Below are 144,179 nucleotides of genomic sequence, written 5' to 3' on the forward strand. Positions count from 1 at the left end.
AAAGTAAAAAGGTGCAGTGAAGGCGATTACTGCCCAGCACAGCACAAACTGCTGACAGTGAGCCTGGGCCCTGCATCCCATAATCTGAACTCTACAACCACCTCCGTGGACTCTATGCCTCTATGTGATAACCCATAGCTGCAGGGCTATGTTGTTGAGTGATTAATACTGCACAAATAGCTAGCACCACTTAAACTAGCTCTGAGGTCCACAATCTGCTCTTGCTCAGCCCACAAGATATACTAAAATACCCAAGGGTCAGTACGCTATATTCCTTGAAACATGGGGGAAAAACACACATAAAGTGAGACTTGATGCAACCACAAGGTTGGAGCAATATGCCTGTAACAACAACCAAAATGCGACCAATCCCTCTCCTCCAACACCAAGTGTCTCCCCACGCTCACGACTGAAAAAGAGCCACTAGCAGAGAATCAAGCAACTCCAACCCCAACAGATTTCATGTCTGCTATCCTACATTCCCAAACCACTCTAACCTCTGCACTTACCTCCAAAATTGAGGAACTAAATGTGGACATCTCCTTTATCAAACAGGACATTCCAAATGTCACAGAAAGAACTAGAGGAAAGAGTTGGAGTGGTGGAAGATCGCACTGCCCAAATACCTCAGGATATAAGCCAAATTAAACTACAGCTCCAGACAGTGACAGACTGCCTGGACGACTTGGAGAACTGGCAGTGCTGCTCTACTGTCCGAATATTGGGTCTCCCAGAGCGCAGTGAGGGTACTCAACCCAAGATATTTACAGAAAGGCTACTTAAAGAGCTGCTTGGCCAGGACACCTTCTCCCCACAATTTGTGGTGGAACAGGCTCACTGAGTACAGTTTAGACCTCTACCCCCTTGACCTCCACCAAGGGCATTCCTGATCAAATTACTCAACTACAGGGATAGAGACACAGCACTGAGAGAAGCCAGAAAGAAAGGCAATCTACAATATGCAGGAGTCCAGATCTCACTCTACCCAAACTACTCCACCTTAGTCCAGAAAAAACGCAGCTCATATACGGGAGTCAAGCGGACCTTGGATTGGAATACGCAATGCTATACCTAGCAAAGCTGAAAATGATGGATAGTGGCATAGCCCATTTCTTTGAGCGTCAAGAACAGGCATTAGATTGGCTAGAGCAGAGGCCTTGCAATGCCCGAAGTCCACCAAGAGAGCAACGCTAAGATGCAACAACTGGGCCACGGACCTACCCAGTCCCAGAGGACCAAGAACTGTTCAAGTTCCTACCTCCTACACAGCAACCAAATAATTTTCAAATTGTTTCTTCTTCGGTATATTGGAGGCAACTTGCCCCCCACATGATTCTATATAATATCCCTTGAGACAAGACTACCAGCACTCAAATGGTAAAGGTGGGACAGGTTATGTGCACTCCAAATAAAACGGCCCTGCAGGGACTAGGACATAGAAACTGGGCCTGCCAGTTACTATTGAATCTTACACTCTTTCTTATAAGGCCCTACAGGATACCCCCTTTTTCTGCTTTTTTTTTGAGAGGTGCAAAGAGGCACACACCAACTCATACAGAACCCCTGCTCAAGCGCAGCAAGTTTCTTATATCTGTCCCTTTTTATTCCCCTAACGGGGTAAACTCCCAAATTTATTGTTCATGGTCACTTAAGGGACTGTGCCATCTGGTTTATTACTTAAGTTCAGGGAAAATGTATCTAGGTTGGGGAGGATACGGGGTGGGGGGGTTGACGGGGATGTTCTGTTATGTATTTTCTCCCTTTCTTTCCTGTTCTCTCTCCTTCTTGAGCTGGTGAGCTGGGGGGGGGGGGGGGGTGTTATACAAATAAGCTTGTTGATATGGATATGAAGCGGGGCGTCACTTCGGAGCCCAATAAACACCTACTGAGCCACGGTGAGTGGGGGCTCCCATGTTGCCCCCTAACTTATGCACTTAGTAATTACTTCATTATGCAAAATAATGACAGATACAGGTTTTATGTTAGTGTCCTGGAACACTAGAGGGCTAAACAACATAGTAAAGAGATCCATCGTACTAAATACCCTTAGGAAATCTGGTGCAGATATAATGCTACAGGAAACCCACTTAATAGGTAAGAGTTAGAGCGTTAAAGGGCACTGGGTTCCAATAATGTACCATGCACCAGAAGTGTAGCGGTGTTGATACGTAGGTCTTTAAACTTCTGTCTGGATCAGGTGATATCGGACCGGGGAGTAGATACTTATTGGTCATGGGGCAGGTGGAAGGGTCACCCTACTTATTTGTCAATGTGTACCTACCTCCCTCCCCAGCGGATATAGGACTCCTTCATGAAATTACTCAAAAAGTGGCCAACTTTGGTCAAACTCCCACATTGTGGGCAATTAACTTTAACATGGTAATGGACTCACACACTGAGTGCTGGAGATACCTTGGCATTAGGCCAATGGACCTCGGCATTGGGGAACACACTCCTGGTGAAGGCTTAACCCCACTACCAGGCAATACTCCTGCTATACCAGTGCCTCCGCAGCCCTCTCACGCATAGATTTGATTTTGATAACCACAGACCTGCTACAGGGTCTGAAGTCCAGTACTTCACATTTTTCAAACCAACATGAAGTTTGTTCTCAAACTTCCCTTTCTAGTTCATTTTGGAGTTGGTAATTTACAAAAATGTTTTTTTGGAGTAAACATTTTTCATGGCTTTAGCCCACAAAAATGTAGTTATACTGTTGGTATTGCAGAAACTGAAAATTACAAAAAATTTTACAAGAACTGTCTGGCAATACAAGTATCAGAAGCACAAAATCTTCTGGCAGTAAAAGGATTACACCAGCTTTCCTGGGAGATGGTAAACACTATTTATATGGAGAACTAAACAGCCAGAGATTCAGTTGGGGAAGGTGACTCTTGTTTGTTTGTTGAACATAATGGCCAGAACATAACTTCCTCCTTTAGGGCAGTGACACACGGGGAGATTAGTCGCCGCATGACAAATCTTTGTTGTCTCGGGGGCGACTAATCTCCCTGCAATGCCATCCCACCAGTTAGAATGTAAATTGCCGGTGGGATGGCATACGCGGCGCTGTGATTTGCCAAAGTTGCCTTGAGAGGAAACTTTGGGTGACTTCTGCAAATCACGGCATTGTGGGGAGATTAGTCACCCGCGACAACGAAGATTTGTCGCGCGCCGACTAATCTCCCGGTGTGTCACTGCCCTTACAGCTCTCTAAGCTGTTATCAGTCAATAAACATTCAGTTACTTAAGGGGGGGGGGCATATGGGACATAACCGTTCAGTTAGTTTGCTTTTGAATCTGACCTACATGCTCACAAAATAACTGAAGAGTTATGTCCCATGTGCCCTTCCCCCTAAAGTCACTGACAAACTAAGAAGTTAAACATATAGTGCAAAAAGAAAAAATCGGTTGTGCTATCTAAGGTAGAGTCAACCTAATGAGGACCGAAACGTTGGACTTTTGTGTAATGTGCTTATAATAAAGGCATGTTGATATTTTGTATTGTGTATATATATTAAATATACTTCCTTTAAAATATGTTAAGTAAAAAAAAATACATTTTTTGCAGTACATTCCCCTTTGCCCTACTTGTTCATTGCTGTGCACAGCACTGATTTGAACTTTGGACTGCAGGAAAGCAGCATACAGGCTTCTTCTAGCGTTTGTATCCTCGGTTACAAACAAACCTGCACACTGCTTTCATGCAGTCCACAACATAAAGCACCTCTGATCAGTTCCCATGGCAATGGGAGCAGGTTGGGAGAAAGAAGTCCAGTTTTTTTTTTAAAGGAACTATGTTGCAGTTATGTTGGTTTTTGAACAGATAGATTTGGAGTATGGAGTATTTATTGTGCTCCGTTAACGTTCATATATATGTAATTTGCGATTAATTTTGCTTTTGATTTTTTTGTATTTATATTTTAGTCAAGACAGCAGCAAGTAATGATATTTTACATAGCACACTAATCCAGTGGCCTGAATTTGCAGTTACAAGTCATGCAGACAAAAACATGACAAGGGAGAGGAAGCTCTGTAACTCGATACTTTGTGGTGTTTGCAGAAAGATCATAGAGCAGCGCCTTATCAGTTACGGAACTAACACTGATCGCTTACTTTCCTTTTAGCTTCTGCGCCTGCGTTTTGATGCCTCCCTGCACCTTATAAAGGTGACAGAAAGGGAAAAATCGCGAGAGAAGACCTTCCCCCGTGATCCTTTGGCCATCGACTTGAAGACTCCAGTGCATGCTGGACATTTCAAACAGCAGGGCTTTATCCAGATTTAGTATAAATGAACTGAGGTGGGTGCCTCTGTTTAAAGTGTAATTTCTTTTCTTCTGATTACTGAAAAGTGATGGGTGAACTTGAGGAGAAACAATGGCTCTTTTCTGCCTCTGCTTGTTTAAAAGCTAGAAAGTGACAGAGAAGTGAGCTTGTTTCCCTGCAACTAGATGTGCCCAGCCCTCTTGCTCTTCTTTCTCCAACCTAAGTGGTGACATCCCCTGTTGCTTAATATGAAGCTTTAAAGGAACAGTAACACCAAAAAATGTATATATTTCAAAGAAATTAAACTATAATATACTGCTGCCCTGCACTGGTATAAGTTTTGTGTTTACTTCAGAAACATTACTAGAGTTTATATAAACCCTGGTGTGTAGCCATGGGGGCAGCCACTCAAAAGAAAAAAAGGCACAGGTTATATAGCAGCTAACAGATAAACCCTGTAGAATATAATGGTGTCTTATCTGTTATTTGCTATGTAACCTGTGCCTTTTCTCCTTTTTTCCAGCTTCAATGGCTGCCCCCATGGCTACACAGCAGTGTATTTATATAAACTATAGTAGTGTTCCTGAAGCAAACACGCCAGTTTTACCAGTGCAAGGCCACAGTACGTTATATTTCAATTACTTTAAAACACTTTCATTTTTTGGTGTTACTGTTCCTTTAAGTACTTTGGTCCTTTTCACAATCAGTAGAAAGCTTCCTGGGCTTCGCATAGCAGTTGTCATGGAGATGGGATCACAGGTAATTGGGACCAGAGGTGGCCCTGTTTACAACAGCCCTCGGCCCGGCACTGGTCCCCAGCCCGGTGGTTGGGGACCCCTGGTCTATATCATACTAAACGTTATTTAAAGGTAAACAACATCTTTAAAATACAGTTTATTGTGTGTATATATATATATATATATATATATATATATATTATATTTGAATATTTATTTAACCCAATTCTGCATAGGGCTAAATAACCAGTCAAAATATTCCCTGTCTTTAAATAAAGTAGATTCAAAAGGGTCAGTTTTACATACTTCCCAGGAAATGTCCAGGTTCAGAGGGTCTCAGGTGGATGTACAGGAATCAAAGACTAAGTCCTAAGGTAACCAACCCCTAGGGAAATAAGTGGTGCAGGGACATGGGAATGAGGGTGAGCAAAAAAAGATTAGACTGCACTAGTGAGCTAGAATAGCTCTGCGCTCCACCCAGGAGAGGTGGTGAGTTTTTATTCCCCAGATGACATCTGCCTTGCAAAGTGACCACAGCTGGAAAAGGACCCAAGCAATTTCTTATTCCGAGAGGCTTCCACTTTAGGCTAATGCCACACGAGGCGTAGGGCGGATATTTTCGGCAAGCGGAAAAGCACTTGCCGAAAATTCCGCCCTACACCTCCTACATGTGCCTGCACCCAAATGAATGAGATACGATCGGGTGCAGGCACATGTATCCTATATACGCATGAAAACACGAGATAATGCAAAGTCTTGCGTTTTCATGCATATATCGGATACATGTGCCTGCACCCGAGCGTATCTCATTCATTCGGGTGCAGGCACATGTAGGAGGTGTAGGGCGGAATTTTCGGCAAGTGCTTTTCTGCTTGCCGAAAATATCCGCCCTACGCCTCGTGTGGCATTAGCCTAAAGTGGAAGCCTCTCGGAATAAGAAATTGCTTGGGTCCTTTTCCAGCTCATTCTCATCTCATTCCTCATTAGAGGATCCTAAAACACTGTGATGTCCAAACTGGCTGGGTGTGTGAATACTAATTACCTCCAGATAATATATTGCTGAATCTATTGCTTCTGGTAATACAAAGGTAATACAAATCTTTTCTGTTAAATGAACTTTCAGTATATGGTTAAAGTCAGGAAAATATATTTGGTGAACATTGGTAAAATTGAGGCCTTGGTTGGTTTTTTATTTAGTTATGTTTTTATTTTATTATAGTTATAAAAAATATTATTGAGTTGATTTAATTGTACAAACCTCCTTTTCTGCTTGATAATTTGTAACTACCCCTAAGCTTAGCTTGTCAGTACCTGCTCAGAGCCCACTAAGAATGTGAGTGTTACTGACACTCCTAATTATTCTAAGATGTGGAACTCCTGTGACAACTTTGAAGGCCTGGATCATTACATTTTCAGAGATGTTGAACCTTTATATGAGTAAGTTTAGTATATTAAAATATATTATTTCTAGACATTAATTTTTATGGTTTATTTCTCCTTTAAAGGAGAAGGAAAGGCTACCAAAGAGTTAATCTCAAACTGCAGGCATACCTTCAGCATACCCCCCAACTGTCCCGCTTTTCTCGGGACAGTCCCGCTTTTTATGGCGCATCCCACTGTCGGGACATTCATGGAACTATCCGGCACAGCGGGATGTGCTTGCTGTAGCCGGATGTTCTTGCTTCTTCAGCGGCTTCGTTATGCCTCTCCTTGTGCAGCGCGACAGGCCCTTTTATAAGGTTGCGCCTGTGGGTGTGACGTCATTACGCACGGGGCGCAACCTTATAAAAGGGCCTGTCGCGCTGCACAAGGAGAGGCATAATGAAGCCGCAGACGAATGGGGGGCTACTGTGATAGGGGGACACTGTGTATTGGGGGGTACTGTGTATTAGGGGCTACTGTTTATAGAGGCACTGTGTATTGGGGCTACTGTGTATAGGGGGCTACTGTGTATAGGGGGCTACTGTGTATAGAGGGCACTGTGTATGGGGGCACTGTGTATGGGGGCTACTGTGTATGGGGGGCTACTGTGTATGGGGGGCTACTGTGTATGGGGGGCTACTGTGTATGGAGGGGCTACTGTGTATGGGGGTACTGTGTATGGGGGGGCAAAACTGGTACTTAGTTATAACTCACTTATAACTGACTGCCTTCTCTCTATACTTGTATTTTAATGTAGGAGTTGCTATATTGTTTTCCTTAGGTCGTTCAGTATGAGGGTATAGCACATTTTCGTCTGCGCCCGCCATTTGATCTATATAAAAGGGGTATTTTTTTTAAATGGGGTGTGGTAATTGGGGCGTGGCCACAAAAGGGGACGTGATCAAAAAATTTTCCGCGCTGCGCGCACCAAATCTTTTTGTCCCTCTTTTCATTTTTCAAATGTTGGGAGGTATGCCTTCAGTTGTCTCAGTAGTGCCCTTAAGTCTCCCCATATTTCACTCATTCAGAAGATCAGAAGCCAAACAGGTAGAAAAACCGCTGAGCTGGGTAGAGAAGATTCCCATAATGCATCGTTCCTTCCCAGACTTGGGCTGTAGGTGGCGCATGCGCACAAACAGGAGCGCTCCCCCTAGCAGAACGTGTAACATCTTGTTTCCTACATCTCAGTTGAATGTACCTCACTGTGTATTAGCCCCTGCCATTAAGCACAGCTCGTTTAACCAAAATGTTATACTGTCCTGTAGCGCAGCTATAGCCATAATAGTGATTGTCTGAAGGGAATTGGATGAATGCAAAGGGATCAACCAGCGTTCCATTTAAAGCTGCATGATCCCCAAAATACTGCCCCTGAATGAACAGATATCCCGACTACTATAAGATATTAAGCTCTACACATGTGGCGTGGTGCCTCAGTCACGCTGTAGTTAAAGGAACAGTAACACCAAAAAATTCAAGTGTATGAAAGAAATTCGAATATAATGTACTGCTGCCCTGCACTGGTACAACTGGTGTTTTGCCTCAGAAACACTACTATGGTTTATATAAAGAATGCAGCTGTGTAGCCATGGGGGCAGCCATTCAAAGGAGAAAAGGCACAGGCACTTTGCAGATAACAGATAAAACACTATTGTATTCTACAGAGCTTATCAGTTATCTGCTATGTAATCTGTGCCTTTTCTCCTTTTTTTCAGCTTGAATGGCTGCCCCCGGGGCTTCACAGCAGCTTATTATATATAAACTATAGTAGAGTTACTGTAGCAAACACACAACTTTTACCAGTGCAGGGCAACAGTGCATTATATTTCATTTACTTTAAAACTCTTTAATTTTTTGGTGTTACTGTTCCTTTAAGACTTTGCAGGCTGTTGGTCAGAAACACACAATACCCATGTGCGACTCATTACTTTCCCCAGGCACTCAGAGAGTTAAAAGCAAGGCATGAGTGCCGTTATGTCACTGGGGGCTTGCCGGAGGGAGGAGCATGACAAGTTGAATGGGCTACATTGTATGCACAGTGCCTGAGCGTGTCTGAAGATCGTTTCTGAAGATTGGCTGAAGATCAATGATAAAATCCCACTTGCTGGCATATTTCTTGCTAAGATGCAGCCTGCAGGCAGGTGCTGGAGGGGGGAGAGGCGAGCGGGGAGCGGAGAGAAACAGAGCAGAGCGGGGGCGGGGGGAAGGGGCTGGTGCTGACAAGTTGGTGTGTGAGCTGGGGGGGGAGGCACAGGAGGAACGCATGCGCAGTAGAGACAGTGAGGGAAAGGCAGTGGGCATCCCTTGTTAGAGACGGCGGCGCCGTTCACTGATACAAGTATGTAGAATGTAGTATGTGTAGCTCTGTAAATCTTTCATTAGGCAAGCCAGGAATATAGCGTTTTTACTCAGCAATAGTAGTACTATTTAATAGTGTGCTTAATAGATTTTGACTTTCTTTCTCCTTTAAAAACTGAATGTATTAAAAGATCTCACTAATAAGAGAGATACATTGAATTTTTAAAGTCAGTAAAGTATATTTGATGAACACTGGTAAAAGTAGCACTAGGGGTAGGCAGGAGAGGCTCCTGTCTGGCGCCCCTCAATCGTTGTGCCCTAGGCAGCTGCCTCTTCTGCCTACCCCTAGTTCCGGCCCTAAACTGAGGCCTTGGTCAGCACATCTTAGTAATCATTTATACACCTTTTGCTTTTTTTCACTTATTTATTTATAGACTAACCTATTAGGCTGTTAGTATATTGGGTATGGCTAGAGCAAGCCACAGGTTTAATAGGAACGTAGAGATTCTTATTACCTTATAAAAAGTTTTATGTTTTTATAATGGTATTAGTTATTTTTTTATAAAAAGGGCGCTTTCTCATTACGAGTTGATTTAATGGTACACACGCATATACAGAGATTGCAGCAGCCCTGGGTTTATTTTATGATTAATTTATTAGTAATACTATTAAGAATTGCCCAACTATAAGGTAACATTTATTAAAGTCAAGATTAACTGAGCGATTAAGGGTGTATATATATTTTAGAAAAGAGGTTTGCCTCTTAAAGAAGCTGATGTCAGAGGGATAAGTATTATATTCTGATGCTAACTGCAGTTGTTTCAACGCATGTACTAATAGTCTGTATTATGTACTAATCAGCCTTATATTGTTATATTTATGTTCTGTATATAGTTTCCTTTAACCCTTTAAGTGCTACGTTCTGTATATAAAAGTACCTAAGTGCCAGAGAACGTAGATTCTATGTTGTGCAGCACTTCCGGGTTTGGGAGTGGACGAGCTTGTTCCCCAGCCCCTAGGCAACGAGCAGAGGTGGGGAACGAGTGGCTTCTGGGGCGTGATTGCCCAGGGGCTCCATAGGAAAAGGCAGGCACGTAGATTCTATGTGCCTGCCTTTTGCTGCTCTTCCCCTTCCTGCCTTTTGCTGCTCTCCCCCCTCACCGGATCCTCCACTGAAGACGGCTTCTGGGTCCCTCCTGCGATCTTCAGCCAGGTTAGTGCCACATACACACACACTTATTGCACTAATACACACTTACACACATTCATATACATTTTTGGGGGGGCTCACACATTCACAGCACTCACACTTACTTGCACACGCATTTTGCCATGTGTACACAGCCACCACACACTTTTTGGATTTTTTTTTATTGCATTGTGTTTTTTTTTCTTGCCTGTAAAAAATGTTTTATTGCCATTGCAGATAGCGTATTCATTAACCGCACTGAGCAATACTTTTTGTGTATTATTTTGGTGTTTTTATTACATTTTCGTTGATTTTGGTGCATTTTTAGTAATTTTATAAGATTTTCTGTTATGCATAGATGTTGATACGTTACAAAATATGGGGGTACATATTTGGGTAAAATGCAAGCTTTTTGACGATTTTCAGAAATGTCATAAAAAACGTTCTGTTTAACATAGTTTGGTAGTTTGCAGTAGAAAGATGTATTTACCCATTTTTGTTTTGTCCGAATGTGTACGTTCGGAAAATGTATGGTTTTCTAGGGTCTCCATACTGTTAGGGGGTCTTATGGCACATAGTACACATGCCGGTAGCTTATATTGCAGTGTATGCACTAACTTCCTTTTGGGTCTTTAAATGCCAGATACTTTGGTGATCCTATGTACAATGGGCATCAAACTGTTCAAAAGACAAATGACTTTCATATTTAGGATGCGTTTTGTTGGTACCTAATGCTATGTGGGAGATATGATGCTTAAAAGTGGAAGCTTTGAGGCAATTTTGTAGAATTTTCATAATTTTTTATAGAAACTGCTAAATTCAGAAAAACATTGCTGTTTGGTACTTGGGAGTTGAAAGACATGGTTACCCATTTCGGATTTGGCAGAATGTGTACTTTTCAAAAATATATGGTTTCCTGGGGTAAACCTAATGTTCCACGATTTTTGGCTTTGGAATCTAAAGTATGCTGTATTCTGTCAGTAATGCTTTCAAAATTTGGTAATTTACTGCTGGGAGTTTTCCACAATCTAGACAAATCTAGAGACATGAGGCTTTCCAAATCAGTTACATTTTTGTATATAAAATGTTTCTGGTATAAATCTCTATATCATGAAAAATATAAATTTTTCTTTTTTTTGTATTTTGAGCTCTAAATCTTGTTCCAAAAGTGGAGATACACAGACTTAGGCAGATTATGAAAGCTCAGGTTCTCATATTAAAATGATATATAGTTTGTCTTAAACTTAACCCTTCCCCCCAGTAAATCCCCGTAAAATGAGAGAGCACTGAATGTTTACAAAATGTCTGGCAGTGAGGGTAACCAAAATGTAAAATTCTGCTAGCACTTAAAGGGTTAAAGCAAGTGCTTAGGTGATAGGTCATATTTTAACAATACTGTTATTTATTTATGATTCTGAAGGAAAATCCCTACACCTTACCTATTAAGTGCATATCTCTGCTCTCTGCTAATTTCTGTGGGACAGTCACATTTTCAAGGGCTTGTCCCTGGGCCCTCACTAAGATTCCTTTTGCCCTAAATTTTGACCCAGCCCCAGGGGTCACTTCCAGGAATTGGGACCTGTCCCCATTCTATAAAAATAGCCAACTTAAAAAATAACCCACCTGTCACTTCTAATGCCAGAATGGATAAGCAGAAGGAGATTTAAATTACTCAGCTCTCTCTAGCCCCTCATTTCTCAATGCGCAAAAAAAACAACAACCCTGTTTTAAGTACATCTGTACAACTGACTCCAACTGTACACTAAGGACTCTGGCACACGGGGAGATTAGTCGCCCGCAACAAATCTCCCTGTTCGTGGGCGACTAATCTCCCCGAATTGCCATCCCACCGGCGACAATGTCACGCTGCGCAGGCGATTTCGGCAAATCGGCGAAGTTGCCTCACGAGGCATTTTCGGCGATTTGCCGAAATCGAGCCACCGTGTGTGCCATCCCACCGGCGACTTACATTGTCGCCGGTGGGATGGAAATTCGGGGAGATAAGTCGCCCGCGAACAGGGAGCTTTGTTGCGGGCGACTAATCTCCCCGTGTGCCAGAGCCCTAAAGAGGATGGCTGAAACTAATGAAAGTGAAAGGTTCTAATAAGGAAAGTAAATTGTGTAGTGGCAGCAGGGAAAATAATGGAATGGGAGATAAAGCAAAAGGCAAATAAGACATACAAAGGCTTGATAACTATCTTGATCATATTCAAGATTATAAATTGTACGTACAAATCAGCTTGTCTTTTTGAAGGACAGATTGTACTTTCTTATAATGAAGTAAGAAATTGGAATAGATTATTTGCAGTAGATTTTATCCACTTCATATTGCTTTATGAACTAAAGTCTGTTGGTCTTTATGAACTAAAGTCTGTTATGTTGTTTGTAGATGGATAGAAAATGATCTTAAAGATTATGTAAACAATTGTTTAATCAATTACTTTATTCAGTGTATATAAATCAGACCCGCATAATAGGGGCACATGATACTCAGGTCAGTTAAGTCAGTGGCTGGCATAAGATATGATACATAAATAGAATAATTTTAAAAGAAGTATTCAGCAGCAGGTATGGCAGAATAGGGTTTCCTTTGCTTACTCAATATTCTCCTGTCCAAAGCACGGTAATCCAATACAAATACAAAGATAATGGAGGAAGCAGGAAGGCAGTAATATGTTGAAAAATTCCTTTGTTAGTGCAACCACTAACTCATGTCACAGGAGGTTACTGCTCAACGTATAAGTCCTCAACCAAAGTAGTTTTCAGTCCATAGAGTCCTGAAGTTACCCATGACAATTCAGCAAAAAGTTCTGTCCTAACAAACTAGGAACTACATACCTAAACATGTAGGCTTACAACGTATCATGTAGCTGCCTTTAAGAGAGTAACAAAGAACAATATTACCATATATAGCCTCATTGGACAAGGCTATTTAGTTTTTTGATCCAAAATGCCTCTCGTTGTAATAACATTTTGTTCACGTCCCCCCCCCCCCTCACAGAGTGTTTAATCATTTCCAGCACTTGCCACCTTAATTGCCTAGTCATATAAAAATGACGAGAGACTGCAGTGTCTGTAGCAGTTTTTTCTTTTATAATTTGATATCTCCATTATGTTCTTTAATCCTACATTTCACTTGCCCTGTTGGGATACGCCTGGATTGTAGAAGCTTTGTACATGTAGGAGGTAAAAATTGTTCTTTGTTACTCACTTAAAGGCAGTTACATAAGCAAAGCATAGGCTTAATAACATTTTGATAAGGTGTAAAGGTGGCCATACACGGGCCAACTATAGCTGCCGATATCGGTCCCTTGGACCGATTCGGCAGCTAATCGGCCCGTGTATGGGGAGAGCAGATCGGCCTGGCCGACCGATATCTGGCCTGAAATTGGCCAGATCTCGATCGGCCAGGTTAGAAAATCTGGTCGGATCGGGGACCGCATCGGCTCGTTGATGCGGTCCCCGATCCGACTGCCCCATTGCCGCCCACATAATCCGATCGTCTGGCCCCAGGGCCAAACGATCGGATTATTATTTTTTTTACCTAAATGGTCCCCGATATCGCCCACCCGTAGGTGGGGATATCGGGGGAAGATCCGCTCGCTTGGCGACATGGCCAGCTTAAGCCTACATGTTTAGGTATGTTTTCTTTAGGAAGACCTTCTGGTAATTTGGATGGAACTTTTTACTCAGCCATTTAGCCATAAAATATGGCATTTCTAGCCATAGTTATTTTTTAGTGTTTAGACTTACTAGTTAATACCATTAGTATAAGCTAATTTGGGGACTAGTCCAATTCTCCTTTTGCAGTCAGCCAATTTAATTAGGTGTTTTCACCTTGTTCAGGATCAGATGGCAGTTAGGCAGGTTTGGATTTGATAGACATTTTAACCTTTCAACCTTAATCAATATGTAAAGAAAGATAATAAAAATAAAAAAAATAATACACAATACTAATGTAACAAAGTGGAGCCTTTATGTCCTCTTAAAATAAAAAATGAAATAAAGTCACCAAAAGGATCAAACCCTGGTCTACTTAAAGGAGAAGGAAAGGTAAAAATCACTGGGGTTTGCACCCCCAGTGACTTTAATCACTTACATTTTACCCTGGGTAGCTGTGAGCAGGTGTTTCCTCTTCCTTCTGTCTTCTGAATCCTGGGGCCGGCACACGCAGTAGTGTGAAAAAGCCGACTTTTTTTGTTAAAGTTTGTCTTTTCACTCTACTGCACAAGCGCGCAAAGGAAGAAGGAAAAATATGGTTAGGTGATGTATTTTAAAATCTATTAAAACAGTAATGATTCAGGGTTGTGCACAGTGTAAAGTCACAGCAGGGTTTGTGACCTTCAAAGAACAGTGGCAAGAACAGTGCTGCCAACATTCATGTTATAAAGGAAAACAACAAAACAGTAACATCATCAGTTGGCACCCTTCACCCCAGTCTGTCTGTGCTGAGTTAGTGGCCAGTAGGGACCTAGAGTTAAATCTATTGGATTCCCTCACAGTGTTGCAGCAAATATATTCCCTCTCTCGAGCTGGTAATAATGATGGATACAGGGTGTATGTGAATTATTTATTTCTGTCAACAGATTTGATTATTTATTGCCTTTATAGAAGAATCATTTATTACCCCTGTAGCCGAGTAAATAAAAGTTTAAAGCTCCCACTGCAGATTTTCACTCAGAGCCGACTTAATTCTAAATCAGGGCTCCCCAACCTAAGATACCTGTGAGCAACATTCAAACTGAAAAAGTCTTAGGGAGCAAAACAAGCATAAAAATTTTTCCAGAGGTGCAAATAAGAGCTATGATTGGCTATTTGTCAATACACTTGGTTTGTATGCAGCCAAAACTTGCCTCCAAGCCAGGAATTCAAAAATAAGCACCTACGTTGAGGCCACTGGGAGCAACATCCAAGAGCAGCATGTTGCTCGTGAGCCACTGGTTGGGGATCACTGTACTAAATGGTGCCCTAGGCAGGGTAGTGCTTTTCAGGCCCCCCACCTAAATGTATAGTTCAAAAAGTAGCATACCTCTGGCTGTGCCCTGCCTGCCTGTCTCCCTCTCTTTCTAGAGAGTTAGAACCTCGGGAAGCACAGCCAGAAGGTGGGGACTCTGCAATCAGAATGAAGTGATACACTTGGTTCTCGGATCTGTTTGCACCATTGATTTTTTTTACAGTTTCTGGAATCGGGCTCCAGACACCAGGTGAACCCTAGGCTAATTAGTAATCTGGCCCTAGTTGTGTCAGTATGTGCAGCAGACTGGTTCCTGAAGAATCAAATGCAGGCAGTTTGACACCAAGCACCAAAAGTGAGGCAATCCAGGGTCAGGTTTCAATGGCAATTTTTTAATGCAGCTGCATCTGATTTGGGTCAAAACCCAACCTCAATTACCTGGTTTTGTCACATGGGATGCAGTTGCGTCAGAGGCCACTTTTCTTTGTTTCTGCAATTATGCAGGAATTATAGCAAAACGGTAGTGGTAAGCGAAATTTTTCAGTGATTATGAATTCACCACGAAATTCCGCATTATGCCATAGCCAAATTTTTTTTCAGTGAAACTGCAGCAAAAATTTGGCGCAATCAAAATTTGCAAGTGAAGTGACAAAGTGCCCGCATTTAACAAAAATTTTCACTGTTTCATGAAATTATGTGTAAATTGAAACAGGACAGGCTTGCTTATCAATAGAAAACGTCTGTTTTCTGGGTAAAAAAAACATTTTACCTTGCATACTGTACTTGTATTCATAAATAACCTTGTATAAAATAGATGGGTTATCCCTCACTTTGGATGGAGCAGAAAGCTCTTAATGTAACCAGTCGTTTATTATTATTCTTTATCTATATAGCACTTTTTTTCAGGTCTTTACAAAGATTATGCATGATTCTCAGCCCCATTGTAGTTTACAATCTCACAAGCCAACTTTGGCGATTTGCCGAAATCGTCTCCTCAGCGTGTGCCATCCCACCAGCGACTTACATTTTCGCCGGTGGGATGGAAGTTCAGGGAGATTAGTCGCCTGTGACAAGGGAGATTTGTCGCGGGCGACTAATCTCCCCGTGTGCCAGAGCCCTTAGAGTCACACACTGGTCAATGGAGAATAGGTGGTGTTCTTGCTATATTGTGAGTCTCTGCATTTATTCATTTATTTTTTTTACATTGTAGGTGTTCTAATATTGAGGGTTTTTAGTATTTTAGTAGTTTTATAGACCCAGTTAAAAAAAAAAACCTCCATCTAGATTTCCTTCCTGATTCTTGGTGCAGCATATTACTTTTTTATTATAACATTAACCCAAGATGTACCCATCCTGTTGGCCTAAGGATAATTTGTGCAGCCAGGCCTATTTGTGTTTTTTATGCATAGGGCAGGCAGAGTATGGCACAGACAGGCAGAGTACTGCCTGTGTGTCCCATACTCTGCCTGCCCTATGCTGCCCGTGTGAGGTGAACCTGGCAGGGGTTTGTTCTGGGAGTTTGTTAGCATGTGTGCTGGGGGGTTGCTGTGCTATCCACAGGGGAGGAGGAGGCATATGGATTTAAGGGTGTTGCTTAATATAACAAACTTCTTTCACATATGAATGAAGGGTGATATCCCTACAGCGAGCACCAACCATTTGGAATTTTACTGCGATACCACCATTAGTGTGGGTATGGTCTTAAAAACTATTGTGAAAACATGGGTGTAGGAAGTGGTTAAAACTGGCTTCCATTATCGGCCCTCCACCATGTAGGCCAGAAAAATTCTGGCCCTCGATTCCACAGAAGTTGGACAGCACTGCTTTAGACTGTCCTTAGGAAAATGAGCTCTTCTATCCTACTCAGCTTTTTAACTTTAGGCAAGGAAAATTGGGTGGATTTGGGGGGGAAAAAAGATGTGGAATTACAGGTATAGGACCTGTTATCCAGAATGATCAGGTCCTGTGGTTTTCCAGATAACAAATCTTTCTGTAATTTGGATCTCTATACCAAGTCTACTAAAAATTATTTAAACATGAATTAAACCCAATAGGATTGTTTTGCCTCCAGTAAGGATTAATTATATCTTAGTCAGAATCAAGGACAAGGTACTTTAATATAGAGAAAAAGGAAATCATATTTAAAAATCTGAATTATTTGGATTAAAATGGAACCTATGGGAGATGACCTTTGCGTAATTCGGCTCTTTCTGGATAACGGGTTTTCTATACCATATGGTGTACCCATATGGTATGGTTCAGATACCATACCATAGAGGGGGAATCTTTGGAGGCACAGAGCTTCACTGCTAAAGGGCTTTGTTTTCCTTGGTTGGTATAATGTGCAGTTCTTCTACCCTACATCATAGTAACATAGTAAGTTGGGTTGAAAAGACATACGTTCATCACGTTCAACCATAATGCCTATATATAACCTGCCTAACTTCTAGTTGATCCAGAGGAAGGCAAAAAAACCCACATCCTTGTTAGCTTTAGTTCTTTTTTTTTTTTAAATGTTATTTTTAATTGCACATTAAAGTGGTATTTATCCCTTATTGCAGGGGTCCTCAAACTTTTTAAACATGGGGCCAGTTCATGATCCCCCAGCCTCTTTACCAGGGGCCAGACTGTAGCCCTCAAACTACGGCTTGCTTCCTACTGGGTCCTCCCACTCCCTGTTCCTCCATTCCCCGCTGCATTCTCCAGCTCCCTGCTCCCCACTGTTTCCTCTGGCTCCCCGCTGGGTCTGTAGAGAGGTAGTAGCCAGGAGTTAGGACACAGCAGGGGCCGGGTAAATTACCTTGGGGGGGCCGAATGAGGCCCGCGGGCCGTAGTTTGAGGATCCCTGCCTTATTGTTTCCTAGGTTGACTCTTCAAACAATGTAGTATAAATTAAGTTCTCCCCAGGTCCTTTTCATCAGCTGGATTCTTCATATATTACCTGGCAAAGTGCTTTTCATGAAACACCCTTAAAGGAGACATATTGGATAAATGGGAAAAACCTTAATTTTGTAGGCAGTTATGAATAATATACGATGCTGGTTTCAATTTGTGCTAAAAATTATTCCTATCTGTAAAAATGGCCCCTTTATTGGATCTCCCTATAGAACCTATCCATTCTCTGTCCATGTTTGAAATAAAGGGTGGGCGTGTCCTAACAGACCCTGCCAGAAGCATAGTAGGAGGGTGATAGCAAATCACACAAGCAAGTAGAGCCTTCTGTTCCCTATCAGGTCAGCCTAGCTACCCTACAGTGCAGGGTACTGAGAGCCGCCGGCTCCCCTGCACATCCAGAGAATTCAGCCAGCAGGAAGTGGAACAGGTGGGTGGGACTAGTGGGGTTTTGGTGGAATTTCTCAATAAATCAGCCCGAAACTTAACTTTTTTAAGCACAATGCTTCTGTATCTAGGAGTATAATTCACTGGTACATTCCTAATTTTTATGATATGTCTCCCTTAAACTGGCAAAACATTGGTTACATTTTTAATGAATGAATATTGAAAATTGTGGGGTTTTATAACACAAGTGACCTGTGTTTACTTATATGATCCTGCATTTGTTAGATATCCATTCATATATTGCTGTATCATGTTATCTTTCTTTATTTAGCAATACATTAAAATGATTTTCAAGGCTGCAACCTAAAAGTTAAAATACTCTATTATATAAAAAAAAATGTAAAAAAAAAAAAGAGGTAGCAAAGCCCATTCTTTGAACCCTAGTTTATGCAGTTTTTCTTGTACATTTTTAAGTAAAGTGAGCTAAAAGGCAAATATATAAAATAATACATTTTTATTATTCTTTCTAGAAGTACAGTGGCATAGAAAACAAGATTCTATGACTTCAAGTAACATCAAACTATGGCATATGCAAACTAAGACAACACTGCTTTATATTCTTGATAAAGCAAGTTTATAAAAAAGATGAAGACTCAAAGACAGACAATTATTCTGTGAAAATGACATTCAACGCATTGAAAAGTATAATACCTGGAATTCCTAAAATGCGCATTTCAGTGCTGTTGAGAAGTCCTTACCTCCACTTTCCTTTATTCTTTTTTATAACTTTCTCCTTGGCTTTCTATTATTTTCGTGGCCTTCTCTTTTCCCCCTTATTTTCCCGTTCTCTTTACCTTAAACAGATGAGTCATGAATTCCTCTCACAGAACATGCAACAAGGTGCTGATGCTCTGGAATACTTCCACCAGTCATTTTCGCAAATTGAAAATAAGGCATTATACAATGCCACTTTTCCATGTACCAAAACACCAGTAGCTCCCATCCTTCCATCTGTCCCCAGTGGGCGCACCCTTCTTGTAGTCACCATCATAACAACACGGCGCCAGGCTGAGTACCATTACCTTCTGCAGGTTGCACATAGCTTTCTTAAGCAAATTTCAGAGTGTGGCCCTAATTGTTATGATGTTCGACTTTTAATTTGCAATGTAGACCTTTATCCAGCTTCACATGAAGATGCTTGCCTTCTTTCTCAGCTCCTGTCTTCTGTGGAACGCCATGTTGAGGGTCAAGAAGATGATTCCCCTAATATCTTTGAGCGTGAGAAGCAGGATTATGCTTTCTGTCTGTCAAGTACACTGGAGGTTTTTAATCCAGAATATGTTCTGCTTATTGAAGATGATGCAGTAGCAGAGGCAGAAATATTTAGTGCCTTTTTTGAACTAGTGCATGTGCGATTTTCTCAGGAACCTTTAGGGGGTGGCCTTTATACTAAATTATATCACCCAGAACGCTTGCAGGGCTATCTGAACCCAGAGCCCATGCGCATTCTTGAGTGGTTTGGACTGGGTTCACTTACAGGGCTTGCACTGAATTTCGGATATACACTGCTATTTTACCAATTGAGGTTTAGCTGGCGTCAGTTTATAGCATTAGCTCTTTATTCAATGTTGATGGCAGAACTGTTTGGACGTCATTACATTCTAGAACTAAGGCGAATTTTACCAGCCCTGTACAATGTGGTACCTGCAACTGAGTGCTGTACTCCTGCCATGCTGTTTTCTGAATCATCTGCCCGTAGGACTTTGGTGTACTTGGATGAATTAACTTGCAAAGCTGGATATGCCAAGGATACAGCATTATACAGGGAGCTGGGAAGGAGGGGTGAAAGGGCATGGGCCCTTGAACCTAATATGGTAAAGCATGTTGGGTTGTTTTCCACACTCAGGGGGTCATTTGATAATACAGAGCCACAGCTGTTGTGATTGACATTTATTGCACTAAACAAAGCTTTTTAGAATTATCTTGCAAGCCTCTCTGCTTTTTAAAATTACCCGTTTCATAGCTTATTAAACATGTCTTATCTGGTCACATATTGCCTTGCTTTTATTGCATTTATACACACACAAGTACAAGTATATATCTTTTGTTTCTCATTTGTTATGGTTTACATTGGTTGTAAAATGGTATGTGTACTGAATCAAAAACGGTAAGCTGCTATGTGTCCATATAGCTAGTTTCAAACCACCCCTCTTGCCTGTAATACTAACAAAGTGATGTGACTTCATAAAAGCCTGCAGGCTAAAACATTGTGTTTAATATACTACATCAGCACTTAAAAGAGATTTAAATGTTAAAGGAAAAAGAAAGGTAAAGTCACTTGGGGGTGCCAAAATGTTAGGCACCCCCAAGTGACTTTAACCGCCTACCTTTTACCCCGGGCTGGTGCCGCTGTCAGGAGAAAACAGCACCAGCCCGGGGTAGCTGCCGGCGCTTCCTCCTTCCGGCTTCGCTGCGCGCGCATGCGCAGTAGAGTGAAAAGCCGAACTTAAACATTTAAGTCGGCTTTTTCGCTCTACTGTGCATGCCCGGCCACCGGCAGTTTAGGAAGTGGAAGGCGGAAGGAGGAAGTGCTGCGCTCCAGGTACCCCGGGCTGGTGCTATTTTCTCCGAACAGGGGCACCAGCCCGGGGTACAAGGTAGGCGGTTAAAGTCACTTGGGGGTGCTTAACATTTTGGCACCCCCAAGTGACTTTGCCTTTCCTTCCCCTTTAAAAAAACAGATCATATATTTAGCCTTAGACTACTATTCTCTACACTTTACACTACCTTAATTTTTAAAATAAGACTACCTTAATCCACCGTGTCCAGCACTTCCCCCTGGTGTTTTGCAGTCAGATGTGCCATGTTTGAAAGTCTTCAGAAGGAGTAGAAGCCCCCACCCTTCTGGAAAAAAAAAGCCTGCTCATACACAGGCTGGCTCCTGCTGCCTTCAGGCATGCGCAGAGTGGGCTCTCCACTCCGGACAAGTTGTCGGTGTAGTGAGAGACCTGAACAGGAAGTGGGGGCGGAGCTTCACTCTGAACAAGGAAGGAGTGGAATAGAGCAGAATGTAACTCGGCAACCAGGTAAGAAAGAACAGAGGGACAAAGGCAGGCAATCTGGGAAGCTGTTTAGAGTAATTTTATTAATAGAAAAAAAAAAGGTTTACTTATTCTTTAATAAATTTGGTAACAACGCACTGTTAAAACATACACAATATGAATTTGGTAATATGTTTTAGAGCTTTTCTATTTATTATGTTAAAAAAATCCACCAGCAATTAACAGTTGCTTATTTTAATCTTTTATGTACTTTAATGTTTTCCTATTTTCAAATTCCCAGTATGACATTAGATTACCCACAGTGCCTAATTTATGTTAATGGAAAACAACCATTTTCAGTTAGTAGGTATTATGCCTGCTACTGCAAATAAGTGATCAAAACACCCCTAAGTAAAAACTTTAAGTTGGATCTTAGAGCAGATCTTAGCACCCCAAGCTGTCAGGCACTCTATTGTTCTGGAAATATGTGGACATTTGGGGGATCGATTCACGAAATCCGATCATTTCTGATGATCGCAAATGCCACACTCTTTTTGTTTTGAATACAAAAGTTTTGTACTTACGATACGAAAGTTCCGAAAATGTTCTTATTGAAACAATCGTTTGCGTATGGTGACCGAAATTTTTGTATCCCAACGATTGTAAACGGTGCAAAACCCTTTCTGACTTTGACACTTCAATGCATGATGTGGAAAGCTTTCCAAAGCACTCAATAGCACTGTGCAGCTCCAACCTGGCCAAAAGAAAGTCATAATACTGAAGTTTGAATGAATTCCGAAACTTTTGTACTCATTGCAACAATAGGATTGTCGCACAAAGTACGAAAAAGTTGCGCAAATTAATGAGAATATCTTAGAAAATATGCACAGTTCTAAAACATGAATTTTTAGTATTCGGACTCAATTGTACATTAATTAATGTGCCCCCATGTGTAGTCCATGGTTTACAGAATGCAGTCTAAATCATTAAATGCAATCTGAATAAATACATTCCAGGGGGCAATCTGTTAGGCTAGGGGCACATTCAGCAGATCATCCGCTTTCCTCTGTGTTTTGTATGTAGGCTGAGGAAAGCAGATCTGCTGTAATGCCTTTTTTCCTGTAGCTATATTTACTGGTGCTAAATAAACTGGGTTTTTCTACTGTAAAGCTTTCTTAAAGTTAACAGTTTTGATAAAATTTCACTTTACAGCATCTTTTACATGTCCATACCAAGATAAAAGATCCTAAAAATGCATGCCAGTTTGAAACCCAATGTTCACATGGTAAGTGGCTGTACAGGTGCCACTATATACCTTGTGCATACTAATTTCATTTCTTATATTTCAATTGTTTAAGTTACACACGGCCTGTTTTGTTTGGTAAAGGCTTAAAGGACAAGGAAAGGCTAAGTCACTTGGGGGTGCCAAAATGTTAGGTGACCAGGCCGGGGTACCTGTAGCGGAGCGCTTCCTCCTTTCGGCTTTATTTTGCAAGGACTACACAACAGGCGGATGCGCAGTAGAGTGAAAAGCCGACTTCTCTATTAAAGTTCGGCTTCTCACTCTACTGCGCATGCGCGCGCGAGTGAAGACGGAAGGAGAAACGCTGCAGCTACCCCGGGCTGGTGCTGTTCTCTCCAAACAGGGGCACCAGCCCGGGGTAAAAGGTAGGCGATTTAAGTCACTTGGGGGTGCCTAACATTTTGGCACCCCCAAGTGACTTTGCCTTTCCTTCTCCTTTAAAGAACTAAACCCCAGAGATGAATATGCCTATAAATGGCCATATTTTATATACTAAACTCACTGCACTAGCTTTACGTTTCAGAATCTTATATTAATAACGATATAGGTCTTTACAGTTGGCACAGGAGCTTCCCATCTTGAATCCTGTCAGAACTGTCCAGGACAGTACAGATTCAGTGTGCTCTAAACAGCTGTTGAGAAGCTAAGGTTATGGGTTGTCGCAAATTATGAAGCAGAAAATGAGGGTAGCTTGATGCTACAGGTCTGATTATTAAATTCTGCTGCTAATTGCACTGGTTTCAGAGCTGCCATATATTGTGAATTTGAATGAATTACTAATCCGCCTAATACTTTTACATGTATATGCTATATATGCAGTATATTATGAGTTAGATCCAAAGATCAGTAACTGAAAGCAGCACAGAGACACCATGAATCAGCAGAAGAGAAGATGGGAAGCTACTGGGGGCACCTTTGGAATCATAGATCTTCACTGCTAAAGGGTTGTGGTTACTTTGGGCTGGTACAGAAGCCCAAAACATAATGTACACCATTTCTAGCCTATTTCTTCAGTTAAGAAAGATTTTATGAAATTCCTAAAGTTACCTTAAAGCTTTCAGGATTTTATCTCCCACATGTCCTTTTTTTTTTTTAATAAGGTCAAACATTCTAAAAATAAATGCCAGGGAACTACTTAACAGTTTGCCCAGGATAGAGTTTCACTCAAGTAGTTTCCTAAACAAATGAAATGTGGATGTCAAATATACACCATGTATGCTGTAATGTGTTCTAAGACACCCTAATAGTAAAAAAAAACACAATTAAAAAGTGCACTTTCCTCTACATCCAAAACGGGTATATATATATCTTACTTCACCAAACTGCAAAGCTGCTGTCCTGTGGACCTGGGCCATTGTGCTTAAAAAGCAGCTATTCACCAATGGAGGAAAGCAAAGGTCATAGATCTAAAATCTATGGCAGGTAGAACCACATTATAGATTGTGGAATTTGACTTTATGGCACTGCAATGCTGTGTGACCCTGTACATTAAACAAGTGGTTTTACTCCATGGCATATGTGATTAATCAGTTGACTACTAGAGTGACTCTTCCTCCTCATGGTTACTCTGCTGTTTCACTATGCATTCCCTCTACAGTGTAACCTATCTGCCCAGCAATTCACAAACTGAAAGCAGATTTATCTCCATCATATTTCTTCTGTTAGCTGTGTTTTAAATTGTCTCAACCAGTTTAAAATATTCAATTACACTCTACTTATTTTGATTTTTTCTAATATTGAAGTTCTCCCTGGAGCAGCTCTGGGAGAGGGTTACCAACTCTGTAAATAGTTCTTATTTGCTACATTATTTAATACATTTCTTATCTTTGGCTCTTCTGGTCATAATCCCTTTAAACTCACTTTTAGTATTTTATGAAAGGTCCTATTCCTAGCAACTTTGCCTCTCTAAAGGGGAACTGCCCCTTTAAAGTCACTGGTTAAAACTGATATGATAGTTGCTAACAGACTGAAACACCAGAAACATGAACATTAACCTTTTCAATGCCAGCCAATTTGTCTACTGCCAAGCCAAGGAAACCTACATGAAATAAGGCAAATTATATTGGTTTTCCGTAACAAATTGGGCTTGAACGTTACAAAATGTTGTACTTTTTTTTTTGGAGATGGGCACGCAGTGAGAGACAGCAGTAGCCTGATCAAGAACATTTAGAACCCGCATCTTTATTACACACGGGGTCATTACATTCAGAACCCTCCTATCAGAAACAAGGTGGGTTAGGGCCAAGTCCACAGGCACGTGAAGGTCACCCCACACCAGGGGAGGCAGAGGCAGACTTCTGCACTTCTCCCTGGTGTGGCAAAAGGAGTTTTAAGACTACTGGGTACTCCAGATCATCAAGGAGGGTTACAAAATACCTTTTGCTTCCCTTCCCTCCTGGAGAGCATTTGTACACAAATCCCCCGCCACCCATCAAAAAAATGTGCTCCACTCTCTTGTATATAAGCAAGAGTTATCAGGCCAGTACTCTGCCAACATCATTTCAGGAGCTACTATACCAATCTGTTCCTAGTGGACTAGAAAGGGGGTCAATACAGACTAGTACTGAACCTCAGCCCTCTGAACAAGTTTGTCAGAAAGCAGAAGTTCAAAATGGAGACATTACGCTCGGTGATCACTGCAATGGAACCCGTCATTTCATGACAACCATAGTCCTCAAGGAGGCATATCTACATGTCCCCATACCCAGTGCACCAGAAATACATTAGATTTTCAGTGGGGCAAGACCACTATCGGTTCCAGGCAATGCTCTTTGTACTGACTTCAACCCCCACGGGTATTGATAAAAACCCTAGCCCTGGTCATAGCCATTCTCAGACAGAGGGGCATTACGGTGGGGCCGTATCTAGACAACATCCTAATCAAAGCACCATTAAGGGACGTAGCCTTCCACCACAACGAACAAGCCCTCCAAGTACTGCAACAATTCGGGTGGCTCATCAATTGGAAAAAGAGCTCCCTCCTACACTTAAAGATCATCCCCAGGAATTTTTTTCTGCTCCACAGAGCAGACAATCTTGCCCCACCCTACATCTCTGAACTTATCTGTAGGTACCATCCAACCCGCTTGTTACGCTCCACTACTGACCTGCTCCTCAACTCCTCTCTCATTCCCTCCTCACACGCTCGTATTCAAGACTTTGCAAGGGCTGCCCCCCTTCTCTGGAATTCGCTCCCACAAACTATCAGACTTTCTCCCAATCTCTCTGCCTTCAAGAGATCTCTAAAAACACATTTATTTAGAGAAGCATACCCTAATCTAGTTTAGCAACACCCTGTGCCACACCTCTCACAACTCTGGTCATGCCCATTCCCACACCTTGTATCTCAACCCTTTCTCCTTGTAGATTGTAAGCTCTTTTGGGCAGGGGCATCTTCACCTCTTGTATCGGTTATTGATTGCTTTATATGTTACTCTGTATGTCCAATGTATGAAACCCACTTATTGTACAGCGCTGCGGAATATGTTGGCGCTTTATAAATAAATGTTAATAATAATAATAATAATGGCCAGCCTCCAGATCGCAACACAGGAAGTTCCTGGCACAATCGGCAATCAGATTGTTTGAAGCTGTTAGGTCTTATGGTGTTGTCTCTAGAAGCAATCCTGTACTATCATTTCCACATGAGACTACTTCTAACAACGTTTCTCGGCCAATAGAATAAGGATCACAGTGATCTTTCTCAGTCCATCCACATCGATCCGCCAACCAAACACCAGATTAAGTGGTGGACCCACAAGGCCAATACCCGGAGATAACTAAGGAAAAGGGAAAAAAAAAAAAAGCCACTTAGAAGTAACAATTTAATTTCAATCCATTAAAAACATCAGTAACCCCTTACAGACATCGCCTAACAGGTTTCATGCTTGCCCAGCACTTAATCATAGGCTCCCACACATACATTGGGGAAAGGTCAACTCCACCCTCAATTAAAAACATAACTAAGTGCAAGATGTCATTTAAACCATTCACTGAGAATACAAAGTCAGGTTTCAACATTATTCAAAGGGTCTGAATTTGCACAATACATGTTACAGGGTTACAGGTAAAAATACTTATATGCAAACAGAATATATGTAAAACATAACAAATAACATCAAAAGCGTAACTAATGCTTAAGAAATACGTGTCTGTAGGTGTCCAAAAAATTAAGTATATTGCCTTACCTATTTTCACCTGTTCAATTGCCTGTACTAACAAAAATTTCACATTACTATTATTGCATTCTACAAAGTGTCTCATAACATTTTATTGGAATATTTAATATTTGAAATCTGATTCACATGCTCCCTAATCCTCTTTCAGTGCATCCAACAAATTGTGTAAAGCATTTCTGACAGGTTAATAAATAGATCAGTGTCGAACTATTACAGTTAATGTACTGTTTAGTTCTATATAGTTTATTCTTAACTGCAAAGTGAAACTGTTTAGACACCTTCTGTACACGTCACACGCCTTCTATTCCCACATTTAAAGCAGCCACACACTGGTAAATTTCCACCAAGGGGCCCCTAAAATGAGTGGGATAAAAGCTTTTTTTCCTCATTATTACCTAATGTTTCCAATGTGTCCTCGGAACTATGTAAAGAATACTTTTTCAGCACTTTTTCTAACAAATTAATATTTTCTAAACAGTCTTAGATGTAAATTAGTCAAGCATTTAAATGACAAATTCAAAACTTTCTCTGCGACTTCCTCCGAAGGGTGTAACTTGAGAACAGAATCCATCCAAGTCAGGGTGGACTTGGATGGATTCTGTTCTCAAGCTAGCCTTGTTTACTACACACAGCTAAAGAGCACATAAGCTAATGCATATTTTGGTGTGTCCACAATTGCCTATTATAACCAAAAACCTTTGCGTTTTGGTCTTAAAAATTGGGAAAGCCCCAATGCTAACAGACTCCTACTGCACAAATATGGCAGCTCCCTCATAGAGGAACATGGGGTATTAGATTGGTAATGTAAAAGCATTGGGCAAATACTTTTAAGGCAACATTATAAAAAGCATACAAACACAATGTTAAAAAAAAAAAAAGTTTATTTCAGGTTTCATCAGGTTTCAGTATATCTCAGAATTTCAGTATTCTAATGTACAGTAATGCTCCATTACAATTTATTTGATAAGTTTAAATGTTGCTAAATTTTTCCTTACAAATTAAACACTTACTTTATGACTTGCAGAATAGTATTAGCTTATATTTTTGCAAACTGGACAAATGCTCATGATCATATTTACTTGGTTGCTATATTTTAAGTATCGAGTGGTTAGTTTCTCTACCTAAACACAATTAATATGTTAGAAGAGAGATAGCATATTATTTGTAATGTAAAGTTAATTTATTCTTCAGTTTTGACATTTTCATTTATGTTTGGGTAGAAAAGCCAGAGATAGAGTCAACAAGTATAGTCTATATATATGCTTAAGGACAAGTTTGAAACTTATTAAACAGAATTGTCTGGAAATGTATTGTTTAAAAAAGCTTTTTAATCATTGTTAGATTATGTTCTATTTTGAAACCAAAACACTTGCCTTGGTTTTTGTCGATTTTTGCTTGCAGCTGTCAAAATAAATTCCATTTATTATGTGTGGGTGAAAAGTATCACTGACAACTCAAGTCATACCAGCGCTTTATAAGGTCTTTTAAACTTCGCTGAGAAATTCCAACCGCATCGACTTATTTTTTTTAATGCTATGCCAAATATTTGGTTTTTTTTGAGTTGGGATCAAATAGTAATTTGTCGTTTTCTTCACTTATTATCAAGATAGACACTCTTAAGGTAAAAGGTAATATCACACCAAGCAAATACAGATATAATTTTTTTTCTAAGTATTATTTAAAATAACATATTACTTGAATTATTTTATGGAAGCCTATGTTTATAAAATAGTGGAGCAACAATATAAGCAACAATTTAGCCCAGTAGAAGCTGGTATTAGGTATTAAGGCTTGTATATATTTTAATTTTCCTTTGCTTTGTATTTAACTTGATTGGATTTTAAATAGTAGCAAATAAAGGTTGCCTTTTAGCCCTAAGGTAGGTGTGCCAAGAATATTGTGTCTTCTAAATCATAATTGCAGTTACAAACTACAAATTGTGCACCCTGCAAAAGACTATAGTGTGAGGTTCTTCCTCTAGTATCTATTACATTTGTGATTTTGGTGCATTTGTATTGATTTTATTGCATTTACAGTTATGCATAGGTGTTATTCCCTTGATTTTGTCCATAAAACTAATTTGCCCAAGCCAAAATACTCAAACTGTCATTCTGACTGCAGACCTCATAACAAAATGAAAAGCTCTGTTCTGAACGTGTACAGACTGGCGACAGGCAGACTTCAGTGGCCCAAATGTCACTGGTTCACATATCAGTTTAATTTAGTACTGTAAGAATGGTGCCAGGTAGATGGGCATTTTGTCTGCTGAAGTTTTCCAATTCCACTGGATGGCAGCTGTGGCCACAATGCCCTCTGTGCCGTAGCCGTTTGTCATGTCATTGCCCAAGGATACATTTTGCAACCCCCATGATTGATATCCTACCCTGCACCACAATTGACTACAATTAAAAACAACTAGATTACTGGAAATCTCTGAAAATTACTGGAAATCAAATACAATTAGGCAAATCAACGAAATAACAATATAACTGATCCAACAGTGCGGTTAGCAGTCACAATACTTGATCAAATAGCCATGCTGTTAAATCAACAGTTTTTATGGGAAAAACCAAGGGCAAAATGATAAAATAAAAAGTTACAAAAAATATATTTTGTGTATGCAGGTATGTACAGCTCTAGAAAGGGTGTAAATGTGTATGTGAGTGTGTAAATACATACCTCCCAACATTTAAAAAATGAAAAGAGGGACAAAAAGATTTGGTGCGCGCAGTGCGGCCATAGACAGTACCCCCCACATAAAGTGCCCCCAATTGAGACAGTCACCCCCATACACAGTGCCCCCAATTGAGACAGTCCCCCCATACACAGTGCCCCCAATTGAGACAGTCCCCCCCCATACACAGTGCCCTCAATTGAGACAGTGCCCCCAATTGAGATAGCGCTCCCTTCTTCTTCAGCGGCTCCTTTCGTGGTGATGACAGGCCCTTTTATAAGGTTGTGCCCTGTGCGCACATGTGACGTCAATACGCATGGGGCGCAACCTTATAAAATTGCCTGTCACCGACGCACAAGGAGCCGCTTACACAGAGGAGCCGCTGGAGAAGAAGGAGCGCCAGCGCATCACGCTGTCCCGGATACCACAATGAATGTTTTGCATTTCCGTAATCTATGGAACTATCCGGGACAGCGGGATCAGTTGGGGGGTATGTTAATATGTGCGAGTGTGCAAAAGCAAAAAACAAAAGCCAGGAAAGCAGAAAAAAACCAAAACAATAAAAAGTTAGTATCATTTGTAGTGTGTGTAAGTGCATGTACGCCTGTGTAGATGTGTAAAGAAAGGGCACTTACTGTTTCTACATGTATGAGGGTCCCAGGATGGCAGAGCCTATGCAGCAAGAAGTGAATAGGTTGACACTAGGGGGCACATTTACTAACCCACGAATCCGAACCGAATTGGAAAAATTCCGATTGGAAAACGAAGATTTTGCAACTTTTTCGTATTTTTTGCGACTTTTTCGTTACCAATACGATTTGCGCGAAAAAACGCAAGTTTTTCATAGCCATTACGATTCGCTCGTATCTTGTCGCGACTTTTTCGTATTGAGCGCTCGTAAGCGGCGGCCGAAACTTTCAGACTTAGCATGATTTTGGAAGCCTCCCATAGGACTCAATGGCACCCTGCAGCTCCAACCTGGCCCAAGAAAAGTCACCATACTGAAGCTTGAATGAATCCGAATCTTTCGTACTCGGCGCGAAGGCTACGAAAAAGTCACGACTTTTTGCGCAAGTTTTAACGCTACGAAAAAATCGCCAGATTTTGCGCAACATTTGGAATGGCAACGAAAAAGTCGCGACAATTTTCCGAAAAAATCGCAAAATACCGTTCATTACGAAAAAAAAGCAATCGGACGCATTCGGCCCGTTCGTGGGTAAGTAAATGTGCCCCTAGATGTCAGGTCCTTTGACAATCGGGTAAGAAGTGGGTGTCCCCTTGGCTTGTCGCCTAGGGGGTTGGGGACTCACTGCATGGTGGAAAAAGCCGTTGGTGCACTAAGGAAGCCCTTAAATGCGAAGCATGCAGGCACTTACAGCATTTTTCTGCCAGCATGTGTACTGTGACATGCTGTCTGCCTGCACATGTAATTTTTGGGGAAATTAGCTATGGTAGGCAGGTATGCAGAAGAGACAGGGACACAACATGTGACATCACGTTTTTCCTCAAAACATGTTTATGCTGGGAGGAGTTTACCCCAAATAAACTTAACTGTCAGTTCATCAAACATGGTTATGATTTGTCCCTGCTTTGGGGCTCTCACCTTCCAGGGTAACTTTCACATTGGAACCTTTTGTCCCGGGGCTTCTCACCATCCCCAATGACCTTCACACAACCAAAGTGCCTCTCACACTCGTGAACACTCTGGGCTATTCACTCAGCCCTGCAGTCTCTCCCCTCCTGGGATACCAGCTCAACAGCTTCTGGCACAATTAGACTTCTCACCAAGCCTCAACATTCCAGCACTTAAACTCATGGTCACGGCTCCTTGCAGTGGCAGGCAGCACCCCCAGCCCCTCTGGGAGTTCCTCATACAGTCAGGCAACCTTCCTGTCCTGTGCCCTGCTCTGAGATACATTTCTCTGTGACTCCTTACTTGGTTACTGCTCCCTCTGCTCCTTGCAGTTGCAGGTGGCACCCTCAGCTCCTCTGGTAGTTCCTAACACAGGCAGGCAACCTTCCTGCCCTGTGCCCTGATCTGAGAGTGAACCCCTCTGAGTCCCCCAACCTTAATCACCAGTCACCTATCACCCCCCTTGCCGTGTAATCCCACAGCTCTTTTATGTGTTGCTCACCTGCAGCCTAATCGGGCAGCTTCTTACAGCTGGCCAAATCAAAATGCTAAATTGGAGTATGGAATGGAGGACCTATTCTATTAACCCTCCATTTACTCCAGGACTCACCTATCCGGCTTTTTTTTTTACTCTGCTTGCATGAATACAGCATTAGCTGCTGCTAAACCAGGCATTTTCCCTGGTGCTACCTGTATCTCACCTTTAACAATGGTGGAAAATACACCAAACAGTGCTCTTACTGCTTGTATCTCTCACAGTACCCACAATCAAAACCATACCTTGGAGGCACACACAGACTGACCCAACCTATCCCCCCCATTCCTGACAAATAGAAGGTCTACCCCCCTCATTGTCCTAACCCCAAAGACACAAACATACCTAGAGGTGCCTCACTTTCCCACAGTCAGGTATACAAGTTATACAACTAGGGACACATACACTGCAAGGCATACACATACCTAAGATACATAAATAATGTCTTACTTACACACCTCCACCCCCCCATTTATAACTACAGACCTCACCTGCTGCCACAGCCCACTCACATCATAGGTAGGTCTAGTTTCCCTACACACTGCTCTAGAGTCAAATACCCCCACAGACATAAACCTACCACAGCTCATGTAATCTCACCACACACTGTACCTCCCCCACTAGCACATCTAAATACTTATGCCACCCATATTACTAACACAATCTCCCCTCAATATTCTGGGTAAAAAAAAAAAGCACAACCGAAATTTTAAGCAAATGTAGGGACCCATAGGGTTAAATGCCCTATGGAGTGATATCCCTACCTCTTCACATAGATCCCTTGTTACTGGAAGCCTTTGTAACAGTTTATAGTTATGCCTATACTTTATTGGCCCATATGGTTGTCCACACTCCTTGCAGCCTCATATAATGTCTAGCAAGGAGGTGTGGCTGCCTGTCTGCTTCCCAACAACAGCTCCATTGAGCCTGGGTGCAGACATAGGCCCCAGTAAGCCATATTCTTTGAAGTAAAGTCGGGGACAGGGCCCCGTGAACGAGGTAAAGTTAGTCTCAGGACTAGACTCTGTCATAGCACACTCTAGGGGGCTGATTTACTAATCCACGAATTCGAATGGGAAAAATTCGGATTGGAAACGAACATTTTGCGACTTTTTCGTATATTTTGCCTTCCACTTAGCGAAGGCCACCCCTTTGAAATAGAGTCCCAATGTGCCCCATGCTCTAACCATAGCCTGGCATTTAAAGTGCTTTTTAGCCAAAAAGGGGTTACATACACAAAACCTCCCCCAAAATTATCTAACATGCCAAAAACATAAGCACACTCCAAAACTCTTCCCCATAGTTTAAAATTGTGCAACACGTCAACCCAGCTGGAAAAAAAAAATCAATAACCACCCTTCAAAAAAATGCACACCCCCAAAACTCATCAGCACCCTTACCCCAAAAAATACAAGCACTCCACATATAAGCAGGCTCCAACAACCCCCTAAAATTAAGGGCACACACCTTACATAGAATAGATCCACAGCCTCCACTGAACATCAAGTGTCCCAGTATTCAGGCAACTGAATAAACTCCTACATTTAATTCTGTCCCAAGAAAAAAATAATGCTACCCAGCGCAACCCAATACTCAATAGCGCACTGTGACACTACTTTTAATGAGCCATTCTCTCCATAGCATCCCCGAGTAACCACCTATAATCTATTTACACAGGCATTTGAAGAAGGCGCTGAATGTTACGTGTTGGAGACGTCGCCACGTCTTCACGTGTTTGTGACGTCACTCACGGCCACAGGAACTAGATATATAAATGGCTTTTGGAAACCGTTTAAGACCGAGTCGGGACTGAGGGCTGAGTTAAGAGAAGCGGACCTGTCCAGCTAAAAGCGGGACTATTGGGCGGTATGTGAGCGGGGCCGACCTTTAAAATTAGTTGATAGTATATCCTTTTTCTGAAAAGGAGAACGTTTAGACTAAAGCGTAAGATGGTACAACTCGTTACTTTAAGACCAAAAACCTCCAAATAAGTTGTCTTGAATATGCCTTTGGATCAGCACGAACGTACATGCAGTCGTCATTTAGAGGCATTAATGCTTAACAATTTTAATTGGCTAGTTGTTAAAATTTGACCTACACGAATGCATTAATCCATAGAAATGCATATTATGGGTCTCTACTGAACTGGTAACAATACTTTCAAATACGCATTATGACTATTTTTTTAATTTTTTTTTTTTAAGCTGTAGTGCAAGAGGAAGTTCTCTAAATGAAGATTGAAGGGGTTCTCCTTTCAAAAACTTGTTTTGCTTATAGAAAGGTAATGCAATTCTAATTAACTGTCCAATATACTTTATTTACAAACTTTCAGTAGTTTTAAAGTGATTTGTTAATGTAATATCTAAAAAGCTTTATTTGTCTTGCTTACATTCTCTGCACTCCTGGCTTTGATTTTGGAGCAATAATACAAGGCAGCTGGATAAAAATACCTAGAGGAGACCTGACCCTGTAACATTGTTTTAAGAGTAAAGGTGGCCATACACGCACCAATAATATCGTACGAAACCTCGTTTCGTACGATATTCGGTGCGTGTATGGTATGTCGGCGAGTCGACCGATATCGCAGGAAGCTGCTGATATCGGCCGACTCGCCGATCGGACCAGTTTGAAAATTTTGATTGGGCGCCATAGAAGGCGCCTGACCAAAATCTCCCTTCAGCGCTGAATCAGCAGAAGGAGCAGAAGGAGGTAGAAATCCTATTGTTTCTACCTCCTTACCGATGGTTGCACGAAACATCGTCAGATTGCCACGTGTATGGCCAGCTTAAGACCCAGACAATAGAAAGGGATAGAGAATTACTGCTTTTATTTGCAATTCCATGTACAGGTAATATAGTGTAAGGTGCATAGATAGGGAAGAAACTTTGTGATGTTACATGTCTCTGTGTATTGAAATTGAATAAATGGGCTTAAAGGAAAAAGAAAGTCAAAGTCACTTGGGGGTGCCAAAATGTTAGGCACCCCCAAGTGACTTTGACCACCTACATTTTACCCCGGGCTGGTGCCCCTGTGAGGAGGGAACAGCACCAGCCCGGGGTAGCTGCCGGCGCTTGCCTCTGCCTGATTCGCTGCGCGTGCATGCGCAGTAGAGTGAAAAGCCGAACTTAAACTTTAAAGTCGGCTTTTCACTCTACTGCGCATTCGCCCACCGCTGGCATTCCAGAAACGGAAGCCGGAATAAGGAAACGATCCGCTCCAGGTGCCCCGGGCTGGTGCTATTTTCTCCTAACAGGGGCACCAGCCCGGGGTACGAGGTAAGCGGTTAAAGTCACTTGGGGTGCCTAACATTTTGGCACCCCCAAGTGATTTTACCTTTCGTTTCCCTTTAAATGAGAAGGAAAGGCTAATAGTTAATTTCAAGCTGCAGGCATACCTTCAGTTTTCTCAATAGTGCCTTTAAGTCCCCCCATATTTCTCCTGTTCAGATGATCAGAAACCTCATAGGAAAAAAAAAATCTAAGCTTTGAAAAGAAAGTTCCCATAATTCCTCACTCCTGGACCGAGACCATTGTACATGCTCAGTTTGTAAGACGATGAGGAAGTTTCCTACTGATTGGCTCAGATCACACATTTCTAAGAGGGGGGGGGGGAAGTGAGTTCTTAGCATTCTTGAGGGAGGGGGAGAGAGCTGCATGTCTCTGGCACAGGAAAACAAAGACAACAAATCCTGTTTCTTTTGAGAGAACTCAGTGCAGTGTTTTTATAGACCTTTCCCTTTCTGATAAATACTTTCAGCTTAAAGGAGACATATTGGAAACATTGAAAAAACCCCAATTTTGTAGGCAATTATGAATAATATATGGTGCTGATTTCACTTTTGGCTAAATTGAACACTGTCAAAAATGGCCCCTTTATTGGAGCTCCCTATAGATCATCTCAGGTCTCTGTCAGGACATGCCCACCTTTCATTTGAAATGATGTGATGTGCAGTGTCATTTTTTCATCTGACCAAGCTTCAACATGTTTTTTCTTTAGCAGTGGTGTCTTGCGCGTTGAGCCTGCAAAGAGGCCATGTTGGTTGAGTGCATTACTTATTGTTTTTTTTAAACAACTGTACAAGGTGTTTCTGAAGCTCTCCATGAGTGATCCTTGGCTCTTGGACAATTTTTCTGATTATTCTTTTGATTACTCTGTCAGAAATATTGGGAGGAACACCTGGTCGTGCCCTTTTAATGTGAAATGATGTTCTTTCCTCTTCCGGGTTATGGCCCCAACTGTGCTCACTGGAACATTCAGAAGCTTAGAAATACATCTATAACTAATGCCATCAGTATGTATTGCAACAATAAGGTTGCAAAGGTCTTGAGAGAGCTCTTTGCTATTACCCATCATGAGATGCTTCTTGTGTGATACCTTGGTAATGAGAAACCATTTATTAGGACTAAGCCAGCTGAAATTATTTTGCACTGATAGGGGGCAGGATTGCTTTCAAAATACTGACAAATGTCAGCAGGTTTCTTTGCTTTCCATGCCTCTTCTTCATGTGTTCAATACTTATTCCCTGTGTCATTCCACTTTATTACACATAACTTAATTTAAAGACTTATTTGTTTTGATTTCTTTGTATGTGTGGATTTCTTGGGTTGTTACCAATATCTGGTGTAAATTTCATGTCAATAGCCCCTTTTGAAATATATTTACTGTGAAAAATGTTGATGTGTGCAATACTTCTTTTCCCTGCTGAATGTGCATCATGGGCTGTTCGATGGGGTTGGACTTGAGCAACTTTTTTTTTTTTTCCCTAACCCCTATTAACTATGAAACGTCCAATATATAGTAACACTGAGGGGCAGATTTATCATAGTGTGAAATTAGATCTCGTCACAGAAACACTCCATTTCATTCATGGGATTTTTAGAAGTGTATTTATCAATAGGTGAAAGATCTATTTGATAAATAATTTTGATTGATAAGCTTTTAAAACAAACCTTCCTTTCCTTGTTTTACTCACCAAAAAAAAAAAAAAGCCGCACAGGTATTAATTATAAAAGTGCCTCTCAGTAAATTCACTCTTTACTTATAATAATTCAATAGGCTTAACCCTTTAAGTGCCAGCCGAATTCGTCATTTCAGTTCCCCCCAGTGCCAGACGTTTTGTAAACATTCTGTGCTCTCTCAATGTAGGGGCTTTTACTGGGGGCAGGGTTAAGTTTAGGTAGGCAAACTATATATTGTTTTTTTCAGGAGAACCTGAGCTTTCCAAATCTACCTGAGTTTTTGTGTATTTCCACTTCTGGAACAAGATTTAGAGCTTGAAATACAAAAAAAAAAAAGAAAAAATGCTATTTTTCATGATATAAGGATTTATACCAGAAACACATTTTATTTTATGGACAAATATTCAACTGATTTGGAAAGCCTCATGTCTCCCGAACGTGCCAATACCTGATATGTATAGTTTTATTGAGATTTCTGACTTCTATAGATCAAAAACTCCCAGCAGTAAATTACTAAATTTTAAAAGCATTACAGCAGAATACGGCATACTTTACATTCCAAAGCCAAAAATCCTGGAATATTAGGTTTACCCCAGGAAACCATACATTTTTGAAAACTACACATTCTGACGAATCCGAAATGGGTAACTATGTCTTCCAACTCCTAAGTACCAAACGGCAATGCTTTACTGAATTTAGCATTTTCTATAAAAAATTATGAAAATTCTAAAAAATCACCTCAAATCTTCCATTTTCAAGCACCTTATCTCCCATATAACATTAGGTACAAAGAAAACACACCCTAAATATGAAAGCCAGGGGTCCACTGAACAGTTTGATGCCCATTGTGCATAGGATCACCGATGTATCTGGAATTTAGAGACCCCAAAAGGAAGTTAGTACATACAAATTGCCCAGGAGATCTCTTTAGCTACTGAAAATTCAACACATTTACTGCATTTTCTGTGGGGTAAAAACACAAAAAAATACATTGACCCCCCAAAATCATATATTTTTGGAAAGTACACATTCGGACGAATTCAAAATTGGTACCCATGTCTTTCTACTCCAAACTACTGAGTCGCAATTCTTTCCCAAAATTGCCAGTTTTGATGAAATACCTAAAAATCACATCAAATCTTCCACTTTCAAGCACCTTATCTCCCACATAACATTAGGTACCAAAAGAACACACCCTAAATATGAAAGCCAAGGGTCCGCTGAACAGTTTGATGCCCATTGTGCATAGGATCACCAATGTATCTGGCATTTAGAGACCCCATAAGGAAGTTAGTGCATACAAATTGCCCAGGAGATCTCTTTAGCTACTGAAAATTCAACACATTTACTGCATTTTCTGTGGGGTAAAAACACAAAAAAATACATTGACCCCCCAAAATCATATATTTTTGGAAAGTACACATTCGGACGAATTCAAAATTGGTACCCATGTCTTTCTACTCCAAACTACTGAGTCGCAATTCTTTCCCAAAATTGCCAGTTTTGATGAAATACCTAAAAATCACATCAAATCTTCCACTTTCAAGCACCTTATCTCCCACATAACATTAGGTACCAAAAGAACACACCCTAAATATGAAAGCCAAGGGTCCGCTGAACAGTTTGATGCCCATTGTGCATAGGATCACCGATGTATCTGGCATTTAGAGACCCCAAAAGGAAGTTAGTGCATACATAGTGTATACACTGCAATATAAGCTACCGGCATGTGCATTATGCGGCATAAGACCCCCTAACAGTAAGGAGACCCTAGAAAACTATACATTTTCCAAAAGTACACAATCTGACAAAAACAAAAATGGGTAAATACATCTTTCTACTGCAAACTACCAAACTACAAAGCTATGCTAAACAGAACGATTTTTTTGACATTTCTGAAAATTGTCACAAAGCTTGCATTTTACCCCATTATGTACCCCCACATTTTGTACCGTATCAACATAAAACATTCTAAATATGAACGCCAGGGGTCTACTGAACAGTTTGATGCCCTATATGCATAGATTTACCAAACTATGTGGGGTACAGGGGCACCCAAGTAAAAATAGTGCATATGAATTTTCACATAAGATGCTTCGGCTCATGCAGTTTTTGCACCCGGTATGTGTATTATGTGCCATACGACCACCTAACAGTAAGGAGACCCTAGAAAACCATATATTTTCCGAAAGTACACATTCTGACAAAACAAAAATGGGTAAATAAAACTTTCTACTACAAACTACAAAGCTATGCTAAACAGAACGGTTTTTGTGACATTTCTGAAAATCAAGCGAACAAGAACTATGCATAACTGAAAATGCTATAAAATGGCTAAACATGCAGTAAAATACCCTAAAATCCACCAAAATCACAGAAAATGTAGTAGAAACACCAAAATAATACACAAAAGATATTGCGCAGTGCGGTTAGCGAATACACTATCCGCAATGGCAATAAAACATTTTTTTCAGGCAGGAATAAAAACGATGCGATTAGAAAAAAAAAATTTTACAAAATTACATAAGTGTGTAAGTGTGTGTGTACATTAGGTAAAATGTGTTTTGTGTGCATGTATGCAAGTAAGTGTGTGTAAGTGTAAGTGTTGTGAATGTTTGAAATCTCCCAACTCCCCTAAAATGTATGTGTTTGTGTGTAAATGTGAGTATAAGGGGCTGATTTACTAACCCACGAATCCGACCCGAATTGGAAAAGTCCCGACTTGAAAACGAACATTTTGCGATTACTTTGCGATTTTTTCGTATGTTTTGCGATTTTTTCGGATTCTGTACGAATTTTTCGTTACCAATACGATTTTTGCGTAAAAACGCGAGTTTTTCATATCCATTACGAAAGTTGCGTAAAAAGTTGCGCATTTTTCGTAGCGTTAAAACTTACGCGAAAAGTTGCGCATTTTTCGTAGCGTTAAAACTTAACGCTATGAAAAATGCGCAACTTTTCGCGTAAGTTTTAACGCTACGCAAAATGCGCAACTTTTTACGCAACTTTCGTAATGGATAGGAAAACTCGCGTTTTTACGCAAAAATCGTATTGGATCCGAAAAATTCGTAAAGAATCCGAAAAAATCGCAAAACATACGAAAAAATCGCAAAGTACCGATCATTACGAAAAAAACGCAATCGGACTCCATTCGACCCGTTCGTGGGTAAGTAAATCGGCCCCTAAGTGTGTATTAGTGTATTATTAGTGTATTATGTGTGTGTATGTGTGTTTTTGCCACTTACCTGTGTAGGAGATCGTTGATCTGCAGGGAGACACACGCAGCACGAGTCCGGCAGTGAGTATCAGCAGCAGGAAGGAGGGGGGCCAGCAGGAAGGGAGCAGAGAAAGGCAGAAGGCGATCGTGAAATCCAGGAATGGATTTCACGTGCCTGCCTTTTCTTATGTGGCCCCTGGGCGATCGCACCCCAGGGGCCACTCGTTCCCCACCTCTGACTATTGTCTGGAGGCTGGGGAACGAGCGGGGAGCGAAGGAGCGGCTTGAAAAGCCGCTTCTCCGCTCCCAAACCCGGAAGTGCCCCAGGACGTAGAATCTACGTTCTGTGGCACTTAGGTCCTTTAGTACCCAGGACGTAGATTCTACGTCCTGTGGCACTAAAAAGGTTAAAGGAATGTAAACCCTACATCTTCCTGCCATGTATATAAGTTGGGCACAGCTCCACCCAAACCACACAAACAAATAGCAGCTTTCACCTGGTGGCCATATTCCCTCTCTGGACTGTATATATATATATATATATATATCTATATCGAACCCAGGGTGGCACTCTGCTTCAGCTCTTAGCTCGGGTGCAAGGTAAATGATTTAGAAATTTCTCATGCCTTGAGAAAGGTCCCGATGGGGACCGAAACATAACGTTGGCTGTTCATGCGTTTTTAATACACAATTGATTGTTTTTGGAATATAACTCGGTGTTGCTGGTCTTTTTTGGATATGTATATATATATATATATCATGTGATCTCTGGGGGAGCACACAGCCCATCACTAAATGGTGGATCAATGGAAAGGAAGTAAAAGGGCAATATATATATATATATATATATATATATATACAAGAACAGAGAGGAGCACACCCTCTGAGTGAAAAACATCTGCCCTCGGTGCTGGTCAAACAGTTCAATAGACAAGCAGAGTACCGCACACAAAGGGACTTCATGAAAATAAAAAAAGTTTATTGGAAAAATCCGACGTTTCGAGCACCAAACTGTGCTCTTCCTCAGGGACAAACCAAAAGACACAATGCATACAAACCCCTTAAATACCCTAATGTGAAAAAATGGCGCCAAAAAGTGCAGGTCATCACCATAGTAACCCAAGTACACAAATAGCATGTAACAGTACATAAATAAAAATCACAAGTGTAGAAACAAACAGGCATAATTGCATATATATCTAGCTACTGGATGAAAGCAAAACAGAATGAAACAAATGAAATATGTGTAGCCGATGTACGTAGTAAAAGTATCTAATTACACAAGAAACAGTGTTGCAAAAAAGTGAACTAAAACAGCTCCCAACAGAAGCAAGTACAGCCTACCATTTAGAAATCACCGGAGAAATAGAATAGTTAGTGTCATACCAGGAGGCGGTGGGGGAATCCATCGTCCATGGCAGAGAGAGATCGCTGCTAAGCATAAGAGTTACTGCCGCCCGACACACTATCATTGTCATAGTAATATGTGACGTCATCATATGGAGTCAGACATAGCGCCGTTGCTATGGCAGCGGCTGAAGCAGAGCCGATTGGAAAAACTATCAGGCCATAGCTGGGGGGCATGCGCAAGTCATTAGGCACATCACAAATGCAAAGGAATAAAGGGTATGAGATAAAAAAGAGTAAAGGGTATAGGATAAAAAAAGAAAAATAGCGGGTAAAAAAAGAAGAAACGTAACAGTAGTGCGAGGGATCAATAGATTAATGCTTAAATAGAACAACAGTCACAGAAGGGGAAAGGCTAAAACAAAAAACAAAAAGCAAAAAATGTGCCAGTACAAAAGTTAGAGTTCTACACAGTTTTGTCGCACGCCATGTATAAGGCGTAAATGCGAGGCCCGTGTAATTAGATCACCTCTGTCGCCAGTAAGATATGCCACTAGGACACTGCTCATACCTAGATCGGTATAGCGAATTCGCACCGCTATGGGTGCTTAACAATTACACCACTGCGGGTGCTGAACAGTATTATTTAAGAGGGCTAGTAGCTGCACCGCACCAAGTGCTGCTCCATGCCAGCTTTTTAGAAACCGTTCTTGGTAGCACTGTGTGCCAAAATGAGTGCTGATTCAACAACACTGTTGTGGGCAAAACTGGTTAAAGAATTGGCACATGATGCCTATACCAGTATAAGCCTTAATAGGAGGTATCAGAGCGGGCAGTGAGTGTAGAACAAAGAGGCACTATATGTGACTGTGTACACGCCAGGGTAAACTACCAAAATGTGAGTGCTACAATGACAGAGAATAAGGGATATTTCGCCGTCAGTGCTTCAATCGTAACGACCCATCTCCATTAGACTATAGATGGTGGGCATATGGCTAGAAACGTATCATGCTAGACTTGCAGGATCATACAATGAGGTAAATAGGAATAGAAATAAAAAATAAAAATAAAAATAAAAATAAAAGGAAAAAGAAGAAAAGTAAGCAGAACAAAAGACACCAGATATAGTGAAAGATGCTACAAATACCGTAAAGGTGAAGGGCTAAGTAATGTAGGGACAGCAAACAATATAGAAGACATACAGTGACAGTGAAAGTAAAATAAACTGATATTCCGTAGATGGTGTACATAAAATCAACGCTGTACTGAGTTCAGGAGAAAGACAAAATTATATAGGTTATAGAACAAAATCACACCAAGGCTTAGATATCTATATAAACTGGAGCACAACACTAAAGTCAGCCAGTAGTCAGGGTTCTAAAATAGAGTCACACACGGCATAACTGGCGCCGGGAGGTAAACAAGGATCGAAAAATTGAGAAAAATGAACTCCTGACAAATAAAGACAATACAAAGAAATTACTGGTTGCATATGTGTCAAAGATCACAGTCAAATGAAAATGGAGAGTGGGAGTACTTCATTCAGTCCACGTGGATTGACAGTGTCCAGTTTGAAGATCCATCTGGATTCCAACTTAAGCAGTTCCAAATCTCGGTTACCTCCCCTCCTAGGGACCGGAACGTGGTCTATCAGCATATGTCTGAATTGAGGAAGAGAATGTTTAGCAGTCACAAAATGTTTAGCTACAGGTTGATCAGCACTCCCAGAGGAAAGACCTGCTCGGATCGCACACCGATGATTGTTCATTCTGTCTCTGTATGCTGTAGCAGCTTTTCCAACGTATGCAAGGCCACAGGGGCACCATGCCATGTATACCACATAGTTGCTAGTACAAGTCAATCTGTGGCGGATTTTAAAGGTTCGACCAGTGTGTGGATGTCTGAAGGTGGTTCCCTGGACCATCCCATTGCAAGTCTGACAGCCAGTGCATTTAAAGCACCCTGGTTTGTGTAATGAGCCTAGCCAAGTGGTAGGTTTTGTTGGGGGTTTCAGGTCCTTGACCATCAGCATATCGCCCAAATTTTTTGCTCTCCTATAGCCCATGAGGGGTTTCTTAATTCCTGCAAAGGGTAGTGAAACATCCGACGTAACAATGTCCCATCTATTAAGGAGAGACTGTTGTAGGTTTCTGCTTTCTACAGAAAAGGTGTTAGTGAAAATCAATGGGGGCTGTGTGTCCCGAGATCTGGTCTTAGGGGTTAATAGGTCATCCTGGGTAAACTTCAGTGCTTTGGTTTTCTGTTCCAATATCAATTTTAAGCTATAACCCCGTTGTGCAAATCTATCGGCCATCTGGTTGACTTGAGCAACTGCTTTGTTGTGATCAGAGTTATTTCTGATTACCCGAAGGAATTGAGAGAACAAGACCCCCCTAGAGGTAGAACTAGGGTGATGAGACTGTGCGTGTAGGATGGTGTTGCGATCCGTGGGCTTACGAAAAAGTGTGGTGCCTAAGTGATCACCAATTTTGAAAATCTCTAAGTCGAGGAAATGAATAGAGTTGTCATTCCACTCTGCTGTAAATCTTACTGGGCTGGGTAAGTCATTCAAATAGTTAACAAAGTCAGACAAGTCAGAATCAGTGCCCTGCCAAATCATAAAGCAGTCATCTATGTAGCGTTTATAGAATAATATGGACGTTCCTATTCTGGGGTAAATGTATGTGAGCTCGTAGTGATGCATAAACAGATTGGCAAATGACGGGGCAACATTAGACCCCATGGCGGTGCCTGAGGTCTGTAGGTAAAACCTGTTCTCAAACAAAAAGTAATTATGTGTCAGCACAAAATCAAGAAGGGCACATAAAAATTCAGTGGGAGGATTGGAGTGGCCAGAGTTGGTGAGTGATGATCGGATCACTTCTATCCCAGCCTTATGAGGGATAATCGTATACAAGCTGGACACATCCATAGAGACTAGTGTACAGTCATGAGGAATGGACAGAGTACGTAACAAGGAGATCAAATGAGTGCTGTCCTGTATGTAGGAATCCATGGATTTCACTAAAGGCTGTAAAAAGTGATCCAAATAAACAGCTACAGGTTGGCACAGAGAGTCTGTGGCCGAAATAATCGGTCTGCCCGGGGGTTTGTCCAAAGATTTATGAATCTTGGGAATAGTATAGATAAATGGAATAGAACAGGTGGGGAAAGACTTACTACCAGTTAAAACTGACATTGCCTCCACAGAAAATCTTTCTCTGCACACTCTTAAACAAGACAAATCAATAGACTGGCTAAAAAAACTTGACGATAACATAAAGAAACATCGGGAAGATTTAATTAACTTCAAAGAGAGCAAGCTCAACACTGTTAAGAGAGATTATCAGGACCGACGTGTATATGGGTGGCTGTTGGGCTTGACTGATCGCAAGCAGAGACCAAGGGTTAGAACCAGGTTCAATAAGAAGCCTCATACACTGAACACTATAGATAGTTCTGGACACTCTTCTGACTCTGATCTGACCACCTCTACTGAATCCAGTACTCCCTCTTTTTTAGGGGTTTCCACAAGGTCCCAGGGACCAAGAAAGGCCACAGAAATAGACGGCCAAGGAGGGGCAGGGGGGGGCACTCGACAAAAACCCCCCAGACAACCCCACGGTCAGACGACCAAGAGACGGTGATCTTTAATTTATCTAAGCATATTATGTCCAAACAAGAGATGTCTGTTTTATCTAAGGGTATGTCTTTTGTACCTACACACCATGCAGACCCCTTTGAGCTCACACAAGATATATTTAAATTCACACGTACCCTAAAATTGAAGGATCATTTCAAAAACTCTGAAAACTCATCCATTACTTTGTTTAAGCCTAAAAGCAATTATATCCCCCCTAACACTCCAGCTTCCATCTCTACCTTTTCTCGTTTATTGATGAATGATTGCAAAATGATATGCAATGTACCTGACAAATCACGTACTACATATAGTAATCTCTCTAAAGAGGAATGGGGGGCCATTAAAACGCTGAAGTCAGATAATGATCTCATCATACGCCGGGCTGATAAGGGTGGGGCTATTGTCTTGCTCGACAAGCAATACTATCGAACTGAGCTCCTGCAGCAGTTATCCGACACCACTACCTATAGCAATCTAAGTAAAGATCCAACTATTGAATACGGCCACGAGCTGGGGTCATTACTTCGTCTAGGATTAGACAGTGGCTGGGTAGATATGCCTACCTATGAATTTTTGATCAGTCCTAATCCCAGAATTCCATTTATCTATACTATTCCCAAGATTCATAAATCTTTGGACAAACCCCCGGGCAGACCGATTATTTCGGCCACAGACTCTCTGTGCCAACCTGTAGCTGTTTATTTGGATCACTTTTTACAGCCTTTAGTGAAATCCATGGATTCCTACATACAGGACAGCACTCATTTGATCTCCTTGTTACGTACTCTGTCCATTCCTCATGACTGTACACTAGTCTCTATGGATGTGTCCAGCTTGTATACGATTATCCCTCATAAGGCTGGGATAGAAGTGATCCGATCATCACTCACCAACTCTGGCCACTCCAATCCTCCCACTGAATTTTTATGTGCCCTTCTTGATTTTGTGCTGACACATAATTACTTTTTGTTTGAGAACAGGTTTTACCTACAGACCTCAGGCACCGCCATGGGGTCTAATGTTGCCCCGTCATTTGCCAATCTGTTTATGCATCACTACGAGCTCACATACATTTACCCCAGAATAGGAACGTCCATATTATTCTATAAACGCTACATAGATGACTGCTTTATGATTTGGCAGGGCACTGATTCTGACTTGTCTGACTTTGTTAACTATTTGAATGACTTACCCAGCCCAGTAAGATTTACAGCAGAGTGGAATGACAACTCTATTCATTTCCTCGACTTAGAGATTTTCAAAATTGGTGATCACTTAGGCACCACACTTTTTCGTAAGCCCACGGATCGCAACACCATCCTACACGCACAGTCTCATCACCCTAGTTCTACCTCTAGGGGGGTCTTGTTCTCTCAATTCCTTCGGGTAATCAGAAATAACTCTGATCACAACAAAGCAGTTGCTCAAGTCAACCAGATGGCCGATAGATTTGCACAACGGGGTTATAGCTTAAAATTGATATTGGAACAGAAAACCAAAGCACTGAAGTTTACCCAGGATGACCTATTAACCCCTAAGACCAGATCTCGGGACACACAGCCCCCATTGATTTTCACTAACACCTTTTCTGTAGAAAGCAGAAACCTACAACAGTCTCTCCTTAATAGATGGGACATTGTTACGTCGGATGTTTCACTACCCTTTGCAGGAATTAAGAAACCCCTCATGGGCTATAGGAGAGCAAAAAATTTGGGCGATATGCTGATGGTCAAGGACCTGAAACCCCCAACAAAACCTACCACTTGGCTAGGCTCATTACACAAACCAGGGTGCTTTAAATGCACTGGCTGTCAGACTTGCAATGGGATGGTCCAGGGAACCACCTTCAGACATCCACACACTGGTCGAACCTTTAAAATCCGCCACAGATTGACTTGTACTAGCAACTATGTGGTATACATGGCATGGTGCCCCTGTGGCCTTGCATACGTTGGAAAAGCTGCTACAGCATACAGAGACAGAATGAACAATCATCGGTGTGCGATCCGAGCAGGTCTTTCCTCTGGGAGTGCTGATCAACCTGTAGCTAAACATTTTGTGACTGCTAAACATTCTCTTCCTCAATTCAGACATATGCTGATAGACCACGTTCCGGTCCCTAGGAGGGGAGGTAACCGAGATTTGGAACTGCTTAAGTTGGAATCCAGATGGATCTTCAAACTGGACACTGTCAATCCACGTGGACTGAATGAAGTACTCCCACTCTCCATTTTCATTTGACTGTGATCTTTGACACATATGCAACCAGTAATTTCTTTGTATTGTCTTTATTTGTCAGGAGTTCATTTTTCTCAATTTTTCGATCCTTGTTTACCTCCCGGCGCCAGTTATGCCGTGTGTGACTCTATTTTAGAACCCTGACTACTGGCTGACTTTAGTGTTGTGCTCCAGTTTATATAGATATCTAAGCCTTGGTGTGATTTTGTTCTATAACCTATATAATTTTGTCTTTCTCCTGAACTCAGTACAGCGTTGATTTTATGTACACCATCTACGGAATATCAGTTTATTTTACTTTCACTGTCACTGTATGTCTTCTATATTGTTTGCTGTCCCTACATTACTTAGCCCTTCACCTTTACGGTATTTGTAGCATCTTTCACTATATCTGGTGTCTTTTGTTCTGCTTACTTTTCTTCTTTTTCCTTTTATTTTTATTTTTATTTTTATTTTTTATTTCTATTCCTATTTACCTCATTGTATGATCCTGCAAGTCTAGCATGATACGTTTCTAGCCATATGCCCACCATCTATAGTCTAATGGAGATGGGTCGTTACGATTGAAGCACTGACGGCGAAATATCCCTTATTCTCTGTCATTGTAGCACTCACATTTTGGTAGTTTACCCTGGCGTGTACACAGTCACATATAGTGCCTCTTTGTTCTACACTCACTGCCCGCTCTGATACCTCCTATTAAGGCTTATACTGGTATAGGCATCATGTGCCAATTCTTTAACCAGTTTTGCCCACAACAGTGTTGTTGAATCAGCACTCATTTTGGCACACAGTGCTACCAAGAACGGTTTCTAAAAAGCTGGCATGGAGCAGCACTTGGTGCGGTGCAGCTACTAGCCCTCTTAAATAATACTGTTCAGCACCCGCAGTGGTGTAATTGTTAAGCACCCATAGCGGTGCGAATTCGCTATACCGATCTAGGTATGAGCAGTGTCCTAGTGGCATATCTTACTGGCGACAGAGGTGATCTAATTACACGGGCCTCGCATTTACGCCTTATACATGGCGTGCGACAAAACTGTGTAGAACTCTAACTTTTGTACTGGCACATTTTTTGCTTTTTGTTTTTTGTTTTAGCCTTTCCCCTTCTGTGACTGTTGTTCTATTTAAGCATTAATCTATTGATCCCTCGCACTACTGTTACGTTTCTTCTTTTTTTACCCGCTATTTTTCTTTTTTTATCCTATACCCTTTACTCTTTTTTATCTCATACCCTTTATTCCTTTGCATTTGTGATGTGCCTAATGACTTGCGCATGCCCCCCAGCTATGGCCTGATAGTTTTTCCAATCGGCTCTGCTTCAGCCGCTGCCATAGCAACGGCGCTATGTCTGACTCCATATGATGACGTCACATATTACTATGACAATGATAGTGTGTCGGGCGGCAGTAACTCTTATGCTTAGCAGCGATCTCTCTCTGCCATGGACGATGGATTCCCCCACCGCCTCCTGGTATGACACTAACTATTCTATTTCTCCGGTGATTTCTAAATGGTAGGCTGTACTTGCTTCTGTTGGGAGCTGTTTTAGTTCACTTTTTTGCAACACTGTTTCTTGTGTAATTAGATACTTTTACTACGTACATCGGCTACACATATTTCATTTGTTTCATTCTGTTTTGCTTTCATCCAGTAGCTAGATATATATGCAATTATGCCTGTTTGTTTCTACACTTGTGATTTTTATTTATGTACTGTTACATGCTATTTGTGTACTTGGGTTACTATGGTGATGACCTGCACTTTTTGGCGCCATTTTTTCACATTAGGGTATTTAAGGGGTTTGTATGCATTGTGTCTTTTGGTTTGTCCCTGAGGAAGAGCACAGTTTGGTGCTCGAAACGTCGGATTTTTCCAATAAACTTTTTTTATTTTCATGAAGTCCCTTTGTGTGCGGTACTCTGCTTGTCTATATATATATATATATATATATATATATATATATATATATATATATATATATATATATATATATATATATATATATATATATATATATATATATATATATATATATATATATATATATATATATATATATATATACAGTAGAACCCCCATTTTACGTTTTTCAGGGGACCATGAAAAAAAGATGTTAAATCAGGGAAAATGTAAAATCAGGGAAATGTGTTAAGGACACATAAATGTCAATGATTTAAAGGAAATAAGTACAGGAATATTTTTTTATTTGCAACACCATTCCTTTACTGAGTTATTTCACAGGTTTTAGCAGAAGTACTGAAACAACTTTTTACAGTACTGTAAAACATTTTGCATTTAATGCATGTGTTTACTAAAAGTTTGAATATCACTATAAATTAATAAGATGCGGAAAAGAATACTGTACAACACTGAAACAAAAATCTGTACTCTTTTAAAAATCTGCACCTTGTACAGCTGTTCCCCATACTTGTGCAACTCTCGCGGTATTTTGTACGCTCCCGTATAGGTACGCATGCGCAGTATGAAATATGAGGCGATAGTGGTGATGCTGACCTTCCTAAGATGGTGCCTGTGATCGCAAGACATGGGGGAAACTTTAATTCCTAAAGTAAGCTGTATTTTTACCTTAAAACTAAGCGATTTGCTAGGGAGAGGCATGATAAAAACAGTGTAAAATGCGGGAAATACAAATGTAAAATCCGGGAATAGAGCCCATAGGAATGCATTAAAATTGGTGGGACCACAAAAAAACGGTGTAAAAAGCGGGAAAACTTAAAATCAGGGGATGTAAATTGGGGGTTCTACTGTATATTATATATAATATATATATATATATATAATATATATATATTGCCCTTTTACTACTAGGGGGCCAGTTCATGGTCCCTCAGACTGTTGAAGGGCCAGACTATAGTCCTCAAACTACGGCCCACTCTTGCGCTCTCCCTGCTCCCCCACTTTGTCTCCTCCACTCTGTCCTCTCCCTCTCTCTTCCAGCTTCCTGCTGTGTCTTCCCGCTCCCTGCTCCATCCTCCCTTTGCCGGCTCCCTGCAGCTGGGGCTGGGTAAATTACCTTGGGGGCTGGATTAGGCCTGCGGGCTGTAGTTTTAGGATCCCTGATTTAGATGAATTAGGGTTTTACGTATGAGCTTGTTTATGCGATATATTTTTTATAGAGACCTACATTGTTTGGGGGTATAGTTTTCCTTTTGAGTTTAGGAGAGAAGGTTAGGAAAGAAAACATGTTTCTCCAATGTACAGCTAGAGCAGAGTTTCTATGATAACCTGCAGTACCATATCTGCATTGACTGCTAGACTGGAGGGTGTATTTAGTAACCTGGGTGGAGTACAACTGTGCATGTTTAGTTAGCCAGGAGCCAAAGTCCATTCCTAAGGGAGGCGATTGTGGGTTAGAGGAGAAAAAGCTATCCTAAGTGATTAAGGGGATACTGCAGCGTTACATTGATCTTTGAACAACAGGAGTAGCACGTATTTAAAGATTCAAAAGAGACTGTTCACCGATTACATAACTAACTTCAAATAGAGTAGGCTTTTCATAAATAACATTGGGCTGTCCTTTAGGTGACATTGCCTGGAACAGGTGGTTAATGAATTCTGCAAGCTGCTTTAGCTGAAGAAATTCTATTTTGGGCATGTATCTGTTTATGAAGCACAAATGTCTGTGGGAATTTTAGAGTATAGTTTTATAATGCACTTGTGGGAGTATTTCAACTTACACATATCTTTATTTTTACTAAATAAGACTTCCCGTCCCCACCCAATTTGTTGTAGCAATAATGGCTTAATGTTTATTGGTTTATGTATTAACTTTGCTCACTGTGCAGATTTGATCTAGGGCCACAGATCTCAATCATCTGGATTTTGAGTATGCTGTTGTGCAATATTTATGCTTTTCTTCCTAAACCCGTTATTTAAACTACAGTAGAACCCCCATTTTACGTTTTTCAGGGGACCATGAAAAAAAGATGTTAAATCAGGGAAAATGTAAAATCAGGGAAATGTGTTAAGGACACATAAATGTCAATGATTTAAAGGAAATAAGTACAGGAATATTTTTTTATTTGCAACACAGTTCCTTTACTGAGTTATTTCACAGGTTTTAGCAGAAGTACTGAAACAACTTTTTACAGTACTGTAAAACATTTTGCATTTAATGCATGTGTTTACTAAAAGTTTGAATATCACTATAAATTAATAAGATGCGGAAAAGAATACTGTACAGCACTGAAACAAAAATCTGTACTCTTTTAAAAATCTGCACCTTGTACAGCTGTTCCCCATACTTGTGCAACTCTCGCGGTATTTTGTACGCTCCCGTATAGGTACGCATGCGCAGTATGAAATATGAGGCGATAGTGGTGATGCTGACCTTCCTAAGATGGTGCCTGTGATCGCAAGACATGGGGGAAACTTTAGTTCCTAAAGTAAGCTGTATTTTTACCTTAAAACTAAGCGATTTGCTAGGGAGAGGCATGATAAAAACAGTGTAAAATGCGGGAAATACAAATGTAAAATCCGGGAATAGAGCCCATAGGAATGCATTAAAATTGGTGGGACCACAAAAAAACGGTGTAAAAAGCGGGAAAACTTAAAATCAGGGGATGTAAATTGGGGGTTCTACTGTATTTGAGATCTTTGCCGTGTTAGATTGCCATTCCCCCAGGCAGCAACTTTTATTTTTTTTAAGCAGCCTGAAACAGGTTCTTTTGCAGTGTGCATAATTCTGTTTAACAAAATATCCAGACCCTTTTGATGAAAAGGAGTTCTACAGTATGATGTTGCCACCAGAACTGCTGTAGGTATTTATCAACTAATCGAGAACTCTGCCTAATATAAATGTGTTTGAGTGACCCAGCGATTTTATAGAAGGTTTTTAGCCAAGATTTTAGTTTTTACAGTATGCCTCAATATATGCAAAACAAATATAACATTTGTATATTACCCACACAACTTAGAGACACCATACTTAATTTGTAGAATGGTTGTGGGGGCTACTCCATCATTAAGCAGGACAGTGGTCACAGTGTTAACATTTTCTGACATGCAATGGGATCAATTTTGTGTCTAGACATAAGATAATGGCATAAGATAATAATAAACAACTAAGGCATCGTAAACTATAAAATCCACATTTCATAATTTACAGCATGAGCTGTTCCTTGTTGTGTATAGATGTCATATACAATATTGTACTGAAGGTGATTTCTAAAATTTGGGTACTGGTATTTACAAATCCATAATTTTCTAGGTGTCACCCATGGCACCAAACAGCAACATGAGTATTCCCTGTCCCACAGGTCACTGGACAGGAAAAGGTTAATGTAATTATTAATATGTCCCAGGAATCCCACTACCCAGAGCCTTTCTTGAGCGCTTCTGAGTAGACACAGCTACTATTACATTCACGTGTTCCAGTGTTGGACATATACCATAGTGTACACAATGGCTGTTACATGTGTAGTCACCTTGTGAGTGTTTAGTGCAGAACTATCTGGTAAGTTCATTTTCACTTCCTATTGTTAGCGCCTTTTAAGCAGCCAAATCCCTTATTGGTTTAGGTTGTTGCAGTATGGATCAGCCCAGCTCTGTGGGGGGTTACAGCCTAAAGTTTCCGAGTAAGCCAAAAAGGGATAGTCTAGATTTGTATGATAAAATGTTGATTGATGCTTTGGAGCAGCTTCCTGAAATAATTATGTCAATCAAAGATTGATTCATTAAGGGCTCGTTCTGATGAGCGTTCCTTCCTGCAACATGCTGCATCTACCTGCGTTCGGAGATTACATGTGTCTGTATTAGTACAGTCCCATAAGAAAGAATTGGATGCGCTTCTTCCTGTGGTGGAATGCAGGAGAATGCCACCACGAGAGTGCAGGAAGAAGTACTCATCAGTATCAATGATATCATTTTTAAATCATGCCTCTTTGACTCCTTATGGACTCACAAAACCGTTTTAATAGATCTTTGCTTAATGCCCTAAATGCAGTTTATAAGTGGGCTACTCCATGTTTTCAGGGAATGCTCTGTTTTTCAATGGTTCTAGGCTGCTGTCCCGTCGAATATTAATAAAGTTACTCTGCGTTACGCAGCACTTTTCCTTTTGATTCACCTAAGTGAATATTCACCCATACAATGTCCAAAATAAGCGCCCCCCCTTCATTTAGATTGTACTCACAGGATAGTTTGGGAAGTCAAGTTTAGTAACACCAATGTGCAGTCAATTTATATTCCAAAAGTTGAAACAGCATGTCTTAGCATTCTTAAATTCATAAAGTAGTATAATATCACACTGGGCTTTCTTTAATTGCCACTGCTATGAAGCAGTGTTGGTAAAAACTAACTGCACATCTAGTTCAATGTACACTGTTTCAGTAGATCAATATTGGAACCTGAGACAGGAGGGGGAGTTTTGTCTGCCTCAGTCCATTCATCAATTAAAAAAAAAAGTGCCCTAGATCAAAAACAACAAAATAAATAAAGAATTGAAAAAAAAAAATCTACTGTTGTGACAAATTCTAGAAATTCTGGTTTTCTAGTTTAACCTATGGAGGAAAAAGGTTTTTGCTTTACGTTGTAGAAAACTGCCACGCTGTATGATAAGTTATACGGTGATATTATGTTGTATACATGAGGAACACCTCATTAAGCCTGTACTTTGAATTATGGATTTTATGTGAAAGAAAAAAATTTAACTAATTAGTTTTTAAAAGCCTACATTTTAGACATAGTTAAAAATGTTTTAAAGTTATTAGTCGATGTACTTTTAAAATATTTTATATATGGTAACTGCCTTATTCATATTGCATTGTGACAGGGGAGCTTTAATTGTTGCGCGTATAACAATTTAGCATCTTTAGAGCTGATAAAAGAAAACCACATTACTTATATAAACATGTAGAATGTGTCTACTTATGCCCCTTGATGATAAGAATTAACAAAAAAGTGCAAAGAATTAAGTCCTTGTAGCAGACCACATATGTCAAAATTTTTAGAAATGTAAAGAGAAAGAAAGTATACTTAACTGGTAAAATCAGGGTGAATGTTTCCTTAATATTAATTTTCAGTTTGTTCCAACTTTTTGGTTTTCAGTTAATGAGCTGCATTGTCATTCAACACTATTATGGGAGAAGGTGTAAAGTGTGTAATTACTGGAACCAATATCAAAGGTAAATAATATGTTTTATAAGTTATTTCTGTAGATGTAAACAAAATCATAATCTCATTCAATTCTGTGCCAATTCTTTCTCACAGCACTTGGGCGAGCTGTACACTCCCTCTCGCGAATAGGAGATGAGTTATATTTTGAGCCATTGGAAGATGGGGTAAGAAATGAGTACAGTTTGTTGCAATGAAAGTACCTTTTAGAATAACTAATTTTTAAAATGGTTTGTGAACCAGTTTCTGTTCTAGTATAGATTGTATAATGAACTTGATTTATTGTCAGGGCTGACTTAATATTTGGTGCTCCTCTAGACACGCTCTATCTTCTAACTACTGTACTTGCAATGTACAGTATAGCTGGTGTGCATGTATTGATTGGGTAGAAGGGGTGCTTCCATCCTCTCAGCTGTGCCTCTGGAGGTGTGGCCTGGGGTGCTCTATAAGTGCGTATGTATGTGTACTTACAGTCAGTCAGTCATGGCCAAAATTGTTGGCACCCCAGAAATTTTTCCAGAAAATCAACTATTTCTCACAGAAAAGTATTGCAGTAACACATGTTTTGCTATACACATGTTTATACCCTTTGTGTGTATTGTAACAGAGCAAAAAAGGAGGGAAAAAAAGCAAATTGGACATAATGTCACACAAAACTCCAAAAATGGACTGGACAAAATAATTGGCACCCTTTCAAAATTGTGGATAAATAAGATAGTTTCAAACATGTGATGCTCCTTTAAACTCACCTGGGGCAAGTAACAGGTGTGGGCAATATAAAAATCACACCTGAAAGCAGAGAAAAAGGAGAGAAGTTCATTTAGTCTTTACATTGTGTGTCTGTGTGTGCCACACTAAGCATGGACAACAGAAAGAGGAGAAGAGAACTGTCTAAGGACTTGAGAACCAAAATTGTGGAAAAATATCAATAATCTCAAGGTTACAAGTCCATCTCCAGAGATCTAGATTTGCCTTTGTCCACAGTGTGCAACATTATCAAGAAGTTTGCAACCCATGGCACTGTAGCTAATCTTCCTGGGCATGGATGGAATAAAAAAAAATTGATGAAAGGTTGCAACGCAGGATAGTCCGGATAGTGGTTAAGCAGTCTCCAAACAAGTTCCAAAGAAATTCAAGCTGTCCTGCAGGCTCAGGGAGCATCAATGTCGGCGCCAACTATCCATCGACATTTAAATGAAATGAAATGCTATGGCAGGAGACCCAGGAGGACCCCACTGCTGACATAAAAAAGCAAGACTACAGTTTGCCAAAATGTACTTGAGTAAGCCACAATCCTTCTGGGAAAACGTCTTGTGGGCAGATGAGACAAAGATAGAGCTTTTAGATAAAGCACATCATTCTACTGTTTACCGAAAACGGAATGAGGCCTAAGAAAAGAACACAGTACCTACAGTGAAGTATGGTGGAGGTCCACTGATATTTTGGGGTTGTTTTGCTGCCTCTGGCACTGGGTGCCTTGAATGTGTACAAGGCTTCATGAAATCTGGGGATTACCAAAGGATTTTGGGTCGCACTGTAGAGCCCAGTGTCAGAAAGCTGGGTTTGCGTCCGAGATATTGGGTCTTCCAGCAGGACAATGACCCCAAACATACATCAAAAACCATCCAGAAATGGGTGGCAACAAAGTGCTGGAGAGTTCTAAAGTGGCCAGCAATGAGTCCAGATCTAAATCCCATTGAACATCTGTGGAGAGATCTTAAAATTGCTGTTGGGAAAAGCGCCCTTCCAATAAGAGAGACCTGGAGCAGTTGGCAAAGGAAGAGTGGTCCAAAATTCCCGGTGAGAGGTGTAAGAAGCTTATTGATAGTTATAGGAAGCGACTGATTGCATTTATTTTTTCCAAAGGGTGTGCAACCAAAATATTAAGTTATGGGTGCCAATAATTTTGTACAGCCCATTTTTGGAGGTTTGTGTGACATTATGTCCAATTTGCTTTTTTTCCTTCCTTTTTTGTTCTGTTCCAATACACACATAGGGAATAAATGTGTATAGCAAAACATGTGTTTCTGCAATACTTTTCTGTGAGAAATACTTGATTTTCTGGAAAAATTTCTGGGGTGCCAACAATTTTGGCCATGACTGTATGTATGTATGCTAACTTTTAATTAGCATCATTAAAAAGAAAACAGGCCGACGTTTCAGTCCCCATCTCAGACCTTGTTTTTTTTTTTTTTCTTACTAAAAATACCTGGTGTGCATCTATATTTTGATTTTGTGTATATATAATATATATGTGTGTGTATAATATAAAAATATTTACACACATTAAGGTCCTGGTTATTGGACTGCTGTATACTTTGTATGTTTAGCCAGCAAACAAAATTAAATTAATTCTTGGAATGCTTGTTAAACATCATATCTCTGTGCTGAGAAATTATTGTGTGTATTGCTGTGTATTTTGAACCTTCCTGTCCCTGCCCTAACTCGATTCTCTGGCCAATGTTTCCTTTAAGCTGTTTGCACACACAAATTTTGAGGCCAGTGCACACCACAAATAATTTTGTGTAAAAACACAATGTTGCATTTATTATGACATGAGTTCATATTCGGTTATAATCCTCTCTCAAAATGTCAAATGATGCAGAAAAAAAGATGTTTTGAAAGCATTTTCCCTCCTAAAACTCATTAGCTGCATAGACCATCTCTCAAGTCAGAAGCCAGAGTGAAATGGCTGGGTGAGATGGGAGTGTCGCTTCAGTCTCCCACAGGAAGTGGTCACAGCACTGACTGAAATGTGCCCCCTAATCTGTTCGAGTTTGCCTTTTTTTAATTTAAATTAGAAAACTCCTATTAAAGCAATTTTTAGTAACTGAACTTTTCATCTTTAAAGGACAAGGGAAGTCAAAATCTATTAAGCACACTATTAAATAGTACTACTATTGCTGTGTAAAAATGCTATATTTCTGGCTTGCATAATGAAAGATTTACAGAGATACACATACTAGAACCTACATACTTGTTTCATTGAACAGCGCCGCCATCTTCTCCCGCAACCCCTCCCCCGTTCACCGCTCACCTGCCACAAACCCCTCCCCCCACAGCATGTCACAGATCATCCGGCAGCAAACCCCCCCCCCGTCGCCGCTCGCCAGCTACTCGTATCTGCCATACAACATAGAGCTGGGCGGTATGACCAAAAATTTATATCACGGTATTTTTCAAAATTATATCGGTATCACGGTATTTGACGGTATATAAATAAAAAATAATAAATATTGGTGGCCCCCCCCACCCCAACTCACCCACCCCCCTTCCCTGCCGTGCTGCTCCCCGCTCCTGCCATGCTGACACAAACACCCCCCGCTCCTGACATGCTGCTCCCCACTCCTGCCATGCTGCCACAACCCCACCCCCCGCTGCTGCTACAAACCCTCCGCCGCTCCCCGCACCTGCCCCCCCCCACTCCCCCCACCTGCAGTTCTCAGTCGCTGCATCGCCATGGCAACCAGATGCTCCTGCTGTGTGCGCAAGCACCGCCTACAGTAACAAGTCGCCAAGTCTGGGAAGGAGCAATGCATTATGGGAATCTTCTTCTACCCTGCTCAGCATTTTTTTTTTTCCTGTTTGGCTTTTGATCTTCTGAACAGGTGAAGGAGACTTAAGGGCACTATTTGAAGGTATACTTCAATACTGAAGGTATGCCTGCAGCTTGAGATTAACTCTTTATTAGCCTTTCCTTCTCCTTTAAAGTTCGTCATGTGACAGAATGCAATAATAAACAGTTTGCTTGGATTGTTAACTGACACTGTTGTCTGTGGTTTTTTCCTTGGTCTGTAGCAGTAATGACTATATATACATTTTTTTTTTTAGTTGACAAATGAGCTAAGTAGCATATGGATCTGTACAAAGATAATTTTTTTACCTTGTTTCCCTTGGTTTTTTCTTTTTTAGCTTTGTCTGCGCTCTGTCAATTCATCGCGATCAGCTTATGCCTCTTTCACACTTGCACCCCTGTTTTTCCACAGTTATGAGGCAACAGGTGGAACCTGCCACTGCAAGATTCACATGAAGGTAAGACATCACCTATATGGCAAACTTGTAACAGATAATGAAAACCTGCCTCTGAAGCATTGATCCTTCCTTAAGCCTTAGTTGCTTAATTTCTTATGAAAATTCTTACATTCTTAAAGGACAATGAAAGGTTAATATAAATTTTTAAAAGTAAGTCTAAAGGCATTCTTTTTAAGTACTTACTGCATATCTAAATTTCCAGATCCCTGCTTGCTTCTCTGAGATATGGTGCTGGCAGCCTACAGCAGTGTGAAGACTCCAGTGACATCACTGAAATCTCTCTGTCCTTCCTGTAGGCTCAAAAGTGGATCTGCGGGGGGGGGGGGGGGGGGGGCGTTCATATTTAGGCGTTCATATTTAGAATCAAACACGTGCAATATGAAGCAAGGAGGGAAAGGAAGGGAGAATACCTTTTTATAGATGGCTGCCTGTTCTAGAAAATGTGAAGTAAGTGTGACTGAGTAAATATTTGATTAGGTGAGCCAAAAGTGTGGCGTTTTTACTAAACAATAGGAGGACTATTGGGCTGTATGCTTTTTACATTTTGACTTGCATTCTTAATGCATTTTTAAGCCTTAGTTGCTTAATTTCTTATGAAAATTCTTAAATAGAAAATTCTTTTTTTTTTCTTTTTACATTTTTCAGACAGTGATTAGTGTTTTCCGCTCCCTCCCATCTTTGGAGAAGACTGTAGAAAAATGTCTTATCAGCCTCAATGCAGAAAAGAGTCGACTAGTCATCCAACTTTTGTGCAAATATGGTTTGTGCTTAAATTTTTGACATACTCTTGAACTTATGCTTTCTGAAGCCTATGAATGTTTTCTGCTCAAATATTAATTTCATTAGACAAAATTTTATTTTTGGATTACCATCCAGAGTGGCATATTTGCAATGGCTCACCAATCTGATTTTTGGCATACTGTCAATAAGCCCACATCAGAGGAAGCACGCCTGAATGTTAAGTGGTACGATTTGAGAATTATGTCAGAATTATGACTATTTAAAATTATTGCAAGCTTAAATGGGAAATATGGCCCCCGGGTGCAAAAAGCCCCCTTAAATATCATTGCTTAGACCACCTTCACCTCTCCTTTTATCGCATAGTTTTTAAGTTTACACTCGCTAACCGCTAGCTAAACAAAAAATCAGAGAAGCGCAGCCGCATACCTTGCTGACATCTTCTTACCAACTGAAGACATCTAACCTGCTTGCACATGCGCAGTTGGAGGTAGCAGGAAATCCGCTTCAACTGTGCATGCAGGATCGTATCGGCAGAGAGATCCGAAGTGTCTTCAGTTGGTAAGAAGATGTTGGCGAGGTACGTGGCTGCGTTTCTCTCCATTTTTAGCTAGTGGTTAGCGATAGGGACAGAGTGTAAACTTAAACTATTATGCGATAAGGGAGAGGTGAGGGTGGGGTCTAGGCAATTATAGTTAAAGGTGCTTTTTGCACCTGGGGTTATAGTTCTTCTTTAATGAAAAGGGCATGTGCTTTGGTTTTTGTTTCTCAAGCTATACAGGAAAATACTTTTTGTTCTGATTTAGATAATTAGGCTACTTTGTAAGCAGAAGTCCATTATGCAGGTGGATTACCTATGTACTACCTTGCAAAAAACAAACATAAAGTAGCTTAAATTATCTAAAAAAAATAGCAAAAAAAAAAAAAAGAAATAATAGGCTAAACATACAATCAGCACAAGACTTGTTTTTATTAAAATGATTTTGAAGTGTCTATAGACCCCCTTGAAAGGGACAATTAATAATTTTGTTAAAAATGCGCCTAAGGAGAATCCAGTGAAAATTGTCATCATGTTTTTAGAATTACATTGGCTAGAAATACAAATGCAGTTAAAACTTGACTGTAGCACCTGACATGAAACTTAGCATTAGCTGTTCAATTGTTCATGGCTATCTAAACTGTAGCATCTGACATATTTTGAAGTTTTTCATTAAAATCTGTGTTGTAACTTAATTCAAATTGGCCCCTCCCAGCAAATATTCCCGGGCCTAATCCCCTCAACTGCATGTACAAGCTATCGCAGACCCCCACCCACCTCCTGCTGGCTTGTATACTTGTTTATATAGTTACTTGTGGTGGATGGCAAGGAGAGTGAAATGTTGGAAATGCAGGACTGCTTTTAAAGGACATGTAAACTCTACTTGGTGTTTTTTCAATGTATAGAAATTGGCCCCACCACAAACACATCATTTGTACAGCATATATCCCCTCCCCAGCATCATCACATTTTCCTAAAGTAAATAGCATCTTTTACCCCGTGGCCATTTTCCCTCTGACACATCATCAGAGACAATTACCTCTGCAAACAGCACATGTGCAAAAAGACCCTTACACAGCATAAAGTTCATAAAGAATGGAGGTTTTCACAGGCAGAACTTACTTTACCAAAAATCCAGCTTGCATTGAGCACCATAATGGTTAAACTAAGCTTAGGAGGAGGTTAGGAAATGGCTAAAGCAGAGCTTCTGTGGAAACCAACAATGCCATATCTTTATTGACTGGTAGACTGGCGGGCATGTTTAGTAATATGAGTTCAGAAGAACTGAGCATGCTCACTAGCCAACAGCCAAAGTAAATTCCTGAGGGATGAGGGGGTTAGAGGAGGAGAAAGAATCCTAAGTGATTAACTGGATGCTGCAGCCTTACTGTTAAAGGGGAACTCCTCCATGCAAGCACAAATTAAGCTTTTTGAAAAATAAACATAATTTCAAGCAACTATACATTATGCTTCAATTAAAAAAAAAAAATGCAGCTTTTTCATGATATTTAATTTAATAATAAGGTAACTGTTTGGAACAGTTACCTAAGCCCGGTGCTCTGTTCTCCTGTGGTTCTATCTGACTGCTTTTGCGACTCAAGTAAAATGTAACAGTAATCGACTGTCCTCTGCCTGCCTTCAGCCTGCATCCACCAAACCCCACAATTCCCTGCATATGCGATGTACATCGCAGTGCATTGTGGTTATGCAGTTCCTGGATGCTATCTGTAAGCTGTGGAGAAGTTGTTACAAATTGTAACATCAGTGGTTTAGTCCCTACTCCCCTGCCAGGATTTCAAATGATGCAGAAAGAAAAGAACTGTTTTGCAGCTGGATTTCTAAATATAAAAATGGTGTTTATTCTTTCTTTTTAAAGGAACATCTTACGGTTATACCTATATTAGGGGATTTTGTTGTGTGAGGCTCGTTAACAAATTTTGGTTTAGAAGCCAGAGTTCCCCTTTAAAAGTTGAATGACCGTAATGGCATATTTAGGGATTTCAAAGAGACTGTTCACTGATTAAATTGTATTGTGGTGGGTGTACTTGTCCTTTAACCCTAGATTAACGTAGATTCTACGTCCTGCTGCACTTCCGGGTTTGCGAGCGGAGCAGCGAGGGTACATAATGGGGCAAAATGCAAGCTTTGTGACGATTTTCCGAAATGTTATAAAAACCGTTCTGTCTAGCATAGCTTTGTAGTTTGGTAATTTGCAGTAGAAAGTGGTATTTGCCCATTTTTGTTTTGTCAGAAAGTGTACTTTTGGAAAATATATGGTTTTCTATGGTCTTCGTACTGTTAGGGGTTCTTATGCCACATAATACACATACCGGGTGAAAAAATTGCACAAGCCGGAGCGTCATATGTGAAAATTCATATGCACTATTTTTATTTGGGTGCCCCTGTACACCACATAGTTTGGTAAATCTATGCATATAGGGCATCAAACTGTTCAGTAAACCCCTGGCGTTCATATTTAGTAAAATGCAAGCTTTGTGACAATTTTCATAAAAACCGTTCTGTTTAGAATAGCTTTGTAGTTTGCAGTAGAAAGATGTATTTACCCATTTTTGTTTTGTCAGAATGTGTACTTTCAGAAAATATATGGTTTTCTAGGGTCTACGTACTGTTAGGGGGTCTTATGGCACATAATACACATACCGGTAGCTTATATTGCAGCGTATTCACTTTCTATGCACAAACTTCCTTTTGGGGTCTCTAAATGCCAGATACATCGGTGATCCTACAATGGGCATCAAACTGTTCGGTGGACCCTTGGCTTTCATATTTAGGATGTGTTATCTTGGTACCTAATGTTATGTGGGAGATAAGGTGCTTGAAAATGGAAGGTTCGATGCGATTTTCAGGTATTTCATTAAAACTGCCAATTTTGGGAAAGGATTGCGAATCTGTAGTTTGGAGTAGAAAGACATGGATACCCATTTTTAATTCGCCTGAATGTGCACTTTCCGAAAATATATGGGTTTGGGGGGGTCAATGTATTTTTTGGTGTTTTTACCCCACAGAAAATGCAGTAATCATGTTGAATTTTCAGTAGCTAAAGAGATCTCCGGGGCAATTTGTATGTAACTTCCTTTTGGAGTCTATAAATTCCAGATACTTTGGTAATCCTATGCACATGTAACTATGTAACTATGTAACAATGGGCATCAAACTGTTCGGTGGACCCTTGGCTTTCATATTTAGGATGTGTTTTCTTGGTACCTAATGCTATGTGGGAGATAAGGTGCTTGAAAGTGAAAGCTTTGAGGTGATTTATTTTTTTTGAATTTTCATAATTTTTTATAGAAACTGCTAAATTCAGGAAAGCATTGGTACTTAGGAGATGAAAGACATGGTTACCAATTTCGGATTCGGCAGAATGTGTACTTTTCAAAAATATATGGTTTCCTGGGGTAAACCTAATGTTCCAGGATTTTTGGCTTTGGAATCTAAAGTATGTCATATTCTGCTGTAATGCTTTGAAAATTTGGTAATATACAGTTTTTGATCTATAGAAGGCAGAAATCTCCATGAAACTATACATTTCTGGTATTGGCACGTTCGGGAGACATGAAGCTTTCCAAATCAGTTGAATTTTTGTCCATAAAATAAAATGTTTCTGGTATAAATCCCTATATTATGAAAAATATCAATTTTTTTTTTTTCGTATTTCGAGCTCTAAATGTTGTTCCAGAAGTGGAAATACACAAAAACTCAGGCAGATATGGAAAGCTCAGGTTCTCCTGAAAAAAACAATATATAGTTTGCCTATCTAAACTTAACCCTTCCCCCAGTAAAAGCCCCTAAATTGAGAGAGCACAGAATGTTTACAAAACGTCTGGCACTGAGGGGAACCGAAATGGCAAAGGGTTAAAGTGGACCTGTCACCCAGACATAAAAAGCTGTATAATAAAAGTCCTTTTCAAATTAAACATGAAACCCAAAATAATTTTTTTTATTACTACATCCATACCCATTATAAAAGCATTTTAAAATTCCAGCTGTCAATCATATAATGCCTGCCCCGCCTCTATGCCTTAGGCATAGAGGTGGGGCAGACAGTTACTTTCACTTTCAATTCAGAACTTCTTAGATGTTGCTGCCCTCCTCCCATTCCCCATCTAATTGTGTAACCAGTGCAGGGACATGGGCCTCAGGTCCCCCCATATGGCACAGAAACAAGATTTTAGCGTGATGCAATGCCTGCTTTGATAACAGTGTCCACAAAATGGCCCCTGCCTGCTTGCTGCAATTGTAAATTCCAAGGCTGAAGAAAATAAGATTAAAATAATTTATATAGTGTAAGTAAAGTTTATTTTGCTTGCCAAACACAATAGAAAACAATTTGAAATTATTTCTTAAGGTGACAGGTCCACTTTAAAGTAAGCCTAATGTTTTCAGCTGTTTCTCCTGCCCCAAGGCAACAAGCAGAAAGTTGTGTAATCGTAGGCACCCTATGCTCTACACTCCAGGGGCCCAGGACAATAGCAGACATGGAAATCACATTTTTACTGTTGTCTTACTACCTGGAGTGCACAACAATGCCTCCCTCCCCCTCCCCCCCGATTCTGTTGGCCTTTAGTATGTTCTGCCAGCCTGCCTGGCCCTATGAGTGCCACACTTCATCTTTATACTAACAAATACACTTTTGCTTTGGGGGGCTTTTGCACAGTAACTTTTTTTCATAACTTTTTTTTTTACTGTATCAAGTGTTTTGCTAATCATACTATGTAATTACTTTTGTAATTTTTGTTGTTGCTTTCATTGGGTTTTCAAATTGTTCCAAAGACCCCTGGCTTTCATATTTAAGATGGGGTTTTAGTACATAATATGTGGATGATAAAATGCTGTAATAGTTTTGAGAAAACATAGTAATTTGGGATGAAAAAAGATATGTTCAAACTTTTATCTGTAAAAAAAACCTTCAATCTTAGTGGATCCAGAAGTGGTTTTTAAAAATGAATCAAAATATGTGTGTGTGCATATACATACGATGGCACACCGCTACATATCATACCTCGGGTGCACAGTAAAGGGTTCCAATACTTCAGAAATGACCATTAACACCGAGATCTCTAGTGAAAAAAACTTGTATTTTTAAAACAGCCAACGTTACATTTCGGTCCACATTGGGACCTTTCTCAAGGCAATTATGCTTATACCACACACCGTTAAATATCTAAAATCATGAAATCAATAGGAAGTGACCTCAAGGTGAAGTGCCAAAAATGGCAGAAGCCAGAAAGCAAGTGAAAGTGCCAAAAAGCGCTGTAAAGTGTCCAGAGCTAGAAAAAAAAGCTGCATTTTAGAGTACAGGTATCGGACCCCTTATCCGGAAACCCATTATCCAGAAAGCTCCGAATTACGGAAAGCCCGTCTCCCATAGACTCCATTATAATCAAATAATTCAGAATTGTAAAACTGATTTCCTTTTTCTATGTAGAAATAAAACGGTACCTTGGAATTGATCCCAACTAAGATATAAATAATCCTTATTGGATGCAAAACAATCCTATTGCGTTTAATTAATGTTTTATTGATTTTTTAGTAGACTTAAGTTGTTGAGATCCAAATTACAGAAAGACCCCTTATCCGGAATACCCTTGGTCCCGAGCATTCTGGATAATGAGTCCTATACCTGTACTAAAAATTACCAAACATACAACCACAGGTTATAATACGTGTAAAATACATAGTTTAAATATACATTACCATGAAAAATTGTTATAGATATACAGTATCGTAATTAGACACAATTAAAAAAAATAAATAAATATATATATATATATATATATATATATATATATATATATATATATATATATGAGTTATATATATATATATATATATATATATATATATATATATATATAGTATTACCAAAGTATCATGCAACTCATCGAAACCGGTGTTACTTGTTAGTTGCATGCATGGATGCTGCTAACATCCTAAACATGAATGCCAAGGGTCCACTGAACAGTTTGATGCCCAATGTGCATAGGATTACCAAAGTATCTAGCATTTAGAGAGCCCAAAATGAAGTGTCCTGGAGATCACTTCAGCTAATGAAAATTCACCATGTACTGCATTTTTGATGGTTAAAAACACAAAAAAATACATTAACTCCCCAAATCATTTACAGTTGTGTTTAGAATCATAGCAGTGAATAAAGCTCAAAATCCTTGTAATAGCTTTTATTACCATACATGCAAATGCATTGGGAACACTGTACATTCTATTCCAGGGATCCCCAACCTTTTATACCCGCGAGCCACATTTATATGGAAAAAAACTTGGGGAGCAACACAAGCATGAAAAAGGTTCCTGGGGGTGCCAGTAAGAGCTATAATTGGCTACTTAGTAGCCCCTACATGGACTGGCAGCCTACAGAAGGCTCTGCTTGACATTATGCTTGGTTTTTATGCAACCAAAACTTGCCTCCTTACCAGAAATTAAAAAATGAGCACCTGCTTTGAGGCCACGGGGAGCAACATTCAATGGGTTGGTGAGCAACATGGGAATAATAGACTGTTAAAAAAAAAAAAAAAGTGTCTGCATTTTTCTTTACAAACTTTTTCACTGTATAAACTGAAACATGTTTCAAGATTTTCCTTTCCTTTGAATCACTGAACTAATATTTAGTTGTAAAACCACTGTTTCTGATAACCACTGCCTTTCTATGTTGCATGGAGTCAACCAACTTCTTGCACCTCTGAACAGGTTTTTCAGCCCAGGATGTTTGGACTACATTTCAGTTTCTCTACATTTCTTGGTTTTGCCTCAGAAATAGCATTTTTGATGTTACTTGCAAGTTTTCTATTTGATTAAGGTTAGGAGCTGGCCACTCAATGTCAGTCTTGTTGGTCTGAAACCAAGACGTTGCTTGTTTACGGGTGTGTTTGAAATCGTTATCTTTCTAAAACAACCACTTCAAGGTTATTTCCTTTTCTGCATAAGGCAACACAAGCTCTTCAAGTATTTTGAAGTATTTCAACTGATCCATGATCCCTGATATGCAAAAAAAAAATAGGCCCAAAACTTTAGTATGAGAAACATCCCCATATCATGATGCTTGCGCCAACATGCTTAACTGTCTTCATAGTGTGCTGGGGCTTAAATTCAGTGTTTGGGGGTCGTCTGACAAATTGTCTGCAGCCCCTAGACCCAAAAAGAACTATCTTGCTCTTATTAGTCTACAAAAGTTTGCACCATTTTTCTTTAGGCCAGGCAGTGTGTTCTTTGGCAAATTGTAATCTCTTCAGCACATGTATTTTTTTTTTTCAACAATGGGACTTTGCGGGGCTTCTTGTCGATAGCTTGGCTTCACATAGGCGTCTTCTAATTGTAACAGTACTCACAGGTAACTTTAGGCCTTCTTCGATCTTCCTAGAGCTGATCATTGCCATTCTTTGCCATTTTGGCTATTCTTCTATCCATTTGAATAGTAGTTTTCCATTTTCTTCTACACCTTTGAGGTTTTGGTTGCCATTTTAAAGCATTTAAGATCATTTTAGCTAAGCCAGCCTATCATTTTCTGAACTTCTTTATATGTTTTCCCCTCTCCAATAAACTTTTTAATCAAAGTACATTGTATTTCTGAGCAATATCTGGAACAACCCATTTTCAGACCCATTTGTTTGAGAGATATACATTATAACTAGCATTTGCTGCCTTCCTTTTTAATAAGGGCCATAATTGACACCTGTTTTTTCATGACTGCTATCATTCCGAAGACGACAATGTTTGTGGAAAGTACTCATTCGGGCAAATTTAAAATGGGTAACCATATCTTTTTATCCCAATCTACTGGATCGTAATGCTTTCCCAAAATTGGTGGTTTCGATGAAATACCTAAAAATCACCCCAAAACTTCCACTTTCTCACACTTTATCTCCCACATAGCATTTGGTACCAAGAAATTCATCCTAAATATGAATGCCCATTGTGCATAGGATTACCAAAATATTTAGAGACCCCCAAAAGAAGTTCATGTGCATACATATATCATGGCATATATTCCTACTATCAAAACGTATAGCGCCTGATTTATTTGTGGCAAATAAGTTGACCCCAGAAAACATCATACCTTCTACCAAATCTAAAATTGGTAACTATGTCTTTGTATGGCAAAGCATCAAACAACAAAACTAAGCTTAATGTATAGGTTTTTATGTCATTTCTTAAAATTGTTTCAAAGGTTGCAGTTTTCGTAATTATTTTTCATAATGCATTGGCATAAAATATTCTAAATATGAACGCCTGGGGTCTCCTGAACAGCTTGATGCCCAATATGCATAGATTTACTAAAACGTGTGTCATGTAGAGGCATCAAATCAATATATAGCAGACACATTTTTCATGAGCAAAAACAAGTAACAATTATTTGGAATACAATAAAATCACAAAAATCCGATATTACCACCAAAATCAGTACTTGGCCAAATTAAGTAAAAATCAAGCAAAAAAACCCCCAAACCTATGCAGAATTGAAAATGCAATAAAATGGCTAAAAATGCACCAAAATCAATGCACCAAAATAACATACAAAAGGTATTGTGCAGTGCAGTTAGCGAATAAGCTATTCGCAATAATTGCAATAATTGCATTTGTGGTTATATAGGTCTATTACCTATTCCTCTGCATACTTTATTTCCATTTGTGGTATACTTTTTTAATTGATCAACTGCCTAACAAGGCATCAGACCCAAATGCACCTCTGCAAGTCCCATCAGAGGAAACAAATTTACAACAAAGCTTGATCCGTTAACCCCAAGCAAAAAATCATACAGAAGACTCAGGGCCAAACAGCATGTTTGCCAAAAAAGGCAAAGCTAACACTAAACAAGCCAGCAGGACAAACAGTGTCACAGGTGACTGACTGGTTCCAACCTTTCCAAGCATCCCTACTCACCATGTCAGCTTCCATAGAAAAACTTGCAAACCTACAAGTACAACATACTCCCTCTACCTCCAAAGCCCTAACCTCCCTACCAACCATTCAAACTGAGGAGGACAAGGATCCTTCCTCAGGTGAGGATGAAGGAGCCTTACTGGAGGACACAAGCGACTGGGAGGATTCAGAAACACCTCCGCAGGTGTCGGGGGTCACACAGAAATCTCAAACAGAGGCGGTATAGGCATTATTAGCAGATATGTTCTAGACCTTAGGTATACAGGAAAAACACAAGGAAACCTAACACTGCATAAGTTGTTAGGTACCTCACTAAAGAAACAAAAGACCTTTCTTTATAGGTCCCTGGTAAGGCCTCACCTTGAGTATGCAGTGCCGTTTTGGGCTCCAGTCCTTAACAAGGATATTAATGAGCCCGAGAGAGTACAGAGAGGTTCGGGTTTTTTTCTCTGGAAAAGAGGCGCTTGCAAAGGGGATTATAGGCAGGTAGGGGGTGTTCTTTTTTTTTTTCCCATAAAAATAATCAACGCACCAAATGGAACGGAGTTACCATTTGAAGCAGTGTAGGTGAGGGCAGTGAGGTTGTGGAATGCCCTTCCTAGTGATGTTGTAATGGCAAATTCTGTTAATGCCTTTAAAAGACATGCAAAGCCTACATTTGCCTATAATGTATATTAGTTGGGCAGGTCTCCTCCACCCAAATAGCATTATTTGTACTGCATATATCCCCTCTGTTTTCTAGGACCATCACATTTTCCTAAAGCAAATGGCAGCTTTCACCCAGTGGCCATTTATTTTCTGATACATAATCAGTTACATTTAAATCTTCAAACAACCCCCCCCCCATATTCAGCATACATTTCACCAAGAATACAGGCTCACGCAGGCAGAACTGTCTCTGTAGGAGAAACAATAGGTAACCTGAAAGCAGTTTTAATGTGTAGTGCTGACTCTTACTGAAAGCTCAGACTCGGGCACAATGCACTGAGATGGTTGCCTACACACCAATATTACAACTGAAAAAATATATTTGTTGGTTCAAGAATTAAATTTTAAACGGTAGAGTAAACAGTGTACCGTATATACCTTAGTATAATCCGAGTTTTTCAGCACCAAAAACGTGCTGAAAAATGTACCCTCGGCTTATACACGAGTCAGGAGAAATACACACCGTTTTTTAAACAAAAAGCCTGACGCCCCTTGCGCCAGCACCTCCAGGCCCCCCAGGCTACCTAATAGTACGCTCTTCTGTGTGCCTATGCATTAAGTGACGTCACGCGCCCCCTTCTTGCCCGCTTCTCTTTTGGGACCACCCGGCTAACGATTCATGCAAACCCACCAGCCCCACTAACAGTGCCTTCTTTTGTGCCCCAGGGCGGGGGTGATGCCCCTGCAGTTTCAAGGTACATCATCTTATCCAATACCTGCACATAAAAAGTAAAGTAAACATAAAAGGACATATGGCTAGCATGGGAATGATTAATCAGTGACCTTTTGTGTGTGTGACAATTAGACAGCTAAATTATTATTACTAGATAAGCTTAAAGTTATGGTGACATTTACTAAGCCGCAATTAATATAATTTTATTGGTATTTATTATTTATATTTATTTATGTATTAGGTATATATTTATTGGTATTTATTTTGATTATTGAAACTTAGCGTACTTAAAGTACACCATAAAAATCATGACAGTATCCCTTTAAGCTGGGAATGGGATCTATTATCCAGAAAGCTCCGTATTGCAGAAAGGCCATCTCCCATAGACTCCATTTTAATGAAATAATAATTTTTTAAAAAAAAATTACTTCCTTTTTCTCTATAATACTAAAACAGTACCTTGTACTTGATCCCAGCTAAGATATATAATGGATCCTTATTGGGGGCAAAACAATCCTATTGGGTTTCATGTTTAAATAATTTTTAAGTAGACGTAAGGTCTGGAGATCCAAATTACGAAAAGATCCCTTACATGTCCGATACATGTAACATAGATTTTTATGTTATTCGCAACCTTTATTTCTATATTTAAAATTGTTATGGTGAAAAAAAAACCTCAAAATTTCAGCTTCTAAACAAGGCCAAAGGCTGACACAGAAAAGGTTAATATCTTAAACTATGAAAGAGGTTTAATTAAGTGTCCACTAAGACTTGTGTGCATGATATATTTCTAGTACTAGTAGTTTTACTACTAGTAATTAGTAGTAAGGGATTCATTTCTAATTTGTGCTAATATTGCTGTCGTATTCTGTAGTAATTTCTAAGACTTTATAGCATAAATGTAAATGTGTCTGATACCACTAAATGATGTGTGGCTCCTCTTTGTGAAGGAAAAATTATCTTATAAAAGTATCTTACTTTTTTCTGTTTTAATTAACCAGTTTAATGTATTGGGGCTCATCTAAGGTACTTTTAGTCAAGAATTACTGGATAGAGGTTACCAAAAGCTAAATTATGGTGTAACTATTTCTTTCTCAGGAATTACAAAAACACACAACTTATCATATCAGGACTGTGAGTCTTTACAGGCTGTGTACAACCCGGATACCTGTCCAAATATGCTGAGAGCTCCTGCAAGGTGAGAATGATCATTATGAATATGAAATCTTAGATCCAATTAAGGAGAGACTCATTAAAGAAAAGTGTAAATATGTATGTACCTATAACCTGTTGGTGTATCACTGGTTAATTCCAAGCCTTTAAGTGCCAGCAGAATTTCACATTTCAGTTCCTCTCAGTGCCGGTCATTTTATAAAGATTCTGTGCTCTCTTATTTTAGGGGCATTTACTGGGGGTGTGGGGGATGTTTTGGTACGAAAACAATATATTGTTTTTTTCAGGAGAACCTGAGCTTTCCAAATCTGCGTTTTTGTCTATTTCCACTTTTGGAACAAGATTTAGAGCTCTAAATTAAAAAAAAAAAAAATTATAATAATTTTCATGATATAGGGATTTATACCAAACTTATTTTATGGACACAAATTCAACTAATTTGGAAAGCCTCATGTCTCCCAAATTTGCCTGTGCCTGATATGTATAGTTTTATGGAGATTTATGATTCTATATATCAAAAGCTCCCATCAGTAAATTACCAAATTTTTTAAGCATTACAGCAGAATACAGCATACTTTAAATTCCAAAGCCAAAAATCATGGAACATTAGGTTTACCCCAGGAAAACATATATTTTTTTAAAAGTACACATTCTGCCAAATCCAAAATCTTTAACCATGTCGTTCAACTCCTAAGTACCAAACAGCAATGCTTTCCTGAATTTAGCAGTTTCTATTAATTTTTAGGAACATTCAAGAAAAATGCCTCAAAGCTTCCACTTTCAAGCATCATATCTCCCAGATAACATAGACGATTTTCAGAATTGTCATAAAAACCCGCTAACTTTAGGAAAGATTTGCAGATTGGCACTGTGGGGTAGAAAGGACTCTTTACCCATGTTGGATTTATCAGAATGTGTACTTTCAAAAAATATATGGGTTTTCAGGGGTCACTGTACATTTAGGGGGTCTTACAACACATAATACGCAAAAGGGAGTTTTATTTGCAGAAGCTGAGTTAGCACCTAAGAAAATTCAAATGCACTAAATTTCAATTAGGGTTCATACATACTTATATAAATATATGCATATTGGGCATCAAACTGTTCAGTGGACCCCTGGCGTTCATATTTAGGATGTTTTATCTGGTTATCTTATGACCTGTAGGAGATAAGATGCTATAGACTGGAGGCTTTGAAGAGATTTTTCAAAAATTTCTCAAATTTTGATTAAAACCAATAACTTTAGGAAAGCATTGCAACTGTTCTTTCCACAAATTTACAGAGGAATTTTCGGCCTGGATTTCTACAGTATGCAGCTTTCTGGAGCAGTGCTTTGGAAATTTGGTAGTGTACTGCTGGGAGTTTTTGACCTAATACAAGTGAAAAATCTTCATAAAACCATATATATTTGGTTTTGGTGCAATCAGAGATTTTCCAAAATCAGTTGTTTATTGTGCATAACATAATTTTTTTTCTTGTATGTGTTTATATTATATTTTTCATTTTTATTAGAAATTGAATAATTTAAGACACACAAAGTCTACCATTTTTTCAAAGCTTAGGTTGTCTTGTAAAAAAACAATATATTGTTTTCCTCTGTAAACTAAAAGTCCCCCTGTGGAAAGGCCCCTAAAATGAAAGACTGCCAAATGTTTAAAAACTGTCTGGTAATAAAAGTTCTGCTTTGACCAAAATTGGCTGGCAGTGAAAGGGTTAAAGTATTGAACATTTTTTCTTTGTATTTTGCATCATTTGATAAGGAAAACGTTAAATGCAGTTTTGTTGTTAGGGGACACATTTATCAACCATAGCAATTTCTCATTAGCATAACCTCAGCTGAACATGCTTGTGCTGATTGCAATAATGATCTTTAGGCTAATGCCACACGTTGTGTATGAAGCGTATTTTCGGCAAGCCGAAAAACGCTTGCCGAGAATACACTCCATATGCTCAAAAATGCCCCTTCCTGTGCCTGCACTCGAATGAAATACGCAGGTGCTACATATCAGCTACATGAGCCTGCACCCGAGCATATTCCATTCATTTGGAAGCACAGGTAGGAGTGTATGGCGCGTATTTTTGGCGTGTTTTTCCGCTTGTCGAAAATATACGCCATATACAAGGTGTGGCATTAGCCCAATATCTCTACGGGAGTCCCTAGGCAGCACAGGGACACTAAAGTTAATGCACGCTTCCCTCTAGGAGTCTAGGAGGCAGGATTGCTTTTTAGAAATTTAAATGTGAGTTGTTCCCCCATGGTCCTTCTCATTCCTACATTAACCCCACCTCCGACAGTTCTTTGGTATCCTGCTTCCAGGATGTAGGATGTATAGGGAACAGTTTTATTTTATTGTACTCTTTATTTTCATTTTATATTCTTCTAACTTTATTACAAATGATCGGGAGAACTACTGTAGGGCATGCCCGAATGTTGTCTTTATTGAGAAGTGACCAAAAGCATGCTGCAGTGCACTGCGGCCCTAGCTAAGAGACCTTACAAAGACCCGGAAGGCCAAACATAAAAAAATGTAAATCCAGCCTGGCTGGCTTCTCGCTTTGCAAGCAACCATTTTGGGTGTGACCTCCAATAGATAAGTTAGCCACCATATAAATGGTGCAATGCCCACAGGACACATCTGGTGGACCATCTACAGATGCTGCCCTCAACTCAGCCACGTTTCCACTACAGGACCCCCAAATTCTCTCCTCATAGGGTGCTCTTCAGGAGGAGGTTAGTGGGTAGGAGGACGCAGCCTATGACTCTTTGCCATCGGTAGAGTGCACACATAAGTCAATCAGAAGCAGTGAACGTTCTACAGTCCGATATGTTCCAATCACTGGGTATTAAGGAAGAACAGAAGGAAGTCAAAACCTTAGACAAACTCTCTGGTTCCATTCAAAGGAAGTAACGTTGGGCAGGCAGAGTATGCCACACGCCGGCAGCATAGGGCAGGCCGAGTATGGCACACGCCGGCAGCATAGGGCAGGCCGAGTATGGCACACGCCGGCAGCATAGGGCAGGCCGAGTATGGCACACGCCGGCAGCATAGGGCAGGCCGAGTATGGCACACGCCGGCAGCATAGGGCAGGCCGAGTATGGCACACGCCGGCAGCATAGGGCAGGCCGAGTATGGCACACGCCGGCAGCATAGGGCAGGCCGAGTATGGCACACGCCGGCCGAGTTTAGGCACCGTCTCGGGTATCCCCGTTGTGAACCTGTTACGTAAGTCTAAAGCTTTCATTTTTTGTACATAACGTGTATATAGATGAATTGCCATCCCCCCACCCCCCCGTTATCTTTATTTCTCTGGGTCTGGCTACAATTGGGAAGTTAAAACACTGATTGAAGAACTGTGGAAGTAATTAAGAAGCCTGTGGACCGGAAATAATCTAGTGGTTTTAAATTTTAATTTATTAATTTTTAAATTGAGTGATGTCTAATGAATTGGCTTTTTAATTTATGAACTGAATCAATAAAAGTTAAGATAAAGTTTTAAGATAAAGCACAGAATTTTTCTTTTTGTTTATATTGAACTCGGGTGGTAGACACCTTGTGCTAGTACAACACAAATATGATATGAGCATGAAACTCCCTTTTTTTTTCTCTAGTAACATTTGTTTGTCTTACTGGTTCTATTCTACTGGTTTCGTTATCATTATTTACTATCTAATTATTTACTAATATTAGATATATATTAAACTTTTGTTTGAACTAAGTACTGAATAAATAACTAACTATACATATACTGCAGTTTTTGGCGCCTTGGATTAAAGGGGAAGAATTTCTCGATGGCGGGTTTCTTATCTACACCCATTAATTTGGAAGACTGGCAAAGAGAGGCGGATGGGGCTTTTCAATCGAACCCCATACCGTCTGATCTTAATTCCATCACTGATATTAGAGGAATATTTTTTAAACTCGCCAAAACTTATAAACAGCAGATTACGAAATCGTGGGAGGTGGCAAGTTTGAAAAAATACCTGCAAAACAACATGATTCCCAGGGGGCTCAGGATACATATTTCTCCTGCATCACACATCACCGAAGACTCCTTTTGACAGAAATGGGAGAGTGTATTAACAAAATGCTCTCTCGATCTGATGGGAATTCTCTTGGAACATGAAACAGCAATCCTTGAGACTTCCAATCAGAAATTAGACACTGCCGTTAAGGAGGCACAATCGTTCAGTGATGACCCTACTTTTCAAACGTTAGAGTTAAAAGTACAAACCTCCATCGAGAATTTCCGTAAATATATAAGAGAAAGAAAACATAAGTTTATGAGGGACACATTGGATTATTAGAAGGGAAACGTATACACCAAATCCTTGAGAAAGGGACCCCAAAAACACTAATTCGACTTCTGAAAATGACTCCTCTTCAGATGAGGACCATTATAGAACTAGTGACAGTGAAGAGGGTGGGCCTAGATCTATCCTTAAGATGGAAAGTAGAAAATTCAGAAGAAAAGAGGTGTCTTTTTTGGGAGAATACTTAGAGGAGACACAAATAAAGCAATCAAAGTTAAAGCTGAGGGATTGAGCTACCTGGGGATACCATCGGTCCAGGGGCAGGAGGAACAGTTAACCGCTCCTACCACAGGACGACAAATTGCACAGGGCACAGGCTCTGAATTTAAATTACAGATTGTTAATTTGTCCTCCTTTTCATTAAATATGGATCATAATGAATTATTACAAAAAGGTTTGAATGTTGTCCCTAATAAAAATCTAAATAATTTTGAATGGTTAAGTATATAAATCTTTTTGCTAGCAAACTTGCATTACATAAGTTTTTTAAAAATAAGGAAGAGTTTTTAATGAGAAGGTTGGATCTTGCAGGTGATGACCTACCAACTTTACAAATTTTGGAAGCGTTACAGAATGAGGAAGATGTTGGTAATAGTGGTGATCGAGTTAGGTCCCACAAGAAACAGAGTCTGTTTACTCCAAATATAACTACCTATTCAAGTATTGATACATTTGTGAATTTGGTAACATCTGAAATTGAGAGTAAGCAATAATGTGAGTAATCTGACTCCAAATTTAGTAAGGGCCTTAGAGGATCTAAAGGACTGTGATTATACAGATTAAACCAGCTGATAAGGGTGATAATATGGTTCTAATGTACAAGGTGGACTATAAAAGTATGGCACTTGATCTCCTAATGGACAAAAGTAGTTATGAAGTCCTTAAATTGGACCCCACCCCATCGTATTTAGATACTCTCAGGACCCTTCTAGACTCTTGAGCAAATATGAAGGGGTCATTTCTAAATGTGATTTTGTGTTTTTGTATAATTAACAACGCACTATTTCTATATTCTGTTGTCTCCCCAAGGTCCATAAACAGACCAAAAGAATGCAGGGACGTTAAATTATATCGGGCAACAATTCGCTAACTGAAAACCTGAGTAAAGATGTGGACTCTTACTTGGCCCCCCTTGTTTTGTCTTTACCCTCTCACTTAAAAGACACTAAGGATGCCTTTCAGAAATTACAGGACATACAATTGGATCTCGATTGCCATTGGGCAAGTAGAGCTGTAGAAGCACAATACACAAGCATTCCACTTGGCAAGGGACTACAGGCCGCTAGATTTTTTTCTAGTTAAGAAATACAATGACAAGCTGGCCATCTTTCTGATTGGACTCTTGCAACTTATCCTCACACATAATTACTTCCTATTGGATGTCAAGATCTTCCATCAGACCAAAGGAACAGCCACCTTCCCAGCTATGCCAATCTTTTTTCTAGACTGGTGGGAACAAGAATTTGCCCTAGACCCATTAAAAAACCCTTATCTTTCCAGAGTAATTCTCTGGAAAAGATATATTGACGATATACTAATAGCCTGGCGGGTAGGTAAAGAAGATTCTACTGCATGATCTCTTATTTGAATAATAATGATGTTGGTTTACATTTTACTAGTGAGTTCGGAGGGGACAAAATACCGTTTTTAGATTTGATTTTACAAAGGAGTGAAATGGGCTCAATCATGACAACCGTCTATCGGAAACCTACAGCTACTAACAGTCTTTTACATTATACTAGCTTTTACCCCACACAGATTGAGACAAAATTGCTCTGATGTGAATGACTTACGTAACAGGTTTTTACAACGGGGGATCAAAGGGCACTTAATTCAGATCGTGAAACACTTCTATATTGCTCCCCAGAAGAGGACAGGGAACAACAAATGTCGGAAATCGGATGCATCGGCACATTTAACAACCAATGGCCAACTATAAGGTCCATTATGGGCAAGTATTTGGATATACTCAGGGGATTAGGACCTACAAAAATTGTTACCCAATTGACCATCTATAGTGGCCAGCAGATCAGACAGTCTGTCAGACATGCTAGTGCACAGCCACTTTACTGAGAAACACAAATCTCCGACACATTTTCTTACCCAACGACAAGCTCGTACAAATGCTACAGATGCAAGGCGTGTCAAAAGAGATACGAAAAAAGGGTCCTAGAGCATATTTGGACCATTACAAATAAGAAAGACACTTCCCTTGCGAGACATTCGGGACTTCCACAAGTCAGATGTGACAGCAATCTCCATTTTGGCATTGAAAAAGTCTAGCTTGGAACTAGAAAGGGAGATATTGATAAACTACTGCTAAGAAAGGAGTGCCAATGTATATACAGACTTAGGACTAAATCTCCACTGGGCCTGAATGAAGGTTTCACATTTGCCCCCTTTATAGTCGGGGGGTAACTGACATATACACAAATAAACGGGACTGCTTGGTTTAGATTGTGGGTGCGGCTCTTGATAGCCGCTGTTGAGGCAGGGTGGTTACGGCTGGACTGGAGATGGGCTTGCGGGAACACTGAACGCCGGACTTTGTACTTTATAGTAATTGCAGCTTGTGATAGCCGTGGTCTCCTTTATTAGAAACGCTGCTTGATTTTCCTTACAACCCCCCCAACAACAGCACGGCTCCTGATAGCCATGAGTATTTGTGGTTATAGCACCACTTCAATCCACTGTGCAGCTCTAGATAGCTGCTGCTTTGTACTCGTGTCAGCACGAGCTGGTGGTAGTGGGTTATGGCACATTAGTGTGAACTGAGGGAGTCACTATTCGTGACGTACATGGCATTTGTGAATGTAAGTTGGGGCATGAAGGAGTCATGAATATATATTGTAGACTACAACCGTAGCTATCTGATCCATTTATAAGCCTCTTAACGATACATCACTTTTAAGGCTTTTGGGTATCCTACACTCCGTTTCCATCCAGGGATCACACCTCATGAGTGGCCTATTGAGTTGTGGGTCAGCAAGTGGGGGTGGTAGTAACTGAGCTGTGAACCAGGTCTCTGCTTTACCTCACTGGCAACTAACCCCCCCCCCACAGTAGTTTGCAACTAAGATATAATTAATGCTTATTTGAAAATTTAAAACAATTCTACTAGGTTCATTTCATGTTTAAATGATTTAATGAGTTAAGAGATCCAAATTACAGAGACTCTTGAGCATTCTGTATAACAGGTCCCATACCCGTACCACCAAACTAGAGACTCATATGCTAAAAATGTAATGCTACAGTAAGTTGTATCATACCTCTTATTATGTTGGGTTGAAAAACCCAACATACTGTTCTTCGACTTCAGCTTTATTCTTCCGCATTTTCTTCTTAGCGCCCCCCTTTTTCTAAACGGTACTCCTCCTACAATTTTAGGGGTACAACACCAAACTCTCCACACTTCTTCGCCCTATAGTGGAGCAGGTTTTTTGTGCTCTTCTAAGCGATCCCGCCCCCCCCATCTTTTTGTGGCGCCGCTCCGAACACCCCAATTTTCCTATTGACTTTGACAGGGAAGATTTTCAAACTGCTGCCACACTTACAGCTTTGAAGCTACTCCCCACTAGTCACCCTGAATGAAACAGCGACATTTGTTGGATGACCCAAAGTGGGAGGGGCCAACAACATTGAAACTGCTGCCAATCTTACAACTTTGAGGCTACACCCACCAAACTTGAATCACATAGTCATGGGGTCAGCCTGAATGAAAATATTATGATTCTTGGATGCCCAAAGTGGGTGGAGCTGTGAACAGCCAATGAGATTTTACCTATTGACTTGGCGTAAATTCAACCTGCCATTCTCACAGTAATAACACCAGGGTTGACATTTTGCAGTTAGGCACCAGGTAACTGTGGTTCAAAGTAAGGAAAAGTAGGCGGAGCCACCAACAGCCAATCAGATTTTACCTATAGACTTTCAATGGGGAAATTCAACCTGTTGCCATTCTCACAGTATTAACACCAGGGTCACCAAACTTTTCACAGTTGGTCAATAGGGGACTGCAGTTTTAGTTTTGAAAAAGTGGGTGGAGCCACCAACAGCCAATCAGATTTCACCTATTGAATTTTATTGGTTTGATGCCAGAGTTCCCAAATCAGCCAATCAGACTTTACCTATTGAATTTTTTTGGTTTAAATTAAATTAAAATCAAATTAATTTGCTGCCTTTCTCACATTATTTATGTCAGGGTTTCCAAACTTTACACAGTCAGTCACTGGCTGACTATGTATTCAGGGTTAGAACAAGTGGGTGGAACCACCAACAGCCAATCCATTTCCACCCATTAAATTTAATTGGTTTTTATTTAAACTGATAGCATTATTTAAGTATTAATTCCTGGGTTGTTACATTTCCAAAGTTAGTCACTGGGTGTTTGCGGTTCAAAGTTAGAAAAAGTGGTCTGAGCCACAAATAGCCAATTACATTTCACCTATTTACTTTCAATCATGAAGTGTAAAATGCTGTCAGTCCCACAATTTTTATGCCTGAGTGCCCAAACTTTGCAGAGTTGGTCACTGGGGGAATGCAGTTCAAAAATAGGAAAAGTGGGTTGGGCCACTAACAGCCAATCTAATTTCATCCATTGAATTTTATTGGTTTAAATGTAAAATGCTGCCAGGGTGCCCACTGTTTGTCACTGGGTGACTTTGACTCAAGGTTAAAAAAAGGGCACTCCCACCAATCACAATTTACCTATTGACTTATATTGGTTTAAATTTAAACTGCTGCCGTTCTTTAACTATTAATCCTAGAGTCCCTAAACTTTGCAGAGTTAGTCACTGGGTAACTGAAGTGCCAGGTTAGAAAAAGTGGGTAGAGTGACCAACTGCCAATCAGATATCACTCGTTGACTTTCAGTGGGGAAATTTAAACTGCTGCCATTCAGACACTATTAAAACCAGGGTCCCCAAACTTTGCTCAGTGGCTTTTACTTTATAACTGTGGTCCAAGATTAGAAAAAGTGGGCCAAGCCAACAACAGATCAGATTTCATTCAGTGACTTCACTTTTTTCAACCCAACATGAAGTTTGTTCTAAAATTTTCCTTTCTTGTTATGTAAATATGATTTCTTTCTGTAGGGATTGTATCCTATGGGTCAGGATACAATACATTGGCATAAATGTTTTCATTTGTATCCAGTATATTTTTAATATATTTCTCTTTACTCTGATTGTTTACTCTAGACTGCTCTCTGATGCCGTGATGCACTTTCCTCAGACTCTTGCAGAGATTACAATAATGGCTAGTCCTTGTGGAAAAGTTACACTGCGAAATTATGTTGAGGAGGATATAGGTAAGATGGTGGGTAAACTATGAAGTAAATTAGTATGTATTTTAAAACTCTGATTCAACTTTTATTCTATATTCTGGGGCATGTTTACATGAATGGTTTTATTTTTCTCCCTTTGAGAAAACAGGTAGTTAGCGCCATCAGGCACAACCAGGCCAAGCATGAAGTTCCTAAATGTGGATGCTTTTGATTTTAACTGTTTCCCCAACTTCAGTAAATTTGCCAAAAACACATACACTATTGGGAGAGTTTCTCTAAGTTTTTCTTATTATTTTAATATCCCCAAATTCCACATGCCTGAAAATGCTTCTGTGCAGTAAATCATTATTTTTTTTACAATATTATAAGTTAAATTTATATTGAAACTAAAATCTGCAGTTAGTATTGCTGTTGGTATATATGGTTTATGATTGTGAGTGTATAAATAGGTCAGTATAGGTTTGTGTGTGCTGGGTTTACTTGGAAAGGTTGAACTTGATGGACTTTTTTCAACCCTATGTGACTGTATGTATGAAACGACTGCATGGTAAAATACTTAATCCCTTAGTTTCAGAGAAGAGTTTAGTTTACAAAGTACTGTCCAATTAAATGTTTTATACATAGATACTTTGGCAGTTATTTAAAAGGTACTGTTGCGGAAATTTACGAGGTTTCTCAAAAGGTTCTAAAGAAAGTGCTTCAGAGAACAGGCTTTATCTGCCAAGCACGTATCACATTCACATACATTCTTTGCAGATCAAGCTTTTCTGTCTTCACTGGCGGCTTTTGCAATGAGCCAAGGGGACTGGCAAGTCGGTCCTGCGACACGATTGTCACAGGGCCCTGACTTCTTACTGCAGACTCGATCGCACTTGTATCTGCTTTTAAAGCTTCCTCCTGCAGCCCCCCTGAGCCGGCCCATGCACTTCCTGCTGCAGAAATTCTGCGATCCTAGGACCCTCAGTTCAGCCAAGGACCCTCCTGCTCACATATTTACACATAGACACATTTTTGGACACAGACACGCATACTTTTTTTTTTTTTTTTTTTAGTTCCTTATTTTATCATTTTGTCTTTTGTTTTTCCCCTAAAAACGATTTATTTCACAGGGTGACCATTGGATCAGGTAATCTGACCACTAACCATGCTCTAAAATAATTAATTTTTATAGATTGATTTTATTGCAGTGTTTCCTGGGGGTCTGTGTACACAATTAGTGGGTCTTACAATACATTATAGGCTCTGCTTGGGAAGCCAAGTTGGCAGGCTAGAAAATTCACATGCATTACTTTCATTTGGAGTCTGTACATAACCACGTACTTAGGTAAATCTATTTATATTGGGCATCAAACTGTTCAGTAGCCCTTTTGCATTTGTATATGGGGTGATTTAAAAATGTTTACTTTAAGAAAGCTTTGCAGATTGGTACCTTGGTGTAGAAAGGTGTCTTTACCCACGTTAGGTTTTTCTGATGTGTACTTTTTAAAAATATATGGTTTTCAGGTACAGTAATAATATGCAATTGGGGGGGGGTCATGTAGAAACTGAGTTGGCTGATGAGAAAATTCATATGCACTATTTTCATTTGGGGGCCATACATACCGCATACTTTAGTATATCTATGTATGTTGGACATCAAACTGTTTAGTAGACCTTCATATTTTGAGTGCCATTGTATATAAAACATTGAGATGAATGCAGCAAATTGCAACGTTTTTAGGTGATTTTCAGAAATGACATCAAAACTTCCAAGTTTAGGAAAGCTATGTTTGGTATAGATAGATGCCCTTACCCATGTTTGATTTGTCAGAATGTGTACTTTCCAAAAATATATTGTTTTCTGGGGGTCTTTGTACAGTTAGGGGGTCTTAGAACACATAATATGGAGTTGGGGGCTCTGTTAGCAGAAACTGAGTTGGCAGGCTAGAAAATTCACATGCATTACTTTCATTTTGAGTCCGTACATAATCACATACTTGGGTAAATCTATGCATATTGGACATCAAACTGTTCAGTAGACCTCTGGCATTCATGTTTAGGGTGATGTGTCATTGTATGTAAGACATTTTATAAGATAAATGCACCAAATTGCAACAATTTTTGGCAATTTTTAGAAAAGTCATAAAAACCACTAACTTTAAGAAAGCTTTGCAGATTGGTACTTTGGTCTAGAAAAGTGTCTTTAACCATGTTGGATTTGTCTGAATATGTACATTCCAAAAATATATATGGTTTTCAGGGGTCACCCTACATTTTTCCTCTTTTACCGCACAAAAAACTGCCATTGTGTTCATGAATAAGATAAATGTAAGCCATAACAATAGTGTGCACTAGGCTTATTTTTGTGTCTGTAAGTGCTATGTACTTTGATAAACCTATGTACAGTGGATATAAAAAGTCTACACATCCCTGATAAAATGTCAGGTTCCTGTGCTGTACAAAAATGAGACAAAGATAAATAATTTTCAGAACTTTTTCCACCTTTAATGTGACCTATAAACTGTACCACACAATTGAAAAACAAACTGAAATCTTTTAGGTGGAGGGAAGAAAACCAAAAAAACTAAAATAATGTGGTTGCATAAGTGTGCACACCCTCTTCTAACTGGGGTAAACTTTGTGTTTTTTACTCCTTCTAAAATACAGTAAATGTTTGCAGTAACTGAAATGACAGAAATGATACATCATATGGGTATTTTCATTTTGGGGCCTCCTACATGCCACAAATTTTGGTAAACCTATGCACATTGGGTATCAAACTGGTTAGTGGACTCCTGGCATTCATATTTAGGGCGTTTTATCTTGGTATCTAATGATATGTGGGAGCTTTGAAATTATTATTATTTTTTTTTTTTATAAATATTGGCACATCTAGGAAAGCATTGCAACTTGGTGATTTGGAGTAGAAAGGCAGTTGTGCCTACTTTGGATTCATCAACACAAAAATGTATAGTTTTTCTAGGGTAAACCTACTTTAAGTGGAATATTTGGTCTTGAAATTTAAAGTACTCAAATTTCTGGAGCAGTGCTTTAGAAAGTTAGTAGCGTACTGCTGGGACTTTTTCACCTATACAAGTGAGAAATCTCCATAAAACTATATATATTTGGTATTGGCGCGTTCAGGAGACATTGAACTTTTCAAATCAATTGTATTTTCGTGCATAAAATAATTCATATTTCTGATATTTGTATTTTATATTATAGAAAATATTATTTTCCATAATATTTTTTTATTAAGTTGTTGTTGTCATTATATGGTCCCTAAAGTGTGTACTTATGTGCTGGGGTTGCTGTGCTATACCCTTTAATCAACATGCCTACCCTGTGGAAGTCTCAAGAGGACATAATAAACTTCTTTCACATATGAATGAAGGGTTATATCCCTGCAGTGAGCAGCATACATTAGGGTTTTTGCTGCGCTACCTCCATTAATGTGGGTATGGTCTTAAAAGCCCTTGTAATAAAATGGGTGTGGTTTGAAGTGGCTGCATTTAATAAAAGTGGAGTGGTCAAAACTGGCTTCCCTCCACCATGTAGGCCAGAAAAATTTTGGCCCTCTGTACCACAGAAGTTGGACAGCACTAGTCTACAAGATTAGGGTGTTCTCACATACGCTATATGTCTCTTTTAAAGACATTCAGTTCAACAGCGATATTAGAACAGTGATTGAAAAACAATCCCCATAGCCTAAACTCAAGTATCCTAAACTAAACTTGTCCTATCCACAATGACTTTAAAACATCTTCCTGAACGTGCCAATACCAAATATTCATAGTTTAATGGAGATTTCTCACTTGTATATGTCAGAAACGCCCAGCAGTACACTACCAAATTTCTAAATCACTGCTTCAGAAAGCTGCATACTTTAGATTTCAAGGCCAATAATTCCATTAACACATTTCCACATAACACAATTCCACTATACATTTTTGGAAAGCACAGATTCTGTCTACTCCAAACTATCTAGTCGCAATGCTTTCCTAAAGTTATTGGTTTTTATCAAAATTTGTGAAATTTTTAAAAAAATTGCTTCAAAGCTTCCAGTCTATAGTATCTTATCTCCTACTGGTCATAAAGTAACCAAATAAAACACCCTAAATATGAACACCAGGGGTCCACTGAACAGTTTGATGCCCAACATGTATAGGTTTACCTAAGCATGTGGCATGTAGGGGCCCCAATGTGAACATACCCCCATATGATCTTTCATTTCTGTCATTTCAGCTCCAAAATCAACACATTTACATCATTATATGTGGAATAAAGCTAGTATAAAGTACACTTACCCCAGAAAGTCATATATTTTTGGAAAGTACACATTCCCCCGAATCTAAAATGGGTACCCGTGTCTTTCTACTCCAAAGTACCAAGCCGCAAAGCTTTTCTAAAGTTAGCAATTTTGATGATATTTCCAAAAATCCCCTCAAAGCTTCCATTTTGCAGCATATTATCTCCCACATAGCATTAGTTACCAAGATAAAACGCCATAAATTTGAAAGCCAGGGATCCACTGAACAGTTTGATGCCTAATATGTATAGGTTTACCTAAATATGTGGCATGTAGGGGCCCCAATGGGAACGTACCCCCATATGATCTGTCATTTCAGCTCCTGCAAAATCAACACATTTACATTCTTTATGTGGGATAATGCATGAAATGAAAAATAGCGCATATGGATTTCTCACCTGCCATCTCAGTTATCTCCATTATGTGCCGTAACACCCCCTAACTATACAGAGACCCCAGAAAACCATATATTTTTGTACACATTCTGATGAATTCAAAATAGGTAAAGTTATTTTTGTACACCAAAGTTACACACGGCAAACCTATGCTAAAAACAGATTAGGAATACTAATATAGGGATAAAAATGCAATAAAACCACAATAATTGTGCAAATCAGTGAAACAACAAAGTAAGTCACACGACCGTGTAATTAGTGGTCAGAATATCTGATCCAATAGTCATGCTTTCAAAATAAACAGTTTTTAGGGAAAAGAAACTAAAAACGAGTGGTAAAATGGGAAAAAAATAATAATGAATAAAAGTTTGTGTGTACATAGGTAAAAGTTGTGTGACAGTGGGGCTGATTTGCTAATCCACAAATCCGAATCCCGAATGGGAAAAAATCGGAACATTTTGCGCCTTTTTCGTATTTTTTGCAATTTTTTTTCGTCGCCGTCGCGACTTTTTTGTATTGAGCACTAATAAACGGTGGGCAAACCTTTCCGATTTTTTCACGACGGCAACGAAAAAGTCGCGACAATTCGCTCAAGTCGTAACGGCTACGAAAAAATCGCAAAATACCAATCATTATGAAAAAACGCACTCGGGCGCTTTGGATCCGTTTGTGGATTAGTAAATCTCCCCCAGTGTGTAAGTGTGTATATGAGTGTATATAAGTGTGCAAAATGAAAAAAAAAACCTGCTAATTTGTGTGCTGTATGTGTGTATTAATGTATGTAAGTGCTTCTGCAGAGAGAATCTATAACTGCGAAACAAAGTGCGAGGCACTTTTTCTGCAGTTTAAGTGTTAATCTTGACCTAGGCCCTTGTTTACAAATATGTTTCAGATGACTACTTTCTCTCTTTTGTGTGTTCCATTTACTCACTGCACAGTGCTAGACAACACAGAAACTGAATATACTTTTTGAACATTTATATTATAAATAAATAATTCTACTTTTGTTATTGCTCTTAAATTGGTATTTACCTGTTTACCTGTCCCTCAGATTCAACTAAAACCATGCTAACAGAGCTATCCCTGAGTAGGGATGAATTTCTGGTATACCAGCTAAAGAAACAGAGTGACATAACCTTCTGTTTGCGTGAATTCCGGGTAAGAAATATAATACATAAGTTAACCACAATAGTGTTCGGTGTAATTCATTTAGTAACTTGTTTGCACTACAATAGGCAAAGGCAAACCATTGTAACACCCTGGTGAGTGTATTGCTCTACATATAATGTTAGCTATAGAAGTCTGAGTTTGGTTGCATGTCTGGAGCTTAAGGCATACAAAGCAAACTTTATAAGTTATTATACCACACCGATATTGTGTGTTATCATTATTTACTATTTATCTAAAGCAGGAGCAAGTATATAATTCAACTACTATTGGTTTTAAAAGAGTTTAACACTATTATTATTTATTGCTTTATTACAATGTGCCAACATTTAACGTATAATAAATGCATAGAAATGTGTATACATTGAACAATAAATACATACAGCAATAACCAAAAAACAACACAACAGGTAAGGAGGGTTCTGTCCAGAAGATCTTGCATTCTAAAAGGATAAGGGGTTTAGACACAAGGGGGCTGATTCACTAAAGTGCGTTTTAACATGCGCTATTTATAGCATGCGTTAAAAATTTTATTGCTTCTAAATTTTCGCGACTTAACGCACGATTCACTATTAGCACACTTGCGCTAATTTACGCGCGATACTGCATGCAATATTTTAGTCGCGCTAAATAACGTGTGCACTACTTTTTGCATGCACGCTAATTATCGCAAGTGCGATAGCTTTTACACACTCGCTAATTGTCGCGACATTACGCACGCGGCAATCGGCAGCATAAAGCTGGCGACATTTTGCCCTGGGAGAGCACAGAAGTGCTAGAGAGGTGCTGTATAAATGTTTATTTGCAAAAAAAATGGCAAATATGTTATGGGCACTTTATTAAATGGGAACAAATATATATAATTAACGCAAGCTTTACTATTCAGTAAAATGGCCTAAAGACGAAATTGTTGCCAGAATATTTGCAAACATTTAAACCATATGGCATTTTAATGCTGTTACTGCTAAATGTAAGAGTGGAGGAGAAACTACATGAAAGTATAGAATACCATATCAATGAAGGATAAATAATTAGACATTACAAAGTACAAAAATAAAACAACTTTTATTTTTACAATAAAATTTTAAAAACTTGAAATATAAAAAGATAAAAACTTAGGGCTTGCTGCCCATAAATGTGTCCACTTTCTGCTCTACTCTGGCCAACTGGGCCTTCATGGAGGCAATGTCCTCTTGTATGGACCAAAGAGTGAGGTCTATTCGGGATGGTGATGTCTGGGTCCCCACTTCTTCGGTCGGAGGACTTGCCTCTTCCAAGTCTTTGGCCAGGGGAGCAAAATCGGCCTCGGGGGCCTCAGGGGCGTCAGGTGCCTGGGGAGCCTCTGCAGCCTGGGGGGCCTGGGGTTGGGCCTCTGGATGAGGCGCTACATCCAGCTGAAGTTCTGTGAGATAGTATTGCAAGATGTTATTTAAATATATTATATATATATATATATTCATACACAAAAAAAAACATATATATATATATATATATATATATCCACAAAACGATCCGCACTCCAGATTTCACCTTGAATCACTGTACGATTATGCCCGGGTGCAGCTTGGGAAATCTCACATATTCATCAACTAATAAGCGCACTCCAGGGTCTTAGCTTAAAAACTTGATTTTTATTCCAAAATTGCCATCTGATCAACGTTTCGGCTCCGGCCTAGAGCCTTTCTCAAGATACAAACGGCCGTAATAAAACATCCTTATAAATACATCATAGCTAAAAGGTGTGGTTGGGACACACCTTTCGGTCCCGACCGAAACGTAACGTTGGCTGTTCATGTATTTTTCAATATATAATTGATTGTTTGCAATAGATCCGGTGTTGCTGGTCTTTATTTCAATATATATATATATATATATATATATATATATATATATATATATATATATATATATATATATATATATATATATATATATAGATAGATTTTTTTTTTTTTTTTTCAAAATGCCACAACATATTTAAAATTCCCTCTTTATTGTGAACTTTATTGTGTGTGGTTTTTGAAAAAACATGCATATATACACATATATATAGAATATACATTTCTTACATTTTTAAAAGTACAATAATTACCTTCCGCTATTTCAGCTATTAATTCTGGACTCCTGCGCTTCATATCCGACCATATCCGCTGGAGAGTTCTGAGGTCCATTCGGAGGGCAAAACGGTGTTCTAACCTCCGCATCAGCCTGCGGAGGATTGCCCTCTTCCTTTCGTGGACCCCTACCATCCCCAGCGGCTGCCTATCATAGGATGAGCGCAGGAGATAGCGGCAGATGTAGCGCCTCTCCACCAGACGTAGCTCTGATACCACAGGCATGTTGACTCTCTGAATCACTGCAGGCTCTGACACAAAATGGCCGCAAGTCGCGCCTATCACGAGATTACAAATGGCGAATAGTCGCCAAAATATACAGTGTAATGTATTTGTCGCGACAAAACGCCCTATAGTAGCGAATATTGTGGCGACTAGATATTCACAGCTATAGTAGCGAATATGCACACCATGTTAGCCATACATGCCAATACTTTTGTAAAACTTCGTAAAAAAACACATACTTGAATAAATCCCACTGCTAAGTTCATATTTTATTGCCAAAAGCTAATTTACTGTATTTTTCTATAATTATCGCCTGCCTGAAGTAGGTGTTAATTTTCACGTAGACCAATGCGATATTTAGCGCGCCTAAGTGTTTGTGAATCATGCGTTCGTATTCATTTCTGCGCGGTAATACTGTTGTGAATTGTCGCGACTTATTTAACGCAAAAAAACGTGCGATAAAATTTATCACACTTTAGTGACTCAACCCCAAGGTGTGGTACATGACCGTATTCTTTGTAATGTAAATAGCCTGCCTAGGGTCCTTTTTTCATTCCTTATTCATTATATGTTATTTTTGTTACTGCCAGGGTCTTCTGAGTTTTGCTGAATCGACAAGCCTTCCAGTCTCTATACACTTCAACACTGCTGGTTTGTAAGTCAGAAAAAGATACTTTAAAGATGTATATGTCATTGTAGAGAATGTCCAGGGCCCGAACTAAGGGTAGCCACAAGAGGCACCCCTTCTTCCTGCAATTCCCTAGTTTGGCCTATCTTTAAGTCCTGGGGATTCGGTGCTCGTTGCAGCACACGTGCCCTTGCGGGAGCTGGGCCAAGAAGATGAGTGGGAGGCATAGTGTGGGGGCAGTCGGAGCAGAGGCAGTTCATTTTCTTTAGTTGATTTTGAATTACCTTGTAAGCATACCTCCCAACTGCCCCGCTTTACGCAGGACAGTTCCGATTTCTCCACCCTGTCCCGCAGTCCCAGTTTCTTCTTCAAATGTCCCACTTCCTCCGGCTGCCCCCCCAGCTCATGTCTCTCGGGAGCACCACTTCTTCTGCTTCTTCCGCACAGTTCCATTCATTTAGGTGAATGCGGTGCTCCCGAGAGACAAGTGTGACATGTCACGGGTAGAAGAAGAACCGGGGGACGCAGCTGGAGGAAGCCGGCAGTTGGTGGGGGGAGCCACAGGAAGCAGGGGGACGCTGGGGAGGATGTTGCGGGGGAGCTGGAGGACACGGGGGGGAGCTGGAGGACGTTAAGGGAGATGCTGGGGAGGACGCTGGGAGGTAGCTGGAGGATGCTAGGGCGGAGATGGAGGATACTGGGGGGGAACTGGGGGATGCTAAGGGGGAGCTGGAGGATGCTGGGAGGGAGCTGGAGGATGTTGGGGAGGACGTTGGGAGGGAGCTGGAGGATGCTGCAGTGGGGAGCGGCCCATAGTATGGGGACACTGGGGGACCAGCAATGTTTTAGGGGGTCCTGGGCTGGCTAGCAATGTTTTAGGGGTTCTCTGCCCTGGCACCAATGCAAAACGTAACACCTGGCTACCAGTGTTTTAGGGGGGCCCTGGCTACCAATGTCTGTGTGTCCTTTCTACTGATGGGACTTCATACAGCTCTGGTGATTTTCAGTTGTTTAGAAATGGGTATTAGAGATGCTGAGGGTCAATATGTAGCATGGAATGCTTGTGCTACCCTGAGTCTGTAATGATATACAGGTGCCACAGTGCGTAATGAAATCCTTAGGGCCATAATATGTCATAAAATGATTGGGGCCACCGTGTCTGTCTTCTGGTGCACTTTGTGTATGTTATGCTTTTCAGGTGTGGTTTTGTAAAATGGGCTTGTTATGGGGACGTGGCCTAAATGTTGGAAGGTATGTTGTATAGAGGTACTGCCCAATAATTTTCCTTCCAGAGCACTTATCTGCCCCAGCTACTTCCTCTATTAGTGCTGCATTTTCATCTTCCAATTCCCTCGCAAAAGACTGGGTAACTGAAACACTGCTTGTTAATAATATACAGTGGCTTGCGAAAGTATTCGGCCCCCTTGAACTTTTCCACATTTTGTCACATTACAGCCACAAACATGAATCAATTTTATTGGAATTCCACGTGAAAGACCAATACAAAGTGGTGTACACGTGAGAAGTGGAACGAAAATCATACAGGATTCCAAACATTTTTTACAAATAAATAACTGCAAAGTGGGGTGTGCGTAATTATTCAGCCCCCTTTGGTCTGAGTGCAGTCAGTTGCCCATAGACATTGCCTGATGAGTGCTAATGACTAAATAGAGTGCACCTGTGTGTAATCTAATGTCAGTACAAATACAGATGCTCTGTGACGGCCTCAGAGGTTGTCTAAGAGAATATTGGGAGCAACAACACCATGAAGTCCAAAGAACACACCAGACAGGTCATGGATAAAGTTATTGAGAAATTTAAAGCAGGCTTAGGCTACAAAAAGATTTCCAAAGCCTTGAACATCCCACGGAGCACTGTTCAAGCAATCATTCAGAAATGGAAGGAGTATGGCACAACTGTGAACCTACCAAGACAAGGCCGTCCACCTAAACTCACAGGCCGAACAAGGAGAGCGCTGATCAGAAATGCAGCCAAGAGGCCCATAAGCTTGATAAAGGGGTCACGTTGCCCCGAAACGTTGCACCTCCGCAATAAACTTTTTAAGGGTTTTCCCTTGTTTGCAGCCCTGAGTGCCATTTGATTTTTTGTGGTTAAAACAAAACATATCCATGTGTTAGAATGGCCCAGTCAAAGTTCAGATCTTGCCACAGATTCTCGATTGGATTTAGATCTGGAAACTGCTGTTCACAAACGCTGTCCATCTAATCTGACTGAGCTGGAGCTGTTTTGCAAAGAAGAATGGGCAAGGATTTCAGTCTCTAGATGTGCAAAGCTGGTAGAGACATACCCTAAAAGACTGGTCAGCTGTAATAGCAGTCAAAGGTGGTTCTACAAAGTATTGACTCAGGGTGTTGAAAAATTACGTACACCCCACTTTGCAGTTATTTATTAGTAAAAAATGTTTGGAATCATGTATGATTTTCGTTCCACTTCTCACGTGTACACCACTTTGTATTGGTCTTTCACGTGGAATTCCAATAAAATTGATTCATGTTTGTGGCTGTAATGTGACAAAATGTGGAAAAGTTCAAGGGGGCCGAATACTTCTGCAAGCCACTGTACCTTTCTGTATTTCTCTATATTTTACTGAAGGGATCATTGACATAGTAGACTACAAATTTTTAACATTGAATATGGTTTTCTCAGCCACATGTAAATTCAGTCTAGCCTAGATGGCACTAGTGTCAGAGGCATGGCAGTAGTTCTAACATTTTCTAACAAGTGCTAGTAAAATTGGCAGTTAAACAGGGCCGTTGGACAAGACATTGACAAGGCACTGGATTATCCTCAATCAACACTGAACAAAGCTGCAATCACAAGAAAACAATTTTGTTTGCACCTGGTAGTTTGTCACTTCTTACCTATAAAATGTTTTATCCTGTATTACTTCTCTTTGCACTTTCGTGTTTCTTAAAATATTCCCTGCTACTTCCTCCAACAAGTTAGAAAGGTATTGTTCCATAGCTACAATTAACTAGCAGCTGGTAATATTTCCCCCAACCATGGCCCTTACCCTATCCCTGTTTTTTTAGGGACACGTTCTCCAAACCCACCTTGTACAGAAACCTTATCCCTGTACCCAAAGCCACTGTTCAAAATCTTGTTCTTTTAACTTATATCTAATTCCTTTAACTTATTTGCAATAACTGAAACCTGGTTTTCTTCTACAGACACTGCCTCACCTGCTGCCCAGTCTTATGGGAGTCTACGTTACACACACTTCCAGACCTGGAAACAGGGCAGGGGGTGGGGTAAGATTCCTTCTCTCTCCCTGCTGTACATTTAAAGTAACCATTAGCCTCCCTCCACGCTACCCAGTCTCTTCTTGGCTCCTTCTCCCCCGGTGACTGAAGAGGAAGTCTCAAAACTTTTTGCTGCCTCTCACCTTACTACCTGCCCACTTGATCCCATTCCTTCCAAATATCTACGCAATGGCCAATCCCTGTCTTATCAAAGCCATAATTTATCTATTTAATCTCTCACTCTTTAATGGAATCTTTCCCTCTCAACTGAAACATGCACTTTGTAGCCCTTATTCTGAAAAAAACCTTCTCTTGATCCCTCCTATATTAAAACATATACATTAAGACAGAATTGGTCCTCTTTACCCCATCTTACGCCCATAATGTCTGAGCTATCTATCACAGTTAACAATTCTACTGTCACCCCATTTTCCCAGGCCCTGGTGCCTTGGAGTTATCCTCAATTCTGCCCTGTCCTTCACTCCTCATATTCCTATCACTTATTCAATCATGTCACTTTTACCTAAAAAATATTTCTAAAACACGATAATTTATCACCAAAGATGATGCCAAAATTCATATTCACTCTCTCATCATATGACGCCTGCACTACTGTAACTCTTTATTAATTAGCTTTCCTCTCCCTTCTCCAGTCCAAAATTGAATACTGCTGCCAGACCCAACACCTCTGCAATCTCTCATCCATGCCACTCTGCCAAACTGTTGGAACTGTTCATAATTCCCTCTATCTTAACTAAGGCCTCAGTTTCAGCTGAAGAAAAACAGCCCCAAAGGGTATGGTGTTCTTTTGGTGATGTGCAGTATTGTTTTTGTGCCATATTTTTTGGAATTATGGGCAAAAAGTTCAACCTTGGTTTCATCAGACCATAACACCTTTTCCCACATGCTTTTGGGAGACTTCAGATGTGTTTTTGCAAAATGTAGCCTGGCTTGGATGTTTTTCTTCGTAAGAAAAGGCTTTTGTCTTGCCACTCTACCCCATAGCCCAGACATATAAAGTATACGGAAGATTGTTGTCACATGTACCACACAGCCAGTACTTGCCAGATATCCCTGCTGCTCCTTTAATGTTGCTGTAGACCTCTTTGTAGGCTCCCTGACCAGTTTTCTTCTCGTCTTTTCATCAATTGTGGAGGGACGTCCAGTTCTTGGTAATGTCACTGTTGTGCCATATTTTCTCCATTTAATGATGACTGTCTCACTGTGTTCCATGGTATATCTAATGCCTTGGAAATTCTTTTGTACCCTTCTCCTGACTGATATATTTTAATAATGAGATCCCTCTGATGCTTTGAAAACTCTCTGTGGACAATGGCTTTTGCTGTGGGATGCGACTAAAAAAAAAGACCAACTAGAGCAGCTGAACTTTATTTGGGGTTAATCAGAGGCACTTTAAATGATGGCAGGTGTATGCTGACTATTTAAAGGAGAAGGAAAGGCTAATAAAGAGTTTATCTCAAGCTGCAGGCATACCTTCAGTTGTCTCAATAGTGCCCTCTAGTCTCCCCATATTTCTCCCATTCAGATGATCAGAAGCCAACCAGGAAGAAAAAACGCTGAGCTGTGTAAAGAAAGTTCCCATAATGCCAAACTTCTGCACAGACACGGAGACAAAGTGAACATGCTCAGTGTGTAAGACTAAGGGGGACATTTATTAATGCACGAACGCTCCGAGCGTATTTTGTGCAACAAAGTACCTTACGACAAAATTATTAAGACAAAATCGTATTGTTGCGCAGAGTACAAAAGTTTAGGATTCATTCAAGCTTCGTTATCGTGACTTTCCTTGGGCCAGGTTGGAGCTGCAGAGTGCCATTGATTCCTATGGGAGGCTTCCAAAATCGGAAAAAGTCGGAAAGGTTTTCCTGCTGTTTACAATCGGTACGAAATTCAGTATGAACATTTCGGATCGCCAATACGATATTATTGTGACTAATACGATTTTTTTCGTAAGCATTTTCGTGATATTTGCGATCTTCAAAATTATTGTATCCAATCCGAATTTTTCCCATTCAGGATTCGAACTTGTGATTTGATGAATGTAGCCCTATGAGTCAGCTTCCTGCTGATTGGCTCAGAGCCACATTCCTAAGGGGGGGGGGCGTGAGTTCTTAGCATTCTTGAGGGAGGGGGGGGAGGAAAGAGCAGAAAGCAAAGAGCTGTGTGTCTCTGGCAGAGGAAAACAGACACAACTAATCTTTTGCTAATGGCTGTATTTACATAGACCTTTCTAATAAAGCTTACTTAGTTTTTGCCTTTCCTTCTCCTTTAACCCTTTGAGCGCCGAGCACGTAGCTCCTACGTGCTGGCATAAAAAGGCATTAGGCACTACGTTTTCTTTATCCTGCGCTCGTTTTCTGCGCTTGGCGCTTAACCCTAGAGAACGAGCAGAGGGGGGTAACTGGTGGCCCCTTGGGCGCGATCGCCCAGGGGCCCCATAGGAAACGCCAGCTTTCTTCCTGCGTTCCCCCCTCTCTGCTCCCCTCGCTTCCTGTGCCGCCTACTGAGGATTCTTCAACGCAGCTGCTGCTGTCCCTGGGTCTGTTGTCTCCCACCAGCGATCTCCAGCATCTTGACATAGGGTAGGTGCCACAAACACACATACACACACATATTACACTAATACACACTTAAGGTGGCCATACACGAGCAGAGCGGATCTTCCCCGATATCCCCACCTACGGGTGGGCGATATCGGGGACCATTTAGGTAAAAATAATAATCCGATCGTTTGGCCCTGGGGCCAGACGATCGGATTATGTGGGCGGCAATGGGGCAGTCGGATCGGGGACCGCATCAACGAGCCGATGCGGTCCCCGATCCGACCAGATTTTCTAACCTGGCCGATCGAGATCTGGCCAATTTCAGGCCAGATATCGGTCGGCCAGGCCGCTCTGCTCTCCCCATACACGGGCCGATTAGCTGCCGAATCGGTCCAAGGGACCGATATCGGCAGCTATAGTCGGCCCGTGTATGGCCACCTTTATACTTAAACACACACACATACATTTTTGAGGGGGTTTCACACCTTCACAGCACTCGCACTTACAGTGGTGTGAAAAACTATTTGCCCCCTTCCTGATTTCTTATTCTTTTGTCCCACAAAATGTTTCTGATCATTAAACACATTTAACTATTAGTCAAAGATAACACAAGTAAACACAAAATGCAGTTTTTAAATGAGGGTTTTTATTATTTAGGGAGAAAAAAAATCCAAACCTACATGGCCCTGTGTGAAAAAGTAATTGCCCCCTGAACCTAATAACTGGTTGGGCCACCCTTAGCAGCAATAACTGCAATCAAGCGTTTGCGATAACTTGCAACGAGTCTTTTACAGCGCTCTGGAGGAATTTTGGCCCACTCATCTTTGCAGAATTGTTGTAATTCAGCTTTACTTGAGGGTTTTCTAGCATGAAGTGCCTTTTTAAGGTCATGCCACAACATCTCAATAGGATTCAGGTCAGGACTTTGACTAGGCCACTCCAAAGTCTTCATTTTGTTTTTCTTCAGCCATTCAGAGGTGGATTTGCTGGTGTGTTTTGGGACATTGTCCTGCTGCAGCACCCAAGATCGCTTCAGCTTGAGTTGACGAACAGATGGCCGGACATTCTCCTTCAGGATTTTTTGGTAGACAGTAGAATTAATGGTTCCATCTATCACAGCAAGCCTTCCAGGTCCTGAAGCAGCAAAACAACCCCAGACCATCACACTACCACCACCATATTTTACTGTTGGTATGATGTTCTTTTTCTGAAATGCTGTGTTACTTTTACGCCAGATGTAACGGGACACGCACCTTCCAAAAAGTTCAACTTTTGTCTCGTCGGTCCACAAGGTATTTTCCCAAAAGTCTTGGCAATCATTGAGATGATTTTTAGCAAAATTGAGACAAGCCTTAATGTTCTTTTTGCTTAAAAGTGGTTTGCGCCTTGGAAATCTGCCATGCAGGCCGTTTTTGCCCAGTCTCTTTCTTACGGTGGAATCGTTAACACTGACCTTAATTGAGGCAAGTGAGGCCTGCAGTTCTTTAGATGTTGTCCTGGGGTCTTTTGTGGCCTCTCAGGTGAGTTGTCTCTGCGCTCTTGGGGTAATTTTGGTCGGCCGGCCACTCCTGGGAAGGTTCACCACTGTTCCATGTTTTTGCCATTTGTGGATAATGGCTCTCACTGTGGTTCGCTGGAGTCCCAAAGCTTTAGAAATGGCTTTATAACCTTTACCAGACTGATAGATCTCAATTACTTTTGTTCTCATTTGTTCCTGAATTTCTTTGGATCTTGGCATGATGTCTAGCTTTTGAGGTGCTTTTGGTCTACTTCTCTGTGTCAGGTAGCTCCTATTTAAGTGATTTCTTGATTGAAACAGGTGTGGCAGTAATCAGGCCTGGGGGTGACTACAGAAATTGAACTCAGGTGTGATAAACCACAGTTAAGTTATTTTTTAACAAGGGGGGCAATCACTTTTTCACACAGGGCCATGTAGATTTGGAGTTTTTTTTCTCCCTTAATAACGTAAAACCTTCATTTAAAAACTGCATTTTGTGTTCAATTATGTTATCTTTGACTAATAGTTAATGGTTTTTGATGAGCAGAAACATTTAAGTGGGACAAACATGCAAAAGAATAAGAAATCAGGAAGGGGGCAAATAGTTTTTCACACAACTGTACTTGCACACACATGCACATAAAACACATTTTGCCATGTGTACACACACACTTACACACTTATGTAAATTTTTTTTTTTTTATCGCATCGTTTTTATTCTTGCCTGAAAAAAATGTTTTATTGCCATTGCGGATAGCGTATTTGCAAACCGCACTGCGCAATACCTTTTGTGTATTATTTTGGTGTTTTTATTACATTTTCTGTGATTTTGGTGCATTTTTAGCCATTTTAAAGCATTTTCAGTTATGCATAGTTGTTGTTCGCTTGACTTTGTCTCTAAAAAAATTTGCCCAAACCAAAATACTCAAACTTTGATTCTGACTGCAGATATCACTAGGAAAAAAACCCATTGATTTTATTTTTTTGGATTTTAGCAATTTTATTGCATTTCATATTGTTCTATGTTTCTTGTCTTGCACATGGACATTTTGTCTGCTGTATTTCAATTTGGCTTCCTCTGTACCCCATGTAGTTTGGTAAATCTATGCATATTGGGCATCAGACTGTTCAGTAGACCCCTGGCGTTCATATTTAGAGTGTTTTATGTTGGTACATTATGAAATGTGGGGGTACATAATGGGACAATATGCAAGCTTTGTGACGATTTTCAGAAATATTATAAAAACCATTCTGTTTAGCATAGCTTTGTAGTTTGCAGTAGAAAGATGTATTTACCCATTTTTGTTTTGTCAGAATGTGTACTTTCGGAAAATGTGTGGTTTTCTAGGGTCTCTGTACTGTTAGGGGGTCTTATTGCACATAATACACATACCAGGTGCAAAAACTGCATGAGCCGGAGCGTCATTTCTGAAAATTCATATGCACTATTTTCATTTGGGTGCTGCTGTACTCCGCATAGTTTGGTAAATCTATGCATATAGGGCATCAAACTGTTCAGTAGACCTTTGGCGTTCATATTTAGAATGTTTTATGTTGATATATTACAAATTGTGGGGCTACATAATGGGGCAAAATGCAAGCTTTGTGACGATTTTCAGAAATATTATAAAAACCATTCTGTTTAGCATAGCTTTGTAGTTTGGTAGTTTGCAGTAGAAAGATGTATTTACCCATTTTTGTTTTGTCAGAATGTGTACCTAACTCCATACTGTTAGGGAGTCTTATGGCACATAATGCACATACCGGGTGCAAAAATTGCCGGAGCGTCATATGTGAAAATTCATATGCACTATTTTTATTTGGGTGCCCCTGTACTCCACATAGTTTGGTAAATCTATGCATATTGGGCATCAAACTGTTCAGTAGGCCTCTGGTGTTCCTATTTGGGGTGATTTGCCTTTGTATGCAAGAAATTGTGTGAGATAAATGCAGCAAATTGCAACCTTTTTAGACAATTTTCTGAAATGTCATAGAAACCACTAATTTTAGGAAAACTTTGCAGATTGGTACTTTGGTGTAGAAAGGACTCTTTACCCATGTTGGCTTTGTCTGAATGTGTACTTTCAAAAAATATATGGTTTTCAGGGGTAACCCTACATTTCTGCAGTTTCCATCCCACATAATACTGCCATGTGTTTATGAATTAGGTAAAAGTAAGCCATGAAATTAGTGTGCACAAGGTATATTTTGGGGTCTCTTAAGTGCCATGTGCTTTGATAAACCTATGTACAGTGTGCATCATACTGCTCAGTAGACCTCTGGGGTTCATATTTAGGGTGTTTTATCTTGGTACATAATGACCTATAGAAAATAAGATGATGCATATTGGAGGTTTGAGGTGATTTTTGGAAAAAATCAGCAAACTTAGGAAACCTTTGCGGCTTGGTACTTTGGAGTAGAAAGACATGGGTACCCATTTTAGATTTCTAGAAATGTGTACTTTCCAAAAATATATGACTTTCTGGGGTGAGTGTACTTTTTACTAATTTTATCCCACATAAAATGATGTAAATGTGTTGATTTTGCAGAAGCTGAAATTACAGAAATGACGGATCATATGGGGGTATGTTCATATTGGGGCCCCTACATGCCACATACTTAGGTAAACCCATACATATTGGGCATCAAACTGTTCAGTGGACCCCTGGCGTTCATATTTAGGGTGTTTTATTTGGTCACTTTATGACCTGTAGGAGATAAGATACTATAGACTGGAAGCTTTGAAGCGATTTTTAAGAAATTTCACAAATTTTGATAAAAACCAATAACATTAGGAAAGCATTGCGACTTGGTAGTTTGCAGTAGACATACAGTTGTGCCTATTCTGGATTCCACAGAATCTGTTCTTTCTAAAAATGTATAATTTTCTGGGATAAACCTTCTGTTAGTGGAATTTTTGACCTTGAAATCTAAAGTATGCAGCTTTCTGAAGCAGTGCTTTGGAAATTTGGTAGTGTACTGCTGGGAGTTTTTGACCGATGCAAGTGAAAAATCTCCATAAAACTATATATAATTGGTATTGGCACATTCAGGAGACTTGGGACATTCCAAATCAGTTGTATTTTCATGCATAAAATAATTTTTGTTTCCGGTGTATGCGTTTATATTATGGAAAATATATTTTTTTTTTTTTCATTTTTTAGACATTTAGAAGCCTATATCTAGTTACAGAATTGGAATTACAGAAAAATTCCACCATATTTTGAAAGCTTAGGTTGTCCTGAAAAAAACGATATATAGTTTTCCTGGGTAAACTAAAAGTCCCCCCAAGGAAAGGCCCCTAAAATGAAACAGTGCAAAATGTTCAAAAACTGTCTGGCAGTAGAAGTTCCACTTTGTTCAAAATGGCTGGCAGTGAAAGGGTTAACATGATTTTGAATGTGATTGCTTAATTCTGAACACAGCTACATCCCCAGTTAGAAGAGGGTGTGCACACTTATGCAACCACATTATTTTAGTTTTTTTGGTTTTCTTCCCTCCACCTAAAAGATTTCAGTTTGTTTTTCAATTGAGTGGTGTAGTTTATAGGTCACATTAAAGGTGGAAAAAGTTCTGAAATGATTTATCTTTGTCTCATTTTTGTACAGCACAGGAACCTGACATTTTAGTTTAGCATAACCTTAATAGGCTGCTAAAAGCAATACCCTGTGTTACATCTCTTATATTGCTTAATTCTGATCTTGCCTATTCCCATACCTTGTGTCTCAACCCCTTATCCTTACAGATTCTAAGCTTTTTAGGGCAGGGCCCTCTTTAGCTCTTGTATTGGTTATTTGTTGCTTTTTATGTAATTATGTATGTCCAATGTATAAACCCACTTTTTGTGCAGCGCTGCAGAATATGTTTGATCTTTATAAATACACATTAATAATAATTATATCTCTCCGTGTGAACAACAGAGATTGCCCAGAAAATAATTTAAACATTTTCATACTCACCGGCATGTACTGCTCTTATCAGGAAATCTGTTTTAAACTGCGGCTCTTCCAATGCCTTGAATTTTCTTATGCTGCATTCATCCAGTGCTTCCACTGCATTCAGTTTCTGGTCGCTATAGATCCCGCTGGCTGTGTGATCCACAACTAAGTTTCAAGCAATCCCAACGTTGCAGATTTCTTTTTCTATTCTCTCCGCTAGGATCAATCACGTGATCACACGAACAAGCCCCCAGTATGTCGACAAAGGGTTACTGCTTCCAGATTTAGCAGTATAAAGGTCCCCAAGCGAGCGGATCTTCTGCCGATATCCCCCACGTACAGGTGGGCGATATCGGGAGAATCCAGGGTAATTCGATCATTTGGCCTTGGGGCCAAACGATCGAATTATAATGACGGGCATAGGCAAAGCCGGTCTGGGGACCACATCAACGAGCCGATGTGGTCCCTGATCTGACTAGATTTTCTAACCTGCCCGATCGAGATCTGGCCGATTTACTAATACAAGTACCAGTTCACTTGTGTGTTTAGGAATTTGCTAATAATCTTTAGTCCAGTAATATTTTATACAATAACAAATTATATTTATTGCTGTTTTTAATGAACAAGGTACAGCATAGATGTTTTCTACTCACTTGAAACTGAATTGAACAAGACTATCCTTACAGGGAAACCGCACAAACCCAGTTACCCATAACTCTACAACCCTAATTACAGAAATCTCTTTTAGGCTGAAGCCACACGGGGTGGATTCCCAGTCCAAAAATCCAGGGGCACACTCCTGCACCCAGAGCCATTATGTCAGATCGGGTGCAGGCACACGAAGTGGAATTTGGTGTGAAACTGCATATGCTAACCGTTTTACACTGAATTTTGCTTTGCATACCTTCAACTAGGCTGACACAATGGCTCCAGGTGCAGTACAGCAATAAGATTTTTGAAGCAAAGGGCCGGAATCTTGGCCTGTGTTTATCCGCAGGCTCAGAATCTGCCCAATATGGCTTTAACCTAACCACAATTGCCTAAGAAAACCACTCCTTAGGGCTCTGGCACACGGGGAGATTAGTCGCCCGCGGAAAAACTCCCTGTTCGCGGGCGACTTATCTCCCCGAGTTGCCTTCCCCTGCCATCCCACCGGCGAACATGTAAGTCGCCGCCGGGATGGCACACGCGGCGGCGCGATTTCGCGCAAATCGAAATCGCCCCGCCGCGTCTTACATTGTCGCCGATGGGATGGCAGGGGAAGGCAACTCGGGGAGATTAGTCGCCCGCGAACAGGGAGTTTTGCCGCGGGCGACTAATCTCCCCGTGTGCCAGAGCCCTTACAGAATACAACAGAGGAGATTGGTGGCTTTGATGTTTTATGTCCCCAACTGTTCTCTATTCCTATTGTATTCACAGAAATTAGTATTCAACCCCCCCCCCAAGAAATACAGTCAAGCTATGTACAATACAGTTGCACAGATGCATGTACAGTTGTGTAAACGTAATAATAATTTAACCAACAACACTTGCTATATTAAATGCATTATAGATTGCTAATAAAGGTATAATATAAAGGTATAAACTGATTTGGATGCTTTTAACAAAAATTTTAGTAACTTGTATTTAGACATACATTTTCAATGTTTATAGGGATATTATTTTCAAGATATATTCTTGTGTCTTTCCCAGTCCAGCTGTGTTCAGTGTTGATGATACAGTACTTGAAGTGCATTTTGTTCTTGCTACTCTTTCCGACACAGACAGAGCATCACAGTCGGAGTCTCAGTACAACAGGTAACTATCCTTGTATCTCTCTCTTTCTATGTATTATATACTGGACCTAAAATAGTTAACCAGTGTTGTAAACACTAAACAGACCAAGCAACACCCAAGATTAGTACTTAATTACTAACAGGCCAGACAATAAAAAACAAATGTAAGAGTACAGTTTATACAATGCATTTTACTTATTTACTAACAACAGTGCTAAAAGAAAAATCAGTATTAATTGTTACCTGCCAGAGATAATAGAATCGGCATTTGTAATGAAGGACATGAGTACTTTGTTGAGGAAGCCATAAATGGGTTGATCCTCATAGGTATCTGACCAGTTGGGCCTCGTCCTGTTCTAGTAGTTAATATATGAGGGGCCACACACATTACCTTTCTATTGTTTTAGACATTCAGACAGACGGCCCAAATAATCAGAAGAGAAGAAAGTGTAGATTGCCGATAAGCAGCTGACCTAGGCTGAAAGGTTGTTTTGAATTTTGATAACTTTCATATTTTTGCATTGCATGAGATGGGAATTTAGCCCTGTTCCCTAATAACATTTATCATTCATCATTTCTCATTCAGGCCTCCCTTGCATTCATCAGAGGATGACTTTTTAGGTGATGATATTGATTATATGATTGCAATGGAAACGACGGTTACACATTCTCCACCACCCAGTAGTCCTACCTTCTGTGGTCATTCATGCATAAATCCTTTCCAAGAAGCCCAGGATCCACTAAGTGATGATGAACCAGATGCAGGAGTTCCTGGGACACCTCCCAACAAGAAGGTAAAGATTTTTCACATTGTGTGATTGGTGAAGGGTTTGAGACCTTGTGTTTTACAAGGCAGAATTAAAAGAAAAAAACTTGCAGACAGGGCACATAATATAGAATAACCAGGAAATTATAATATACTTACAGCAGCAATGGATGTTCCTGTGTCACTTTTACAACTATAGGAATGATGTATTCCCTTAAGTGCTGACTTAAGTTATGAACCCCCAACAATATTTAAAACAAAAAAAAAGTAAAAATATATACTTTTTTTTTTTTTAATTACTTATATATTAAAATCCTTTAATACAGGACACGTTTTTTGTAGGCTTTGTGGCCACTACCTAGTCAGTACCTAGCAATGAACCTTTTTACATAGTCTATTCTTAGCTAAAGGGTTTTAGTTCATTTTAATGAATACAGAATCTCTGGCACGTACAGAATCAATGGTTCTGGTATATTCATAGGTGTTTCCGGGTTACTTGATCCTGTGAGAAAAATGCATTGCCCTAGCAATGAGTTGTACAAGATATACACAGCTGGCCAATGCTTATTTGAACTTTTCAGAGCATTAATATATTATATTATATGGTGCCTTGGAAAAGTATTCAGACCCTTCACAAATACTCTTTATTCCCAACTTCTGTGCTAAAGTATAACCTTTAATATGCAATCACTCCTCTGCCACTGGCCGTATTGGCACCCCCCCACGTATGCTGTACTACCATGCACAGACAGTGACACACAGAGGAATAATTCTTTGCGCTCCATTCTATGTGGGCGCTGGAAGCAAACTCTAGGGGAACAACCCACATTTTTGACTCAACATGACACACTACCCTGAAACACAGGCATGTCTTTCAGAGGAGACATTGTAATGTTAATGCTGAATCCGTATAGGGGTAAAGAATTCCTTTGTATATCTGACAGTTCACTCTAAATGTTAGTAAAGTGGATGAACAATCTTTCCTGCAACCAATGGTCTTGGGAAAGATTGTAATTGTAGCATGTATGGGCCACCTTAACTGAAAGATTTTTTTCTTTATTTTTACTTAGTTTCGGTCCCTTTTTTTTGGATCTATTCTGGCAAACTCTGGTCATTCAAATCAAGAAATTTTGGCTGAAGATAGTGACAGAGAAGAAGAATAATGACAACACATTTGACAACGCATTGCCTGCTAACCATTTATTCTGAATTCAGAACTGGTAGATAATGACCAATGGAACAAAAACACTTGCATCTTTACACAGAATAGTAGTGAAGTAATTGATGAATTTATTTTCATCTTAACTGGAACAGAAGCCTTTGTTGTTTTTTGACACATTTCCTGAAAGCATGGTTATATATGTCATAGAAGCTGATGCAGAAATTCGGGGTTTCTATGCTGCCATGTAATATGAATCTAAATGAATTACTGACCAGACTTGCAAAGTTAATTTTATATTGTAAATATACTGTATATTGTGACTACATCCCTAAAACTAGGTATTAGACAGTGGCCCAGAGCATGTTCTATGAGTCTGTAGCATTGACAAAAAAGAGATATCGGTGGCATTTCTGCAAATTGCTTGTCTGATTTGCCCACCCAGATGGCTGGCTAGATTAGGCTGATGTGATCATCTAGACCCCAGGCAAACAACTGGTTAACAATGGGGGCCTCTATAGACCCCAAAGGAGGCACCGCATTCAAAGATCTGTATGATCTTCGTTTAATAAGAATTTTCAGACATAACAAGCTGTAGTATACAATACCCACATGCACTGTTTTTACTGCTCGCTCGTCTATCCCCCATACTAAGTACTGTAATATGCAATTTAAATGAAGGGGGAAAAAAACTGCCGGTAAGTATTTTGTATCACATTGCACCTGAAACTGGGGCTTCCCAAAAATATAGGTTTAGAAAAATCTTTAGTTTTTGCGCTGGCCTAAGCCACTGCCCTGACCAGCTGTTGGATAGCACTTCAGGTTTGTAATACTGGCTTGCATATTTTTATTGGTAGTTTCAGATTTTTATTACGCTATTTATATTTGAGTATTGCTAATTGGTACTGTATTAATTACTAGTAGTTTGGTTTAGTTTAGTAAATCAATAGGAACACTTTGTTCTAAAAATTGGTTACTCTGGACTGTGTACCGGACTTAATGAGTAAAGAAGGCAGGGTACGTGGTTGTGCTCTAGTGCATATTAATCTTATCTCCCCATAAGAGTCTTTCTCATTATGAGTGAACACTTTTGTGCTCATCATCAGGGTTAATAACTGACTGATTTATTCCCATACATGAATTCTCATTTGTTCACATATACATTCTGTCACTGACCCTCATGCCACTCACCAGACTCTGTATTCTGAACAATACCCAGCACATGCAGTCTAACCTGTTGGTCCTAAACCTGCACATCATAAAAACCAGCAACAAGCTATTGTATCACCACCAATATTGTTAGGACACTGCATACAACAGTAAAGTGATGTCACTTGGCTTTATTTGTCAATGGTTCTTTAGCTTTACTTTTTAAATTTACACAGTACAGTATTTGACATAGTGGCAGTTATGTTAATGGCTGAGGCATTGACAATAGACTTCATTTGAAAGGGCTGAAATACTTTGGGTATGCTATGACTGTGAGAGATCTACTCAGAACGTATGTGAAATTCATATTTACAACATTTTTTATAAATACAGATTTATGATGCTTGAGCCATCATAAATAAACCCTACTTGAATTAAGGAACTCATGCAGTTTTGCATGAGCCCTGAGCAGGCTTTCTTAAATGAGAAGTTCAGAAGCTTTTATAAAAGCTTGGGAAAAATACCTTAATGAACAAGGTTTCTTTCCCTAAAACTCTGTGTGAGTTATTTAACTTACATGGGGTTTCAGCTCCAGCAGTCATAAAGCTTAGCCTCTGTACACAAAAATCTTTTGGAGATAAGACAATATAAAATGCAATTTCAACATTCTGTAACATACTAACAAGTAAAAAAAATTGCAGGGGCATGGCGTGATATGATGCAGTACTGAGAGGACTTATCTTACAGGAGTTCCTGATCTGCGCAATGCAGCTGTTTGTAGTGAATGGGCAAATCAGGCAAGAAGCAACCTCCTACTGCACCAACATTTACACATGGTAGCCAAAATGCTATGACTAAATACCTTGAAGTACAAACATGAAGCCCTCTTGAAGGAATCAAGATTGTGGAAGCCTCAAGATAGTTACATAGGGTTGAAAAAAAAAAAAAGACCAGAGTCCATCAAGTTCAACCCATCCAAGTAAACCCAGCACACACAAACTATACTTACCAATCTATACACTCACATACATAAACTATAAATATAACCACTAATACTAACTGTAGATATTAGTATCACAATAGCCTTGGATATTCTGCTTGTTCAAGAATTCATCCAGGCCCCTCTTAAAGGCATTAACAGAATCTGCCATTACCACATCTCTAGGAAGGGCATTCCAAAACCTCACTGCGAAAAACCACCTACGCTGCTTCAAATGGAAGCTCCGTTGCTCTAATCTAAAGGGGTGACCTCTGGTGCGTTGAACGTTTTTATGGCAAAAAAGAACATCCCCTATCTGCCTATAATCCCCTCTAATGAACTTGTACAGAGTAATCATGTCCCCTCGCAAGCGCCTCTTTTCCAAGAAAACAACCCCAACCTCGACAGTCTAACTTCATAGCTTAAATCTTCCATCCCCTTTACTAGTTTAGGTGCACGTCTCTGCACTCTCTCCAGCTCATTAATATCCTTAAGGACTGGAGTCCGGAACTGCACCACATACTCAAGGTAAGGCCTTACCAGGGACCTATAAAGAGGCAAAATTATGTTTTCATCCCTTGAGTCAATGTCCTTTTTTTATACAAGACAGCACTTTATTTGCTTTAGTAGCCACAGAATGACACTGCCTGGAATTAGACAACAGGCTCCACCACTTTAGGGCTTAGCTTTTCAATGCTGCCATCCGATATTCACTCCATACTGCCCTCTCTTCCTACTAAAGAAGATCTCAACACAGTAGCAAAAATGATCTATAAGGCAGTCCTGGCTGAACTGAAGGCAGATTTGCAGGACATAGGTGAGGCCCAAGCACAACTCGATTCGAGAGAATGCCTGCAATGATATCATAGGCATAGTACATGGAAGACCTTGTGTAAGGAACACTGGAAGACCAGCGCACGCTCCTGCCTCTAGGTGCGCCAGTCCCGGGCTCCTCTGGTTAGATGCACTCTGGCGCACACTCTTCCCCATAACACGCGTACATGCGTAGTAATGCTGACATCACTTTTGTCGCAAAATAGGTCTCCTTGGCTTGTTTCAGTGCCCAAGCTGGTTTAGTGTACTCTGACTTTGCTGAAACCTTTGTAGTTCTGATTCCTGCTGGTTTTTGACTCTTGCCTGTCCCTGACTTATGAATCTCTGCTGCCTGCCATTGACCATTTGCCTGATTTTGACCTTGTCTTCACTTGATTCCTTGATACCATGTTTTTCAGATTAATTAACCTTGGCCACGTGTAGGATCCCTGTCAACTCCGCCATAGAAAGTCCAGGGCCCCAAAACGGCATTAGTGAATACTGGGGTTGGCAGGGCTCTCCTGCTACACCTAAGAGGTTACTCATGGCAGTTTACTTGCCTCCTGCCTGGATGCCCTCCAAGGTGCTTCTGTTACGAACTAGGTTTTCTGCCCCGGTTGCTCTTATGGCTGTGGTACAACATTCTGAGCCCAAAATTCCTGCTTCTATTTGTTATGTGGGAGATCCTGAGGTATGCTGTGAGTTCCTGAATCAGTGTCTTATACAGTTTGAGCTTTCCCCTTTAAAGTTCCTTACTGAGAGGTCCAAGGTTACATACATTATTGCATTGCTCTATGGTACAGTGCTGGCCTAGGAATCACCACTATGGGACTGAGATGATCCCCTTATTCACAATTCCTCAGCTTTTATCTCTACATTCCTTGAGATTTTCAATGCCCCTGGCCGAAATATTAATGCCTCTGCCCGCCTTTTGAAGATATCCCAGGGCACTATGTCTTCTGCGGGATATGCCATTGATTTCCATACTCTGGTGGCCAAAGTCACCTGAAACGATGATGCCCTGGTTGCAGCATTCTAGCAAGGCCTGAATGAGAACATCAAGGATGAATTGGCCGCAAAGTATTTGGCAACACTTGAGCCAATTTGAGTAATTAGTGTCCATTGTTATCCGCATTGACACCAGGATAAAAGGCAATCCCAGAAATCATGATGCCATAGGCCACTTACTCCTTCTATGCCGGTTTCAGAACCCTCTTCTGTCGCCAAAGGGCCCATACAACTAGGAGCCACTTGCTGTCCCCAGAAAAGAGAACACGTAGAAGGACCACGGATCTTTGCTTATATGGTGGACAGAGTGGTCACATTCTCAAGGCCTGTCCTGTGTAAAAAGCACCCCCTAAATACCTGGTTTTTGACTATAACTTGTCAGGCTTTCCTTTACTTTGATCAAATATATATATATATATATTTGTGTGTGTGTGTATATAAAGCCCCCCTAAGTACCGGTTTAGCGACTTTAACCTGTCAGGCTTTCCTTAATAACACACATATTCTATCAACCTGTAACATCAATGATTCATCAATATTAGTTACTTTGAATCCTATAGTAAGAAAAGCATCCAGCATACAAGGCTTCTAATAAATATATTCTAACTATACTATCCTACTGTGTTTGTGTGCATGTGTAAGGTGTTATGTCTGTGCAGCTATTCTTAAAGGGGACCTGTCACCTTGAGAAATAATTCCAAATTTAGTTCTACCATGTTAGTTGAGCAAAATAAACTTCACTTACACTATATAAATAATCTAATTCTTGTTTCCTTCAGTTTTGGAATTACACAATTCCAGCAAGCAGGCAGGCACCATTTTGTGGACACTGTTATTTAGAGAAGCTTTTGCATCATGCCAAAATCTTGTTTATGTGATTGAATTGAAGGCCAGATGCTCAAACCCATGCATTGGTTACACAATTAGATGGTAAGGAGGGAGGGGGAGAGTGAGGAGTGCAGTGACATCTAGGAAGTGCTGAATGGAAAGTTAAAGTTATTGTCTGCCCCACCTCTATGCCTAAGGCATAGAGGTGGGGCGAGCAATATATGATTGACAGCTGGGATTTTTGAATGTCTTTATAATGGCTATGGATGCGTTAATAAAAAAAGGAATTTGGATTTCATGTTTAATTTGAACAGGACTTATATTATACAGTTTTTTATGTCTAGGTGACAGATCCACTTTAAAGATGTTCCTTCCAGATACATCACTTGTTCCTTTCTTTCTTCTTTTGCTACTACACCAAATGGAAGGGTCATTTGCCCTCCATGACAAGCAGGCCCTAGCCCCTCAACGTTTGCTTGTAAGCATCCTGTAACTAGGATGAAACACTGTCCAGTAGTAGTCACTGTAGACCAATGGATATTTCCCTTGCCATAGGTCTCCATTCATTTCCAATCCTGTTATACGGAATGTCACACATAGCTGTCACTGTCCCATGGGATTTCCTAGCTCACCATGTCATATTCTCTAAACCAGTTTTCTGGGAGATGGTCAGTATTGTTTACATGCATTCAGTTGGGGAAGGTGGCTCTCTTTCTTTTAGTGACACCAACTGTCTTCCCAAACCTTTCTTTGTTTACATAGCAATGTTTCCAAAGCTTGCTTGGATACCTATAAGAGTCTTTTTGACCAATATTCATTGTCCATTATAACACCCTGTAAAGCCTCAACATCAGGGAAGCGCTCCCACCTAGGTCTGAGTGAGGAGTCTCCCCTAGGCAGAATAGATTTACTCCCAGATAAGCAAGTTTCTAGAATGTTTGTACCTATCCTACCCTATCCTATTCCTCTAAGTCCTTTTCCTGTCAAACATTCCTGGACTCTGGAGCAGCAGGGAATTTCATCAATACTGCCTTTATTCAAGAAATGTGGCTTTCCCTCAACTTCTCTCAAAGCACCACTCTTCTCAAGTGGTAGACAGTCAACCTGTATATTTGGGGCTGTTAACGTCTTCCACAGTGCTGTTGCAGTTACAGGTTGGGTGGTTACACTCGCAAGAGATTTCCTTCCTAATTATCGAAAGCCCTGCCACTCCATTTATTCTTGGTCTTTCATGGTTAAGACATCATAATCCAACCATTGATTTGTTCCCCGGTGATCTCACTGCTTGGAGTTCCACCTGCCATTCCAAGTGTATGCCTGCTCCAGTCATGCCACTGCATGTCTCATCAATTGTACAAGATTCCCCTCTTTTGGCTAAATGCTATGTTGAATTGAAAAAAGTTATGCAGAGACTCTTCCTCCACATAGGCCTTGCGTTTATCCTATTGAACTTATGCCTGGCGTATTCCTCCATGGGGTAGAACCATGGGCAGAAGGTGAATTATCTGTTTGGGGAGGCTAAAAGTCAAACAACTCAAAACATATCTAAAGTTAAGTAAATTCGAATTCAAGAGCCAATTTGGGCTACTCGCTTGACAAATGGGCCTCGGTGCTCAAAAAGCTTGCAATGTATTTTAGCCAAAATTGGTATCTTTTCCACAACACGTTTGTATTTGTTTGTTTTTATTTTTGTCACTGGCTAAAACAGTATCACAGTTTTTACTATATGGCCAACTCAGTGTGCAGGGTAATTATAATGCATTTTATGCATTTCAGGGGACCTGAAAAAGATTTAGTAAAATCCGGGAAAATGTAAAATCTGGTAAATGTATTATGCTTTATATAGTGCATAGTAGGACTACATAACAACTGTGTAAAATAAGGGAAATTTAAAATCAGGGTATGTAAAACTGAGGTTTTACTTTACTACAATATCCATGGTGCAGTATTGTGTGAATAAGATATATTGTTAAATTTAAAAAAAAAAAAAAGTATGGTGCTTACATTTAAAAACTATAATCATGCTCTGCTTTTAATGTTTGCCTGTGTTATATTCATACGTGCATATGTTGAAGCCTAATCCCCATGTAACTTGTGAAAGCATTTGTGCTCCATAGTACCAATGCAGTTCTGGAAAAGAATAAGGTTGTAATATTTGCTTCAGGGTTAGCCCGGTAATCCCTTTTGCTTCCAATAAAATTACACATCAAGGCTCCCCCTCTATGTAAAAAGATGGCTCTCACAAAATGTAGAGGGAACCTTGATGTAAAATGTTATTGTTTTTTTCTTTCTTTTCTTTTTTGTAATTTGTTGGGATGTGTTAGGCATGTTTGGGGAGGCTTAGCCCCCCAAGCATTAATGAGAATCCGCCTATGGGTAAAATGTATCCATTATCAGGCCCAGAGACCCAAGCCACGAAAGAGTACATCCAAGAGAATCTTTTCAGAGGCTTCATTAGACAATTTAGTTCTGCTGGTACTGGGTTCTTTTTTGTTCAAAAGAAAGATGGGAGTCTCAGACCGTGTGTTGACTACCGTGGTCAAGAATTGCTATCCACTCCCCCTAATTCCAGAACTTTTTGACAGATTAGAAATAAGCCAAGATTTTCTTTACAATTGATCTTCGGGGTGCTTACAACCTGATCCGTCAAGGGAGGGAGTTGAAAACAGTTCAATAATGTGATGGCCACTACAAGTACCTAGTCATTCCCTTTGGGCTGTGCAATGCCCCTGCAGTCTTCCAAGGTTTCATAATTTATAGTTTTCGTGATATGTTATAATCGTCTGTTGTAGTATACCTCGATGATATCCTGGTGTTTTTCTCCTCCTTATCTAAACATATCCCTCAAGTCAAGTCAGGTCTACAACGTCTCAGGGAGGATAATCTTTATGTAAAATTGGAGAAATATGAGTTCCTTAAGACTAATATTCCCTTTATAGAGTACATTGTTTATTTTTCTGGCTGTGAGATGGATTCTGTCAGGGTTACCGAGTGGCCTACACCTGTAGGTCTGAAGGCCATACAACGTTTTTTTTGGCTTTGCTAATTTTTACAGAAGATTTATTAAAGGATTTTCTCAAATTGTGGCTCCCATTACAGCTCCCACTCATAAAGACTCTGTTTATCTGGTCTCCTGAGGCCGAAAAGACTTTTTTTTTTTATTTGAGAATTTTTATTGATTTTTCCTTTCAGATAACACGGAACAAGAAGTAAAGAATAAGTATAGAGAGAAAGTGGGGGGTGGGAGGGATATTGGGGGTAATTAGTCCATGAGTGGTGGTGTGTCTTTTTGGTTGCAGACTTGCTTGGTTCTTCTTTACTTTGGTTGGTAGGGTGATCTTTTGGGCCTGTTCGTTGTTGATTGATCCTTGCTCTTTGTTTTGATTTTAGTTAGTTGTGAGGAATTTCGTTTTCCAAGTTTGCCATATATGGTGGGTGATCCTGTCTATGGTTGTTGGAGTGCTGTACAGCTTGTTTTTCGTAGATGAGGTTAGAGTCCGTGAGATAGATTAGGTCCTCTTTGCTTGGGATGGTACTTGTTTTCCATAGTCGGGGTATTAGAAATCTAGCTGAGGTGATGATAAGGAAGGTAAGTTTTTGTAGTTCTGGTGGTAGGTCTTGTAATCCGTGGTTGAGTAGTGCTAGCGGTGCAGTTAGTGGTATGTGTATCTGCACAAGGGGGCGAGTGTTGGGCATTCCTACCAGATGTGTATTAATGTTCCTTTTTCATTGTTACATCTCCAGCAGTTGGGAGGTGATGTTGGATACATTTGGTGAAGGGTTGAGGGTGTTTTATACCATCTGTATAGGATTTTTCTTTGATTTTCTATGTGATTTGTACATTTGGAGTGTTTGTAGGCCGCTGGCCGAAAAGACTTTTAAATCTCTAAAGTCAGCTTTTGCTTCCGCTCCAGTTCTAATCCACCTAGATACATCTCGTCCATTTACCTTAGAAGTTGATGCCTCCCGTACAGGGGTAGGAGCTATTTTATCCCAGCGAATTGATTTCCAAGTCCCTTTCACCCTGTGCCTTTTTTCCCGAAAACTATCACCTGCTGAGAGAAATGATGATATTAGTGGTCGGGAGGTACTGGCCATCTACCCAATGGCAACATCTATTAGAGGGAGTTTTGGAGCCTGTTACTATTCATATATTAGCAATTAGCCAGTGTCTCAGCACCATGCCAGACCTCAATGAATCATGAAAAATTGAAGAAGTGGAAGAGATTTGGCAATCACAGTGCTAATCTTGTTTAATACACTGGGATGAAGATCATCCGGTCCTGGACCTTTGTTTACCTTTACATGTTTAAGTCTGTTTTGAATTTCCTCCTGAGTGATCAATGCACCAGTATTTATATTACAGAAATTCGGTCAATTAAAAGGGAAGCCTCGATTAGCTGGCTCCTCAGTTGTATAGACAGATAAAAAATAAGAGTTCAAAATTTCTGCTTTTTCCCTGTTCTCATTAACCATCTGACGCCCCCCCCTCCCTGTGATAATAAGGGTCCCACCCCTTCTTGCATAATTTTTTTACTATTTACATATTTAAAAATAATTTTACATTCCTTTACTCCTAGGTACAATACCCCTTTCCATCTCTATTTTAGCTTGTCTGATTTTTTTTTTTTTTTTTTGCATGCTTTATTTGCTTCCTTGTACCTGATGAAAGTTTCTGCTGTCCCAGCTAACTTGAATGCTTTAAAAAGCATGTTTTTTCTTACCAACCTCAACACTAACACTTTTATTCAACCATAAAGGTTTTGCTTTGCGATGCCTTTCCTTGCTTAAATGGGGAATATACTGACCTGTACACTTGCTAAGAAATGTTTTTAAGATATTCCATTCCAGTAGGTTCTTGAACCGCCTGAAATAAAAAGTTGTCATTTGGCATATTTACAAACCTACTAGCTTTTTCTGTCTTAGCCACCCCATTACTCCAGACAATGTCCGGATAATTTATGTCCCCCATAATAACAACTTAACCTAGTTGTGAAGCCTTCTCTATTTGCAATAGTAGCTGGGCCTGATCCTCCTCACTTATAAGGGGTGGTTTACAGCATACACCAATGATAATTTTCTTTGTAACCTTTAGCCCTGCTGGAATCTCAACCTAAAGGGATTTCACACGGTCCCTCGTAATTTCTAAATCTGACTTTACATAAAGACAAACCTCTCCACCCTTTTTAAACCCTCTGTCCGTCCTACAAAGGGTGTAAACATTTAAATTCAGAGCCCAGTCGCATGTTTCATTCCACCAGGTCTCAGTGATACCAATGAAATCATAATTTTCAGTACATGCAAGAGACTTCAGCTCACCTAATTTGAATCATCAGCCAACAATAAATATTGGGTAAGTTATTTGCCTTGACTATTTTGCTCACTCCAGTCCAACTTTTCCTCTGTCTGTTGTTTGAGCTAATAAATTCAATTGCAAACCTTGGTGTTGCTTTGTTATCTGTTTGCCTGTGCTCTGCATTTACTTTCTATCTCTGTAGGAAAAACTTACTGTAACTGTGTACTGTAGATGATTGTATGTTTTACACTGTAATTCTGTGACAGACAATTCTGTAGTTCTAACTGTGGGTTTAATAGTTATAGCTTAGAGCAGTGCTGTCTAACTTCTGCAGTGCCGAGGGCCGGAATTTCTCTAGCATACATGGTGGAGGGCCGCTAATGGAAGCCAGTTTTGACCACTCCCTCTTTTTAAACCAAATGCTGCCCTCCCCAATGACAGCCTTTCGAAGGTGATAAAGAAGTTTAAAGATGGCAGTGCATTCCACTATGGAACTCACAGCCATCTTTAAATATTTTTGCAGAGGAGGACAAGGAGCTTGGGAGGCACACTGAGAAAGAAGAGATGATAATGGTAATGATGATAATTCTGCTTGTGTACAAGTGAGCAATGCTTTTAATCTTAATTATTTTCAGCACTTACTGGCATATCTTGGGTTAATTTATTTTTTGTCTATTTTCTGAACTGATCTTAGCCAGCATGTCTAGAGTTAATATGTTTATTTTTCCATTTTTTGCTGCAACCTTACTGTCTGGGGTTAATAAGATCATTACTGACATGGGTTAATACACTTGTTTATTTCTTACTGGTATTTCTGGGGTTAAAATGCTTGTGGATGTACATAGCAGGGGTTGTGGAGTTGCATGTATTTGTGGGTCATGGGGGCTGCAGCATCTGGCGTGCTTATATATTTTGTGGGCCCCCTGGGGTGAGATTCTCTGGTGGGTCCCAAGTACCCCAGTCCGACACTGGCTGTAGCAAGCAATGCCAGGCAGCAGCTGCTAAGGCAAAAAAGGCTTTGAGTTGTATTAAAAGGGGCATAGATTCACGGGAGGAGGGTGTTATTGTTCCCCTTTACAGAGCGCTGGTAAGGCCCCATCTAAAATGTCCTTACAACTGACACAAGGGCACCCACTCCATTTAGAAGAAAGTAGGTTCCGTTTAAATATTCTGAAATAATTTTTTACTGTGTGAGCTGTGAAGTTGTGGAATTCCTTCCCCATCCTGATTCGTGGGTAAACAGTAATTCAGATGACTGATCTAAACTAAAATGCAGTAGAGTCACCAAAAAGGGATTTTCAGTACAAACAGGATAACAAACAAAATTGCAAAACAAAAGCACAGTTAGATTCCAATAAAAATGGTGGAGGGCTGCTACCAGTGCTTCCCCACATTAGACAGTTACACTCTCTCAGCCGGACTAACCATTTCCAACCCATTCAGTCCTACCGAGAAATTACCCTTTATCTAATAGCACTATCCTGTCCGTCTCCTGAGTGGGAACAGAATGGAGTTAAATATCTGGGGAGTGCACTCCCCAGCCTCATATGCAGAACCAGCCTGTTCATGGTTATTATTACCTACTACTGATGGAAATTTGCAGCTCAGAGGTTAAAGTTTTAACTGCTTTGCCATCTGATTTTTTAGAAACAACATCTCCTAGTGTTTTCCTATCTTAGGGCTATATATAAACACAGTTAAAATTTAAAGGATCTAGTGTCCAGTTACTGATATAATTTAGATATTTTGTATGAAACTGAGACCAGGAGAATTGGATAATTTACTTAGCAAATCTGGTCTCCCCAAATTATCACATTTAGAGTTCCCAGCAATCTGTTAGCAATATCAGATGACAGGTGGTACTGTTTTATTACTACAGAGAAAAAGGAAATAATTTGTAAAAATTAAAATGATTTGCTTTATAATGGAGTCTATGGTAGATGGCCTTCCCATAATTCAGAACTTTCTGGGTAACCGGTTTCTGGCAGTTGTTTGAATGAAATGATTAGGAGAGGGCCTGAATACCTCCTCTAATCTAAAGGGGTGGCTGCTGATGTGCTGATCATTTTTATGGGAAAAAATATCACCCCCTATCTGTCTATAATCCCCTCTAGTGTATGTGTATAGAGTAATCATGTCCACTCGCAAGCACCTTTTTTCAAGAGAAAACAAGTGCAACCTTCACAGTCTAACCTCATTGTTTAAATATTCCATCCCCTTTACCAGTTTAGTTGCAAGTCTCTGCACTCTCTTCAGCTCATTAATATCCTGCAATACTCAAGGTGAGGCCTTATCAGAGACCTATAAAGAAGCAAAATGATGTATTCATCCTTGACTCAGTGCCCTTTTTATGCAAGACAGCACTTTTTGCTTTAGTAGCCACTAATTGACACTGCCTGGAATAAGACAACTTGTATCCCCAAAAATCCCCAGATCCTTTTCAATTAAGGATCCCCCAAGACACTACCATTTAGTGTATAACTTGCATTTATATTATTTCTACCAAAGTGCATAACTTTGCACTTTTCAACATTGAAACTCATTTTCCATTTTACTACCCAGTTTTCCAATTTTGTCAAATCTCTCTGCAAAGTGGCAGCATCCTGCATGGAACTTATAGCTTTGCACAATTTAGTGTCATCAGCAAAAATAGAAACAGTACTTTCTATGCCCATCTCCAGGTCATTAATTAAGAAGTTTAAAAGGAAAAGACCAAGGACAGACCCCTGTGGTACTCCACTAGCAACACTGGGCCAATTAGAAAATGCTCATTTACCACTCTTTGTAATCTATCCTTCAGTCAGTTCTCTATCCAAGAACAAATATGTTCCAGGCCAGTATTCCCCAATTTTATTATTAACTTTTTGTGCAGTACTGTATCAAATGCTTTAGATGATATCCACCACCATTCCAGCATTGCAGTTTCTACTCACCTTCTCATAAAAGGCAATTACATTTGTCTGGCAAGATCTAATATGCATAAAACAATGCTGCCACAAATTTATTGTATTGTGACAATGTATTCAAGTATCCTATCCCTTATTACCCCTTCCAAATGCTTTCCTACCACTGATGTCAGACTAACAGGCCTACAGTTTTCAGACTGAGAACGGGATCCCTTTTTTTGAATAAGGAAACCATATAAGCATTTCGCCAGTCCCTCAGCACCATGCCAGACCTCAGTGAATCTTGAAAAATTAAGTAAAGGGGTTTAGCAATCACAGAGCTTAGCTTGTTTAATATCCTGGGATGAATCCCATCCACATATGGCAGTAAGTGTCCAGTTTATAAATTCAACGAGATTCTCTTTGGAGTAAGAGCAAGTTTCCATCATCCCCTCTATTTGGTTGGGGTTGAAAGTCTATTGCCATACATCTAAAGGTAGAGTGTTCCATGATCAGAAAGTGTTGTGACGTGTTGATCATTTTTCCCTTTCTTCAATACCTTGCTGATTGCCAATCTGTGGTTACCAATCGGTTCTCATAAAGTTGTAATAGTTTTACCCACATAGTATTAGGTAATGATATATACAACATAAGTCGAGGTACATATCAACCTGTGTCAAATTTTAAGTTGTTGCCCTCTCTAAGGATGAGCATTTGTAGCACCCCAGCTTAGACAACCAGGTGGAAACTCCCTTAGTACTTTTATGTGAAAAGTCCGTTTTATCAACAAGTCTTTTTAAGACTTTAAGTCCTGTTACGTCTTGTGAGAGATGCAAGCAGTAAGAAAACTGGTGTATTTTCCACCAGTGTTGAAGGTGGGAAACTAGTAGCAGCAGGAAAAATGCCTGGTTTAGCAGAGTCCCTGGAGTAAATGAAGGGTTAGTAGGATAGGTCCTCCATTCCATACTTCAGTTAGTATTTTCAGTTGGCCAGCTGTAGGTAGCGGCCTGATTAGGCTGCAGGTAAGCAGCAAATAAAAGATGTGGGATTACACAGCATGGGTGGTTGAGGTGATTGTGATTGGTGATTCATAGAGAGGGGTATTCACTCTCACAGCATGGCACAGGGCAGGAAGGCTGCCTGTGTTAGCAACTCCCAGAGGAGCTGGGGGTGCTGCCTGCCACTGCAAGGAGCAGAGGGAGCCATAACCAAGTGAGGATCACCCAGAGAAGTGTTGAATACCCAAGTGAAGGGTAACCCAGAGAATAGGTCTCTCAGAGCAGGGCACAGGGCAGGAAGGCTGTCTGCTTGTGTGAGGTACTCCCAGAGGGGCTGTGGGTGCTGGTGGATCCTCCGATGCTGCCTCACCCGCACTTACCTTTACAATGCTGGAGGGGGTCCAGGGGGGTTGCATCACTAATGTGGAGAGCGCAATTGTGTATCAAACAGAACTACCACTTTACCTCTCTAAAGTATCCTACCTTTATTGTCATCCTGTTTTTGTAATAAAGCAGGATTTTTTGTGAATAGAAAGCTTAGTCAAAAAATGACAACAAAAAAAACATTGTAGCTTCGCAGAGCAATAGTTTTGGCTGCTGGTTAGTAACCCCCTTTTTAAAGCTTGAAAGAGTCAGAAGGTGCAAAACAATTCAAAAACTATAAAATAATTAATAATGAAGACCAGCTGAAAAGTTGCTAAGAATTGGCCATTCTATAACATACTAAAAGTTAACTTAAAGGTGGTCAAAGCTTTCTAAATGTACATAAGATGTTTTTGGAAATCTTTTGAGGATTAATGTTGTTGCATGTTGTATGCATGTTAGGATAAGGCTTCTTATTTTTGTAGAAGTAACAATTATTTTATCTTTTTGTTGTAATCCAGACAGAGGAGGAGCAATAACATTGTTTCTGGATCCTATAGAAATCCAGCTGACCAGCATGAAGAATTTACCACAATCAGTCCAGATGTTACAGTTTCCCTTGAACAATCATTTTATCAGCTGACTTCTACGCTTTCATCAACGACTGTAGACCTGCTGCATCAAATGAAACAATCGATGATGAAGCAGAAAAAATGTTTTGTTTGAAAAGGCAAAAAAATAGATCTTCTCAGTCAAAACCAACTTATTACACAGCAAAATCACATCCTTATAGATCACACCTGGCTCCTTAAAGGACAAGGAAAGGCTCATTTTGCACTTAGATACAATTGTAACTAATAAGCTAAACAAGTCTCTTAGGGGAACTGAGACTCACAGCTTAAAGGGCAATTTCACCTTTTTTCAGCAAAACTGTAATAACACACAAAACCCTCAGAAATGTGTTCAAACTTTAAATAAAAATTTTAAATTTTCTCCAAATTTAGTCAAATTAGAGTGGTATTTAGGGGGTGTGGTTGTAAAAATGGGTGTGGTCAAAAAACTCACCACGGTGCATGCAGCATTTGTTTTTGTCTCTCTTTCTGTCTTCTAAATGTTGCGAGGTATGCTACCTCTCTGTCTCTAGCTTAGGTATGCCTGCCCTCCATACAGAATGACAAATGGACAATTTAATTGGCAACTTAAAATCAGCCTTTCCTTGTCCTTTAAGGAGCCAGGTGTGATCTATAAGGATGTGATTTTGTTGTATAATAAGTTGGTTTTGATTGAGAAGATCTAGTTTTTTCAAACAAAACGTTTTTTCTGCTGCATCATGGATTGTTTCAGTTAATGCCAGCAGGTCCTTGTAAATGAGAATAAAGCCTTATTTGATTTGTTGAATGTTTCTTTCTACAGTAGTTGATGAAAGCATAGCAGTATTGCTTAAACTGGGGCACGCTTCACTGACACTAGGGCACTGGCAGGCTACAACAAGGTTGCGCTTTCCCTGGACATTTAATCAAATCAGCACTTTACTTGTCCTTTAAAGAGCAACATCTTTTGCACCAAAAGTAAATTCCTCATTGCTGTCACAAAACCTTTAGATATGTGTCAACAAAACTCATAATATACACGTGAATTTCTAATCCTTCAAATTCTCATTCTAATGCTCCTTCTAAAACGGGTGGTGATTTTTCCAGAAAAATCATGATGGTTGCTTTGTGACTTTTCTTGCCATACATGGTTACAAATGCAAAAATGTTTTATTGGAAACATCAAGAATGTTTTATTTGTAATTGAAATAGGAATTTTAAGCTTAAAAACACCACACGCTACATTCTAACATAATTAAATAATGATCAGTAATTATGGTTAACTGAAATGGAAGTTCAGCTCAATAGTTTTAGCATTTTAGCACAAACATATGTTGACTATATTAATATTTTAAATGCATCTCTTATCTATCTTATGGTTGCACTAGAATACAATTACATATTAGTTGAAACTAACTTCCTTAAAAATGTATGGTTAATTATTAAAGGCAAACAGATTTAGAAAGGTAGTTATTTTGAGTGGAAAAGACTGAAAACTGAGCCAGTTAGTTGTGCTTTCACACACTTTCCAGCCTCTGAATTCCCATCTGTGGCAATGTGGGAATTTCAGGCATCAAATCAGCAATGTCCAGTGGCAGGTGATGTTTTAAGGCAATGTTTTAACAATGCATTATGTAACATAGTTACATAGTTACATAGGGTTGAAAAAAAGACCAGAGTCCATCAAGTTCAACCCATCCAAGTAAACCCAGCACACCTAACCCACACCTACCAATCTATACACTCACATAAACTATAAATACAACCACTAATACTAACTGTAGATATTAGTATCACAATAGCCTTGGATATTCTGATCATTCAAGAACTCATCCAGGCCCCTCTTAAAGGCATAAACAGAATCTGCCATTATCACATCTCTAGGAAGGGCATCCCACAACCTCACTGCCCTCACCGTGAAAAACCACCTACGCTGCTTCAAATGGAAGCTCCTTTCCTCTAATCTAAAGGGGTGACCTCTGGTGCGCTGATTGTTTTTATGGGAAAAAAGAACATCCCCATCTGCCAATAATCCCCTCTAATGTACTTGTACAGAGTAATCATGTCCCCTCGCAAGCGCCTCTTTTCCAGAGAAAACATACAATGATCATCTTGGCCACCTTTTTTGAATCATATACCAAACAGCCACCAGACTTATCCAAGCAGCAGAATCTTGGTTTCAGGACCCCAAATGTGCATTCAATAACACAACTGACACAAAGCCTGAACACACACTCATTCTTAATTGTGAGTCACACACCACCTGAACATTTAGAGAATGTGTATTTTTTTCTATTTGTATTGGGCATTCCACCAAGTTTATAGAAGCCTAGCTTTACCTCTTGGATGAGTTCAAGGTCATCACCTAAACACTAAATTGTGCAAAACTATAACTTCCATGCAGGATGCTGCCAATTTGCAGAGCAATTTGACAAAATTGGAAAACTGGGCAGCAAACTGGAAAATTATGTTCAGTGTGGACAAGTGCAAAGTTATGCATTTTGGTAGAAATAATATAAACATGAGCTATCTACTGAATGGTAGTTTGTTGGGGGGATCCTTAATGGAGAAGGATCTGGTTTTTTTTGTAGATAACAAGTTGCCTAATTCCAGGCAGTGTCATTTGGTGGCTACTAAAGCAAATAAAGTGCTGTCTTGTATAAAAAAGGGCATTGACAAGGGGTGAAAACATAATTTTGCCTCTTTATAGGCCCCTGGTAAGGCCTCACCTTGAGTATGCATTGCAGTTTTGGGCTCTAGTCCTCAAAAAGGATATTCATGAGCTGGAGAGAGTGCAGAGACGTGCAACTAAACTGGTTAAGGGGATGGGGTTGTTTCCTCTGGAAAAAAGGCGCTTGCGAGGGGACATGATTACTCTGTAGAAATACATTAGAGGGGATTATAGGTGGATAGGGGATGTTCTTTTTTCCCCATCAAAATTATCAGTGCACCAGGGGCAACCCCTTTAGATTAGAGGAACAGAGCTTCCATTTGAAGCAGCGTAGGTGGTTTTTCATGGTGAGGGCAGTGAGGTTGTGGAATGCCCTTCCTAGTGATGTTGTAATGGCAGATCCTGTTAATGCCTTTAAGAGGGGCCTGGATGAGTTCTCGAAAAAATATAGTATCCAAGGCTATTGTGATACCAATATCTACAGTTAGTATTAATGTTTGTATATATAGTTTATGTATGTGAGTGTATAGATAGGTAAGTATAGGTTTGTGTGTGCTGGGTTTATTTGAAGGGTTGAACTTGATGGACTCTGGTCTTTTTTCAACCCTATATAACTACAGTATATGTAAAAAGGACAGAAAAGTGTTTGACAGGATATATAAGCATTGTGGGTAACAACATCAATGAATGAGTAATTATCCTCACAACATTAACCATGACATAAAATGCTTTTTCTGAATAAATTTGCCTGGCGAAACAGTGCAAAGATTCTCTAGCACTAGCTGAGGTTTTTTGCTACCAAAAAGTCTTTCACCTTTCGCCAGAAAAAGACAATTCGGTCTTTAGTAAATGTGCCCCTTTGTCTCCTTTTTCTAAGCTAATTTTTCCAAGTCTGTTGGGGCTCAGTCTCTTCTACCATACTTGGTACTGAGGTTCTTTTTGTAACAGTATTAATATCTCAATTTTGTTTAGTGGGAGGAGAATTCTTCTCCAGAAAACTCTTCAGCAGTTTTTACAGTCATTTGGCCTGAGGGTTCAATTACTAGCAAGGTCCGAAAGGTAGGCTGAGGTTAGTGGCAGGCAGCAGGCAAACAAGGTCAAGTAAACAGGCCGAAGGTCAAACCAGGGCAGGGTCGGACTGGGCCGCCAGGACACCGGGAAAAATCCCAGTGGGCCCCGGCGGCCCAGACCCGACCCTTGCCGGCGCTCCCCCTCCTGAACGCTCCTCCGCTGACGCGTCAAATTTATGCGCTGGGGGAGGACGTCGGGTGGGGGCCCTGCGAGGGGGGTTAAGGGGGCCCCTGCAGGGGGGGGGATTTGAGGACGCGCCCGGATGAGTGCACCTGAAGGGCCCCTGGGACGGGAGTCCCGGTGGGCCCTTCACAGCCCAGTCTGACCCTGAACCAGGGGAATCCACAGAAAACATGGTACCAGGTGGGGACAGGAGAACGGACGCAAGGAACCAGGCAGGGCACAGGTAGGGAACTCAGGAATCACGGATCATGGAATCATAGAATGTCCAGAATTAGTATAGCAGCTAGATCAGGCTTAGCAGGAACGATAATCGAGCACTAGGAGTTGCCGGGAGCAGGTTTTTAAAGGCAGCCAATTACATGACTAGCAACACATGCAATTAACAAGATGGGTGGAGCCAAGAGGGAACATCACCGGCATGCACTCAACGGACTCCAGGACAGCGGTTGTAAAACTTCAAAAAGGCTTTATTCAAGGATCCAGACCTGACCCGTTTGTGTGTTGCCACACGTATTCATAGGTACAAAGTCAGTAGTGAACTGATACAAGTTTAAAAAGCATGTGGAGATGATATTACTCCTGATGTCACTTCCTGTTTTCCTTATTACATTTTAATAAAGTTTCTTTATTGTTGTCTTTAGGTTACATTATTTGTTCTCTACAGGAGAAAGAAGAAAAAAAAAAAAGTAAAATGGGTAAAAAAAGGGGGGGAAGTAAAATGAGAGAAAAGAAAAAAGCAGGAGAAACAGAAAAAGACCCTTATGAAATAAAGGGACTCCATTACAATTATATATAACAACTTAAATCCCATCTAACATTGAGACCTTGAGGCTCCCGTGTGGCAAGTATGAAGATCCATTTCGCTCCTAATTTTAGAAGCCTTTTTAGTTTATCACCACCTCTATTTGGCATAATTACTTTATCAATTCCTTGAATTCTTAACATGGACACATTACCCCCATTACAAGTTGAAAAATGTTGTGCAACTGTGGTTGCTTCACTTTTTGATGCGATTTGATTTAAGTGTTCACGCATCCAATTTTTCAGGGGGCGAACTGTGCATCCTACATATTGGATGTTACATTTTATGCAAGTTAACAGGTACACTGTGGCCGCTGTATTGCATGTAATGTAACTTTGTATCCTATATTGTTTTCCTGTCCTAGTACTGGTGAAGTGTTTGGATGAAAATACTTTTGAACAGGTGATACAACGTGTAGAACCGCATTGATACATCCCTTTTGTTTTCAACCAGTTATTGTCGGGTTTATCCTGTTTAAATTCACTAGGTGATAAAATGTTCCCTATTGTAGGTGCTCTTCTACTAATAAAGTCACATCCTTCTCCCAATATCTGCCGTAATTTTGAATCATTATATAAAATGGGAAGATGTTTTTTTATAATTTGTTTTATTGAACTAAATTGCCGACTGTATGGGGTGATAAACATAATTGTGTTTCTTTTGGCATTCTTAAAATTATTTTTCTTTTTATTTCGTAGCAGATCTTCTCTGGTTTTACTCATTGCCCTATCAAAAGCATTATTAAGTTGTTTTCTAGATAGCCTCTTGCTATAAATTGATCTCTTAGTTACCTCGCTTTGACCAAAAAAATCAGACTGTGAGCTGCAATTACGCTTTAACCTATAGAATTGCCCTGTAGTAAGGAGCCAAGAGGGAAGCACGTAGCGTTGCTGGATGCACATGCGTTGCTGAATGCACATCAGGGCAACTGACCCCACATTGCTCAAAGAGCCTCCTGTGGCTCAGTAAGTAAGTGTAATTGTAGTTCAGCACAAAGTCCAGGGTTTTGACAGTTCCTGACACACAATACACATATAAGTAAAGTTAGGGGTTTTTTTTCTTTTGCACACTTTTGCACATACTTACATACTTCCATACACATATACACACATATCACACACTTCTTAGAGACACACATAGACTTTTTTTTGTTTTTCCCCTAAAAACTATTTATTTTACAGCAAGACCATTGGATCAGGTATTCTGACCACTAACTACGCTACAAAATAATTAATTTTGTTATTTCATTGATTTGCCAAATTATATTTCATATTTGTGATTTTATTGCAGTTTTACACTTGCATGGTTGTTCATTGCATTTCTTTTAGAGTAGCTTTGCCATTTGGTAGTTTGGTGTAGAAAGACATCTTCACCTGTTTCAGATTTATCAGAATGTGTACTTTTCAAAAATATATGGTTTCTGGGGGTCTCTGTACAGTTAGGGGGTGTTACAGCACATAAAAACAGTTGGGGCTCTGTTTGCAGAAGCTGAGTTGGCAGGTTAAAAAATTTCTATGCACTACTTTTATTTGGGGTCCATACATAACCACATACCACCAGACCTGTGTGGTATTTTGCCTTTAGGGTGATTTGCCATCGTATGTAAAAATTGTGTGAGATAAATGTGACAAATTACTAAATTTTTAGGTGATTTTCAGAAATGTCATCAAACATCAAAACCGCTAAGTTTAGGAAAGCTTTGTTGTTCAGTAGTTTGGTGTAGAAAGATGTACTTACCCATGTTTGATTTGTCAGATGTGTACTTTACAAAAATATATGGTTTTCTGGGGATATCTGTACAGTTAGGGGGTCTTACGACACATTATACACAGTCTGGGCACTCTGTTTGCGAAACTGAGTTGGCAGGCTAAAAAAAACACATCAAACACATCACACATCAAATACTTTGGTATATCTATGCATTAAACTGTTCAGTAGACCTTTGGCATTCATATTTGGGGTGATTTACCTTTGTATGTAAGAAATTGTGCAAGATAAATGTGGCAGATTTCAACATTTTTAGGTGATTTTCAGAAACGCCATAAAAAAACTAAATTTAGGAAAGCTTTGCAGATCCACGTTAGAGTTTTCAGAATGTGTACTTTCCAAAAATATATTGATTTTAGTGGTTTCTGTACAGTTAGAGTGTACTGCAATACATAAAATGCAAGTATATTAATTTGCACTATTTTCATTTGGGGTCTGTACATACAGCATACGTTGGTAAATCTATGCATATTGGGCATCAAACTGTTCAGTAGACTTCTGGCATTCATATTTATGGTTTAATTAATTAATTGTGTAAGGTAAATGCGTCAAATTGCAATGTTTTAGGTGATTTTTAGAAATGAATTAAAAAACAATAATCAAATAACTAAAACCGTGCCACCACTTTGTGGAAAGAGAAAAAAAACATACAACCCACACAGCACCCAGTCGGTTTGTGCTTATAAGCAGCTTTCCTCCACCTCATTTCACAAGTTAGCGCTATTTCACAAATTTCACCACATAGTATATTTAGTTAAAAATTAAAAATTCCTTTTTATTGTGAAAATGTCAGTGCATTCAATTATTCAATTTAATACCAATACCCTATTGCATTCGACAAAGGCCAAGTTTATAAAAATTATTAAAAATTATTGTTTCAATCCCAGACCTTCGGGTGAGGTATATAGGGGAAACACACCAATCATTTACAAAGGTTGATTATAGATTGGTGATTACAAGGTTTATCTCATACACCATAAGCATAGGGTATTCATTTCATATCATTATCATACACTTTATATTCGGTATACACCATGGATATCTTAAATCTGAAACCTTAATGTTCAGTATGGTTTGTAATGCCCCCAATTAGTAAAGCTAACTATCATACAAAGTTATTTTGGTATTATTTTTTAAGGTGCACCCTTGGTGGTACAGAGGTTTACTCTAATAGAGCAACATGGATATGGCGCTTTCTGCATAATCATAAAACCCTTTTACCTGGGTGTTTTCCATCTCTATCATCTGCTCTTTTTGTTCCTTCAACTCCTCCTCTGTTTGTCTTAGCCTTCTTTGTTTCTCCTTAATAATCAATTCCATAAATTGTATTGAACTTTGATTTAAGATTTCATTTAAGGGCTCTGGCACACGGGGAAGATTAGTCGCCCGCGATTTCCCCGTGTGCCAGAGCCCTAAGAGGGTTTTATATTATATACCCTATACCATTATAACTTGTTTTGCAATATTTGATCTTACCTTATCTTACATTATGATAAGAACCATAACAATGTTTGTATGCCATAAAATGTAATATGAAAATCGTAAATAAAAACACATTGTAAAAAAAAAAACTGTTCTCTAATGGATGGGTATATATGTAAATAATTGAACAAAAGCTGTATGTACTATATATACTGTGTATAGATGTAAATTCTTAAATGTCTGCAAGACTGTAAGCACAATGAAATTCATTTCAAGTTTATTACTCAGGCTGTTGCAGCTTCATCCAGTGCCATATTTGGTATTCATATGTGCGCACTGTAGCGCAACCAAGCTCAGCTTGAACTTTTCCAGCTTAGTCTGAGGCACTTAGTAACATTCATTTCTTAAAAAGGAATGCTGGCCACATGACCACCTGAATCAAAAGTAGGAAGAAGAGAAAGAAGCAGGACAGTGGAAGACTGGTTAGTGTATCCAGTGTGGATGTGAGAGTGCCAATTGTGTTTGTCAGTATTTGACGGTGTTTGTGAGTCTGTCTGCATAAGTGTGTAATTTAAGGTTTTAAGTGCATTAAGCTCTGCATTTCATTATTAATAACATAACAGAATACATATTGTTTGCTGTATCTGCATTATTGTGCTAAACTTTCTGTTCCTTAGCTAAAAGTGTCAAATTGTTACAGTACATTTTCAAGAGCTATAGTTCTACTATATGCCCTATAGATAACACCAGCAAATGGCACAGGTGTAATGCATCCTAATTATGGGAGGTTGCTCCTGTTCCGAACCAACCATAGATCAAAACCAAAGAAATAAAGGACTGGCGTGCCCTAAGTCTCCTTAATTTCTTTGGTTTTAGTTCTACTATTTGTTCTAGGTATATCATATAAAAATTTTAAATTAATTTTTGTAACTTTTGTGGATGTTGTACATGGAACTGACAACCCATCAATCAGACCAAATGCTTTGGGGCATAATACTTTTGCTTTCTATATAATATATATTTATTCCATTCCATTTGCTTTCTATATATTTTGTCATGTGTTTTGGGGCATTATATCCATATACTGTATAATGACATCTCCTTCAATTAGTGGTTACCACAACAACCAACAATGCATCATTGATATACAGCATATAAACAAGGAACTATCTAATAATTTACATCACAGTACAGATAATATACTAAAATTACAAAAAAAGAAAGAGGTCATAATCCCTATTTAACCCCATAGGGTGAAGAGATTTTAGTTTATTAATCCACCAAACCTCTCTCTGTTTAAGCCTTAATTCTATATCTCCTCCTCTTTTGAAAGGGAGTATAGATTCCAATACTATAAACTTATGCTAATCAGAAGTGTGGCACTTCTCATAAAAATGCTTAGAGACAAGTAGTGCAAATTGATTGCAGACCGATGTAGACTTCACAGACAGGTCAATACATAAACCACATATTTCGTAACACAGATAAAATGACCCCATAACTGTACCTTCTGTCCCATATGTGGATGTATGAATTCTTTACCTTTTAAGACATATGAGCATTGTGTGCAGTTCAAATAGGGGTACATGCCTTTCATCTTAGCTCCCAACAAGGTACTAACTTCTCTACTTCTATTCTTAGGCAGAGTGGAGGTAACAGAGGCACCAATGGTCCTATCCCTACGATTTAAAATTAAAGCTGGTATCTCAAACCCTTATATTAGAGGGTGAGCTTTTTTAAGGCTGTACCAATGTTTACATAATATTTGGGCAATAGATTCACTATGGTCAGAATACTGTGTATCAAAGGGTATTTGCTCCCTGAACTCTAAATTGAGCCTCTATCTCAAAAATTTTGGCACATCTTTTGTTCCTGTGTCTGATTTTCTTGGGCTTCACTCACTAACCTCTTAACTCGAAAGAGTTGGCTCATATCCAAGCGACCACAGAAGGGGTGCAGCAAAAAGATAATAAGCAAGTGATTTATAATATATCATCTAAGTCACTGACTAAAGCAGAAAAGTCAGTATTATCTCTGGGTTTTAATTTTTGCCCTGATCAACCTATAGACACTTTTAGTCACTATTGTCACTTAGATTGAAAGTACATTTTAATCAGCGCCCAAATGGCAGTCAGGTGGTGCTGACTGAAGGTTTGGATGTCATAACATTTGGTCTCTGCAACAAAAGTATGTATACACCACCAACCACATATGCTGCCGTGGAGACATATATTAACAATATACGGACAGATATTAAGATGTGTTAGAGGATATGGATATGTCTTACTATTTTGCAGAAATTGAAACCCAGTTGGCTGACCAGGAAGTGTATAAGCCATTGCAAGGGAATCCAGTTTTGGGGATCATGTGTGATATTAAATGCCTGTTGGATAAGATCCACCAGGATGTCCTGTTGTGTCAGGAGTAGACTTGGTGTTCTGCCCTTTGGTTATTATGCTTAGTTCTGTCTAGTCAAGCGGTACCTTCATATAGTAAAGACACTGAACACTTTTTGCAACGCTTGCATTCCCTTGATGGTGTGATGGGGGGGAATATAATTCTGGCAACACTGGATGTTGCCAGTTTATATACCTCGATTCTGCACCAGGATGGAATTTAAAGGAGAAAGAAAGGTAAAAACTAAGTAAGCTTTATCAGAAAGGTCTATGTAAATACAGCCATAAGCACTCACAGAAACGCTGCACTGACTTCTCTGAAAAAAGATTTCTTGTGTCTGTAATTCCTGAAGGGTGAAAGAAGGGAGAAAGAATCATAAACCGTTGAAGGAATGAGCTGAGTCTGCTAAAAAAGAAATGTTTGATTCGCAACATTGTGCAAAGTGCCTGGCTATCTGACTATTGCTGCTATTTGAATATTTATCCTATTTTTCAAGGGACGGGTCGTGCAGCCAACGTACTGAACACTACAATTAGAACAAGTTAAAAGGTATGTAACCTCTATTTCAGCTCAATAGCTGCCTTCCCGGACTAGTATCAGTAGAACATGGGTTACACTGTACTCTCTTACCCAGAATGGGCCTTCGCTAAGTGGAAGAGGAAGGTGAGGGTGTTGTGCAACTACAACTCTCTTGCTGCTATGCAGAAAAATGAAAACAGAGGGCGCCAGAGGTTCTTGCAAATAAAGTAATAAGTGTTTATTGAACATCCACAGGGTTACTCACAATACAGCTTCAGAGGCCAGTGGTACAGGCAACACATACCGAGTGTAATACAGACTGACATTCCCCTGTGGGCAGACTTGGCAGGAATCTCACTTAACCTCTGCGACACACCCTGTAGTGGATTTCTCAGGGAATTCTCTATCCTGATTCCCTATTCACTTGGATCCCTACACTACAGGCAATGTGGCCTGGGAGAGATATCTCTGAAAAAACTGCAAATCCTATGCAGGAGCTCAGTGCTGCTCATTCTAGCTCAACCCTAACTGCCTTACACTCCTAGAGTGTACTATAAAGGGAGCTACACCTGCCACTATCTAATGCCTCATTCACGGGGCCCTGTTCCCCGACTTAATGGTTAACCAGGCGTTCTTCACAGGTTGCAAACTCCATAAAGTGGAAGAGAGGGTGTTACCCAAAGTTGGGGCTTTACGTGCTACAACCCTACATCCCTCCTGCAAAATCAGTGCTAGATCTGGATCATTAAACAAAACCAGAATAAGACCATTAACAATATTTCTAATACTGTAAAATTGATTACTAAGGCTGGTTAACCTTATTGGCACTTTTTTTTGTTTCCATTGTAATTCTTATTTTCATTTTTATTTCTGTTAATATCCTCATTTCCCTTAATTCTTGTAGGAACTTGATTAATAAGTAAATCTGTTCGCTTAATAAAAGCCATAGATAAGGATTTCTGAGTATAGCCTCGGTCCAGGAATCTGTCTCGCAAAAGACAGGCCTGTTCCAAAAAGGCCTCATCCGTACTGCAATTCTTCTGCAGACGGTAAAACTGGCCCAAAGGGATAGCCCTAAAAAGATGACCTCGATGGCAGGAATCCGCCCTTAAAAGGGAATTGCCCGCACAGGCCTTCCTGAAAACTGTAGTTTGCACAACAGAGCCTTTTGCCTCCAGCCTTAAATCTAAAAGGAAATTGTGGTTTTATTAAACTCACTGGTGAATTTTAAGTTTAAAATATTAACATTTAGTTCCTCTACAAAATGCAGAAATTCATCAGGTCGGTGAAAATTTAGCACCCATTGAGGTCCCACATTTCTGGAGGTAGAAGACCCCATCAAATTTAAAAAAATTATGTGAAAGTAAATACTGGATAGAGTCCAATATGAAATTTTTGGTAGTCACCATACACACTGTATCTATCAAGGTGATATGAAATTGCCTGTAATCCCTTATCATGAGGGATACAGGAATACAAAGATACCACATCAACCGTAGCCCAAGAAAAAGTGTAATTCTATTCAAAACCACCTAACAATTGTAAGATGTGTTTAGTGTCCCAAACAAAGGAGACCAAACGCTGAACTAAAGGCTGGAGGTAAAGATCAATATATTCAGATAGCCTTTCATTTAATGATGCTATTCCCGATACTATGGGTCTAACTATGGGTGGACGTTCCTTCTTATGAACCTTGGGCAAATGATGAAACAATGGTATTTTAGGAGAGATAGGCACCAAATAATCCCTAATCCTTTTTGTAAATAGACCACTTACAAAAGCATCATCAACTAAGTTCGTATTATGTAAACACTGGTACAACTGTGTACTCACAGTACTCACTCATCTGCCCTCTGAACTCTAAATTGCTACAGGGTGTTAGGGTGAAGACACACTGGGCTACTAGTAGCAGCTACTTGTCGTGGCTACTAAAAAAGACAATGCTGATCAAATACTGATAATTGTCTCTACGTGTGTTTTAGCAGATGCAATTCTCAGTATTGTCTATGGCAGGGTATTTTCTGGAGTTTGAGGAGTAGCTGCTACTTCACCCTTAAAGGAGAAGGAAAGGCCAAAATATTAGGCACCCCCAAGTGACTTAAATCGCTTACCTTCTACCCCAGGCTGGTGTCCCTGTTAGGAGAGAACAGCACCAGCCCGGGGTAGCTGCAGCACTTCCTCCTTCCGCCTTCGGTTGCACGCGCATGCGCAGTAGAGTGAAAAGCCGAACTTTAACAGAGAAGTCAGCTTTTCGTTTAGTCCTTCCAAAACGAAGGCTGTGCTGTTTTCTCCTAACAGGGGCACCAGCCCGGGGTACAAGGTAAGCGATTTAAGTCACTTGGGGGTGCCTAACATTTTGGCACCCCCAAGTGACTTAGCCTTTAACCTTGTGGTGGTTGCTACAATCTTATCTGTAAAAGAGACTGTTTTTTGTTTTGATGCCATTTGAAGACAAGCACACTGCTTTGTTTTGTTAGTGAAATAATGTAAACATATTAACATAGTAAGTTGGGTTGAAAAATGATGTACGTCCATCACGTTCAACCTTAATGCCTATATATAACCTGCCTAACTTCTAGTTGATCCAGAGGAAGGCAAAAAACCCATCTGAGGCCTCTCTAATTTGCTGCAGAGGGGAAAAAAATTCCTTCCTGACTCCAAGATGGCAATCGGACCAGTCTCTGGATCAACTTGTACTAAGAGCTATCTCCCATAACCCTGTATTCCCTCACTTGCTAAGAATCCATCCAGCCCCTTCTTAAAGTTATATAATGTATCAGCCAGCACAACTGATTCGGGGAGGGAATTCCACAACTTCACAGCTCTCACAGTAAAAAATCCTTTCAGAATATTTAAATGGAACCTCCGTTCTTCTAAACGGAGTGGGTGCCCTCGTGTCCATTGGAAGGACCTACTGGTAAATAAAACATTAGAAAGGTTATTATATGATCCCCTTATATATTTATACATAGTTATCATGTCACCACTCACTCCCCTCCCCTTAGGAATGTGGATCTGAGCCAATCAGCAGGAAGCTGACTCATAGTCTAACTGAGCATGTTCAGTTTGGTCTGCATATCTGTGCAGGAGTGAGGCATTATGGGAACTTTCTTTACACAGCTCAGCATTTTTTCTTCCTGTTTGGCTTCTGATCATCTGAACGGGAGAAATATGGGGAGACTTAAGTGCAGTATTGAGAGAACTGAAGGTATGCCTGCAGCTTGGTCTGCAGAGTTTTGTGTCATCTGCAAACACTGATACATTACTTATAATACCCTCCCCTAATTAATTTATGAACAAGTTAAACAAAAGTGGACCCAGTACAGAACCCTGAGGGACCCCACTGAGAACCTTATTCCAAGTAGAGAATGTATGTATGTATGTATGTATATCTATCTTTATTTATAAAGCGCTACTTATGTACGCAGTGCTGTACAGTAGAATACATTAATATAAACAGGGGGTATTAAAATAGATAAATACAAAGGATTACAATAAGCACAAATAAATAAAACATACAATTGTAATAAGATAAGAGTCAAAGACACAAGAGGATGGAGGTCCCTGCCCCGTAGAGCTTACAATCTATATGGGAGGGTAACTTACAGACAAATATAAGTGCTGTAGGTCACAGTGGGTGACATTACAATATAAGTGCTAGTTCCCAGATCAGGTACTGGGCGAGTGCTCCAAAAGGTAGTCTTTTAGTTTGGTTTTAAAAAGACTAAGGGAGGATTCTCTCCGGAGGAAATCAGGGAGGGCATTCCAAATGTAAGGGGCAGCAAGGCAGAAAGTTTTAAGGCGGGAAACAGCAGTAGTAGTGGGGGGCGCAACCAAACGATTGCTCTGCGAGGAACGAAGGATTCGGCCAGGAACATACGGAGACACAAGGGAAGAGATGTGGTGAGGAGCAGAGGAATGGAGGGCTTTGAAGGTTAAGAGAAGGAGTTTGTAAAATATTCTTTGTTTAATAGGAAGCCACGATAAGGACTTTAGCAGGGGAATGGCCTGAACTCACCTGGATGAGAGGAGGAGAATTCTGGCAGCAGTATTTAATATAGACTGTAGGGGGGAAATATGGGAGTTAGGGAGGCTGGTTAGTAGCAGGTTACAGTAGTCAAGATGGGATAGGATGAGAGCATGCATGAGCAGCCTAGCTGTTGCAGTAGAGAGAAAGGGACGGATTTTGGCAATATTGCCCAGAAAAAAGTGACAGGTTCTGACAGTGGTGTTAATATGGTCAGAGAGAGGAGTCAAAGATCACCCCCAAACTCTTTGATGGTCTTTTTTTAACCTTATGTAACTGTGAGGTGGTGGTAGCAATTAAAAAGCATAGACCAGGAGAAAGGAAAAATGAAGGCTGAACAAAGGTGTGTATCCTTTCAGGTTTGAGAGCCTGTGCAAGGAAGATAGGTATGTAAACTCAGAAATGGCAGTTCCAGTTGGGACTGATTTGTAACATCTGGGAGACCAGCTGCCTAAGCAAATTATGGCTATGAGGATAGGGGATTCAATTATTAGGCAATCTGAAAAATATTTGAAAGTATTTTTTAAAAGTTGAGTTAAAATTCAGCAAAATAATTATAATCTATGGTATAAATAGCATTCTGCTATCTTTATCCAGAATGAGGTGCAGAATGCAGCCATTCCCCTGGGCAGAAGTGCTCCATGCAAGAGCCCTAAGTGATGTGCTTTTCCATAATAAATGCCCCCGCCCCTTATGTAGTTATCCAGTTTCAATGTATACAGTCTGGGCATATGTTAATTCCTTAACAGGATAAAAAAAATCTGTCCGCCAGGTCAACTATGTACATAAGGTGGCCATGCATGTTAAGATTTTTCTCTCCCTAACGACCTATTTCTTTTGCGATGTGACAAATCTGTCAAATTATCATAAGGTAAGTAGGCACTGAACGATCGGACATCTAGCGATTTATAATAGAGCCTGCACTCCGGTTAAGAGAAACAAGGGCTGATTCACTAAAGTGCGTTAATTTTTATCGCACGCTTTTTTGCACTTTAGCGCGCGATTCACTACAGTATTACCGCATTACTGCGTTAATTTGCGCGCCGAAATAACACTAACGCATGATTCAAAAACACTTAGACGCGCTAAATATCACATTAGTCTATGCGAAAATTAACACCTACTTGGGCCAGGCGGTAATTATAGAAAAGTACAGTTAATGAGCTTTTGGCAACACAATATGGACTGCAGTGTTATTTATTCAAGTCTGTGTTGGCCCTAGAGTGATGCAGCCTCCAGTTTGCAGGGAAATGGTCATTTTCAGTACAGTAATTTTCCGCATGTATTGGCATGTATAGCTAACATGGCGTGCGTTTATTCACACGACTATTTATATGCGGCTACTATTTATAAGCGGCGACTATTTATACGCGGCGACTATTTATAAGTGGGGGCATTGGTTAGCACATGAACCGTCAAATACCGCATGAAAATAGTCTTCGTGACTAAAATAACGCATGCAGTATCGCGCGTAAATTAACGCAAGTATGCTTTTAGTGAATCGTGTGTTAAGTCGCGAAGAGTTAAACACACTAAAAATGTTACCGCATGCTATAAATAGTACACGTTTTAACGTACTTTAGTGAATCGGCCCTACAATATTCTTTTTTTTTTTTTTTTTTTTTTTTTTTTTTAAAAGTCCCCTACAGTGTTAGGCTGCCCACATCGGGAGGGAACTCCAGAGCAACCATTTTGTGGCCACTTGCTCATTATGCGCATGCAGGAGGGTAAGCCACATCCACTGTTTCTACATCATGTTTATGCAGATGATGAGCGAGCGAGTCTTGCTCATTATGCGCATTCGCACTACATAACATGGCCACCCGCACAGGGAGCTCCCTCCTAGTGCGGGTGGCCTAGCACTTTAGGGAAGCAACTTTAGGGGGATAGTTGCTCTTTAAGGATCTCTGTTTTCAGTTTAAAGTAGCATCCTCTTGTTTGAAAAGTAAATAATAATAAATTGCTAGCAGATATTGACAGCATCATGACAACACCACCCTGTAGATTTTTAGATGGTTCAGGATTTCTTGTTGCAACTGAGGCAACTTTACTGGCTTTTGTCTGTACACTGATCAATTAAAAGTCTATTGGTTACTTGCTAAGTTGCATTTGATTTTTCATGTCTTCTTTGTTATAGTCACAGAGCTTCCTAGAGATTTTACTAAAGATTGTCACAAAGACACCAGAATGCATTAGGGTGGGCTTTTAAATGTTAATATGGATCATATATTTTTTCCTTTGGTACTAAATACTACCAAACAGCAATCTAGAGTGCTTGTGAATTCTAGATAGTTTCCTGGAATTAAAATTAGTAATATAATGATTCTCTAAATTAAAACCTAAATGAAGGGTCAATTAAACTTGGACCATAAAAAATTGAAATGGGAAGCCAATTTTCTGTTAAAATCAGGGCACAGGGCTACTTGTAAGCTCATTTGACTAAGTGAGTACAACATTTCTTTAATAGTGGGGACTGACTTTTCTATCCAATAAAGGGAAATATGTTTTCTAATCAAACTCATGAACAAATGTAATAAATTTATCACTGTTCTGTCAAGAGTTAAAGTAGTTTAGTCTTGTAAATTTTTTCCCTCAAGTAAATCTAAAAGAGCCAACATAGGATTAATCTTATTTTTTAAATGTAAATTAAGTGAAAGAAAAAATTCTAGTTTCTTCCACCTTTCAGAAATACCAGAAAGCATAAAAAATGTTAATGTTCTCTGCGTTGCATTTCAGACAAACTGTAACTTTATTTTAGAATACAGTAGATCGTTTTTATAACAACACTCGAAACTTAGATGTAGAAGTCTAAAATGATGCAGTCTCCTGGTTTCATCATTAAACCTTACTATATTTATTTAATGAGCTAATAAGCATAGCTGGAGCAATGTTATTTTCAGTGTTTTGTACGGGGTGAATAATTTCTTTATTGAAATTTTAAATTTTATTGGAAATAATTAACTTTGTTACAATTGGGGAGTTCAATTATTTCAGCAATAGAGTTGGCTAAATTGTGTTTCTCAAGAGTAATTTCAGGCCTGGTAAATGTTCTAAGGTTAGCTCTAATTTGGAAATAAATTAATCTGTCTTTATCCTTGAACTCCAATTTATTCTTTAATTCTAACCAGGAAAAAAGCTTACCGTTAGTTGGATCTAAAATATCTATTAATAAAATCGGTTCCCTCTTTTTCAATGTAATTAAAGAAGAAAAAGAGGACAGTAAAATTCCTTGAATAAGAAAGAAAGGAATCAGGCAATGATCATAACTATATTTACCTTTATCACTAAGTAAAATGTCATTAAAAAGACTACATGAGAATGGAGCAAATTTGAAATGAAGAGATTTTTACAAGGAAGAAGTTAGACCATCTGGTCCGTTATAGTCCTATAAGACTAATTCTAATTTGTCTAACTTTGACAATAACATCACTGGAGACAAATAAATAATTTATCCTTGTAAAATTTTTTGGAAGGATGAAATAGTGTCCAGGCATCATTTAAACCAGTATTTTTTTATTAAATCACCAATGAAATATGAAAAACCAAAAACCATGCGCCGCTTCTGCAGAGAGTTTTTAGTGATGACAGCCCCCTGGGTAACGAGCCAGGGGGGCTGTCATGTGGGCCCTGTGACGCGATCGTCCCAGGCCCCCCACCCCCTGGGTGCTTGCTTGCTCCCAGCTTCCTGGTTCCTGTTCCCCCCCCCCCCAAGAGACGCCCAGGACTGCACAGGACGACCAGCCATGCGATCCCTGCTTCTGGACAGGTGTGTTTTTATTTTTTGTATTTACACACTTACACACATTTCTATCTACATACAGCACACAATTTAGCACTTTTTTTTGTTTTTAATTTTGCACACTAATATACACTAATATACACTCATATACACACTTACATACTGTCACACTACTTTTACATATGTACACACGTGTATACACAAACTTTTTTTGTATTATTTTTTTTTCCATTTTACTGCTTGTTTTTAGTTTATTTTCCCTAAAAACTGTTTATTTTGACAGCGTGACTATTGGATCAGATATTCTGACCACTAATTACACTGTCGTGTGACTTATTTTGTTGTTTCGCTGATTTGCACAATTTCTGTGGTTTTATTACATTTTTATCCTTGTATAAGTGTTCCTAATCTGTTTTTAGCATAGCTTTGCCAGGTGTAACTTTGGTGTACAAAAATAACTTTACCTATTTTAAATTCATCAGAATGTGTACTTTACAAAAATATATGGTTTTCTGGGGGTCTCTGTATAGTTAGGGGGGTTACGGCACATAATACGCTGTCAGGGGGCTCTGTGTGCAAAAGCTGAGTTGGCAGGCGAGAAATCCATATGCGCTATTTTCATTTTGTGGTCAGTACATACCACAGACTTTGGTAAATCTATGCATATAGGGCATCAAACTGTTCAGTAGGCCTCTGGTGTTCCTATTTGGGGTGATTTGCCATTGTACGCAAGAAATTGTGTGAGATAAATGCGGCAAACTTCAACATTTTTAGGCGATTTTCTGAAATGTCATAAAAACCACTAAATTTATGAAAGCTTTGCAGATTGGTACTTTGGTGTAGAAAGGAGTCTTTACCCATGTTGGATTTGTCAGAATGTGTACTTTCCAAAAATATATGGTTTTCTGGGTTTTTCTGTATAGTTAGGGGGGGGGGTTACAGCACATAATACGCTGACAGGGGGCTCTGTGTGCAAAAGCTGGGTTTGCAGGCAAGAAATCCATATACGCTATTTTCATTTTGGGGTCAGTACATACCACAGACTTTGGTATATCTATGCATATTGGACATCAAACTGTTCAGTAGACCTTAGGTGTTCCTATTTGGGGTGATTTGCCTTTGTACGCAAGAAATTGTGTGAGATCAATGCGGCAAACTTCAACATTTTTAGGCAATTTTCGGAAATATTATAAAAATCGGCAAACTTAGGAAAGCTTTGCGGCTTGGTACTTTGGAGTAGAAAGACATGGGTACCCATTTTAGATTCGGGGGAAAGTGTACTTTCCAAAAATATATGGCTTTCTGGGTTGAGCATACTTTTTTGTAGCATTATCCCACATAAAGGATGTAAATGTGTTGATTTTCTGAAATGACACATCATATGGGGGTATGTTCCCATTGGGGCCCCTACATGCCACATATTTAGGTAAACCTATACATATTGGGCATCAAACTGTTCAGTGGACCCCTGGCGTTCAAATTTAGGGTGTTTTATCTTGGTATCTAATGCTATATGGGAAATAAGATGCTGCAAAGTGGAAGCTTTGAGCGGATTTTTGGAAATGTCATCAAAATTGCCAGTTTTAGGAAAGCTTTGTGGCTAGGTAATTTGGAGTAGAAAAACATGGGTACCCATTTTGAATTCAGGAGAATGTGTACTTTCCAAAAATATATGACTTTCTGGAGTGAATATACTTTTTACTAGCTTTATCCCACATATAATGATGTAAATGTGTTGATTTGTGCAGGAGCTGAAATGACAGAAAAGGTAGATCATATGGGGGTATGTTCACATTGGGGCCCCTACATGCCACATACTTAGGTAAACCTATACATATTGGGCATCAAACTGTTCAGTGGACCCCTGGCATTCATATTTAGGGTGTTTTATTTGGTTACTTTATGACCTATAGGAGATAAGATACTATAGACTGGAAGCTTTGAAGCGATTTTTTTTAAAACTTCACAAATTTTGATAAAAACCTATAGCTTTAGGAAAGCATTGTGACTTGATAGTTTGGAGTAGACAGACAATTGTGCCTATTCTGGATTCCCCAGAATCTGTTCTTTCCAGAAATGTGTAATTTTCTGGGATAAACCTTCTGTTAGTGGAAGTTTTGGCCTTGAAATCTAAAGTATGCAGCTTTGTGAAGCAGTGCTTTGGAAATTTGGTAGGGTACTGCTGGGAGTTTTTGGACCTATACAAGTGAGAAATCTCCATAAAACTATATATATTTGGTATTGGCACGTTCAGGAGACATGGGACTTTCCAAATCAGTTGTATTTTTGTGCATAAAATCATTTTTGTTTCTGGTATGTGTGTTATTATGAAAAATATGATTTTTTAAATTTTTTTTAGACATTTAGAGGCCTATATCTTATTACAGAATTGGAATTACACCAAAGTTCTACCATATTTTGAAAGATTAGTTTGTCCTGAAAAAAACAATATATTGTTTTCCTGGGTAAACTAAAAGTCCCCCCGAGGAAAGGCCCCTAAAGTGAAACAGTGCAAAATGTTCAAAAACTGTCTGGCAGTAGAAGTTCCACTTTGGTCCAAAATGGCTGGCAGTGAAAGGGTTAAAATAATAAGAGCCGATTAAACTAATTGGAAAAGTTGTTGAGTAGAAAAAGCATCTTCATACATATTAAGGAGGTGGGGAGCTAAGTCTTCTACTACCGTTCAGTACCATTCTGGTGGCACAACATCAGGTCCAGGAGTTTTTTTACTTGGGAGAGATTGGAGTGCCTCCATAATTTCTTGCACTGTAATGGGTTAAGCCTAAAAGTAGGCTCTTTGATGTTGGTCGAGTTTTGGAACTGGAAGTATTCAGCGATAGATTATGCAGATTGTGTAATTTTAGATTTGTAAAGTGAAGCATAGTATTTTTGGAATACTTGCATTATATCTTGAGGTTTGGTAACTATATTTCCCTCCTCTGTTAGTATTCTGGGGATAACTGTGACTGATTGGTGGAGGCGGCTAGGTATGCAAGAGTTTTACCATTCTTTTCTCCCTGATCAAATACCCGTTGGGCTGCGTACTATTTACATATTTAAAAAATAATTTTGGATTCCTTTTACTCCTAGCTGCAATATCCCTTTCCATCTCTATTTTAGCTTGCCTGATAGCTTTTTTCCATGCTTTATTTGCTTCCTTGTACCCGATGAAAGTTTCTACTGTCCAAGCTAACTTGAATGCTTTAAAGGCACGTTTTTTCCTAACCAACCTCGACACTAACACTTTTATTCAACCATAAAGATTTTGCTTTGTGATGTCTTTCCTTGCTTACAAGGGGAATATACTGACTTGTATACTTGCAAAGCAATGTTTTAAAGATATTCCATTTTCCTTCTGTGTTTAACCCTGTGAAAACCCTTTCCCAGTTGATACATGAAGAGATGCCCTTATACTGGCAAAGAAACCACATTAAGATTGTTAGAGTTATGTGACATTACCATTAGAAAAATGTAACAAAGATAATGTAGTCAGCGGCGGATTTGTAATCGCCCTGTCCGTCGACCCCCCCACTCACATGCGCGAACGCGCGATCAGCACCCCTACCCCGCGCGCGCGCACGATCGCCCATGCGCGGGGCTTTACACTCGCATACGGAGCAGTGCGGGAGAGGTCCCCATTGCTCCATATGGGAGAAAAAGTTTAACATTTTGGTGCGGCGTGGCAGCATGCTGCCCCCAAATTTATGTCGCCCTAGGCCAGGGCCTTTGTGGCCTCTCCACAAATCCAGCCTGAATGTAGTAAATTGTATATAAAGGCACTCATGTTTAGTTTTAAGAACAATCCTTTCAAGAAATTTTTCTAAGCATAAAAAGGCATAAAGTCTGTAAAAACTGAAAAAGTTATAAGCAACATTGTTAAAATATAAACAAATTTAACTTTTTAAATCTTTATATAGCTATAAGGCTATATTAGAAAAGGAGTAAGATTTGACTTCCTTTTTTCCTATAAATATAGAGGAATAAACACTGCTCTTCTAATAGTGTCAGAGCTGGCTATCCAGCGGCCTGCCTGTGTTTCTGTGCCAGTTCCCCACCAGGCTGCCCACAGTGCCTGTGACGGTTCCCCACCATGCTGCCTCTGCTTCAGGGCCAGCTATGCCTCAGCAGCCTGCCAGTGCTCCAGGGCCAGCTATGCCTCAGCAGCCGGCCAGTGCTCCAGGGCCAGCTATGCCTCAGCAGCCTGCCTCTGCTCCGACTGTCTGAAAAAAGATGCCGGCAATTATTTTAAATGTGGTTTCTTAAGGCTGATGCCACACGAGGCGTAGGGCTGATATTTTCGGCAAGCGGAAAAACGCTTGGCAAAAATTCAGCCCTATGCCTGCTACTTGTGCCTGCACCTGAATGAATGGAATACGCTCGGGTGCAGGCCCATGTAGCCGATATACACATGAAAAGCGTGAGAATGCAAAGTCTCGCGTTTTCATCGGCTATATGTGCCTGCACCCGAGCGTATTCCATTCATTCAGCCCTATGCCTCGTGTGGCATCAGCCTTAGAGTTGGCACTGGAGCTGCTCTACCTCATCTCCATCCTCAGCTGCAAGCTGAAATGTGTCTCAGAGCTTTCACTTTTCACTTAACATCTATATTAAACATATAAATTGTTTTGAACAATTTGATGCTTAATATACATAAGATTACCAAAGAATGTGGAATGTTAAGATTTCTAAATCAATACCAATAACTAATTATTATTGCTGGCATATTTCTGCTTTAAAACAAAGACACTGCCTGTATTAATCCTAAAAGTAATAATATGACATTGATATTCTGAGACAATTTGCAATTGGTCCTAGTTATCCTAGCTTTTTGTTCAGCAGCTCTCTATTTGGTATTTCAGCAGCTATCTGGTTGCTAGGGTCTTATTTACCCTAGCAGCCAGGTGGTGGTTTAAACAAGAGATGGGAATATGAATAGTTAAGGGGCCTGCATGGAGAAATAAGTAATACAAATTACAATAATAATAAAATTGCAGCCTTGCAGAGCAATACTTTTTGGCTGCCGGGGTCAGAAGAGAAATGAAAAAAAATTAATTAGGAAAACCAGTTGCAAAGTTGCTAGGAATAGGCCATTCTATAACATACTAAAAGTTAACATAAAACTGAAACCACCTTTAGATGTGTTTTAGTTTTATAGAGAGAGAGGCAGTGGGTACTGACAGCCCAGGCACACAGTGAGTCTGTATTTACAAAACCAGCACATTATATGCAGTGAGATGCAGTGGGTACAGATGGCAGATATTCAGGCCCTGGCACTATAACACTGGCACTGATACACAACATTGGTCCCACTGTAACTAACTTGAAATGAACAACACAATGACAAAAGTAAAAAATATATAAAAACACAATGAGCTTTTTCAGGGGGAAAGTGTTAACTTACCATCCATATGTTAGGACAGGTGATAGGGATATTATAGATGTCAGGTGACAAAAAAACATTTAATTTCAGCTAGTTATTCAGCCTTTAGAACTGTATTGTACCTGTGGGAGTGGGATGAAATTTGCATCAAAAGTTCAGAGTTGGTTCTCAGTTAAAGTTTACAGCCTGCAAATTCTTCTTTTCAGTCTTCATTTCTGCACTGCCTTCAGTTTGTAACATCTCCCTGTCTGCATCTGTGCCTTGATTGGTCAATTTTACTGTCTGTCAAGAAAGCTGTGCTCTGATTGGAGAATCCACAAGAAGAAAGATCCAATCAGAGCACAGCTGATTACAGCAGAACCGGAGCTAGCAGGAACAAGAGAAGATTTGCAGGACAGTGCAGAAAGACTGAGGTTCTTTTGTTTTTGTTTTTTTAAGGTGCCAAGCAGGTTTGGGGAGGCTTGGTCTCCTCTAGCCTTATTGAAAATCCGCCTATGTGAAAGTCTAAGCTAAAGGTTGCACTTTACAGCATTGTACGTTCTATGTCTGTAAATACACAAACAAAATGTATAAATATCAATGCCAAGTGTCTTTTTAACAATTTGATAGCCATAGGATAGCATAGGATTACAAATCCATTTATCATGCAGAAACCCTAAAATGGAAAAAATACACACACAATTTTTAAATAAAAAGAGTTTTGTGAGATCAGTAGTCAAAATCCCAGTTTTACTAGTCCCTCTGCTCAATAAATATTTTAGTGTTGCAAAGAAGCAATCAACAGCACTGTGGAACTGAACATACAATAAGATACAAACATAGGCGGATTTTCAATAAGGCTAGGGGAGGCTAAGCCTCCCCAAACCTGCTTGGCACCTTAAAAGAAACAAAAAAAAAACCTCACTCCGTTTCTGCACTGTCCTGCAACCCCTCTGTTCCTGTATGCTCTGGTTCTGCTGTGCTCCGACTGGATATTTCTTCTTGTGGATTCTCCGATCAGAGCACAGCTTTCTTGACAGACCGTAAAAATTGACCAATCAAAGCACAGATGCACACAGGGATCGGGAGATTTTGCAAACTGAAGGCAGTGCAGA

The 144,179-nt window shown here is 39.8% G+C and overlaps 2 protein-coding genes across 10 annotated transcripts; both read left to right on the plus strand.

Moving 5' to 3' along the window:
• Positions 1–3,817: 3,817 nt before the first annotated feature.
• pgap4 (post-GPI attachment to proteins GalNAc transferase 4) lies at positions 3,818–20,193 on the plus strand. Of its 7 annotated transcripts, none has more exons than XM_012965461.1 (2): positions 3,818–4,301; positions 18,673–20,193. In XM_012965461.1, exon 2 carries the CDS (start codon positions 18,823–18,825, stop codon positions 20,083–20,085), a length of 1,263 nt encoding a protein of 420 aa, XP_012820915.1. In that variant the 5' UTR covers positions 3,818–4,301; positions 18,673–18,822; the 3' UTR covers positions 20,086–20,193. The 7 variants fall into 7 exon arrangements, with proteins under 7 accessions (XP_012820915.1, XP_017950928.1, XP_012820906.1 ...); XM_018095439.2 differs by lacking the exon at positions 3,818–4,301 and adding an exon at positions 8,392–8,563; XM_012965452.3 differs by lacking the exon at positions 3,818–4,301 and adding an exon at positions 8,392–8,559.
• Positions 20,194–33,178: 12,985 nt separating this feature from the next.
• On the plus strand, positions 33,179–106,015 carry rad9a (RAD9 checkpoint clamp component A). 3 transcript variants are annotated; one of them, XM_018095339.2, is made up of 14 exons: positions 33,180–33,372; positions 33,711–33,787; positions 53,981–54,057; positions 54,143–54,213; positions 57,959–58,078; positions 58,724–58,838; positions 70,748–70,847; positions 80,333–80,442; positions 86,153–86,259; positions 89,198–89,262; positions 92,427–92,507; positions 102,191–102,295; positions 102,860–103,067; positions 104,110–106,015. In XM_018095339.2, exons 3-14 carry the CDS (start codon positions 54,012–54,014, stop codon positions 104,200–104,202), a joined length of 1,221 nt encoding a protein of 406 aa, XP_017950828.1. In that variant the 5' UTR covers positions 33,180–33,372; positions 33,711–33,787; positions 53,981–54,011; the 3' UTR covers positions 104,203–106,015. The 3 variants fall into 3 exon arrangements, with proteins under 3 accessions (XP_017950831.1, XP_017950828.1, NP_001005810.1); XM_018095342.2 differs by lacking the exon at positions 33,711–33,787 and having other exon boundaries at positions 33,179–33,372; NM_001005810.1 differs by lacking the exon at positions 92,427–92,507 and having other exon boundaries at positions 33,332–33,372; positions 104,110–104,475.
• Positions 106,016–144,179: the final 38,164 nt, after the last annotated feature.

This window comes from Xenopus tropicalis, chromosome 7, assembly GCF_000004195.4.
Source record: "Xenopus tropicalis strain Nigerian chromosome 7, UCB_Xtro_10.0, whole genome shotgun sequence".
NCBI lineage: Eukaryota > Metazoa > Chordata > Amphibia > Anura > Pipidae > Xenopus > Xenopus tropicalis.

Coding starts and splice junctions, on each gene's coding strand:
- rad9a (XM_018095342.2), top strand. CDS start 54,012: ATGGGAGAAGGTGTAAAGTGTGTAATTACTGGAACCAATATCAAAG. Junction 54,058..54,142: donor TACTGGAACCAATATCAAAG/GTAAATAATATG, acceptor TCTTTCTCACAG/CACTTGGGCGAGCTGTACAC. Junction 58,079..58,723: donor ACTGCAAGATTCACATGAAG/GTAAGACATCAC, acceptor TACATTTTTCAG/ACAGTGATTAGTGTTTTCCG.
- pgap4 (XM_012965461.1), top strand. CDS start 18,823: ATGACATTCAACGCATTGAAAAGTATAATACCTGGAATTCCTAAAATG.